This window comes from Bacillus rossius, chromosome 18 (genome assembly GCF_032445375.1).
Source record: "Bacillus rossius redtenbacheri isolate Brsri chromosome 18, Brsri_v3, whole genome shotgun sequence".
Lineage (NCBI taxonomy): Eukaryota > Metazoa > Arthropoda > Insecta > Phasmatodea > Bacillidae > Bacillus > Bacillus rossius.
The window spans coordinates 29,422,670-29,546,940 of NC_086345.1; the positions used below are offsets into that span (position 1 = coordinate 29,422,670).

The following is a 124,271-nucleotide window of genomic DNA, read 5'->3' on the forward strand; positions in this document are numbered from 1 at the left end:
GAAGTTTTCCCTCCATTTCACCATATTTAGGGCCACGAAGACTTTTTCTACCCCTTAGAGCAATCGCAGCATCACGAGCACCAACAATGTTGTTCCGATTTTTTAGTATTGTCGACAACGAAGAAAGAGGATTAAATTCTTTCGCGATTTCAGTTTTTGTTGTCTTGCCGCTTCATTTATGATTTTAAGCTTTTCATCTAACGTTAAATTGTTTCGTTTGCGTTTCGCGTATCTGCAAATCTGTCACGCACAAAAACAATAATTAGTTATTCGTGCACAGTTTCATATAAATCACTGTATGCAACGTAATATAAACACTGGCAGCGACAATGTCATAGACGTACGTATTTCGGTTATACCATAAAAAAAGAATATACGTAGAGGCAGATTGCATTCTGTAGTTCCACATTTTGCCACCAGAGGCATGAAAATTTTAAATATCTGAAGTGTGTAGACGCACAGAACCAAACATTATCCGTTGCATGTTTACACAAATCGATGCTAGAGGCGCGCCTGTGATGTAAATATTTATATACTTCAGCTCAAGCGCGATTATTGCTGCTGACACTGTGTTTTTTCGGTGTTTATTTTCATTTCTTACAATGGCAAAGGGCGATAAATTTGCTACGTTCCGCAAACATTCAGAGAGTAGTAATTAAAATTCGTATTAACCATTATAATTATATGTACAAATACTTCTGTATGGGACGAAAACCAACTCCGAATTACATATTAACCGTATTTCGTATAAAACGAAGTTTGTACCATTTAAAAGCCTATTCTGTTTGCTGGGACCAGAAATTTCTTCATAAAACGGGAACTTCATATTAAACGGGTTCATATTAATGAGACTTGACTGTAATAGAAACTATACTTTGCTTTTAACTATGCAACATGCTCCAAATAGTAACATCATGTAAGTGTAGTCAGACATGTTGCACATTTAACCAACATACTTGTATCATTTCACAGCATTAACAAAAAAATATATTTTTTCAATAAATAAACTTAGTCCGTACTATCTGGCATAAAAATAGAATTTACTTTATTGCAATAATTTGGCAAAGATACAAATTTTCACTTCTATCACAAATGCAAACAGGCACATCTTATTAAAGACAACATGAAATGATCTTGCTTGGACCAGTCTGGAGAGAGTGCGCAAAGTGATGAATGTTCAGAACAAAAATAAATTAAAAACAACTTAAAACTAAAATAAATAATTTTGCAAAAATATGAGATCTAAAAATAATAATAGTTACTGCATGTTCTTTGACATGTATATTGAATAGGAAATAATCTTAAAAGCAGTGCTATGCATACTATTTGTCTACTTTTATAAAATATTAACTTTCATAATCTAAATATAATTTTCTTTTTAAACTGGGAGAAGCATACTTAATGATCAAGATGAATTTAATGTGATGAAAACTAAAAATTTTAAAGAGTTAAAAGTTCCTGTAAATCTAAAATTTATAATCTAAAAAAAAAGTGGCTAGCAATTAGTAATGAAGTACACTTTACAAACAGTAACACTCACACAAACACTGTTTCTACAAACACACTGTGGTTCGTACTCTCAATTCCAATTAAATTTCGAAATATCACAGGCGCTCTTCACAATCAACAAAAACACCTATATAAAAAATAAAGACAAACACAAAAACAACTCATTTCAGATTTTCGATTAAATAAATTTTGAGATCTTTGACAACTAAACCCCCAACTTCTCATCGGAGACACACGCACCCTGCCTCGTCACGTCCGCGCCTCGTGGTCACGCTCGGAGGACACACGTCCAGTCACCGGGGCTTCGCTCGTCCTTGGCTTTCAACCCCGTTAGCACAATATAGTTGTATCACGATTATATTATCATAATCAGAATGTTCACAAATATCTAATGAAATATCCATGACATTTTAACACCTGTAATTTATTGGGCTAGTATTTTAATTTAATACTATTTTATTTGAAACTACGTACATAGAAAATTTTATTGTTAATCAGTTTGCAAGTTGGCGGGCGGGTGAACGCGAGCTCCGCGTGGTCGTCCTCATCGTCAAAAAAAAAACACACTGCAGTTTTTGCTGACAGTCACACAACTGGTGTGTCTGGGAATTGTAGAAAATCCCAATCTTGTAGGTACTTATTACTGGAAGTCTAATCCTCGATACAAAATTATTTTTTTTTGTTTAAAAATTATTATTTTTTTTTGTTTAAAAATTATTATTTTTTTTAGTGAAATAAGTCGGCGGTTCAGACAAATCCCGACGACAAATGGATTTTTCAACTTCACGGTACATGATCTTGTACGTGCGTGTGTGCGTGTGTGTGTGAGTGTGTGCGTGTCCGAGCGCGGCCAGAGGGGGGAAGGGAGCCCGGGCACCTACAGCAGCGTGGCGCGGCGCAGGTTGGCACGCACCACGGTGTCCATGACCGCCTGGAACACCACCTGCACGTTGGCCGTGTCGGTGGCGGTGGTGAAGTGTGTGCACACCGGCTTGTCGCCACGCGCGCGCTCGCGGAACTTGCGCTGCACGAAGAGCGCGCCGCCGTCCACGTCGTAGTCCGCGCCTGCCGTGCACACACCACACACCGCGCGCGCGTCATTCACGCAGCACGGCACTTCTCCACGCATCGGGGGAGTTTCCACAAAGTACTGTACCTAATTTCTTTACTCTTAAACGACCTTGCTCTTTAGACAATGCGATCCAACATCACACGTAAGTTTCTGCGAGAATTCGAAAATATCAATTGAATACTTAACAATTCAAAATGAATAACTTTTTTTTTAGTATTCATTAAGTTATCCACAAAATAATTAATTGAAAAAAAAAAAGATCACACATATAAAGCTCAGATGAACTTGTTTTTTTGAAACATTAAAAATAATTATTTTTTTATATGTAACAAATAATATATTGTGATTTTGATTAAAAATTATCGATAATACAATATAAAATATCTATGTGCATCAGATGAACGTAGAAATAAGTTTCACTGGTTGAAGATTTTTTTTTTTTGCAAACTGCATTTCTCTATTATGTTTTCATACATATATTTCTATCTTTTCATTTTACAGCTGTTGGATCAAATTTCTTGTACTCGTAGATGTGAAGAAGGAAAAAAAACTTCACTGTATGTTAAAAATCAATGGGAAAAATATTTGATATTCGTGAATAATTTGCCATTTGATCTGTATTACAAAAAGGGGGGGGGGGGGGGGGATTCACAGAAGCCTGACTGTATGCTAAGATAATGATTTGGAGACCTGAAAAATTTGTGGGTTCATTTCGTGTTATGCTAAAATTCAAATAATTATACCTTAGTGCTGCTTCTGTCAGTGGTCCGCTGTTAATCTGGAGGACTGAGGGGCAATTAGAGACCCTCACTCGTAGAAGTGTCGAATCACAGGCCACCCAGTCGAGACGACTCACAAGTCAGCAGCCAATGAACAGTTGGCATTTGCCCGAGTGTGTAGAGGATATTGGAGTCTATCCTGGAGGTCATTGAACCCGCGAATTTTTCCGGTCTCTAGTGATGTTTGTCCAGTCGGGTTGTCGGCCCTGCTCACCGCGGTAGTCGGGCAGGTACAGCCGCAGGTGGCGCCCCGAGTACAGCACCTTCTCCCGGAACAGGTCGAACTTGTTGAGGAACAGCACGAAGGCGGCGTCCCGGAAGAACCGGTTGTTGACGATCTGCGAGAACAGGCTGAGGCTCTCGTCCAGGCGGTTCACGGCCGGGTCCTCCTGCCAACACGACGGACACGCGCGCCGCTGCTCACCGCCGGGCGGACACGGTTGGTTCATAACTTTCATTAAATGATGTTATTCGTACGGCTCAACTGGTTAGTCAGAAGGGACCAGACCTCGCGGTCGTGTTTGTTTATGAACGTTTTTTTATCCATTAAGGGGGTGCCTCCCGTCTCAGCTCATGATTTTATATTTACAGTAATTACAGATAAACTTGTAGACTTTTTCATTGTTTAACTTTCACAAAATTAAAAATATAGTATATACAGCGCATACTTTTTGCATAATTAGCTGCCAAAGTTACATCATTAACGTTTTTAGGTTGTACAAATAAGGAGAACTTAATTTATTGCAGAACTGAAACTTTTTAGGTTTAACTACAATGCTCTTAACTTGTCCGAACATTACAAACACCAAATGATTATATATTTTTTTGAAATTCAATTCTATATTTTGTTACTTACATTGCAATACAGCCTTGCTGTGGGGAGATTAATCAGAATTTGATTAGACTGTGGGGAAAGTTTTGAACATTCAATTTGACATTCGCTCGGCATAAAGAAAACTAGTTGTTGCACCTAGGCCTATCGCTAGCTCAAGGTCTCGCGTGCAACAGGTTCGGTAACCTAACCAATTACACTTTTCATACGTCCTGACTTCTCGAGACACCCACTACTTCTCTTCGTTGCCAGCGTTCGTCAGCACGTAACGAGGTACGTGGTCAAGTTAATGCAAAGGAAGACTATAAATTCAGTTTTCAATATTGTGTGTCTTCAAACTTAACTTCTTTTTTTTTCGTTCTGTGTCATTTTTATGTAAATAATATGCACAACAGTACTATATCGTTTAGATTTTGTATAAGTATCTTAACGAAAAAAATTTCAGGTAAATAAAATACTGTTTCTAAATTCTTAATGCTTCATGACAAATATATATAGGTACATTTTTTTTTTTAGCTGAAAGTATTGAGTATCGAAAGTTGGTACCAAACTGAACACATAATGAAGTACTTAGTATTATGTTTCCAACTCCACAAACATGTTCTGTACTTGAGCACACTTGTAGACTCCACCCCTGGTGTCGCGGCGACTCACCAGCAGCGTCATGTCGTAGCCGCTCAGCGACACTACGAACATGACCGCGCGCACGTCGTCGAAGCAGTAGATCCACTTCCTGCGCTGCGACCGCTGCCCGCCCACGTCGAACATGCTGCAACACGGCACGCGCGGCTACAGCACTGCATCAAGTCGGTCGGTTTCTGGGAGGTAGCAACATCGAACCCTTTGCCAGGAGGAAGTTTACTTCACTTTAGTTGGCGCTCAGTCCAACAACAAATAACTAGAACCTGGCTTGAGTTTTCATTGGTCTGACAACACAAAATGACCTCGCCTCTTACGGGATATTAGTTTGTCGCCGTGTCAGGACTGCAGCGTTGTGGTCGCATCGGCACTGTTCAGGCCACCTCGCTGAACGACCCGAAGCACGAAGTCAGGAACACAACTTTTTTTTTTTTTGCATTCCACGCGGACAGGAAACGATCACGCTCCGTCCGGTCAAAGTCACGATGAGTGAGTCATATCAACTCTCGAGTTTTTTATATCAAGAACAAGATAATATGTATTAGCAAAAACACCAAAAATTTAGTTTTGAAGAAACATTCAACAAATATTTTTAAAACAAAACGTAGCACATTTACATGTTCGGGACGTAAATTCACAATTTTGCCAGTGTCAAAAATATTCCCTGCAGTCCTAAAAAAGATACAAGTTATGACTTGATAGCTTCTGTAGGGATAAATAATGCTGAATTCCCCTCCCTAAAATATTTTTTTTTTTCACATTTGTCTTTAAATATGAAATATTTTAAATACTAATAATTTGATGGCATTCAAGGACTTGGCTGGCCCGTTATAAAAACTTACGAAAACGACTTATTTATGGTTTGTTTGAATTTCGACTCCACAGAACTTGCAGTAGTAGCTGTACTGACCTGACGATGACGTCGTTGATCTTGAAGTGCGTCTCGATGATTCCGTTGGTGCGCACGCGCGCGCGGAGCACGTCCGTGGGTGAGGGCACGTACTTCTCGCTGAATATCCTCTCCATGTTCTCGAACAGGCTGCGGGCAGGACAGGCGCTGCTACGCTCGGTACGTTTCACGGGCCTCCGCGAAGCGAGCATCAACTCTAATGTTTATAATATCCGCAAAGTCGAGTCGAATTGCGAATAATGTCCTCGGCAAAGCTCCATTACACTTTTTTTTTTATAAAATACAGGACTTAAGTAAATATACATATATTGTTTAACCTTTACAATGTTTGAACTGATTAAGTTATTAATTAATTCAGCCCTATGTGTAAAATTAGTCAATAAAAATTGTTATAACATAACCATGCGTAAAATTATTGAAAATTTATAATTTTTTTTTTTTAAGTAACCAACTTCATTACACCAAAACATACAAACACAAAAAAAAAAAACCTAAATACTTTTGAGCGATTCCTGGGCTTGAGATATTTTAGAGCTTTTGGAGAAGAAAAAAAACCAAGCTTCAAATTAAATTAATAGCAAATTGGAGAACTTAGCAGAAATGTTTGGCACAGGCCTGATGTCTGAGTCTAGTTCCCACCTGTACAGCGGCCCGCGAGATCCCGCGAACACCAGGCTTCGCACGGCTGCGTGCAACACAACACACTCTCTCTTCAAATACTAGCATTTAATGCTTTAATACTGCGATACATGAATTCTACAAATACCTTCAAAATATTTTTCCTCTAAGTTATTTTCCATGAAACTATGAATTTAACACACATACACATACAGATATAACCAAGATTTAACCTTAGCAAACACAGTACAAATTTTCTATAATTCACAGAAAACACCAATTTTTAAGTTACAGAGCTGAAAAATTTTCAGAGATAATTCCCACACGATAAAAGTGATAGTTTTTGATTATTTACATTTAATAAGCGAGCATAAACTGTAGTGACGTGCCATGGCTGCCGCAGATGGAAGATTTGGGGCCTTGCTGTTTAGGGACTGTTTCATTCTTTTGAGACCAGTCCTTCAATTTCCTTACCTTTTTTTGTGAACTGTTCACAAATAATAAATAAAAAATAAATAAAAAATTGTTTTGTCTACATTAAAATTTTGTTCCAGTCGAAATAATCATACCAAGAAAGTAAAATTACAGTTTTTATTTTCGAAAGTCCCATCACTGACATGTATTTATCTTTGAGCTCCGAAGGTGAATGGTTGGAGCCGAAGGAACACTCGGCGTGCTGCGTACGAGCGCAGCTAGCGACACCGCGCCATGGAGGAGGAGGCAGGAGGAGGGAGGGGACTCACTAGATGGCGGAGTCGTTGAGCTGGTACTCGTAGCCGCGCGCCACGGCCAGCCGCACGCCGCGGTCCCACCACAGGGCCTGCAGGGCGTGTGCCACGCACGGCAGCACGGCGAAGCCCTTGTCGAAGCAGCTGGTGCTGCTCAGCACCGTGTGGGCATGCGCCTGCAACAACACGGCGCCCGCGCAAACTTCCTGCACTTCATCACTCTAACTGAATATCAATTATTCACAAAAATCTAATTCAAACATACATTGAAACTTTTTTCCTTGAAACATAAAATGCAAATATAACTGATGAAAAATACGCAACATCATAAAGAGAAACATATAGAGTTAAGTAAAATGGAAAAAAATAAAAACCTGGTAATTGTTTTGATATACAGACTGATAAGTAAAAAAAAAAAATTAGCAAGTGCTGGTGTTTTAGAAAAATATACCAGCCCTGTATTGTAAAAAAAATGAGTTACTATTAACAGTTGCAAGATCAAAAAAGTAAAAAAAAAAATTCCATCTTTTTAGTAACTACAATTTGGTACAGACTTCCTGCTAACTTAATTACATTCATTGAATTTGCTGTATTAAAATATTACGTTTCTGTGATTTGACAAGAATTTTTAATTAAATTGCTCATTAATTAAATGATTTTATTAACCTTTCGGTGCTATATGGTGTATTCACTTGCATTTTGGTGTTGCATAATGTCGCTTTTTGGTGTTGTTTCGGTTTTATCGCAACTCACCATATAATCTTATCCTTGCAGATTAAATTAAAGACCTTTTCCCATGAAAAAAAAAAAAAAATGAAAGGACTGAATTTTTGTGTGTTGTGTAGGAGATGATCAAAGCAAGGCCAGTAAAATAAAAAAAAAAGAGAGAGATTAACCGCTATTCCTGGTCAAGAGATTTGACCACAAAAACTGCAGTACATTTGATAAAGTAGTTTGTTACTGAAAAAAAAAAAAAATATATAGAAATTTCATTCCTATTCCACTCATAGGCGAAACGTAAAATCAATATGAGTAAAAAAATATTATTTTATAATTACCAACCCATGGGGGAAAGAAAGGCAATCATTACATCATTTCTTTGAATAACCCAAACCATTTGAAATTTTGTTTTAAATTTAAAAACCTAATGAGATATGTTATGAAAAGGTGCAAGTAAACACGTTGAGCCGATGTCGGCGCGACAGCAGCTGCTTCAACTGTGCGCTCACCTTGTGCCCGGCCGCGCGCTCACCTTGTACCCGGCCGCGCCCTCACCTTGTGCCCGGCCGCGCGCTCACCTTGTGCCCGGCCGCGCCCTCACCTTGTGCCCGGCCGCGCCCTCACCTTGTGCCCGGCCGCGCGCTCACCTTGTGCCCGGCCGCGCCCTCACCTTGTGCCCGGCCGCGCGCTCACCTTGTGCCCGGCCGCGCGCTCACCTTGTGCCCGGCCGCGCCCTCACCTTGTGCCCGGCCGCGCCCTCACCTTGTGCCCGGCCGCGCCCTCACCTTGTGCCCGGCCGCGCGCTCACCTTGTGCCCGGCCGCGCGCTCACCTTGTGCCCGGCCGCGCGCTCACCTTGTGCCCGGCCGCGCCCTCACCTTGTGCCCGGCCGCGCGCTCACCTTGTGCCCGGCCGCGCCCTCACCTTGTGCCCGGCCGCGCCCTCACCTTGTGCCCGGCCGCGCGCTCACCTTGTGCCCGGCCGCGCGCTCACCTTGTGCCCGGCCGCGCGCTCACCTTGTGCCCGGCCGCGCCCTCACCTTGTGCCCGTCGCGCCCTCACCTTGTGCCCGGCCGCGCCCTCACCTTGTGCTTGGCCGACTGCAGGTTGATGCGCAGCACGCCCATGCCCGTCAGCACGTACTTCATGGAGGACAGCAGGTTGTCCAGCACGGTGGGGCGGAAGCTACGCAGCTCGTCGCGCGTGAAGCCGTCGCTGTGGATGATCTTCATCTGCTTCACCAGCGTGCTCTTGCCGCTCTCCCCCGCCCCTGCGTCACGCTTTCTCTCTCTCTCTGGCCTTGTGCCAGCATCCAGCACTTCCGACATCAGAACCAATAGTTCTGTACACGTACACAATTCATTTCGCTCAGAAGTAAAGAATGTTCAATTATATTCAAAGAGCTGTAAAGCCGTTACAAGTCACGTCGTGTATCACAGATAAATGTATAAATGAGGCTGATGTAACATATTGCACAGTGTACAGCTGAATGGATCAAATTATGACTGCGGGGTAATCTTTTAAACTGGAAATCGTTTAAGTAGGACTAGGACATATGCGATAAGGTGAACAGTTTGCAACCAAAAATTTTAACAGAAATTCAAAACCAGACTGCGTTTATTATCTGTAACCATTAAAATTTAATTTTTATTGCTATTACACCACCCCATGTATGAATATTTTTTTTATGACTTTAAAACGGTCATAAATTTGTTGGAAGAAAAATACCCATTTCCCTAATCTTACTATTTGAATTCAATATTTATGTTTGATAATTTTCTTATGTTGATATTCAAAATTGACTTAAACTCTAGAACTGCTACTCACACACTTCTACTTAACACAAAAACAACGCATGGTAAATTATTTGATTTTGAGGTCAAGGGTTTTCTAGCCGGTGTCCAAAAAAATACGGCTTTGTAAATCAGAAGGCCAAAATTTCAAGTTAGTTTTGTGTTTCATGAAATCTAGACTTGTCACGAGTAAAACATTATTGAAAGGGTACTTTTTCTTATCATATCAAAAATATTGCAATATAAACAATGTTAGGAAGTAAAAAAAAATTCCTTTTCAGATCGGGATTTGATCTGATAATACAATCGTAATTCATTATTAAATCACAAATTTTGTTGTATCCAGGATCTTTTGGTGTACTAAATTGATAAAGCAAGCATCATGTACTACATGATCAATGTATTCAGGATCATGCCATTAGGATCAAGGGATAGACTTGGATATGTGATACAAAACTTTCACATTGGCATTTAATGCACAAAATCACCAATAACCGTTAAATTTCTCAGACTCGGCAAGAAATTTTTAAACAATGTTTTTTTTTTTTTTTTTTTTTTGGTGAGTGGAGGAAGGTCTGATGTTAAAAAAAAACGTGTCAGCCGCTAAACTAGAAATCTACCAACCAAGTAGCAGTATCTTTATGACATTGCGCTCCTGCTTGGCCAACTCGCCGAGCTGTTTGTCGATCTCCTCGCTCCTCCTCCTGGCCTTGGACTCTTCTCGATCTAATGTGAGACATCCACCCATACCATGTTGCATTCGAGGAGAACTCTGCAAACAAACGGAACAAGCGAGTGCAAGAAGCGGGCAGCTACGCATTCACGTCTCACTGACTTTCTGGGACGCCACATGCGGATTCGACGTCACTTTGTTCCACTTCACGACCATATTTTAAATACGGCGGTTGTACAAGCATTTTCCTTGTTTAGGTAATTTCATTTTAACCTACCTAAAAATCTTCACAATGTCCCACACGTTTGTTTAATACAAATGTAAACAATAACATCATAGGGAAATGACGAAAAAAAAAGAAAGTGAAAGGTAGATAGTTTAAACAAACATAGCGCTATAGTTCATTTGTCATGATGCTTGTGGTCATGTGACTTTAGGACATTTGGAGATTGAATATTTAAAAAATTTAGAATTGATTTCTTCTGTCATCAACAATTACTTTAGAAGATTTAAAAGTGCTTGTGATTTGTAATGCGACATTTATTAAAGAGCCTTATTGAAGAAATAAAAAAACACTTAAAGGGTTATTAATCGCTTAAATAATAAAATTATAACTATAGAAGTATTTTTGCTAAACCATGCAAATACTGCAGAATTGTGAGTAATTCGTATAATAGATGGAAAATGTATAGTAAAATAGTTCCAGTAACACGCTTACAAGAGCAGCTGTTTCGGAACGTACTGAGAAATGCGGTCGAATTTGAAGTTGAAAATAAACAAAAATGTTTTTTGGTAGGGTTAGGTTGTGTAAGAAATACTTTAGCGCTCGTAATATTTGCGTATTGTCGACGCGATGGAGTTCCAACAGAAACGTACTGAAGCTAAAAGATCGAGGGATGTATCAGGATGTGTTTCCTTTAAATTCCAAGTACGTTGGGGTTTGTTACATTCCGTCGGATGAGATTGCTCTACATTCATCTTCTAGAGTAGCTGCTGTTTTGGAAAAGTTAAAATGAAATTTGGGAGAAATGGTAATTTTGAGTTCCTATCAATCTCTTTAACGATTCTAATAAACGGTATTGCAATATTTGTATTAGTTCACTGTTATGACGGTGTGTAGAGGGAGGAGGGATCATAGGTGGAAGATTCAGAGAGAGTGGAGAAGAACGGAAAGAAGGTAAGTATTCCTGATGAGGTCAGGGCAGAGTGGAATAGGATTGAGGGATAGATACAGGATGTGAGAAGAGGAAAGGACTATAGGAAACGGCTTCAGAAAAGGTGTGTGTAAGGGGAGGGGACTCCTTATTTCCGGGCGGAAACCCAATCGCAAGTTAATCAATCAATCAGTCATGTTAACTACATTTAAATTGCTGTTTTTGTTAGGTTAGCTACATTAAAAATATTATAATCCCGTTTGAACGATTGGGAAGGTTAGGTTAGCCACGTCAAAAATACTGATAAGCATTTTTCGTTTTAAAAGCACTCAAAATTACCATTTTTAGAGTTTTAACTGTTTGAAATGAGCTCCTACTCAATTTAAATGATTGTTCTTGTAATGTATCACAAACTTCAGTCTTGTGAGATTGTATGAAGAAGGTGAAGAGTCAAAGGTAAAAGTCGTCAAGCTGCTAGTGATGTGTTGTTCTGCCTGCAGCCATGAGATTGTGGACCTGCTGAAGCGGGGGGACCAGTGCGTGTACGCGGGGTTCGACCCCACGGCGGACAGCCTGCACGTTGGCAACCTGCTCGTGTTGGTGAACCTGCTGCACTGGCAGCGCGCGGGCCACCGCGTCGTGGTGCTGGTGAGTGCCCCCGGCCGTGTGTCTCGGGCGCAGCGTTTATGTCTGTCCTTGAACGAGGGCGGCGGAGACAGTTCACCCTCCCTTTGAAGATATACTCTAATTGAAACAGTGCTCATCACATTTTTATCTTCAACCTTTAATAGCAGTAATTTGTTTCCTAACAAAAAAAAATGTGATCAAGTCTTGTAATACTCGCCAGGGACGTGTAGCAGCCAACCTCAGTAGCAAGCAAATTCATGTAGTCTCGTGTTGCAGATCACTTATAATAGTAAACTCTCTAATAAAATGTAACGTCGAATTCTTTAAAATAATGTAGAGCGTAATAAATATATGAACATTATACATTTCATGAGTGAATCAAACATAGTTTTCCCACCCGCTGCTAGAATTCACAGCCGTAGCAGCTACATTGACTATTGAATCATCTGATTTGCAGAGCAAAATTTTAAACTAGGTGTTTATTGGAACGGCTCCGATAAAAATGAAAAAAGACTTTTAAAAAATACTAAAACCTCGTTTTAAACCTGATGTTCAACAAGAAATTTTATTAAGATACTCCTCATATTGTTAAAATTCACTAAACAGTTAACACTAAAAAGTTTCCTTTTGGCTTTGTGAACTTTGGTTTGCGCCGTATATACCAAGAGGTAAGATGTTACATATCAAAACTATGTGTATGTGTTATTTCAAATTGAATTGTAGACGTAGATAAAATGAATATAAAACATACATTACCAATACTTTTGCTGGTGTCACACATACCTACATAATACATACACTACAGTAACGATTGCAGCAAAAATTTGTGGGACGGAGCCTGAGGAATGTAACCGAAGTGACTTGTAAGGCTAACATTTCTCACAAAGCAAAGTAAGTTATAGTAATGCATATTCAAGACCACTGTGAATGGTTCACTAGCTAGCCATAGCGGTAGGTACTATCTCCATGACCCTGAGTGTTGTAGTGTTCTACCATCTTGGATGAAGTTTCCCTTGACCAGACGTTTAAGCCTTACAAATAAAATTTATACATATTTTGGGGCTTTAAATATTGGGATAATATGCATATTATAATGATGTTTTATGTTCGTTGATTGAGAGTCCTTGCTATCATTTTGAATTCCAAGGAGAAGGACTTACAACTAATTTCCTGTAAGACATGCTGAGTCACATACCAGGATGTGTGCGCAATGCTCCGGCACAGGGGGACCATCAACTGTGTCACTCGCAGGGTTCCCAGGGAATCGAAGAGGTGTCTCAAAAACCTGGAAGTCACGGGGAATACGACAAAACCTTGGATTTGCAAAACAGTATCCGTAATTGTATAATATCTTAGATTTATTACGTATTTTAACGATAAATTCGTGAGCCGTTAATTCTGTATAAGCCTTGTTGATTAAACAACGGTGTATTAATTTGAGGCACTATCAAATTGGTTTAAAACATGTATTAGTTTTTTTTTATTCTGGCAGTATATTGGTTACGTATAAAATGATAATGGTGCAAACTGTGAGTTGTGATTAATCTTTATCTTGCCAGTTGTACCGATGCAGGGAGAAGCAACGGAAATGGCAGAACAGGGACGAGGAGGAACCAAGGCGCGTCTTGCTGGTGGCGTGGCTGTGTCGTGTTGGCAGTGCCGTGTCGTGTTGGCAGCTCGGCGGGGCGACGGGCCTGATCGGAGACCCCAGCGGCAGGTCCTCGGCCCGGCCGGCGCTCTCGGAGGAGGAAGTGGAGAGGAACACGCGCGCCATCAGGGACAACGTGGAGCGGATATTCAGCAACCACAGGAGGTTCCTGTGGACGCCGAACGTCGACCTCCCTGAAGTCAGGTGATTGCCATGCCTTCGACTGTAGTGATAGTTGCCTGTGGCAATAGGGAAGTGCGGTACGCCCACGAGTCGTAATTTTAAACTTTTATATTTGGTAGCTACTGGCGACTAACAAATATCGGTGCTCAGGGAAACAAATTTTTCCAATTCAGTTCGTGTGTGACATTTACAATACGTGGCGCTCGAGTCGTTTCAACAAATGTGTTCATTTCATTTAGAGTAGCGACGGTTTGTTTGTATTCGGTGTACGAGTGCACACGCATGACTTAATTCAATCGAATCAAATACAAACGGCTACATTTCGGGTTCGTGTGTTACATAAACAAAATGTGTAAGGTATTTCAAAACACAAACACTTTCTTTAAGTGGCATTGCAATGCATGCCGGGTACTCGCTAATATTATAAAAAATTACTGAAGAAAAAATTAATTTTTTATTTAACTGTTTCAAATATTAAATATATTTTGTTAAACCCTTATTTTGAATTAAAAATTTTTTTTACGTACTTTTCAATATTAATCTATAATGAAGAAAAAAAAGCTAGACATCATCACTACATAGTATAAAACAAAGTAGCTTCCCGCTGTCTGTCCCAATGTATGCTTAGATCTTTGAAACTACGCAACGGATTTTGATGCGGTTTTTTTTTTAATAGAGTGATTCAAGAGGAATGTTTATATGTTTAATACATGCATAATATAGTAGAGAAACACTGATAATTTTAGAGGTATCTAATGTGATGTAAATAAAAACTTTTTTTGTGCTCACATTTCAAACACTGGCTGAACCCTACGATATGGATCATGTTGTTGATAATTGTTGATTATCTTTAGTCTTTAGTCGAACGAATAGTAAGTAAAATATTTTTTTTTTATTTAATTTAATTATCTAAAATCGTTGTTTAAGGTGAGGTATTTAAGTTCAAAAAAAGAACCGAATAGAATAGGTATATTTTGTTGTTGATATTTGTTGGTTATCTTCTAGCATGAGCGTTGCACCCGTGCGTAGCCGGGGCGGGCGCCAGTGTGGTATATATTTTGTTAGATGTAGTCAAGCAAGTCTGTGATTGTGAATGCTGAGATGTTGCTAGAGGTTGCCTCTCCGGACCAGTCCGCGCTCGTGTGACGGGAGAGGGGGCTCTTGCGGGCGCAGGTTCGTGAACAACCTGGAGTGGTACGGCTCTCTGAGCGCCGTGCGGCTGGTGGCCACGGCCGGCCGGCACGCCCGCATGGCCGCCATGCTGTCGCGCCACAGCGTGCAGGCGCGCCTCTCCTCCGAGGCGGGCATGAGCTTCGCCGAGTTCTGCTACCAGCTGTTCCAGGCCTACGACTGGCTGGAGCTGGCGCGGCGCTGGGGGTGCCGCTTCCAGGTGGGGGGCAGCGACCAGATGGGCAACATGGTGTCGGGGCACGACCTGGTCTCCCGCGTCGCCGGCACGCCCGTGTACGGTGAGTGTGCTCGCACGCCCACGTCCGCTCCCCGGCACTCCCCGTGGTCACTCGCGGTACTTCATTTCTGATTCTTCTGCGGAGTGGGCCAGGAACAACTCCAAAATTTTCAATTTCCGAGTCAGTTTTGTAAGGTTGGGGACTGGAGCGTGTGTCAATGTTTTAGAGTCAGAATAAATCAAAGTTCGTATATCATATTCCTTCTCTTTAATTGCTTGCTTATTTCTTAAATCGCTTGTATATTTTTATAACGATTTTATTGCTGCCGTTTTGAGACTGTGGTTTTTATTTTATTTTTATTTTATCAAAAAATTCAAATTATTAAGTTTAATCATAAAATGATATAAACAGTAAGAATTAAATAGCAGTTATTAGTAATAACTACTGTATATTAAAAAGTTCAGTAAAAGTTTTGTATTGCCTATCTAAGTCTATCCCGTGATCGTAATGTCATGTGGTACATGAAGCTTGCTGTTTTAATTCAGTCCATCGGAAGATCCTGGATACAACAAAACTTGTGATGTAATATTGAATTATGTTCGTACTATCAAATCAAACAGAAATCAGAAAATGAATTATTTTTTTTTTACATCCTAACATTGTTTGTACTGCAATATATATGTAATGTCCAGAATATTTCAACATATTAAATTAAAACAGCAAGCATCATGTACCGCAGGATCAATCATAAAGGATCATGCCATCAGGATCAAGGGATGGACTTGGATATGTGATACGGAACATTTGCCAAAAGTTCCCATTTAGTTTTCCTATTTTTTGTTAGTAAATTTTACTAATTTTTCACTCGGCTGTGTGTGTGTGTGTGTGTGAGAAGTATTAAATATTGAGGCTAAATGCCACCATCTTGTACTGTTAATTTGTTGTCACAATAACATGGAAATATGCAAACCTAAGACTTGAACTTTCACAGTTGGCTTGAGTTGTTGTGGGGTGTGATAGCAATATTGCAGTCACTCAAGGTGAAAAACTCGTAGTAATAGCATAAAGGGTGGGTGGAACACATCACACTATGATAGCCTCTGTGAGTTGTATAGTACAATATTAGCTCTAATCTAAGACGCCACATATTCTAAGCAGTGGCGTAGCCAGGATTTGTGTATGGGGGGTGTTAAGAAGCATGCTCCTCCTCCTCCCCCCCCACACACACGTATTAAAGCGGGGGGCCCGGGGGTTCTCCTCCGGGAAAATTTGGATTTTAAGGTGTAAAATAGTGCTATTTTAGCAGTTTTTCGGTTCTTAAATTTAAATGTTGTAATGGTAAAAATTTTATTAATTTTAATATGAAATTTGCTTGAGTGATGAATAAGAAATTAATTAAAGATTTGGTGCTAGGGGGGGGGGGGGTTGAACCCCTAACCCCCCCCCCTCCCGGCTACGCCCCTGATTCTAAGTCTCACTTCTCGTCAAGCCTTTAATTTTAACGACGAATGTCAAGTTTGAGTTGTAGCTACACTTTCGTTTATGAGTCGTTAACGAAATTACATTTGGAACATGTGGAGGATAACATATCTTCTCTTCAGAGCGAGAGGAGTTTCACAGATAGTGTGTCTTGTAAGCGAGTGTATTCGGTGACGGTGACGGAGACGGGACTGTGTTCCGCAGCGCTGACGGTGCCGCTGGTCACCACCGAGGCGGGCGACAAGTTCGGCAAGTCGGCGGGCAACGCGGTGTGGCTGGACCCGGGCCGGACGTCGCCCTTCGAGCTGTACCAGTTCCTGGTGCGCGTCAGGGACTCGGACGTGGAGCGGATGCTGAAGCTCTTCACGTTCAAGCCGCTGGCCAGCGTCGCCGCGCTCATGGAGTTGCACCAGGTAGCGTCCCTCGGGATCTCATGGAGTTGCACCAGGTAGCGTCCCGGGGGAGGGTAGAGGTGTCATGCAAGTCCCGTAAGTGCTTACGAGAATCTGTACCGGTCGTTGTATATGCCAAAAAAAATAATTACTCTCAAAACATGCCTGTTAGCCATTTCACCCTTCTGAAATTAATCGGAAATCAAAAGTACTTTTTCAGCCCTTGGCGAACTCTCAAACGCTTATCGTAAGCAGACCCCCCCACTCGGATGTCGTGAGTGATTTTTGAAATCGCGTTGGTTTTTCCCTGAAGCTCTGCGCGCCGTGTGTGCCTTGACGTCGCGCCGCTGGGAACCAGAAGCTGTGACTCAGGGGTCTGGACGGGGGAGCCCCCCCGATAAGGAGGCAGTGCTGCGAGGTTGGTCGCCCTGGTTGTTGCAGGCCCAGCCGGAGCAGAGGACCGCCCAGAAGCGACTGGCGGAGCAGGTCACCTTGCTGGTCCACGGAGGTAACTACCCTCGCTGGTTCCCCCCGAACACATCTGCGCTCGGCACGCGTGATGCGCGTTCTCAAACAGCTTTCACTTTCTGGGAACTCAGGGAGGTGGGAATTAGCCCGGGAATCCACTTTAAAACTTTTCAAAGTTACGGCGATTCCTCGGTGATGGTTACGCTCCAGTATGCCAATACCATGATGGTGTTATAGTGCGCTGTCATACACACTGTAAATTGGCATAAGCATGGTTCTCTTTGAACTAGAACACTGTTGGGATGGTGGAGACAGGATGGTTTTTACTTCTTTCAGAAAATTGCAAAATAGGTATTTATTTTAAAAAAAATATTATTTGTAATTTGGTCATGGAAAAGTCGGGCAATTTTTTTTCTACACATTTGTAAGGACATCCTGTTAAAGCTGATCTTAATTTATTCCTTTTCTGTCAGTGTTTGGTTCAGTGGTTCAATTCACTTCCTTTTAGAGATTTGATGTTCCTACATCTTACGTTCTTATCAAATACTCAAGTCAGGTTGGGTTTAACAACTTGTGACTGTAAAGTTGCAACAGTGTGAGCGTGAGAGCAGTGCTAATTAAACTTCTGCCAATCACTTTTTTTTTTTCGATGCGGACCGGCATTAAAAATTTATTTGATTAATAAAAAATTACATAAGCAGATATATGTAGCTGAAATGTAAATATACATATATATATAATCACATTTAATCATATATAATTATAATAATCTATATAAATAAATATAAAAATATATATACGTAGGAATTATGCCCTTAATAAACCAAATGAAAATAAAATAATCAAGAGAATGTAGTGGCTTGAGACGTTAAATCAGAATTAAATTTGTAAAAGAAATTACTTCTTGCATACCCCTCGGTGGTTTATATCAAGAAGACGAAAGTTTAAATATGTATGCCTGTTGAATAGGATCAGTGTGTCGTCTCTGGCGCGGTTATGGCACGGCACGGCATGTGGTTGCCTGTCGAATAGGGTCAGAGTGTCGTCGTGTCTGGCACGGCGCGTGTGGTTGCAGAGGAGGGGCTGAGGAGCGCGCGGGAGGTGTCGGCCGCCCTGTACGAGGGCAGCCTGGAGGCGCTGGCGCGGCTCAGCACGGCCGCCATGGGCCAGGTGCTGCGCGGTGCGGAGCTGCGCGAGCTGCCCCTGCGTGCCGGCGCCACCGTGCTGGACGTCGCCATGCAGGCGCGCTGCTTCCCCTCCGAGGGTACGTGCCGCCGTACCGCTCCTTGTCCGTGCATTTGTGCTTTCATTTCCTGTTTCCTTCACACATTCACATCACATTTGCCCAAATATTCACTTTTTTTTTCTTTTTAAATTACCAATAAGAATCATTTAAGGGGCCCGCCTCGTCAGGGGTGTATGTGTGTTAGTGAGGCGGGATGATATGCGCGGCGCTCGATGGTATTTCCAGCGCGGTATCGCCTCTAAGCTCAAGGCTCTGAACTGGCGCGCAGTCTTCTCGTCGTCAATTGATAACTGTGAAAATTGTGCGGTGTCCGTATTTTTATATTACGGGGAAATGAAGATAAAGGTGTAATGCAAGTCCCTTAAGTGCTTTCAAGAATCTGTACCACTTGTTTTACACCTAAAAATTACTCTGAAAACTCTGTGTTTCAGCCATTTTAACTCTTCTGGAAATACGGTTTAAAAATATGATCCAAAATTAAAAGTACTTTTCGGGCCTCAGCGAACTCTTAAATGCTTTCCGTAAACAGGCCCCACTCGGATATCTTAAGTAGTTTTGAAATGGCGTTGTTTTTCCTGAAGCTCTGCACACCGTATGTGTGCCCAGGTAGGCGGGCCCCTTAATCTACACAGCTCTGCAGATCGCCACTAGTACCACGAGGGCAAAAATAATGCACCTTCCTGAGTGAAAAAGTACTTCACTGACAGTGAGGAAAATAATAAAATAGCTGCTAGAACATACAATAAATAAATTAATGTTAACTAACGGTAATTGGAACTTTTAATAAACATTTTTAGAATAAGTAAAGAACAGACAATTAGGCCTAAATTTAAATTTTAAAAAGTTTTAATAAGTAGACACACATGTATTTCGCGATTTCATTTCATGTCAAGGTATTTCACAAAACACTGTAGCTTTTTCTAAGAGTCGTGGCAAATTGTGAGGGTGCAGCAGTACGGTTGACCACATTCTCATCGGCCCCGTCAAGAGCGGGACGACACCTCTCACCGACCTCAGCCAATCAACCACAGGAGAAAAGCTACAGCATTTTGTGAAATACCTCGACACGAAATGTATCCGCGAAATACAGGTGCCCCTATTAGTAAGTAAACTTGTTTGAGCGTATTAATAATGTAATAACTGTTTAAGTTACGACGAGGGAAGCTTGGCCTTCAAGGGGTCGAGGTTTAGGACGGTGAAGTCGGTCGGAGGGAGTTTCGACACGCTGTAGTGATAAGTCTGTCGGATGTGCTGGCGACACGGCGACAGCGAATGCGACGGAGACACGCCGTGCTGTGTGGGCGCAGGCGATGCCAGGAGGATCATCGGCGCGGGGGGCTTCTACGTGAACCACCAGCGCGCGTGCAACACGGAGGAGGTGCTGAGCCGTGCTGCGCACGTCCTGCCCAACAACGTGACCCTCCTGCGCGTGGGTGAGTGTCCCCGTGCCGCGCGAACCTCTGTCTCCGGGCGCGGCTTTGTGTCCAGTCCGACATATCATCCACGCCTCACACGGTCAACACTGAAGTGTTGCCGTCTGTATGATTTGTTTGTTGGTTGGGTATGTTTAATATATGCCAATTGGGGAAAGAAAGACACATTAAAATGCATGAATCAAATCCTGATGAAAAAGCAGGGGTTTTAATTAACGATAAAAAAAACTCGCTGATTATTTTGAAGAAGCGCTTAAAATCTGCCCTAGCTTCACCAAGGAGATGTTTTAGCTAATATCAAAGGAAATAAGAAAGAAGAAACAGGAAGAAGCGAAAGCCATCTATATTCTTTAATGCGCTCTACCATGTGAGATATGTTTTAAAATACATCCAAGAGGATAAAAAAAAGTAAATTTTGGCGCTTTAAATGAAATTCGAAAAACTGGCGATATCTCGAGACAGAGGCTTCGAGGTGTTAGTTTGTAACACCAAGCCAACATGTGGAAACTCCACTGACATCGCGGGGTCAGAGCGTTGTTGCCCGGCCTAGAGTGGGGGAACCATTCCAACATCTGCCTGGCGTGAGAAAAAAGAAATGGGATTACCAAACAGGGACTTGAACCCGAGTCCCCCCCCCCCGGAATGCTAGACCAGCGTGCCGTGTCCACACATGCACCATGTCATTCTCTTTCTCTCTCTCTTTCTCTTTCTCTCTCTCTTTCTCTCTCTCTCTCACACACACACACACACAGAGTCTGTATTCCCTTGGTTACGTGTCTGAATTTAGAGAGCCAATTTTTTAAAAATAACTTTTTGTTCAATATCTGGGCAGACCGCGGAGTCTAGGCTGTTTCCGGGGCGAGATGTGGTGGATGTGAAGAATTTTCCACATTGTTTCAGTTTCATGCATTGGTGCTAAAAATTACTGATTGTCCATTAATGTGCACTTTTTTATGAGTACATATAACATTTTTTACCATAAATTCAGTTTAGATTTAGCGAAGCTGAAATTTTAAAAATAAATTTTTGCTTTTTTTTTTTTTTCTAAAATTACGTTCAAGTGTGAGAGACCGCGTGCGCAGAGATGGCAGAAACACCAGTTGCGTTCCGGATGTCCGAGGCCTGCCTGCCTACTTCTCGTCTTGATTTTCTGTTTGCAGGTAAGAAGAACTACTACATCGTGAAGTGGCTGACGTGACGACCTTACGTGCAGTCGTACCTAAATTGTCGGGTTGAAATTGTTGTAAATAAATAAATAAAAAAACATTTTTTAAAAATTGCATCCTTTTTTATTATTAACAGGTGAGGTTGTTGAGCGGTGTTTCGAGGGGGGGATAAATATTATTACAAGAATACCATCTTTAGGGACAGTCATGACGAAGTGTCTGAGGTAACTGGTCTCCAGGCATCGGTCAACAGGTGTGTAAAGGGAAGACAAAGCAAGTATAAAGATGTAGCAGCGGCCGGTAATTTTGCATGCACGGGGAGCGCGGAGCACGAAGCGCGGGAGTCGTCACGGGCGCAGGTAGTTGAGGATGCGCGAGAACTGCAGCGCGAGCGTGGGGAAGTCAGCCAGCAAGGACTCCAGCACGGCGGAGAGGCCGGCGCGCGTCGCGGCCTGCTTCTGCTGCTCCGCGCCCAGCGCGGCCTCGCTGCGGCACAGCAGCTTGTGCCGCCCGCGCCGCACGTCCTCCAGCATGCGCAGCCGGCGCTGTCTGCGCACCAGCAGCTCCAGGTTCTGCGCACACGTGGCACGGCACTTGCACGCAGCGCAACAATGGGCCGACAAGTCGCGTATCGGACAAACACTTGCGGGATTCACGGTAAGACAAGAGCGAAAGTATGTGGTAGCTTGGCTTCTGGGTTGTAGCCGTGTCCTTAGCGATAAGTTCACCGACGTTTCGTTAGACATTGCAGTCGCCGTCATCAGGGAGAAGTTTACCTACTGATGATGGCGACTGCAATGTCGACCGAAACGTCGGAGAAATTTTTATCGCCAAGGACTGCGGCTACAACCCAGAAGCCAGGCTACTAACAGACAATGGCCGTGAAAGAGCCTCTGCGAACATCATTAACAGTAAAAGTATGTTTAATGTCTGTACTTTATAAAATATTTTTTTTCAATTTTGTAGTTCAGTAATCATCACAATCAAAACTGTTTTTTTTTTGTGCTTACGTTGAGCTTTGAACACTATGTTATTGCTACAGTAAAACCCTGTTGTTACAACCCCTTTTGGTTCCCAGGAATATGGATGTAAAAGAGGGGGGTTCGTAATAAAACTAACCCCTCCAACTTACCCACCGCCCGGCGAGTGACGTGACTGTTTGGCACGGCTGGATGAAGAGACACCAATAATAAACTAGCCAGAAAATGTGTGCGAACGTTTTGCTAGTTCTGCTAGTTAAGCAGTGTTGAATTAACTATCCCTCTTCAGCCGTTGCAAATGCCCGTGAACCACCAGTGTACGCGAAGGCAATCTTCTTGTATCTTTCACGACAGGTTTTCATGACACATTTGCTCCCCAACAATATCGTTTTCCCGTGCTATTTAACTCCCACGCTTCTAACCGCCACATTTCACCGATTCGCAAGATGCGCACGTATTGCGGCATCCATATTTGCTTTATGGAAACGTTCTTGTGGTAGGTCTGTGAAGAGCACGCTTAGAAGAACTGGTGTGTTGAAGAGCGACATGTATTCCTCCTTCCTGCCACAATTCGCTGACCGTAATGTGCGCGCTGGCTTCAAGAAGGAATAACTGGGGGCCGAGGTGTAGAAGAACTAGATACGAAGGAGGGGGGAGACGAGTGGGCAACTGGAATCGGCATTGTCGATTCTCAAGCTGAAAGGAGAAATTGTACCGTATGAGGAAAAGTATCACATTTAGGATGGTAGATTTGTGAGAACGGTTGATAATTTGGATGTAAATTGGGTTCACATGAATTGATTCTTGCCGCAAATGCAAATTTTTTTTCAGCCAGTTACTTGTGGGTTAGGACTCTGAATAAATTTCCTGGTTGCTTGTGACGGCTGTGAAGTGTAGTGGGGAGGGCGGGGCGAGCGCCCGCACCTTCTGCTTGTGCAGCCAGCATGCCTGCAGCTGGCCCTCAAGCCGCGCTGCCTCGTCGCGCAGCTGGTCCAGCCGCTGCTGCTCCGCCGTCAGCTGCTGCAGCAGCTGCTGCTGGCGGCGCTCGGCCGCGCGCTTCTCCTCCTCCGCCGCGCTCGCATCCTGCCGCACACACGCGTGCCCGCACCTGCTTCTTCAGTTGCCTCGTTAGGCACGACCAGTCGGTAGGGGCGCAACATCAGGGGCGGGGGGTTGGGTGGGCAAGTGTATTTAGCCGCCGCCCCCCTCCCCCTGTCTGAAACTTTGAAGTGGGGGGCAAATGGGGGCAAAGAAAGTTCTGTGTAATAATCAATTTTTTAGATGATAAAACTGCTCTAAATAGCACCATTTTCCCACCTCGAAAAGGGGGGATCGATGATTTCTTTATAAAAAGGTTAAATCGCCCCCTCCCCCCCCCCCTCCCTTCGGAAATTTAGTTGTTGCACCCCTGCCAGTCGGAGATGATTGTCCCCTTTAAATCCGTTGGAAAAATCCTTTCTGAAAAAGAAAAAAAAAAATTTAATTTTTGCTAGCGTAGAAACGGACTTGTTCTTGTGAACTGAAGATTATTTTGTATCATGATAATTTACTGATATTAATTTGTTATAAAATGACAAGTGGGGCGGAGAAAACATCACAATGAAAATTTTATCGACTTGCCAAGCCTCTCGCTCACTCGCATTTACAATTTTGAATGTGTTTCTTCAGTTGCGGTTAAACATAAAACATTTCCCTTTAAATCATGGAAAAATCATTTCTGGAAAAAAAAAGGGAGGTGGGGGTTGGGGTGTCTGTAAAGTCGGTTTACGGAAGATAACTTCACGTGATAACGTCATAAGAAATCGTTGATGGAAAAATTGCATACTTTTTTTTAATTTTCAAAATATTATTTACAAATTTAATTTAAATAATTAAATCACTAACGATCAGTTGAAAAAGCCCCGCCTTAACCTGTTTGATATTATAGAAGATTTTCTCGCGCGGTGGTTGGCCGGTTCTTGCACGCTCGGCTCAGGCGGAACGTGACAATGAGTCATGCTTTTTTGTGTGTATAGCCAGCGTTCATCGATTTATAAGACATTATCATGTCAAAATTTAATCTTTTTTGCATAGAAATGGACTTGTTCCTGTGTATTTAAGATTATTTTGTATTATAATAATTTACTCTTATTACTCATAAATAACATTGAGGCGGAGAACCATCACAAGGAAAAATAACTAAACGGTCATGAATAAGTCCTGATTCACATGCTAGGTGTGTGTAAACGCCCTGCTTATCGTCACTTAGGAAACAACACTGCCTATATGGAAAAAAAAAAAAAAATTCAGGAAACTTTAGTAACTGAATGGTAGCCTGTGTTAGAAAAAAAAAAGGCAATAGAAGCGCATTCTGTTGGGTTTTCGGTGAATTTACTTTGTGTAAAGATGCTAAATGCTTACCCTTCCATAAAAAAAATAATAATTTTCTACAAAAGTAACTTAGGCGGTGTTGTTTTGTAAGCGACGTCATGGAACTATCCATCGAAAAGAAAAACATTTGGTGTATGAACACCATGCATATTCTAAGGTAAAAATCAAAGATAGAGGGATAGGAAATTTGTACGGTATGCAAATAATGTTAACACGTATATGAGCATACAGACGAGAGTACAGTTTAAGGTGTGTATAAGATGTGTGTACGTATCAAGAGTGTGGAAGTACGCTACTGAGCTACAGCGCAAACAAGCGTTCGAGTGCTGCTGCTATCTGTTTTTTCAACAAGTGATTCAATAGCTTAAATATTATACCTGCCTTCAATTAAATGAGCAAAGAGTATTAAAATTTTCTCTATGTTTTATTTTATTAGCCCCCCCCCCCCCCCCCTGATAGTACGCCCTATCGGCCATTGTAGCATGGAGATAGAATGACGCAAAACAAGATTTTATGGTTTCATTTTAAAAAACAAAACATTTCAATCCTGTTTTTACTACACCAAAACCCATTTCACAAAAATAATGTATAATTAAATTAATTTTTTACATGCGTTTAATTTTTTTTTATGAATTTCATGTTTAATAAAGGGCATTCACTGGAAAAAAATAATATTTCAAAATAATTAAAAAAAAAATTTTGTGATTTGAAAATTTCTTCTGATAAGTTTTAATTAAGTCATGATATTAGTTGCAATTTGATGCTGTATGGACGTATGGTGTATTAATATGCATTTTAGGGATGTGCGAGTACCCAATGTTTTCGGGTATGGTTCGAATCCACAATTACCCGAACCCGGAATCGTTGTACGTACATGGATTCGAACAGTATTACGAATATTCACAAAAGTTATAAATTAATTTAATACGGCTCAAAAATACTAGCAGTGAAAAATAAAATTCGGCTACTATTACGTAAGTATTTATAAGAGAAATATGTCTTGGCTATTTATTGGAGAAAAATGGTTTCGTTTGCTGAAACTTTTATAAAACTGAGATTTCCCCGTGGCGTGCAGTTTATTACGATTGAGTTGGAGAATCGAATATGTTTTGGTTTTCATATTTAAAAATGTTTATTATTAATTAAGTTTACATAATTATAAACATTTCAATCTCAGTGTAATAAATAATTGCCAGTAGTTACAGTTAGAAAAAAAACACACATTATTTTTTTAATTAATCATCTATTTGTAATTATTCTGTGCTTAGTATTCGGAATCGGATTCATATCTCAAATATTGCCAGGGATTCGAATCGGATTCAAACCGAACTGAAAATCAAGGATTCGCACATCCCTAGTGCATTTTGGTATTATTTGTGGTTTCATCGCCCTTCCCCGTGAACTGTTGTCCCTGAGGGCGTGCGGAGGAAGGCGCCGCGCACTCACGGCCAGGGTGCGCCTGATCCGCGCGGCCAGGTCGTCCAGCTTGCCGCAGAACGCGGCGCGCGCGACGGGCGCGGCCCTCTGCAGCCTCTTCTCGCGCGCCTGCGCGGCGCTCACGAAGATGGCGCGGCGCGACACGCAGTGCTCCAGGTCCTGCGCCAGCCGCTCCTGCACCTTCCTCAGCTGGGAGTAGCGCACCTGCGGCACGGCACGGCACGGCTCAGCGACCCTCCGCCCTCTAGTGACGTGCACCTGCTGTTGCCAGTACCTCGGGACTACAGCCGGGCTCGGGACTACAGCCAAGTACTCAAGTGGCTCTCCTACCGTGGGGGTAATCTACTTCAGTTGACCGAGATCCTGACCACGTCAAAGGTTAACAAAACTATGTATAACATTATAAGACCCGGACTCGGGAGAGACTATCGCCCCTACCGTCCTCACCTCCCTGCCCCCTTCCCTTGCACGGCACTAGCCCGGCGCTCGCAGTTCACCGTTTCACAACCAGCTGCTCAATGTGCTCCCAATCAAGTTTGCAGAGAAAAAAAAATAATAATTTCACTGCGTTGCATTCCTACTTTGCAGCTGTAATAGCATCTGGCAAACAATGGACATTAATTTGAAGTGCAGTCGGGCGGCGTGGCGGTAGGACCCTAGACCCTCAGTCCAGAGGATGCGGTTGGTCATCCTGATTACCATTATCCTCAACTTCCCCTTCCACCAATCAACAACAGACTGACTCCTCACTTCTCCGATATCTCTGGTCTGTCATCAGCTGATGCTGCATTGTGGATAGCAACAGCGAAAACAGAGGGGAAAAAAAGTGGTCAGAGAATCTTTTTAATTATGGGGATACTGAAAAATTAAAGTTATATCAGAGACTTATTTTGATTTGTACCGATTCAACCCACACAGACTTTCTTCCCGGGTTTCCAACCTGTATCTTTTTTTTTTTTTTTTTTTTTTGCTAGTAGTAGTTATTGGCTACTTACTAATATCAGTGTACAGGGAATTTTTTCCCCCTTTAAACCTGGAAAATTCAGAGAATTTTTTTTTATCACAGGTTTGCCAGCCACCTTATATTGGATTTTTGTCTGTCTTTTTTGGCCGTTCCTGAGGTTTTTTACCAGCAATGGCTCACGCCCGAGGTGTGTTCAATCAAACTGGGAGCACAGAACTTGACTGAGATCTTCGAAAAAGCAGGAATGAGATGGTGTGGTCACGTCCAGAGAATGGGAAAGTGTTGGAGTCGAAGTACACAGGAGGAAGATCCCAAGAGAGACCAAGGAGATGTGGGAAGAGCAGTCCGTCAGAGGAAGAGAGAGGAGATGAATGGTGGAGGGACAGAGAAAGATGGAAGTCACGACCGCAGGCTGGAAGCAGATATATATCATGTACTATTACTTTTATTTATTAAAAAATATAAAAAAAAAACCAGTCTGTTTAGCCAAAAGAAGAAGTACAAAACCTTGCGTACTGAAAGCAAGTTCTTAGTCGCTGCAGCAGCGAAGGGTTGATAGTTTGGCCTGACCCCTCTTCCAGACACGGATTTGAATTTTTTTTTTAACGGAACAAGCATCGAGTCAGCATCCAAGTTGTTTCGAGTCCACTACATATATAAATTTTTAAGACTCGTTGCTTCGTTCCTTCCTGCGTATTTGCTACCCAATGCACAACCTCACGTTTGCCTTAACGATCCTGGGGGATATATGACGACCTCGTATAACAAATAAATAACGTGACACGGTTTTCCTCGGTTATTCTACTGCTGCCCCCAGGCACTTTGCTCTGCTGGACTGACGACAGTGGGAGCAGTGACCAAGGAAGAAGGGAGCCGGCTGACCTCCATGCGGTGTATCTCGGCGCGCATGGCGCCCACGTCGCCGCGACTGCCGTGCTCGCGCGCGATGCTCTGCTTGGTGTCCGTGGCCAGGCGCAGCTTCTTCTCCCAGGCCAGGCAGTCGCGCTGCAGCCCCAGCAGCTCCGCGCGCAGCCGGTCCTGGTCGCCGTGCAGTTCGTCCAGCTCCGCGCGCAGTTCCGCGTGCGCGCCCTCGCACTCCTGCGGCAGTCCCGTGCCGTGCCGTGGGTCAACCTCCGCTGCCAGCCTGCACTGTGCGTCCGTCGCGTATTGTCCCGGTGAGCCTCCTGCGATTGTCCGTGCTGTGTCATCCGCGTCGCTATAGTGTAACTGGGTTCCTCTGTCTGTTGCCGTGCTGTCCCAAAGTAGCTGTTTGTCTGTGTTTTTGCTGTGTTTGTTGCAACTGTGTCATCGTTGCCAGTCCACTTGTGTTCGTCTGTGCTGTGATCATCTGCGTCGCTAGTGTCCAAGTGATCTTTCTAGTGCAACTGCTGGGTTCCTCTGTCGTTGTGTTTGTCTGTATTTACTGTTTTTGTTACAATTGTGTCATCGTCTGTGCTGCGATGTTTTTCTCACTTAATTCCTTTCCACAGAAATTTCTGTGCTGTGTTTTTAAATTTAACATTTGACATGAGCTGATTTTTTGCTTGTTTTCCTGTGTGTTTGTGTATTCATCTTTCTTTGTTCATTCTTGAAGTTTTGTGGTTTTAATTTTAGTCGAATTTCGTTTTTTAAATAGAGGTTTTTCGGTGTTATTGTTTGTTTTTTTTTCAATTTTTTTTTCATAGAAGCTGTTTTTTTATACTCCATCAAAATTATGGTAAAATTAATGTGCTGCATTTTTAAAATAAAATTATTTGAAATAATGTGGTCTAAAACAGATACATTCAGAATAAAAATAAATTCACAAGCAAATTTGGTTTAAAAGTGATCTTATAAGAGATGCACAATAAAACAAATTGATTAAATGTTTCTTATCCATGCATTTTGTTACAATGTTTTGTTTGGAAATAAAGACCTTCCTCAAATTTTAAACATTAAAGATTAAAAGATTACATCTTTTTATAATTCAAATTAAGTTTTGGTTAAATCATACTTAATTCCATGACGTAACTTGCTATGCAGTGTTTGACATGCTTTGCGGTGTTTTTTCATTTTTATCACAATTCACAGTATAATATTGTCCCTATCTATGCTATACGGTTCACACTAGAAATGGCGTACGTCCAAAATAATGTGTTGAATCAATATTACTCTTTGCAATAAACATTCTAGGAACATATCTTAATCAGACATGTTTCAATCCATGGCCTTGCCAGAGAGGAAGACTGTAAAACTTTCTAATTGTACTCATTTCAACTTAAAGGAAATATTAAGTTGTGTTTTATTGTATTTCATGTTGATTAAGGGTCTGCAGGTATTGGAAAAATATTCTACATTCGTGAATTATTTGGCACTTGATACAACTTTTAAAATTTAATTTATTTTTTTTTAACTATTTCAGCAAGTGGGACACATTCACAAAAAAAATTAATTAAAAAAAGTGTAACATGTATGAAGCCTTATTTTTATACATTTATTCAGTTTGATCAACCAAATTAATTTTTAACTTACAATTTTACTGGTTCAAGAAAATGCATTGCCGGGATTTATTTTCATTTTCTGGCAATTTTACATCTACTCTCATTTCACTATATTTTGGATCAAAGTTTCTAGGACTCCTGTAAGGTGTATAAAAAAATTTTTTTTCAACTAATTTTTTAATTTAATTAGGAGAATATACTACTATACACAACGGAGTCCCGCTGATCCGAAAACCCGAGCTAGTTCAAAAGAAAAAAATTAATATTCTTTTGGTTTTTTGAAAAGTTTTTTTTTTTTAGACCTGACCTAACCTAATCAACATGCTAAATTATTTTGTGCTCGTAAAAGTGTTATAGGCTGTATTACGTGACGGCTAAACGCTGCGTAATGTTGCAATGACGGCAATCGTTCGGCTGATCCAAAAATATGGTGATCCGGACAGGTCTCGGGCCCAATCAGTTTGGATCGGCGGGACGACACTGCACTTGCCAGTAGTCTGGTCTCTGATAGGAAACTGGATTCACGGAGAAGCCTAGAGCGATTGCCCGAGGTACCGTGCCGGTCTGCAACTGGGCACGGTCGCTGCCACGGACCTTGAGGTAGGCCAGGAACTCGCTGGTGGCTGAGACGTTGTCCCGGTCCAGCACGTCCTTGTGGCCGCGCCGCTGCCACAGCTGCTCGTCCAGCCCCGCCAGGGCGTGCTGCAGCGCGCGCACGGACCGCGCCAGCTGCCGCTCCTCGCGCTCCAGCGACGCCGCGTCGCGCTCGAGCCGGGCGCAGCTCTGCTCCTTCACCACCACCTCTGCGCAGACACCCCTGAGCCGTGCCACCGAGCCACGCCCACAAGCACGCGTTCTTTATTTATCGCTAGCGACCCGTCCCGGCTTCGCACGGGCGCAACGCCGATACTGAACATAACTAATTATAAGCATAAATATAGACTAAAAACAAAAGATAATCAACAAATATCAACAACAAAAGATACCTATTCTATTCGGTTCTATTTTTTTTTTGATCTTAAAATACCTTACCTTGAACTATGATTTTCGATAATTAAATAAAAAATATATATATATTTTACTTACTATTCATTCAACTTAAAACAAAAAGATAATCAACAATAATTATCGACAACATGATCCATCTCGTAGGGTTCAGCCAGCGTTTGCAATGTAAACGCAAAAAAAAAAAAATGTGTTCATTTACAACATCACATTAGTAACCTCTAAAATTATCGGTGTTTATCTACTATATTATGCATGTATTATACATATAAAACTTCCTTTTGAATCACTCTATCTATTAAAAAAAAAAAATCATCAAAATCCGTTGCGTAGTTTTAAAGATCTAAGCATACATAGGGACAGACAGACAGCGGGAAGCGACTTTTTTTATACTATTGTTACGAACGTGACACTGGCCGGGACACGTGCAGGTGCAGAGCTGGCTGGCGACTGCCGCAATATGATATGCGCCGCGCGCGCCTGTAAGATAACAAGGATTGTCGCTTTCCCCCCTCCTTCCCACCACTCCCCGCGCGGCGCCCTACCTTTGACACGTAACTGACACTGGACAGCTGGGAGTTGCGCGAGCCGCCGACACGTGTTTTCCAGAGATTTATGCCGTCGGGACGGCTCGCGATGACGCGACAGGCCCCGGCCGCTCTCGTGAGTTCTGGAATTGCTGGGGCCTATATATATGCCCGAGGACGCCAGTCGGGGAGTCAGTGGAGTTCAGAGTGAAGTTGGGAGTTCTCCCGCGGCGGAGTTTCCGGGCGATAGAGTGGCGAAGCCCCTGGACGAAGGTTCCAGGGCAGAGAGTGAGTGAGTTCAGTGGAGTCGGGAGATTTCCCGCGGCGGAGTTTCCGGGCGATAGAGTCGCGGGCGCGGCGGAGTCCCGAGCGAAGTTGCGAGCGAGGAGTCGAGTGGGATCTCGGCGAAGGGGAAGTGCGTCGGGCGGCGGCGGAGTGCGGCGACGGAGTCCCTCACGGAGACCCACGAGGGGTGCTGCGGCGAGAGTTGCGCCAGAGGTGCGGCCCAGCGAGGTGTTTGGAACGAATGACTGGAGAATAGACCTTTCTTTAAGTGTAATTAATTATTTGCCATTTTAGAAGATTTTTGTAAGTGACATAAGTAGTGGCAATAAATAAAACTGTGTAGTGTAATAAAATCTTTAATTGGGCTATCCTTTACGAACCCGCGGTAAATTGTAACACTATGTAGTGATTTATTAACATTTGTTACAGTTACATGCCTAAGAACGGTTGTGGGAAACTTGGTGATAGGCACAAACAAGGTACTTAAAAGACAACAACATTAAAAACAAACTGAACAACACAAAATGAACAAGTGCTAACAACACAACAACAAAAAACAAGAGTTCTACGATATTGAAACATGTGACTAGATTAAGCCACATATATTATTTTTTATTATGTTCGTACTATGGAGTAAGTATTTGTTTTTTGCCAGGCCTCTGTGCTACTTCTTTCATTATCCCTATAACTATCAAAATTGTTAATAATATATCGATAGTGACCGGGCCTTAACGGAAAAGCAAAGACAGTAAAGTACGCAGATAGGGTGTTCATGCAAATCTGGAATAAAATTTCCCTGACTTATCATGACAAATTTTTTTTTTTAAATTCCCCTGTTGTCTGTAGTTATTGGTGTTTATTGTAGTGTTGTATTTTTCGTGTCTGTTGTCGTGTTTTGTGTATTCGTTATCACCGCCAATACGTGGTACTCTTCCTTCGTGTGTTGGCCATGTGTTGTGCTATGGAACCGCCGGGGAGGGAGTCCATATGTTTGCGGTGATAACCTTATGTTTGTCCGCGTATAATTATCTATCGTGCCCACCACCCGAGTCTGACGATTGTCACAATTTTAAATAAATAAATAAAATATACCTATTTTGAAATTTCCTGAAAAAAAAAAATAAATAAATAAAATCCAGCCTCTACCATTCCCTAGCTGACTAAGTTCAAACAGCAGTGTGTACGATAACGCACCATGACATCTGGGTGATGACAGACCGGAGCATGACATTTCCCTCGCAAAATTACTCTCTGTCCCTCCGGGAGTCTTCCCAAGACTTCTATACATAGCCAGTGGCGTAGCCAGGATTTGTGTATGGGGGGTGTTAAGAAGCATGGCCCCCCTGCATTAAAGCGAGGGGTCCGGGGGTCCTCCCCCAAAAAAATATGGATTTTAAGGTGTAAAATAGTGCAATTTTTAGCAGTTTTCGTTTCTTAAATTTAAATATTGTAATAATAAATTTTTTTTATTAATTTTAATATGAAATTTGTTTGAGTGATGAATAAGAAATTAATTAAAGATTTGGTGCTGGCTACGCCCCTGTACATAGGCGTCCGAGCAACCTCCTCGACCCCCCCCCCCCCCCCCCGGACGGAGGGGGAGCGGGCGCACGCACGTTTGCGCAGCAGGTCCGTGCGCTCGAACTGCTCGCCGGCGCGCTGCGTCAGCTGCACGATGCGCGCCTGGCGACGCAGCCACGCGTGCTGCAGCTCGTCCGTGCTTCGTGCCGTCTCCGTGACCTCCTGGGCCAGCGCTGCGATCCTCAGCTCCGCGGGGGACTTCTCCGCCGTCTGCAACACGCCCCGGCCTCAGCTCCCCGGGAGAAACAAGGACACGCGGGTCACAGTTTGAGTAAAACTTAGTTAATTGGACGGTCTCCGGGTGAAAGGTAACAAGTCACATTTTGGTGATTTTTAGTCAACAAGTCACTTGAACTCTTTAAGTATACTTAGAATTTGTAATGCATTTTTTAATCATTGGCAACTATGTTGGTAAATATAAAAGAATAATGCAAGAAAAATTTTTAAGTACTTAAATTCAAATTTTATTATCTAAGAGTTTTTTTTGTTGTTTCTCCTGCGAAAAAATGAATTCTTGACTTGTCACCTTTTACCCGGAGACCGTCCAATTATTTATGTAATTATTATATTATTATACTTGTGTGATTACGATGGTTGCATGTTAGGTTGGAGCACGGGGACAGCGGTCTCACCCCGGTCCTGGCGACGACGGCCTCCAGCCGGTTGCCGAGGGCCACCACGGCGGCCTGGCGCTTGGCCACGCCCACCTGCGCGGCCGCCAGCTCCTTCTCCAGCCGCCTCATGCTCTCCTCCTGCGCGCCCACCTCGCGCCGCGCCTCTGCCAACGCCTGGCGCCGCGCCTCGTTGCCCGCCCGCTGCTGCTCCGCGCCCAGCGACAGCTTCGACAGCTCGTTCTCTGCCGCCACCATGTCGCGCTCCTGCCGTGAGAGCAAGAGATGATACGGGCGGTGTTCCCAGACATTCAGGTAGGGTAGCACATAAGCACTGCCTGGTTGGGACACAATCGTAACCTAACTCGCAGGACGTGTCCAAGCCGAATCCCAGTCGAGGAAACAAATCGGCAACCGTTTTTAATAAGAGGTGCCCTGCGCGAGGCTACAAACTGGTTTCAACACCTTCCAGCGGGCGTTTCGCGACCATCAGTACGATTGTTATGGCAAAAACCGATAGGGAGAACAGCATCATCGCACAAAAATAGTACCTTTCCAAGTTCCAAATATTTCTTGTTATGACCATTATGTATTCCAGGATAGTTTCGATTTCATAAAGTTTCACTTGCACACCAACACTCTGATGATCACAAAAATGACTACATACTCTTTAATGGCGCTCCGGAAGCGGGTCCGCCATCTGGACTATATCAATGGAAAAGCGAGAGCGGAATTTGGGCGACAGATCAGCGACGGATAGGACACCAAGATTCGTACCCTAAAAAAACAGGTACTGGTGCTCCTACCGTGCACTAGGTGTCTTGGAATACCTGCCCAAGAGAAAAAAATATGAGAAAAAGAGAGGAAGAAAGACAGAACAAGAGAAAAATGGAATATAAGTATGAGAGAAAGACAGACTACAAGAAAAATATGAGAGAAAGACAGACTACAAGAGTATTAGAGAAAGACAGACTATAAGAAAGTAAAAGGGGATAAGAGAGACTACAAGAGAGTGTAAGAGGGGATAAGAGAGACTACAAGAGAGTGCAAGAGGGGATAAGAGAGACTACAAGAGAGTGTAAGAGGGGATAAGAGAGACTACAAGAGAGTGCAAGAGGGGATAAGAGAGACTACAAGAGAGTGTAAGAGGGGATAAGAGAGACTACAAGAGAGTGCAAGAGGGGATAAGAGAGACTACAAGAGAGTGCAAGAGGGGATAAGAGAGACTACAAGAGAGTGCAAGAGGGGATAAGAGAGACTACAAGAGAGTGCAAGAGGGGATAAGAGAGTGCATGAGGGGATAAGACAGACTACAAGAGAGTACGAGGCAATAAGACAGACTACAAGAGAGTGTAAAAGGGAGATAAGACAGACTACAAGAGAGTGTATGAGGGGATAAGATAGACTACAAGAGAGTGTAAGAGGGAGATAAGACAGACTACAAGAGAGTGCAAGAGGGGATGAGAGAGAGACGGCGAGGGGACGGCTCACCTGGGCGCGGGTGCTCTCCCTCAGCCGCACCACCAGCTTGTTGACGTGCTGCGCGGTCTTGTCGTGCGCGCTCTGCTGCTGCAGCCGGTCCATCACCTCTGCCTGCAGGCGCAGCTTCTCAGAGGCCAGCTTCTCCGCTTCCTGCTGCGCGGCGCGCTCGTCCCGCGCCAGCTCGCGCTGCTCCTGCGCACGCACCGCGGCACGGCTTGGCAGGTACAGTCACTCCGACACATACCTCCCGTCCAAACCTTCAGTTTCATTTTCTTTTAATTTCGTCAGATGTTACGTATTTACAGGAGCAGTTTACCTAAATCCAAGATATTAAATCATCAGTTATTTTTTTCAGCATTTAGGAATAATAAACAAAATATTTCCTTGCAAGTAAATACATTTTTTAAATTGATTTCCCTCTTCATCTTCGAAATGCACACATTGTAACAACCGTCAGTTATTGTATGCCGCTGAAGAGAAGAGTGAGAAGTTGGACAACTGTGCGAGGCTGTGCCACTCACGAGTAGCGCCTCCTGCAGACCCTCCTCGGCGGCGGACAGCACGTCCGCGAGCGCGCAGAGCTGCGCCTCGTGGCTCCCCTGGCGGCCCGCCTCCGCGCCGAGCTGGCGCCGCAGCTCGCGGACCTCGGCGTCGCGCCGGTGCGCCAGGAGCGTCAGCCGCTCGCCGGTCGCCATCTCCGCGTCCGCCGACCGCTTGTAGCTCTCCACCTCGCTGCCCAGCGTCGCCAGGCGCTCCTGCAGCTTCCTGCACCGAACCCGGTTCCACGGGAGTTCAGCACGGGACCCGCTCAGGTCGACATGTGCATTTCCCAGACACTCGAAGGTAGACGACGTGTAAGAGTACAGTACGGAAACACAAACCACAGCAGCACGACTGAACATAATTAACATGAATAAATACCTCCAATGAACTTCCTAGACGCTCGAAGGTGGACGACGTGCGAGCAGTGGGGGAAACGCTGCAGCCAGACGCAGTGAACGCCCTGTTCGAGAGTTCAACACGGGACCCACACTCGGGGTGTATACCTCCAGTGCGCCTCCTAGACGCCCGAAGGCGGACGACGGACGCGGGGAACGCACCCGAGCTGTCCCTGGACGGCCATCAGCGCGCGGTCGCGGTGCTCCAGGCTGGCCACCACGCTGCCCCAGGCCTGCGCCAGCCGGCCCGCCTCCTCCCGCGCCGCGCTCAGGTCCGCGCCGCCGTCCGCCGCCAGCTGGCCCAGCTCGGCCGCCTCCCGCTCCTTGAGCGCCAGCTGCGCGTCCAGCCGCTCCGCGCCGGCCCTCAGGCGCAGCAGCTCGCGCGTCAGGCGCAGCATCAGCTCGTCCTGAGGCAGGGACACACACACACTCGCACACGCTTCGCACCCGGAGATCAGCTCAAAATTTAAAACCACTGAATCAACCAGCGAGCAACAGATCAAGAGTCCTGACCGCCCAGGGCTAATTATTAGGACGCGCCCCCTTGCCAGGTGTGTGTGTTACGATCGGCCTAAAAAGTAGCATATCAGTTTCGACTTTGTTTACTAGTGTGGAAAATTTTTAAAATGTTTCACACTACCTATTTAAAGTTTTCAGATCGATCCGCAAGCGAAACCGACGTCGTCCTTCAATCTGCACGACATTCAACCTTAGGGTGGCGAACTTTTTTTTTTTTTTAGCTGACCGTACATAAAGGCCGAGCACCTCACGCATTATACGACCAACATCACAACAAGAGACTGCAGGGTACCACGTTAGAAAACCAAAATTCATGTCGTTTTTGGCCGCATGACTTGTATTGGCTGCAATGATGCAATGATGCTAGATTAATAGTGCATGCGAAGACACTATTTCAGCGCACCCCCCCCCCCCTCCCCCCCTCGGATCCTCGTGCCCTAGGCTGCAGCCTAATTAGCCTAAGGGTTAATCAGGCCCTGGAATCAACAAACATAAAAGAAAGAAACATTAATGAAATTTAGACCTCTGCTCTTACAGTTTCAAAAAGGGCAAAAGTAAATGCCGGAATTGTAATTCGTAAACTTTACACATTTATTGATTTACTATGTCTTGCTTAGTATTCAAAACCATACTTTTAAAGGAATTTAAACTATCAATTATTTAAAAATTTAATTACTTTTCCATTATTTTCTAACTCACAGCTTCCCTAAATAATTTTTTTTTACTCCGAAATAGTGAAATTTTAAAGCTGGTGAAAATCTCAATTTTTATTTTTTTTTAACAAAGAAGTTTGTAAATTTGTTTTCTAATTTACTTTTTACTTAATTTCACTGTTGAATACATATTATGTTTTTGTAGCTACTGTTTAAAAAAGAAGAAAAAAATTCAGAACTTCAATTATTTTTTTCACGGGAGAAATTTTTTTTGTAGCAGCTGGTCACTGTTGTTAACAAGACATCCCGTTAAAATTGTTTACTACCAACCGACCAGAACCGAAGATATTTTTGATAGCGACACAAATCAAATTTCGCGGCGAAAGCAGTTGAAGCAGAGACTGCGTTTTTTTAGTTACATTTAACTTAAAAGCGAGAATTGAATATTATCAGATGATGCTCTGGATGAATAATAAACTACAAACACGTTAAAAAAAATTCTGATTCCAAATTTTCCTTTCAGAAATAAAATTGTTTGGGTGACTTGAAAAGTTGTTCACGACATTGTTGGTTGTAGCGCTGGGAAGAGCGTGAGACTCGCTGAAGTTGCCTACCTGCTTCCTCTTCTCAGCGGCCAGCAGTGCCTTGTCCTTGGCTGCCTTCTCCGTGACGCGCTGCGACACGCCCAGGTCGCTCTCCACCTGCTGCTCCCAGCGCGAGAACTGGTCCAGCAGGAGCGCCAACCCCTCCAGCTCCGAGCGCAGCTCCTCCTCTGCACGGTACGGCCACCCTCACAAGCCTCGGGCAGCCACGTCGCGCAGTGCCGCGCAAGGCAAGTGCTGCTCAACTGCCAGCTCTTTCGCACCTTGGCGGCCATTTATCAAGTCACGGGCCTCGAAGCCACACTTTCCAATCAAATTATTGACAATATTTTTTTTTATTCATGATAAATATGAATAATCAAAGATTCCCGAGTGGAAATTCGTTTTCTACCGTTTGAAAATTTTAATTTATAGGAGTTTTTCGAAGGGTTATGACTTCTGTGCTTTATAAAATGACTGCGATTTTCCTCGCATCTGTTGCATAGTTTATAAAGGCTTTGTCCCATTCGCCATGGAAGTACTTAACTAGTTCCATTTTCCTTGCCCTTATTTGTATTATTATTATTTGATGGGCTTTTCCTGTAAGTTTATCACGATAGATCGCTTGAATTTTAAGGTTTTCGTCTCAAATATTCTCGACAGATTTTTTTACTGAGTGCAATCTAATGGCGGTGAAAAGTCACGCAAGTGTTCACAAGTGTCACTTGTGTGACAGTTGGTAAACATGCAATGAGAAAAAGTCTTGCTCGACAAAAAAATGTAAGTGTGTTATCGGAATAAATCTACACAAAAACCCCCAATTAATATTAATGACAATGAAACGAGCCTTAAGGTGAAGAGGTACCATTCATCTTCTATTTTTTTTTTTTTCGTACTTTCGTGAATCACTCTCAGTTTGCAGTATAACATATCGAAGCTCATGACAGCACACACACAGTCTCCCCTAACAGATTCTGAGGTGCTGGTTAGAGACTGACAGCGGGATTTTCAAGCAGGGAAAACAATAAAAAAAAAAATACAATTTGATACAAGTAATTTAGAACAACAGTGTCAGATATTATAAATGTATTACGAATGGGGAAAGAGAGGCTGGCTAGGAAAGTGCCCAGGAGGAGGGCCCCAGGAGAGACCAAGGAGGCGGTGGGAAGAGCAGACAGTTAAAGGAGTGCAGGACAGAGAGAGGAGAACGGAACAGAGCGAAGGAGGAGGAATGATGGAGAGACAGAGGAAGATGAAGGCTGACCCGGCCGCAGGCCGGAAGCAGTTGATGATGAGGACAGGGGCGTAGCCGGAAGAGGGGGGGGGGGGGTGTTAGGGGTTCAAACCACCCCCCCCCCCCACCCCTTAGCACCAAATCTTTAATTAATTTCTTATTCATCACTCAAACAAATTTCATATTGAAATTAATAAAAATGTTTACCATTGCAAGATTTAAATTTCAGTACCAAAAACTGCTAAAATAGCACTATTTTACACCTTAAAATCCAAATTTTACGGGGGGCGGATCCCCCCGGACCCCCCGCTTTAATACGGGGGGGGGGGGGGGGCGCAAACTTCTTAACACCCCCCCATACACAAATCCTGGCTACGCCACTGGATGAGGATGATCACGTGCTCAAGCGCATGACGAACGAACGAACGAACGCGCTAAGTGAAGCGGTACCTTTTCCGTGCGCCTCGGCCAGCCTGCAGGCTCGCTCGCGCTGAGCGGCGCGCGACGCGGCCACCGACTCCTGGTGCCGCGCGCGGTCCTCAGCGGCCGCGGAGAGCGAGGCGTGGCACGCGTCGAGCGTCCTCAGCTGCCGCTGGCACTCCTGCTGGCTGTCGTAGAGCCGCTCGCCCAGCCGCTCGCGCGCCGCCGTCTGCTCCTTCACCTCCGCCTCCTGCGCACGGGGGGACGCGGCCGTCTCGAGGGGGGGCAACTCGTCGCCTGAGAATCGGAGTGTTCTATGTCCATTGAAGTCGGAACTTGAGATATAAGCATTTGAAAGTTCAAAACAACAATGAATATCATGACGTAGAACAAAATATTATCGGTCTTAAATTAAGAACAAACATTTTTATGTGCGTAGACGTGTGTGGATATAGTACAAATGAATACTAATATTAATTTCGTGTCGATAGCATAAAGAACCTAAAAAGTGGACATGGAACACTCCAATACTCAGGCGGCGAACTCCCGGCTGAGACCGTCCACCCTGGCCTCCGGTCCGGGGCCGGATTCAGGGGAGGGCAACCGGGGCAAAACCCCCTGGGGCCTCCACGAACGGAGGGGGCCCCCCTTAAATCCTTTGATATTCTTTTTTTCGCTGTTCTACCTTTACCTACAGTACTTTGTACATACCGTAAAACGGGGTGAATAGAAACAGCGGGGTGAATAGAAACTGTCCATTTAGAGATTTAGAAAAAAAACTAAATCTTCAATGAGAAATCATTCTTAACAATGTTGGCATGTTACTTAAAAAATATAAGGATTAAAAATTAATGGTTTTTATTCATAAATATATTCTTAGCAGACTTTCTATTCACCCCGTTTTACGGTACATGATTATATTATTGTTAAATATCAACAGAAAAAATTCACTAACACTAAAATTTAAATTTCATTATAATTCTTGTCTCCGATTATATTTAAGTATGTTTTTTTTTTTTAAATACTAAGAGAATCTACTTGATTTTAACAATAAATTATTTATTGGAAAACTCGACTGGAAAAAAAAAATTGTTCGTTTTATTTGGAAAATAATTCGGGGCCAGTGGGGCCTCCGCTCCTCTGTTGCCCCGAGGCCTCCGGACCTCTGAATCCGGGGCCCTGCTCTGGTTTTGTGAAGTTTGTGAGGTTAACACGAGTGAACCACGGCCAATCACGCTCTTTGTGGACATGCTTACTGCCCCTCGTGCACGCGCGTCTCCCTTCCCCCCCCCCCCCCCCCCAGGGGCACGGCCGACAACACGACCAGTCTCGAACCAAGGTCATGTCGGTCAGGTCGTTTAAAAAACACGCAAAACTTCTGACGGTGCCGTCGCTTACAAAAATATTTTTTTTACCCCTTCACACGGTGGTATCTCACAAAATGGTGGAACACTCTCTCCTACTGTGGGGACTGGGAGGATTATTCACAGAGCAGCCAACCTACAGGCGTACCCCCATCAGTAAAAAAACATTTGTGCTTACAATTCAACAAGGGGTCAACAAACTCAATGAAATTTACGCCAGATACTGGATACTACAAAATAATTAAACCACTTCTATACAGTATCGAGATAATCATGTTTTCGCAATAAACACATAACTCTCCATGGTTCCGTAACTGGACGTCTAAATCAGTAAAAAATTACTAAAAATGTGTAATACCTAATTGGATGCAAAAATAATTATCTGTGTAGAATTTGTTTGGGTTGCTTCGGCTTCGCTTCCGCTAACCCTCTTTCAGCACTTCTGCTTTACCAGTCTCGTCGTCGACGATACATAACCCCAGTTAGTTCACCCTTTCCTTCCCAGAGGGTCGACTCTCCGGTTTTCCCGGGGATGCGGCTCCTACGTGAGGCACATGTTCTCAGAGTCATCCCATCTCTTAAAAAAAAAATTTTAATTGTGACTTGATACATAATTTAAACTTACGTAGTTATGTTATTTACAACCTTTTTCTTAGTACATGTTCATTGTCAAATTTACAATTTACCAAATCAAAAACCCTGGTAATAATTCCAAAACAAACTTTAATTAAACAACTAAACAATATTCGCAGATGGTCCAACCAGGGGCGTAGCCAGGGGGGGGGGGGGGGATTTAGGGGATCAACCACCCCCCCCCCCCCACCTTAGCACCAAATCTTTAATTAATTTCTTATTCATCACTCAAACAAATTTCATATTAAAATTAATAAAAAAATTTTACCATTACAATATTTTAATTTAAGTACCGAAAACTGCTAAAAATAACACTATTTTACACCTTAAAATCCAATTTTTTCCCGGGGGAGGACCCCCCCTCCCCCCCCCCCCGCTTTAATACGTGGGGGGGGGGGCGGCATGCTTCTTAACACCCCCCCATACACAAATCCTGGCTATGCCACCGGGTCCAACAAAAAAAAAAAATCATCAGCTGGAGACATTTTTCAGCTGTGTCAGTGGGTCAAACTGTTTGCGTGACGTGCGTCCCGTCGCCGCTCCTCCAGGAGAGCCAGTGGCGGATCCAGGATTTTGGTTTGGGAGGGGCTTGACCCAGCTGAGGCTAGGCTTTATCAAGGCAAACACTAAAACAATAGTGGACCCTGATGCTTTTGGAGGGGGCTTGAGCCCCTTAGCCCCTCTGGATCCACTACTGAGGAGAGCCGTACCAGCGCTGACACCTCCTCGGAGAGCTGGGCCTTCTGCAGCTGCAGCTGGTCGCGGAGGGCCTGCTGGAAGCGCCTCATGAGCGGGTGGTCGGCGGGCAGGATCTCCCGGTCGCCCGCCCCGTCGCCGCGGTCCCCCATCCTGGAACACGCGCCCCGCTCCGTGGCTCCCGGGCCGTCGTAACTGTTCCGCGCGGCCCGCCCCGGACGTTCCGCTACACCTCGGTGGCATCACACACGACGTCACAAGAGACATATGTTTCATTACAGCTGTTTAAAGAATTTTAAATACTGCCTCACTTACTCACTCAACTATTTTCTACTGTTTGACAAATAGTAGATCTCAGTGTTGTATGCCACTAGAAAGAACGTCAAACAATGGTCAAATTTATGGTTAAAAGGGCAGTTTGCGCAGAAGGGGACATAGTGGCTAATGCCTCCGAGGTACAGACATGTAGAAAACATTTTTTCAGCTCTCAGTGGTTCAGACGGTCTCAAAAATATTGTTGTTATTTATGTAATCTATGTATTTTTCTAAAATTATTAATTTTTTTAAATAGTGTTTTTTTAATTAAAAGATTTTTTTTTTCTCATTACTTCATTACAAGCCACATTTTGATTTATTAGTCATTGTATGGAACATATAACACATAAATATGTTGTTAGCCCTTGGATTTGTTTCAAAAATGATATTTTGCCCTCCAAAAGAATGAATTTGGCCAAAACTGGTTTAGGCCACACATACTTAAAAACTTTTCATTAATTCTATGTTAACCTTTGGCTTGGAAAAAAACCGAAGTTAGTTTGCCTTATGGCAGCATGCTAGATGAAATATTTTTTTTTTCCTTCTAAAAATTAATAAAAATGTAAATTTATTTTCTATGGAATTAACATCTAATAAGTTTAAAGAGACGTATTGCCTGGGACGATTCTTTGTGACTATTTTTTTTTTTTTTTTTTAGCATGCAACCTCACGTATTCTGTACTGCCTAGTAAAAAAATGTGTGCGTGGAGTCTACGCATGACAGAAATGAAACTTCTCACTTGTTATTTTATTAGGTATAGCTAACATAATTGTCTTTGGCTTCACAGAATGCAAGCAAAACATGACGCAAAATGGCACAACCCGAGTACCTGCTTCATATTTTCGTTCTATAGTTTTATGAATTATGATTATTATCTTTTATTAGGTAAAGTTGCATTAGATGTGTTTCCCTCTCAATTCACACATCCCAGATACTTTTAAGTTGAAACAGGGTCAAACACGAAGAAGGTCTGCAGGTAAGCCCTCCGCATTCTCTCCACTCACGCTCAGGGAAGCAGACTGAAAACACAAAGACACACTTACATAATTTAAATTATGACTTGACACATAGTTTAAAGCTACGTAGTTAATATTATTTACAACCTTTTTTTTAGTACATTTAGTATTTACCATATTCATTGTCAAATTTACAATTTACCAAATCAAAACCTGGAAATAATTCCAAAACAAGCTTAGATGAAACAACTAAAAAATATTCGCAGATGGTCAAACAAAAAAAAAATCATCAGCTGGAGACATTTCAGATATATCAGTGGACAAAACTGTTTGCATAATACAATATGTATTCTGTCTGAAAATAAAATAATCTTTGTGTGCTGTAAGGTGATTTTGCAATATGTAATTTACTTTGTCTCATCGACTTTGCTTCATTCTTATCTACATCCTATTTGTGTATTATTATATACTTCCTAGTTTCAGAAGTGAACCATTGCTGAAAATACTTGATCCGGAAATAAACTGTTAGTCTCTCCAAGAATTGCATTGGATCCATTCCATTTGTTCTCGAAGCCCATTAAAAAACTAACAAAACTACTAAGCATTCCAATCATCTTTCTCGGTGACCCAAATATTTCCTGAACTTCTTGCTACGTTAGTAAAGAAGATATATAGGCCTACTGAAGCACTGTTTTAAATACATACCTTTGAGTTCTTCTTGGTGACGTTGGCTTATACAGAAAGCAAACACATGTAATGTGTTACTCAGCTCGTATGTATCATTGTCTCGGGATGCGTGGAGGAATGTTTGGGGATTCAACGACTCGTGCTTCAAATGATGCGCGCTGAGCCGAATACTACAGCCAATAGTTGTTTGATTCTGTTGCTACCAGTGTTGCCAATATGTTAATTTTCTTATTACCATGACCACACTAAATTTCCCATAAAGTTAAGATGTTTGATAATGTCAGATGATGGTTATTAAGTATGAATTAGAATCTCCGTCGTTAAAAAATAGTTATTTAAAACTGTTTACAGCATGCAAACACCACACTTAAGCCAATTTTTTGTTCGTCTAACTAATATGACGCAAAAGTTAGCTAAAGAAAAAAGGTGGCTCCACACACACATCATGAAATAATGCAGATTTGGTCACCCCCTGAAATTTTCCTAAGTTACTTAAAAAGAATTTTCTGTTTATATACCCGAGAATACTTTAATATAATAAAAGTTGTTATGAAATATTTTTTATTATTTTTTTTTTTTGCGTTTGGCGTCTGAGTTGCCTATAATATTTTTACGGTGCTCTTCTGAAACCTTTGAGTTAAGAATTATCAATAGTTGACTTTTTGTGACACGTTTAAAGTTATTTTTTACCTCAATGCCGCCATATTGGAACACTCAAAACATTGCAGAAAACGTGCTTGACAACACTTGATGACAGTTAATAAGTAAAATAATTTTACATCATCTAACTAAGTCACTTCCTAAAAAATTATTCCTTTAAAATTCTCTATAATGCAAACATTATAATTAACCCAATCAGAAACTTAAGAGCAAATACCACCATGAAAAATTATTATTTTAAGACGAGCATTAACACTTGAGTAAAATTAATAACTATTTGCTTTCAGCAACTAGTTAACCGAGTTTAAGATAGATACCCAAAACTTAACTTTAAACACACATTCGGCCCGTTTAAACTTCTTACACAAAGTTTAGCGGACAGCAAAATGACATCACTCCAATGCTGTGCCGCTCCACATCTCTGACAGGGCCTGATCCGAGCAATGTAGGCGGTTGGGGGAGGGTTTTTTTGACATCATAGTTTCTTGGCGCTGAGTTAAAGCCTAGTGCCCAGCTTTTTCCACAGCGCGCCACAGTTCCAGAGCTGTCCAAACAGCTGCAGTCAATGACGCTTTGTGTGTAGTGGTTCATGTTTTGTTTTAAGACTTTTCACATTAATAAAGAAAGACGATCATCGTAAAGTGTACATTATGTCCAGTATGTAACTAAAGAGATTGGCCACCAGAGTTTCTAAATTGAATTATGTCCATGCCGTCACTTCTCCAAGAGCATGTATGTGGGATCTCGGTGTCCTCGCATTCAGTTCAGTCTCAGTCACTGCCGAGTCCAGATGCGGTTGCGAGGCACTCTACCTTCTTTTGCTTATCACCATGCATTCGCTTCAAGAGTGCTTTTTTTTTTTTTTTTTTTGTTAATTCCTGGAACTGGAAGCGAGAACCTAGTGACAATGTTTGAGTGATTAGTCAGTCGTGTGTGTATTTGGCGTGTTATTCTGCAGTGCTCTCGTCTGCAACAAAAGGCCCACCAGTTATACACCAAACTGTGAGTAATATATTACAATCTAGTAGTTGTTCTATGCTAGTAATTGCCTGTGTACCAGAGTGGCAAAGCTGGTCGTTGTAGTGGCATGTCAACGGGCCCGCAACACGTGGACCAATTAGTAGTCTGGTTAAGTTTCCGCTGCAGAGTTCTCCGAAGCAGTTCACGTCCCTACATCCCTAAACAAATGCACCCACAGTTTAAAGGTTGCATTCTAAAGGATGTGCGATATCCGAATTGTTTTACAGCTAGCACTACCTGTTGGTTTATCATTGTACTAATGTTGATTGGCTTTTTATATTCATAGTATCTAAGGTGGGCCAGTAAAACGTACATAAATGAACATTCAAAATTGTAAACAATTTCGGACAGATTTCAATTATCGTTGGGAATTGAAATATGGAAGAACATTTGAATCGGGGACTTGTTGTTCCTACATATCAAATTAATCTACTGTTTATGTGAATTATGTAAACATATACTTATGATATAAGTATTTATAAATACCATAGTTACATTTCAAGTGTTTATCTTCTAGTTCAAAATCCATTTTGATTGACTATCTCATATCACACGTTCGCTCTTAAAGGGTTATGTTCACAATAACAAAGCTAAGGGATGTATGGACGTATCAGTGGATGCGAGAGTCGCATCCCCAAAAATCTCGAATTAGTGGACGCATGAAAGGATGCATCGACATCCCTTGTGAGATTTCGGATACTACTCAAAGATGGCCGCGTCCATTACAATGCACTATGTATGGATCCATTAGGCCACTATTCGGATACAGCTCGGTCAGCCACATCGGGCCAGACAGTCCACTCCCGCCTCATAATGTAAGACTGCTCTTCCACAGAGCTGGCGCCAGGCAAACAACAATCCCAGCCTCAGCAAAGCGACCAAGCGAAGTCCCCCTTGTCTCCACCGATCTGTCGGAGAGAGGTCTGCATCAGTATTAACATAATTTCAGTTTTCATCTAACCTCTTCAATCACCCATGTGTTCTTCACTATTTTAATGTTTCACTGTAATGGAAAGGAATCTTGTTCCGATATTTACTGGGAACTATTATGATTGGTTAAATCTGTATAACATTATTTAGAACCCAAACTATTTAGGAACATATTTAATCGAAACTTCATTCATGCGACATGTCAGACAGCATGGCTGCACTAGAGACATATTCGGTGATGACATAACCCTCAAATTTTATTTGTTTGATAGTGTGGCATTTATATCATAAACTATTTTTTCTAAATTTAATTTCTTACAACACTTATGTACCTACTGTATTTTTTTTTTTTAATGTTGCCACCGCCCAGCGGTTCCGCGGCTGAGAACTAAGTTGGACTTAGTGACGCGGAAGTAATTTACAATAATTTAAACATGAGATTGGTCCAGGTGGACGCAAGGTTAACCCGGATGTCTAACTCGGGGGTTGGTGTGGGTCGCCGGCCCCAGTATGGCTCACTAATCTCGGTGGCTGCACCTGTTGGTGATGGGCCTGCTAACTAGCGACATCCTTGAGCGCTCTCTTCTCTGCCATGGCCCCCACAAGGGTGGGGCTGGGTGGACCCCTGGGGCCCAGCCCCGTTTATTTTCATCTCAATGTGTGAAATAAACATACATACTCGCTGTGGTTATTTTAAAGTTGCCATCACCCGGGGCCTTGAACTCGATACCCGGGGTGAGCCTAGTAGTTGCTGGTGTCTCTGTTGAGGTGTTTGTTCTTCGGGAGGGAGCCAGGCTCGTCTGAAAGCGTCTTAGCCATTGGTGTTGTGGGTCGTCGGACCCAGCGTGCACTACTAAGCTCCTAGGCCATTGGTTGGGGTATGGTGGCTGAACACAAACACACGCACGTAATTACCTGACGGTTGTTACTTGAACGGATGGGAAACGCGGGGAACGGCACGTCCGTCCTAGTTGATGACCCGTTGTCGACTGCCGTTGACCGCGGTCGGCCTAGGAGGGGGGGGGGGGGCAGCGTCAGCCTGCATAGGCTAGGCTAGGGGTGCTGTCTCGCAGCGGGGCCCGGTACTGGCGGGGTGGAGACCGGGCTCACAGGCGGTACGACGTCAAAGTAAAACAATTTTATAAATAAAGCTCAGTTTGGAATTATAAAATAGTAACAATAATTAAACCCTGTATTTTCAGGTTAAATAACATTCTAAAAAGAGTGTAGGTAAGAAATAACCATGCAATTACTAAGTAGCACGTGGCTGTAAAATTGTGGGGGAGGGGGGGGGGGAGAAAGCAGTCTCCGATCCTGGGTCCTGGGTCCGTAATCGAACCGGGTGGTGGGGGGGGGGGGGGGGGGGGGGGCACGCCCTGCACCCAAAATGGTCTAGGTATTGGGGGATCGATGATTCTTTATAAAAAGGTATATTGCCCCCCCCCCCCCCCCCCCCCCCCCTCCTTTGGAAATTTAGTTGTTGCGCCCCTGGGGAGGACATAGTTGTATTTAAAATATCAAGTTACTGTTTCTTAATTTTATAATCTTGATATACAATTAAAACTACTTATAGCTGATCCTACATCATAAATGTTACATCAATAATTTTTTAACTTCAATAATCAATAATTTTTTGCCGTGATAACATCTTATAAACCGATGAACGCCGGCTGCACGCACGAAAAAGCATGACTCATATTCCGCCTGAGTCGAGCGTGCAACAACCGGCCAACCACTGTGCGAGAAATTCTTCTATACATCAAAAAGGTTAAGGCGGGCTTTTTAAAATCAGCAATTTAAAAAAATTTGATTATTTATCCAATTTCATCATTTCAAATTAACAATTTATTGACATTGATTTGATTTCAGTTTATTTCTATAACTAATTGTTGGTGATTATATTTAAACAAATTATTTAAATTAAATTTGAAAAAACTGTAAATAAAATTTGAAAATTAAAAAGTAGGCTATGCAATTTTTCATCAATATTTTCTTATGATGTTATCACGTAAAATTATCTTCCGTAACCGACTTTACAGACAACTCCCCTTTTTTTAATTTCAATATCTTGAGAATATTATAAATTTTTTGGGTTTTGTTTTCACTTTATTTCAAAAGAGTCAATAATCGCAAATAATTCACTTGTGCTTTTCGAGCCGACACAAACACCCACCACCAGAGTTGGGTTTTAAAGAAGAAATTCATACAACATTTAAAAATTTATTTACAATATTTGGTTAAATTATAAACATGTTTATTTGTTTATAAACCATATAATGGTTATTGATAGTCAGAATAAAGCTTTATAATTAATAAATTACAAAATACTAAAATATAACAAACATATGTAAAAATATGGCAATTCTCTTCAACAAAATAACATTCATGACTAAAAACAACATTAAGATATACCTACTATGCAAAAAATACTATACAAATACTGCTAGGTACATATAAACAACAACATAACTGAAGATACAATGATATGCAAAGTCTACTCAACTTGCATGAATTCCATAAATTAAATACATTAAACAATAACTTCATATTATAGGTAATTCATACAATGTGCAAGGCTATTTAGTCACAATACAAACTTGGATTGTTATTTGCATCAAATTGCATGATCAAAGTATAAGCGATACATTGAAAATACGGGCAGTTAAAATTAAAGAAGGAAGCTGCAGCAAACATAAATATTTAAACAGTTCTTAATCTCTTTCATCACATACAACCACTACATTCTAATGTCACTTTAAAAAGAATGCATCAAATTTTAGAAATGAGTAGATTCATTCATATTTCATTTTAAAACATTTTATTTTATGTTGTTAAATAATTTACAAACTAAATAGAATGCGTAAATCAAATTTTACTTGAATTACTGTGTAGATCATCAACATTATTTAATTAAACATTAAATAATCTTTGCAGATAAAAAAGGAACATTCATAATCATGATCAGAATTGAAAATTTATTGCTACAAATAATTTTAATTTATATTAAAAAATAAATAATACTAAATGTGATATAATGCTTAACTGGTTAAAGTTTTTGATGAAAGTTTTAAGTAAAATTAATCGGAACCAAAAAAACAATGTGGTCTATATTTTTGAACTTCATAATTCTTCACTTTTTTTTTTCACTTTGTACATTGTATTGCAATTAGTTTTGATGAAACAATGTTAAAATGCCTTTTAAAAAAAATGTGTTTTTTTTCCCTACCAGATTTGTATTTTTTTTACTTTTAAATTTGGCATGAAAAATTTGTTAGCATTCAGATGCCTCTCCAGTAAATTGTTTAGCTGCGTGTGTATAATGTAATCTTGTTCCTTGCACTTGCTCGGTATAGTTGAAGTATTCGGAGGCACCCAAACACAGTGTTGTAGACAGCACATTTACCTCTCTTGACCGCTCTCCGCTAAGCATGTGCAGAATGTCCTCATGTGCAAGCAGAAGCAGGTTAGTGTTTTTTTCCCCGCCGGTGTACGGAAGAAACTAGCGCTCCACGTTACGGCATAGCTCCCTGGTTTTCTAGAGGTGCTCTCGATCCATCCACTGTGCGGCTAACAACATCCTACCCAAACAGCGCACAATTTTTCCAGATACATTCAAGACATGTAACATTAACTTCATGGAACAATGATACATTTCTGCAATACCACATGAAAGTGTCTGAAACTTTTGTGTTTAGGGGTGGCGGGAGGTTTTTCGTCGTTGGAGATATAATTCCAAGGTTGAAAACAAATTTTCTTTCCATACAAGTGTTTTAAATTAAAATAAATACTAGCAATTTTCATATCACTGAAGGAAAATTTAGTTTTGCCTTAAAAAAAAATTAAGGCTTACTGAAAATTTTTGTAGTCTATACACTATATAAACATTTTTTTAAATTTAATTTTAATGTTATAAAATATATCTTTTGTGAGGAAATAATATGTTGTATGATACCTATGAACATTACTGCTTATCCCTTCTGATAATCTGACCCTTACGGCAGATTATAGGTAGAGACAGTAAAAATTCGCGGATTCATTTCACGATACGATAGAATCCAAACAACTGTACCTTTATATTGCTTCTCTGATTGGCTCAAAGTTTATCTGAAGGACTTTGAGCCAGTGAAAAAAACTTTAACCAAAAAAGTATCGAATCGCAAGCGTCCCAGTTGACACGTGTCACGAGTTGGTAACCAATGATCAGGTGGCATTTGCCTGAGTATGCAGGGGATTGTGGAGTCTATCCTAGAGGTCATCAAAAGCGCGAATTTTTTCCAGTCTCTAATCATGGGGGATCATGTGAACCCCCCTGCCACGCCTGTCTGTGCTGGATGGACCGCGTGTGGAGTCACTGGAGAGTTAGAGCTGGTCTTGCGATGCAGCAGGGCGCCCGTGGGGCGAGCAGCGAACGCCCTACCACCGCGCTCGCTCTACCTCCAGTAGGCGGGCTTGCCGTACGGGCCGCGGCCCCCCTCCTCCATGAGCAGCTGGAAGTAGCTGTACACCACCATCCACATGTACACGTACACACCTGCAACAGTGCGGGCACTGCCGTCAGCCCCCTGGGACTGCCGTGTCGAGGGAACGGTGCAGGCAGCCTGACATGCAGCCTCCTAGGTCCCCACTGCTCAACATTAGCATAGTCTTTGAAAGATTTGTGCAGTGGAAGTGCATGACTTGATGAAAGCTTTTGGACATACGCCATTGCTAAGCACATGTATGTCTGTAGAAGAAAACTACAAAAAACACAAAAGACAAAAAACACAAATTAATAAAAATATTGCTGTTGTCAACAGGATATAAACACAACATAATATTCCATAACAGGAATATGGTCAACAAACAAAGAAAAACATAGTTTTTTTTTTTTAGTTCTATTAGTCCATTTTTCTTTGTTTGTTGACCATATTCCTGTTATGGAATATTATGTTGTGTTTATATCCTATAGCAATTTTTTGCTTAATTTGTGTTTTTGTCTTTTGGGTATTTTTTAGTTTTCTTCTACAGAAAAAGTGCTTAGCAATGGCATATGTCCAAAAGCTAACATCAAGTCAACATTAGTATAGCTATTACGTGTGAATCTATAATTGTGGACCTTCAGTGGCAGATCATTAAATTGGAAAGAAAAAAATTGTTTGACCGCATAAAGAAGATAAAATAAGACCAGAAGAGTTCTTTGAGTTAACAGCCACGCACACGTCTGTCAGTATAAAAAAATCTTTAAGGTAAATTCACGGCTCGAACGGCCGTGCGTAGAGACTAGTTACATAAGAAACGTAAGGGATTGGCCACCTCAAATCAAAATCCTCACTCCCCTAGCGAGACTGTCATCAGGGTAACTAATGCTGAATGTAGATAAGTAACAAACTCGAGGGTTTCGTTACAAGTAACATGCTAGTCGTGAATGTCAGACTCAGGTGTTTATTGTTCTAAGCATCCATGCCAATTTTATGTAACTTTTTGCCAATGCCATGTACAGATTAAAGTTAACATTTATCCAACCAAGTATTTTTCATTCCATAGATTGCAGACCACCCTGTTAGGGATCAGTGTACTATACTGTGCAGGGACTGTTCAACCATCACTTAGCTACAATTCCCCCACCAGACACTAACCAGCAGCCTAGGGCCTAGTGGGACCATGCTGGGGCCTAGTGGGACCATGCTAGGGCCTAGTGGGACCACACTGGGGTACCTAGTGGGACCACACTGGGGCCTAGTGGGACCATGCTGGGGCCTAGTAGGACCACTCTGGGGCCTAGTGGGACCATGCTGGGGCCTAGTGGGACCACACTGGGGCCTAGTGGGACCACGCTGGGGCCTAGTGGGACCATGCTGGGGCCTAGTGGGACCATGCTAGGGCCTAGTGGGACCACTATGGGCCTTGTGGGACCATTCTGGGGTCTTGTGGGACCACTATGGGCCTAGTGGGACCACGCTGGGGCTTAGTGGGACCATGCTAGGGCCTAGTGGGACCACTCTTGGGCCTAGTGGGACCATGCTGAGGCTTAATGGGACCACACTGGGGCCTAGTGGGACCATACTGGGGCTTAGTGGGACCATGCTAGGGCCTAGTGGGACCATGCTAGGGCCTAGTGGGACCACTATGGGCCTTGTGGGACCATTCTGGGGTCTTGTGGGACCACTATGGGCCTAGTGGGACCACGCTGGGGCTTAGTGGGACCATGCTGGGGCCTAGTGGGACCATGCTAGGGCCTAGTGGGACCACACTGGGGTACCTAGTGGGACCACACTGGGGCCTAGTGGGACCACGCTGGGGCCTAGTGGGACCACGCTGAGGCTTAGTAGGACCACACTGGGACTTAGTGGGACCACACTGGGGCCTAGTGGGACCATGCTAAAGCTTAATGGGACCACACTGGGACTTAATGGGACCACGCTGGGGCCTAGTGGGACCACACTGGGGCCTAGTAGGACCACACTGGGGCCTAGTGGGACCATGCTGAAGCTTAATGGGACCACACTGGGACTTAATGGGACCACGCTGGGGCCTAGTAGGACCACACTGGGGTACCTAGTGGGACCACACTGGGGCCTAGTGGGACCATGCTGAAGCTTAATGGGACCACACTGGGACTTAATGGGACCATGCTGGGGCCTAGTGGGACCACACTGGGGCCTAGTGGGACCACACTGGGGCCTAGTAGGACCATGCTGAGGCTTAATGGGACCACACTGGGGCCTAGTGGGACCACACTGGGGCCTAGTGATATCATACTGGGGCTTAGTGGGACCATGCTAGGGCCTAGTGGGACCACACTGGGGTACCTAGTGGGACCACACTGGGGCCTAGTGGGACCACGCTGGGGCCTAGTGGGACCACGCTGAGGCTTAGTAGGACCACACTGGGACTTAGTGGGACCACACTAGGGCCTAGTGGGACCATGCTGAAGCTTAATGGGACCACACTGGGACTTAATGGGACCACGCTGGGGCCTAGTGGGACCACACTGGGGCCTAGTGGGACCACACTGGGGCCTAGTGGGACCACGCTGGGGCCTAGTGGGACCACGCTGAGGCTTAGTGGGACCACACTGGGACTTAGTGGGACCACACTAGGGCCTAGTGGGACCATGCTGAAGCTTAATGGGACCACACTGGGACTTAATGGGACCACGCTGGGGCCTAGTGGGACCACACTGGGGCCTAGTGGGACCACACTGGGGCCTAGTGGGACCACGCTGGGGCCTAGTGGGACCACGCTGAGGCTTAGTGGGACCACACTGGGACTTAGTGGGACCACACTAGGGCCTAGTGGGACCATGCTGAAGCTTAATGGGACCACACTGGGACTTAATGGGACCACGCTGGGGCCTAGTGGGACCACACGGGCCTAGTGGGACCACACTGGGGCCTAGTGGGACCATGCTGAAGCTTAATGGGACCACACTGGGACTTAATGGGACCACGCTGGGGCCTAGTAGGACCACTCTGGGGCCTAGTAGGACCACTCTGGTGCCTAGTGGGACCACGCTGGGGCCTAGTGGGATACACTGGGGCCTAGTGGGACTACACTGGGGTACCTAGTGGGACCACACTGGGGTACCTAGTGGGACCACGTTGGGGCCTAGTGGGACCATGCTGGGGCCTAGTAGGACCACTCTGGGGCCTAGTGGGACCACGCTGGGGCCTAGTGGGACCACACTGGGGCCTAGTGGGACCACGCTGGGGCCTAGTGGGACCATGCTGGGGCCTAGTGGGACCACGCAGTGGGACCATGCTAGGGCCTAGTGGACCACTATGGGCCTAGTGGGACCATGCTTTGGCCTAGTGGGACCACGCTGGGGCCTAGTGGGATACACTGGGGCCTAGTGGGACTACACTGGGGTACCTAGTGGGACCACACTGGGGTACCTAGTGGGACCACACTGGGGCCTAGTGGGACCATGCTGGGGCCTAGTAGGACCACTCTGGGGCCTAGTGGGACCATGCTGGGGCCTAGTGGGACCACACTGGGGCCTAGTGGGACCACGCTGGGGCCTAGTGGGACCATGCTGGGGCCTATTGGGACCACGCAGTGGGACCATGCTAGGGCCTAGTGGACCACTATGGGCCTAGTGGGACCATGCTTTGGCCTAGTGGGACTACTATGGGCCTAGTGGGACCATGCTGGGGCCTAGTGGGACCACACTGGGGCCTAGTGGGATACACTGGGGCCTAGTGGGACTACACTGGGGCCTAGTGGGACTACACTGGGACCTAGTGGGACCACACTTGGGCTTAGTGGGACAATGAAGTTTAAATACAGGGAGTTGGAGATATAATATAGCACAACTACTACACAAGCAATAACTATGTAGGAGTTATGTAACACAAGAAAGATGAGACTAGAAGAAGAATATGTGGTAGAAAAGAACACATATTATACCTTGAAATGGTGAGACCAAGAAGTGAAACAGAAGTTATTATATCAAAGAAAATAGGGTTGAATACGAAGCAGAAGGGGATGAACATGCAAACGGTTAAAGGAAGAAGTACGTACCGGACATTAACTACAGGACAATGGAGAAGAAAAGGAGAAGAAAATATGAAGTGTAAATTAGAAGATAAAAAGGAAGATTTTGGAATAATAAAGCACAAGTCCATTCTAGCGAGAACTATGTTGGAGTTAGGAAACACAAGAAATGTTATATCTTGAACTTGGTGAAGCGCTTCGAATAGATCAAGAAGAAAATGAGAAATTATTATATTGAATATGAAGAAAGGATTTTTGATCATTATGGGAGAATGCAAGAACAAAAAACAATATGAAGACGAAGATGAAAAGAAATAGAAAAGAAAATGAGGTGAAATAGCAGCTATACAAGCACCAAAGTTAATTACACTTATTTTCCAATATATACGGAAAAGTGTATGTATTCGAAGAATAAATGTTTATTTAATTATTATTAATAAATAAGAAGATCAAATTTATTTTTTTGAAGAAATAATTGCTTATGTGTCAAACAGAAATAAGCCCCAGAAAACTAGATTTTAATATAGAAAGCCCAAGAACATATTGCTTAAACAAGTTTGAACTGTAAGCTAATAGGTAACACCTAGTATGCCCTCCCTATATTTGGTTCAGATCTAGGTGGTTGGAATGGCATCCAGAATATATTTTATATATTCTTTAGAAACATCTGTCAATACCCCCCCCCCCCCCCCCTTTTCACCTCCCTCTAGGAGCCGTTGTCAGTAGTAATCACACTATACTTGAAAATAACAATGAAATTATCATTAATTCTATTATCATTTTACGTGTGTCATACTGAGAATAATGTATGTTAATCAACGTTAATAAAGTATGGGCCTAAACGTAAAAAAAAAACGTTCCAGATTTATTTTGCCCTTTAGTTTTTGTTTGACCATTTAATTTTTTAATTTCGGAAACAAAATTTTATAAATATCCCAGTTTATATGAAAACAAATATTAGCCTGACGGACATATCACTACTCCGTGTTGGTTGAGGCAGTCTGTTGGCCCTGGCAGGGAACAGAGGGGGGGTGGGGTGGTGGAGCAGGCGCGGCGCTGCAAATAGACGTCCTCTGAGTCACGTGGTGCTACGATTCCCCCCCCCCCCCCCTCTTCCACCAAGGCCAGAGCCACTCCCAAAGAAGCCCAGCAGCTATGCACCCCACGGCGCCCGACTTGCAAGCCCACAACACCACCCCACCAATTATTCTATTCACATTCATGCTATTAGTATTCATTAACATAAAAAAAAACTTTTAACGCTTGGACGCTCTCCGCGATTAAATTCACGAACAAAAATAGAAATTATTTTTTTTCCGGGGCTAACTTCACCTCTTTCATTACAACATTGAAATGACCTACATCATCCAGGGACCATCAGGGCAGGTGGGTGATCCTGCCCTCACACAGGCACAGGGAGGGGAGGGGGGGGCAAGTGTGGCGACACACATGCTCGCAATCAACGACTGCTGGGGATGTCTTGCGCATGCCATAAGACCAATGAAAGACAAGAGGGCCGGGTGGGAGGAACTTTCCCCCTCTCACCCTCAACATCTTTATGACTACAAAATGGGAGGACAAGAGCCCCTAAAAAGGCCTGTACCTCCCCCGCGCTGAGGGATTGCCCGATGATGAACAACTGGCGGCGGCTTGCAAGCCCACTCATGGTTGGCTTAGCTGTGCAACACGTCCATTCAGTAGATACCTCAAAAATTGTGCAAAAAAATTTCAAACACTCTGTATTTTTGTGATGCTTCTGCTGGAGTACTTTTGGAGCGATTGGAAACCCGCAATCGAAGAAGTGTGCCCAATCACAAAGGTCGCCCAGTCGAGACGCCCCACAAAGTCAGCGCCCAATGAGCAGGTGGCGTTTGCCCGAGTTTTTTGGGACTCTGGGAACAAAACACAGTCGCTGCAGTCTCGATCTTCTAGGAATTGTGGTGGAGCCGTTCGCCCTTCAAATGGAAATAAAAATAATCATGGAGGGATAACAAAATACAATCTGCTGGGGTCTGCCCCTGACCTTTGAAGTCGGTTCAAATTTGTTTTCCCTTTTTTATTGAATTAATTTTACCTGTTTAGTGCTACCGGTGCTGTATGTAATTTCTTAGATTTAAGTACTCTTAAAAAAAAACTACTTTTGAGAATTTTATTATTATTACTTTTAAATTTGCTTTTTTTTAAGGGCTATTATTTCTCGGAATTGTGGATGGCACCATCTAACTGGGAGTTATTCCGCGCCGCCGACACCCTCCCCAAGAGTAGTGCCTGCGTTCGCCACTGAGTCCTGAGTCGCTACACGTCTGTGCAGTGACGCACGACCACAGAGTGTTTTCTGCGATCTTCTCTTGCAAATGGAACACAGATATGTAACACGTAACATTACACGTGTTTGTGCATTTGTACCTTTGCGTGAAAACAACTCTTATCGCTACAAAACAGTGTCCGCGGTAATACTGGGTTCGGATTCTTAACCGGGCATACATATATGTTTGGTGTTCTCCCGGTACCTCCAACAGCTAGGTCAGTTGTAAACCGTTCCCTGAATAACTTTCCAGTATTTACTGCGCGCATTAATAAACAAAATGAATAAATTCCAATTGTTGAATATTTGATTATCTTTTCCGTGGGTTTAAAAAAATATATATATATATCCTTGAAAGAAAAATAAATAAAAATATTAAATTATGCGCAAATTTTTGTAAGAAATACTCGGTATTATCTCAAAAAAAAAAAGCCTTATTTTATGTATGCCAAAATAACCATAGCCATGTGGTGTGTACAAAAAAGTTACATATCTTTCTTGTGGTATTTTAAAGTGTTCCTTGGCAGCAGTTTTCCAAAGGGACCTTTTGTGAAAGTATAGGAAATGTTACCCGTGTAGTGGTATAGGCTTAGAGTTAGAGAGAGAGAGAGAAAAGAGGGAGACAAAGATTGAGAGAAAGACAAAAGAGAGAGAGAGAGAGAGAAGTAGTGAGAATAGTGAGTTGCCAGGGGAACACCCCCCTCCCCCGGGTATGTCAACACATCCCAGTGACGTCACACCAGCTGCTGCTTGCCAGCTCGGTCACGTGGCGACACCAAGGACGTTATAAAAAGAACCTCCCTGCCCCCCTCCCCTTCCCCTCCCCAACAAACAGGAGTGTTTACTCTCCTCTGGGAAATATTGGCCGATGCCATCATCAGTACGTCCCGACCTGGGCTCGTGCAACACCAGTCAGCACGGGGCAAACACAGTGTTGTGATGACTGGGCCATGTCCCTTCTGACTGCTGTTACTACAGACACGGCAAATTTTTTTCACATTTACTTCACTTTTTTTTTTTAATTTAACAATTGAACCAGCGAAGGGATTAATGGCCACAACAAGAACGAAATTACGGTCTAACGCCCTTCCTGATTCACATACAATCATAGTAATGAGCCTCAAGAGTCCTCAAGTCCTCAAGAGTCCATTTTCGGTGCGCCGTAGATGTATTCCCTTGGCGACCCCGGCGCCGGCTCACGATTTTGGCTCTGAAGTAGCTTGGCTTCTGGGCTGTAGCCGCAGTCCTTGGCGAATAATGCACCGAAATTTCGGTCGACATTGTTTCAGTCGCCGTCATCAGGGAGCAGTTATTAGGTAACTGCTCCCTGACGATGGCGATTGCAATGTCGACCGAAACGTCCAGTGAATTATTCGCCAAGGACGCGGCTACAACCTAGAAGCCAAGCTTCTTCAGACAATGGGCCGTGAAAGCCTGCGAACATGATTCATTTTGGCTCTGTTTGACCGTAGGGCATAATTAATGGAAATTGATAAATTTTTGACGTGACGTCTAATAAATCGATGAACGCCGGCTGCACGCACGAAAAAATGTCCCGTTATGCACATTGTCCCGTTACGCTGTGCCCCGTTACGCTCATTGTACGCTTGCGCTGCATCTATCTCCCACTCGATTGGAACAATCATCGATTTGACTTTTTCGAGGCACATTAAACTTGAAACACTCCCATTCGTTTCCTTCTTTTCCTATCATCGTCCTATCCTTAACAGAATAACACAGATTGGAAGAAGTTAAATAGCAAACATGTATAAAAGTTATAGTTAAAATAATGTGTTCGTTAAAGTAATAAACATATTTGAATTAATGAGTGCAAATAAAAGTAAATTTATCAATTAAATTGTAGATTTAATTTCACTTCTTCTTTGTATCCATACAAAATAGTGATAATTCAATAAAAATGATTCAATTTTACTAATAAAAGTATGAAATCATTTCATCAATGTTTTGTTATGACGTTTTCACGTTAAACTATCGTCCGTAAACCGACTTTACAGACAACCAATTTTTTTTCCTGAAACTTACAATCACCAGAAGCATGCATATTTCGCAGAAAATATTCCGGAAACCAGCTAAGAGTTATAACACTGTAGCATCGTCTTGTGTTTCGCGATTGCGTGGGGGTTTCTCTCGGGTTCATGTCGATTGTCGCAACACCGATCCCAGTGGTTCTGTGCTGAGGCGAACTTAGCCAAGAAGGGCGATGACTACCCTGGCAGACGGCCGCCAATCACAAGGGAGAAACCGCTCGCGCGGGCATACCTAGCGGCGGTCTAATAGGCGTTCAGATTTTTTTTGTAACTTGTACGCAATTTTTCTTTCAATTAACCTAAGTAAGTTTACATTACAATATTTAAATACCTATACAAACCTAATAAAAATAAAATAAAGGGGGTTGTCCGTAAAGTCGGTTTACGGACGATAATTTTACGTGATAACGTCATAAGAAAACACTGATGGAAAATTTGCATACTTTTTTAATTTTCAAATTATTATTTACAGTTTTTTTTGCAAATTCAATTTAAATAATTGGTTTTAAATATAATCACGAACAATTAGTTAAAAAAAAAAGGCCCGCCTTAACCTGTTTGATATCATAGAAGATTTTTTTTTCTCGCACGGGTGGTTGGCCGGTTCTTGCACGCTCGGCTCAGGCGGAACGTGACAACTTTTTCGTGCGTGCAGCCGGCGTTCATCGATTTATAAGACATTATCACGTCAAAAATGACATACAATAAGTAAATTACTATTACTACTGTTGCCAAATTAATTAATTAATTAACCTAATGGACCTAAGTAGGCACTTCACAAACTTATCCTTAGTAAGTTCACCACAGATAGTTAGAGACCGAAAAAATTCGCGGGTTCAATGACCTTTCTGATAGACTCCAATATCCTCTACACACTCGGGCAAATGCCAACTGTTCATTGGCTACTGACTTGTGAGTCGTCTCGACTGGGTGGCCTGTGATTCGACACTTCTACGAGTGAGGGTCTCTAATTGGCCCCTCAGTCCTCCAGATTAACAGTGGACCAATGGCAGAAGCAGCACTAAGGTATAATTATTTTAATTTTAGCATAGCACGTAATGAACCCGCGAGTGCACACAGGGCCGGAACTAGGGGGGTGGGGGGCAAGCGGGGCATACGCCCCGGGCGCAAAGCTGTGGGGGCGCCGAAATCGCTTGCATTGTAATTCCTACTACAACTGGTAACTGGTAAAAAGTTTTTGCATGGAAGTTACAGTAGCACAGAAACTGTTACATGCAGGTATGGAAAATGCTTAAATAGCACCATTTTTCCGTGGGAAAACCCCCGGACATCCGCTTTATTGGTGTGGTATGTGCAAAAAAAGAGGAGGGGGGGGGGCGCATGAATCCATTCATGCCCCGGGTGCCAGAGACTCTAGTTGCAGCCCTGGGTGTGCACAGTGTGGATGAGTGGCTGCAGCCAGAAACACGCCAGACCCGCTCACCCAGCCCCAGCAGGCCGAACAAGAGGATGAGGGCTCCTTGCAGGGCGAAGCCATCGATGAAGGACACCACCGCCGCCCAGATGATGGTCACCAGGATGCCGATGGACAGCATGAAGGCCAGCACCACCCACGGCAGCATCAGGAACTTGTTCCTCTGAGGGCACAACATCAGGGCTATACTCGTCATGGCGACCAGCAACTCTCGTCTCACGTTCTTTGGACGATTCTTGCAATGGTAAAGATTTGTTAAGAATGCAATGGTAAAGATTGGTTAATACTGACTGTAGTTGTAGTAGTATAAAAAGGAGCTCCTGGCAAGGATTCAACCTAAGTTACCAAGGTACCGGTCCGCCATCTTGGTTTGTGACGTCACAGCGGCCATCTTGGATGACATTGACCCTTGACCTTGGCGGCCATCTTGGATCCGTTATCTTGGTTGATGTTATCGCCACCATTTTGTTTTCTCGAACATTCCGCCATTTTGTTTTCCACCAGTTTGATTAATGACGTCACAGTTGCAATTTCCGTTACGGCCGCCATCTTGAAAATCTTTATTTATTATCCGATTTTAATGACAAAAATTTTTAAAAATTTATAAAAAAAATTAAGTAATAACATTTCAATGAAAAATATTTAAAACACAAATACTTACGATATGGAGCTCGGAGTCCTCGGTTCGAACCCGGTGAGGGAAAAGAATAAAAATGGCGGCCGATCCTTCCCTCATGGTGGCTGCAGGCAGTCCGGGTTCGAACCGAGGACTCCGAGCTCCATGTCGTAAGTATTTGTGTTTTAAATATTTTTTATTAAAATTTTATAATTGAATTTTTTTATAAATATTTAAAAAATTCCTTAAAATCGGATAATAAATAAAGATTTTCAAGATGGCGGCCGTAACGGAAATTGCAAACGGTGACGTCATTATTCAAAATGGTGGCATGTTCGAGAAAACTATGTAAATGGCGTTGATGATGTCATCCAAGTTGGCCGCCGAGGTCCAAGGTCATCCAAGATGGCCGCCCTGACGTCACAATCCAACATGGCGGACTGGCACCCCTGGCACCTCAGCCTGAAGCCTGTGCCAGGAACACCTCTTATACACTACTGACGGTGTAGCGGTCCAGTGCTAAGCCGGGGAGGGACGTACCTTGGCGGCTCCGAAGATCAGCAGGGCCGAGATGACCGCCGTCATGAACAGACTCACCGCCAGCATGATCTTCACTGCGGGACAGGAGACAAGCAGCATGTCACCTCACAGCTGACACCGTCACTGACTCCCTACATCATTACAAGCTTTCTTCCCTGCGAGTGACTAGACCGTCGGAAATTCGAAACCTTTTCAAGAACAGCTCGCGTCCAATGACGTGCCAAAGTTTCGGGAGGTCTCTGCGGCCAATGGACAGCTAACCATTCCTCAGGCATGAGCAGACTGTATATAGCCTGGTGCGAAATGATGGGTTTCTAACTATGACCGTTAACTGATAAAATCCAATCATCTCAGCCAAGCGTATATTACTCCTTGAAATTTATCCCTTCAAATATCGCGGATGAATTTAGATGTGTTTAAATTTAAAAATATATACATACACCTCACTAATGCTTCTGAAGAACTCCGGGCCAATGAGGGGAAAAAAACTCAGCCATAGCTGTAACGAATCACATGCTACTACGTTGGGACGTCCCATAAGAAAGCAACCAATGAGCGGGCCGAATGTACTTAGAACTGGAGGTCATTTAACCAGCGAAATTTTCCCGGTCCCTAGCGTTTAACACAAAACATGGCTACGAATCTTATTTTTGAAGCTTGAGTAAGGAAGTTGAACGTAGTTAGACATGTAGCGTGACGAGAAGGTACTAAAGTGGTACAGATATGAACACTGAGTGGAAGCCATCAGCCAAGGCCGGTACTAAAGTGGCACAGATATGAACACTGAGGGGAAGCCATCAGCCAAGGCCGGTACTAAAGTGGTACAGATATGAACACTGAGGGGAAGCCATCAGCCAAGGCAGGTAATAAAGTGGTACAGACATGAACACTGAGGGGAAGCCATCAGCCAAGGCAGGTAATAAAGTGGTACAGACATGAACACTGAGGGGAAGCCATCAGCCAAGGCAGGTAATAAAGTGGTACAGACATGAACACTGAGGGGAAGCCATCAGCCAAGGCAGGTAATAAAGTGGTACAGACATGAACACTGAGGGGAAGCCATCAGCCAAGGCAGGTAATAAAGTGGTACAGACATGAACACTGAGGGGAAGCCATCAGCCAAGGCAGGTAATAAAGTGGTACAGACATGAACACTGAGGGGAAGCCATCAGCCAAGGCAGGTAATAAAGTGGTACAGACATGAACACTGAGGGGAAGCCATCAGCCAAGGCAGGTAATAAAGTGGTACAGACATGAACACTGAGGGGAAGCCATCAGCCAAGGCAGGTAATAAAGTGGTACAGACATGAACACTGAGGGGAAGCCATCAGCCAAGGCAGGTAATAAAGTGGTACAGACATGAACACTGAGGGGAAGCCATCAGCCAAGGCAGGTAATAAAGTGGTACAGACATGAACACTGAGGGGAAGCCATCAGCCAAGGCAGGTAATAAAGTGGTACAGACATGAACACTGAGGGGAAGCCATCAGCCAAGGCAGGTAATAAAGTGGTACAGATATGAACACTGAGGGGGAGCTACTTACACACTTCCTTGGGCAGGAAGTCCAGGATGACCGTCTTGAACTTGACATTCGTCACGAGCACCAGGATCATCGTCACGATGCCGATCACCTGTTGGCACCAACAACACACTCTTCAACACGTTCAACCTCACACAACACCACACTCTTCAACTGTATAGCTCGTGGATTCTTCCCTGGATGATCAGAGGAATGTGCGAAAGGGGGGGGGGGGGGGGGGAGAACCAGGAAAGACCGCGATGTACTCACGATGCCCAGCGCGCCGCTGACGATGGTGCCCGTCCTCAGGGAGCCGCAACGGCAGCACGAGTCCAGCAGGGGCATCCTGGAGCCTGGAGCCTGGAGCCTGGAAGACACCAGGCACACGTCACAACTCCGCACTCGCCGGTGGGACAGGCCCGTAGAGAGTCGAGTTCCTCCCAAAACTACAAACTAACTGGGAACTGTGACGCCTTTCCAACTAAGGAGTCCGCAAATGTTCTACATGGATTATGCAAAGCTTTTTACTATTTATTCAGTTGAGGCTCGAGATTGTCTTTGAAAAAAAAAATCTTCTTGCGTCGGGAATATTGTTCACCCATCAGAACAATATTTTTTTTTACGAAAATTTTAAATTTTAGTTTATACCAATTATTAGAGAGTCGGGAGAGATTCCGTGATTCATTTCGCGATTAGTTAAAAATTCAAATACTTAAATATATCTCTTTGCTGATTCTACCATGATTCATAAAGTGCTTAACTTTCATGATTGTGATATGAAATGCATGTACAAGATACATTTCGCAGTCGCACCAGTATTTTCGTACCACGTGCGTCTCTGCCTGAGGACGGGAGCAAATAGCAGTTCCCGAAACGTCGCTTGTTTATGTTTTGGAAAACGATTGTGTTTGTTTTGTCTTTTCGTTTTGTCGTGTTTTTTGTTTCGTTTCAACTGTTGTAATGAATCTTTTGGGTTCAATATTTTTTGTCCTGTCGTCATTTGTGGGGGTGTTTTTCGTTCTCTTCTGGTTTGGAAAACTATTGTGTTTGTTTCGTCTTTTCGTTTTGTCGTGTTTTTTTTGTCTCGTTTCAACTGTTGTGCTGAATGTTTTTAGTTGGGATCAATATTTTTGTGCTGTCATCATTTGTCGGGTTTTTTTCGTTCTCTTAGTCCATTGTTCTTTGTTTTTCTTTGTTTGTTGACCATATTCCTTTATGTAATATTATGTGGTGTTTATATCCTGTTAACAACAGCAATTTTTTTTGCTTAATTTGTGTTTTTGTTTTTTTTGGGTGTTTTTTGAAGTTTTCTTCTGCAGACATACACGTGCTTAGCAATGGCGTATGTCCGAAAGCTTACATCAAGTCACGCACTCCCACTGCACAAATCCGCCAGTGTTTAAGGCTGTTCAGGCAGTCGGCAGCTTGACGCGCCAGAGTCTCCGCCTCACTGAGCCCGGGTCAGGTGCCCACGCACTGGCGGAGTGTCTCGCCTTCAACCCGAGGAGACTGGGGCCGTACAAGGACATACCGCGGCCCGACCTGACCGGCCGGCGTCCTTGTGACGTCACAGACCGCGAGGTCCACGTCTGGGTCCGAGTCGGTCAGAGAAACTTCATTCAGCGACACTATGTCGATTGGTAGAGACCGGAATAATTCGCGGATTCATCTTGTGATACGCTAAAATACAAATTATTATACCGTTGCGCTGCTTCTGCTATTGGTTCACTGTTACTAGGTAGGAATCTCGGCCAATTAGTGATCATCAATCAAAGAAGTATCCAACCACAAGTTACCCATTTGAGACGCCTCAAAATTCAGCACCCAGTGAACAGGCGCCGTTTGTCCTAAGTAGGCGGAGGATCGTGGAGTCTATCCTGTAGGTCATTGAACTCGCGAATTTTTCCAGTCCCTACTTATCGCGCAGTCGTCTGGCCGCAACTTGCCGCAGTTGTTTGGAGTTAGTGACGCCCCGGCCGGGAGACAAGCAAATTAAGGCCCCTCCCTGCCTTCCAGGGCACACACCCGGTGCGCAGAGCTCCAGGAAGAACAAACGCCATTTCAAAACTACTCGAGATATCCGAGTGTGGGGGTCTGCTTACGAAAAAGCATTCAAAGGTTCGCCGAGGGCCGAAAAGTACTTTTTGATTTCTGACAAAAGTTTTTTAAACTGTGGTTTTTTCAGAAGAGTTTAAAATGGCCAGAGTAATTTTTAGACGTGAAACAACCGGTAGAGATTCTTGAAAGCACTTGAGGGACTTGCATCACACTTCTCCGCCATGTAGTGTTACGGTCACCGCTCATGCGCACTGGGAGAAGACTGCGCGCCAGTCCAGAGGAGACACCGCGCTAGAAGCACCGACACACGGACTCGGGCAGCGAGGTGCGGCTCGCAGGAGCTGGCGGGCCAAACCTGGCGAGTGACGCGCCGCGCCGCAGCCCCTGGAGGGGGGCAGGGACCTTGGCCTCGGAGACCGCCGCGCCCACTAGCGCAGCCTCGCGCCAGCTCCACGACCCACTTGCCAGCACGCGACCCTCGCGCAACACCACGCTCTTCTGCACACTCAACACCACGCTCTTCGACACGCTCAACACCATGCACTTCGACACGCTCAACACCATGCACTTCGACACGCTCAACACCACACTCTTCGACACGCCCAACACCACGCACTTCAACACACTCTAACACCACTCGGAATATCTGGAGCAGTTTTCAAATGCTGTGGTTGCTTCTCAGCTCTGCGTACGGCGGGGCCTTAATCTAAAAACCCTGGAAATTTAGGTTTCTATGTTTTTGGAGGGGAAAAAATATTAATGAAATACTAGATAATGAAGAGTTTTAAAACGAAGGCTGCATTCGAAACTGTGTAGCCTACTTTATGATTACATTTTTCTATTTAATAATAGGAATGGAATGAAACATTTTCCATGAAGTTCATAAAAACCATGACGTGTTTAGCCGGAAAAAAAAATCCTAAAAAAAAATAAATAAATATAGTTATATTAAGAACTAACTTAAAAGAAATGTGCAGAAGCACGATCATCAGCGGGCAGCGTGTACCCTGTGCTGCTGGGTAGAGGTAGTTCGGGGAGCGGGGAGGAGACTGGTCGACCTTGAGGCCTTAGACCTGCACCAAGGCGGTCCTCCCAGGCTAGCGCTCTCCCGCATGACGTCACACTCGACCCCCACTCCCAGTCCGGCTGCTGACGTCACCGCGAGCAGCAAGCCACGCCCAGCCGCTGCCAGGCGATTTGCCTGAAGTCATTTCGCCTAAAGGCGTTTTGCCTGAAGTCATTTCGCCTAAAGGCGTTTTGCCTGAAGTCATTTCGCCTAAAGGCGTTTTGCCTGAAGTCATTTCGCCTAAAGGCGTTTTGCCTGAAGTCATTTCGCCTAAAGGCGTTTTGCCTGAAGTCATTTCGCCTAAAGGCGTTTTGCCTGAAGTCATTTCGCCTAAAGGCGTTTTGCCTGAAGTCATTTCGCCTAAAGGCGTTTTGCCTGAAGTCATTTCGCCTAAAGGCATTTTGCCTGAAGTCATTTCGCCTAAAGGCGTTTTGCCTGAAGTCATTTCGCCTAAAGGCGTTTTGCCTGAAGTCATTTCGCCTAAAGGCGTTTTGCCTGAAGTCATTTCGCCTAAAGGCGTTTTGCCTGAAGTCATTTCGCCTAAAGGCGTTTTGCCTAACGTCGAAATGCCTAATGGCGATTTGCCAAACGGTGATTTGCCAAGCGGTGATTTGCCAAACGGCATTTTCCCTAACGGAGTTCTGCCTAACGGCGTTTTGCCTAACGGTGATTTGCCTAAAGGCAATTTGCCTAAAGGCAATTTGCCTAAAGGCAATTTGCCAAACGGCGATTTGCCAAACGGCGTTTTCCCTAACGGAGTTCTGCCTAACGGCTTTTTGCCTTATGCCGAATTGCCTAGTGACGATTATCCTAACGGTGATTTGCCAAATGGCGTTTTCCCTAACGAAGTGATGCCTTACCGCGTATGCCTAACGGAGTTTTGCCTAACGCCGAATTTCCTAATGGCGTTTTGCCTAAAAGAGGAAAAAGCGTTTTGCCTAACGGCGAATTGCCTAATGGCGATTAGCCTAACGGAATTTTCCTAACGGCGTTTTGTCCAACGGCGTTTCGCTAAAAGGCGTTTTGCCTAAAATTAGGCGAAACGCCTTTAGGCAAAACGACACATGCCCGCGGGGCTCCATAGAGCACGGAGTGAGGTAGACGTGCCACTCCTACAATTCCAAGTTCCGCGCGACTTGTGGCGCTATCTGTTGGTTGAGCCCAAAACCACTAGCAAGAAAAATACGTCGGGTGGCTTTAGTATGACAATGTAACTGCATGACGACTAATTGCTTTTGTAGAAGAGATTTAAAATGTTTCAAAATAAAAACACTTAATAACATTGTGTAATATAAATTCGCGTTGTAAATAAGTGAGTAGGAGATGCAGTATTTCTGGTATGCTGCCAAAATAGAAGTGTATTAATTTCCACTTGGTTTGTTTGCCTGATAATAATAGCTGATGCATTTCTTCTCACAACCAATGTGGCTGTGGTACTATCTGGCGGGTAGACTCGCTACCGCCAAGTTTTCCAGATGAGGTTTGAGCCAAGTAGCAGGAGCAGCACTGAGGTATGAGTAGAGACCGGAAAAGTACGCAATTAATTTCGTGATGTACTAGAATCCAAACAACTATACCTTTAAATCGCTTCTGTGATTGGCTCACAGTTTATCTGAAGGACATTGAGCCAATGATAAAACCTTCAACCAAAAGTATCGAATCACAAGCATCTCAGTTGACATGTCTCACGAGTCAATAGCCAACCAGCAGGTGTAATTTGCCTGCTTATGTAGGGGATTGCGAAGTCTATCCTAGAGGTCACTGAAAGTGCGAATTTTTCCGGTCTCTATGTATGAGTACTGAAATGTTTCCCGCCGAAGCGCGCACTGCGATGCGAGGATGAGGCCAGCTACAGCGGAGGGCAGTGTGCCAAGCGGCGCGCCTCAACGCGCGGGCAGGAGGTCACGAGGCTGCCGCTTGGCACACCGCCGGCCAGCGAGTGCACGTTCTGCTCGCCTGTGAATGGGTCACTGTCTCGCCTCCACAAGGAAACCTGCAAGCCCTCGAGTAGAGACTGGCCATCAGGATAGACTCCACGATCCTCCGCCCTACTTGGTCAAACGGCGCCTGTTCACTGGACGCTGAATTCTGAGGCGTCTCAAGTGGTTGACTTGTGGTTGGATACTTCTTTGATTGATGGTCTCTAATTGGCCAAGAGTCCTACGTATTAACAGTGAACCAATAGCAGAAGCCGCGCAACGGTATAATTATTTGAATTTTTAGCGTATCACAAAATTAATCCGCGAATTTTTCCGGTCTCTAATAACCGTTACCGTTCAGCGACATGCTAGGCTGTACCACATTACACAGTCGGCTGATCTTTACTATTGGTTCGCGAATAATTTTACACGCCATGAAGGACTATACGCCAGTAACAAAGTTGCTAAACTCGCTAGCTAGAGGTTATTATCTCCCCCCTACCCTCCTGCAATGAGGTTGGTATGCCCGCGCTAGCTAGTGTTCCCTTGTGATAGGCGGCCGTCTGCAGGAGAAGCCATATTGGCCCTACTGGCCGGGACCATTCGGGACGTGTTCTGCTTGCGGACTGGATGGCTGTGATCGGTGTGCTCACAGTGGACATGCGCCTTAAATAGATCCAGCCGACCGCCAAACACAGACGACGCTAAAAATAATTTTAAAACACGGCGGGTGTTGCAATCTACCCTCCTTCCTCCTGGGGATTAGGGGGCCCGCCTCGTCAGGGGCGTATGTGTGTCGGTGAGGCGGGACTGGCTGGTGCTTCTAGCGCGGTGTCTCCTCTGGACTGGCGCGCAGTCTTCTCCCAGTGCGTATGAGCGGTGACCGTAACACTACATGGCGGAGAAGTGAAGATAAATGTGTAATGCAAGTCCTTTAGGTACTTTCAAGAATATGTACCGGTTGTTTTACGCCTAAAAATTAATCTGAAAACATGCGTTTTAGCCATTTTAACTCTCCAAAAAATACAGTTTAAAAACTTAATCCGAAATCAAAAGTACTTTTCGGCCCTCAGCGAACTCTTAAATGCTTCTCGTAAGCAGAGCCCGCTCGGATAACTTGAGTAGTTTTGAAATCGCGTTGTTTCTCCTGAAGCTCAGCGCACCGCGTGTGTGCCCGGGTAGGCGGGGGCCTTAAGAGGCCACTCCAGTGTTTCATGGGCACTACGCAACCCGCGTTAACCTCATAACATTCAATGTTATTTTCATTTTACTTATAACTTATTAACTAATATAGATTTCGAAATGATGCTTGCCTTTTTCTTCAAAAACGTGCATAAATTATGGTTTTATACTAATCTTTACTAATATGCATAATTGTATTGTCTAGGTTTGAACCATAATTTATGCAATTTTTGAAGAAAGGGGCTTTGATAAGAGCATCGTTGTCTTACATATCAAGCAAGCATTATTTCGAAATCTATATTAGTTAATTAGTTATAAGCAAAATGAAAATAGCATTGAATCTTATGCGGTTTACGCGGGTTGCGTAGTGCCCCTGAAACACTGGAGTGGCCTCTTAAGCAATCCTTCGCTGAGGGGACTGGCTTGCCCTTGTGACTGTGAAACAGGGGTTGCTCATTAAGGGTTAACATCGAACCTATGTTTTGTGGAAAACCTTCTGCATGTTTTCAAAGTGTCCCGCTGGTGGCGTGCATGTGGGCCAACATGTGGCCAGTGTCCAACATGCCGGCGACCTGTCCAGAGACGAGTGTGTCTGGTCTCCGCCGCCGGACCGGCCACGGCGGTAATTGGGGCAGCGCGCGGTGACGCTAGGGCCTAAATAAGAGCGGCCCGGATCAGCTGATGAGCGGCGGTGGGCGGGTTGAGAGGGGGGGCCGTGGGCGCTACAGATGCCCCGCTGCGCAGTCGGCCGAGGATGCCTCGTCAGTAGAGACCGGGAAAATTCGCGGATTCATTTCGTGATACGCTAAAATTCAAATAATTATACCGTTGTGCTGCTTCTGCTATTTGTCCCACTGTTAAGGGGGTGCCTCCCATTTCAGGTCATGATTTTATATTTATATTAATCACTGATCAACTTTTAGATTTTTTCAATTGTTTAACTTTCACGAAATGAAAAAATATATTCAGCGCATACTTTTTGCATAATTAGCTGCCAAAGTTACATTTTTAACGTTTTTGGGTTGTACAAATAAGGAGAATTTAATTTATTGTAGAACTGAAACTTTTTAGGTTTAACTTCAATGTCACTGGCTACTTCAAGAAATGGTTTTCATTTCTATCACAAAAACTCATTTCATGTTTCTTGGCAGTTAAACTCGTATCAAATTTGAGAATTTTGAAATGCCAGGTAAAATTAATTAATATATTCTGAAAGAAATTCAAACCTGTTCTTGAAGTAGCCATTGCCATTGCAGTTAAACCTAAATATTTTCAGTTCTGCAATAAATTAAATTATCGTTATTTGTAAAACCCAAAAACGTTAAAAATGTAACTTTGGCAGCTAATTATGCAAAAACTAGGCACGATATATATTTTTCATTTCGTGAAAGTTAAATAATTAAAAAATTCTATAAGTTTATCTGTAATTACTGTAAATATAAAATCTTGACCTGAAATGGGAGGCACCCCCTTAACATGTAGGCCTCTTGGCCAATCAGAGACCATCAATCAAAGAAGTATCCAACCACAAGTCACCCACTTGAGACGCCTCGAAATTCAACGTCCAGTGAACAGGCGCCGTTTGCCCAAGTAGGCGGAGGGTCGTGGAGTCTATCCTGGAGGTCATTGAACTTGTGAATTTTTCAGGTCCCTAGGGACCAGGAATATTCGCGGGTTCAATGACCTCCAGGATGGACTGCACAGCGCTACGTACACTCGGGCAGATGTCGCCCGCTCATTGGCTGCTGTCTTGTATGAGACGTCCCCACGTAGGGGCCGGTGATTGGATACAGACTTAGTCTAGCGTTTCTCATTGGCTCAATTGTGAGCCAATGGCAAGAGCCCTTTGAGGTAATTTCCAATTTTAGTAAATCGCAAAATGAAACCGCGAATTTTTCCTGTCCCTGTTATCTGTTAGTGAGGCGAGGCGACTTGCAGGTGTCTGTAAACACAGTATGTCTGCTAGCAATGTATACATACATAGTTATCGATAGAGACAGAAAAAAATTCGCAGATTCATTTCGCGACAGTCCTGAAATTCATACACATATACCTTTGAGCTGCTCTTACTATTGGCTCACTGTTCATCTGGACGACCCTGGGCCAATGAGAAACCCTCAACGAAAAAAGTAACGTATCACGGGCAAACCAGTTGAGACGACTCACAAGTCAGCAGCCAACGAACTGGCGTTATTTGCCCGAGTATACAGAAGACTGTGTAGACTAGCCTGAAGGTCATCGAAACCGCGAATTTTTCAGGTCCCTAGTTATCGTTAGAGACCGGAAAAATTCGCGGGTTCAATTACCTCCAGGATAGACTCCAATATCCTCTACACACTCGGGCAAATGCCAACTGTTCATTGGCTGCTGACTTGTGAGTCGTCTCGACTGGGTGGCCTGTGATTCGACACTTCTACGAGTGAGGGTCTCTAATTGGCCCTCAGTCCTCCAGATTAACAGTGGATCAATGACAGAAGCAGCACTAAGGTATAATTATTTGAATTTTAGCATAACACGAAATGAACCCGCGAATTTTTCCGGTCTCTACTTACCATGTTTTTACCAAACTTACTTAAGTATTGCTTTACCGTTGTGCCACAGACAAGGATGTTTTTGAATCACAAATAAATGGTTCTGGTACTGAAAACTGTCCTGTTAGACTTGACTTGGCCCTCCCTGTGTGAGCCAGCGCCAGGCAGAGCGGGCTTACCTTGAAGCAGCGAGAAGAGGTGCGACTGTGGACCACGAGAGATCTCCGCCAACTGCGCAGCTAGGCAGGCCCAGCCTCCTCCCCTCCCTCCCTCCTTCACACCCCCTCTTCCATCCCCACCGCTTGGTGGTCCGAGTCTCGCGAGAATCGGAACCGCCCGCCCACATCCGAGCGATCCGCTGCCGAATCGATTCTCGATCGATAGGTAGAGACCGGAAAAAAAAAATCGCGAATTCATTTTGCGATAGGCTAAAATACAAATAGTTATACCTCAGTGCTGCCTCTTCTATTGGCTTAGGCTGGGTTCACAATTGAAAAAATAACAGTAACAGTAACAGTAGGTCGTGTGCATAGGATATGAACGCCATGTTTCCTAACCTAACGATTGACAAAAGCAGAAAGTTGGTCGTGTGCATGGGAGAGAGGTCGTGCGCATAGGAGTGAAATGAATATATTTTATTTCGGTCGCGTACGCATGGCACAACAGCCAATGTGAGAAGAGCAGGGTGCTTTTTTGGCGGGACTAGAAATATGTTTATATTTATTAACCATATTGTGGTAAGAAAATGTCGAGATAATAATAGTTTTATCGTTATTTTGAAAGTTAATATGTTTATTTACTAACACTGCAAACAGATGTCGCATAATTCGCGAAATTTCATTGGCTGAAATTAACAGTAAGAATTCAATTGTGAACCGATTTCGCAGTTCGCACAGGTCGTGTGCACAGGTCGTGTGCATGGCTTGCTATGCACCCGCTTAATTTTTTTAATTGTGAACCCAGCCTTACAACTCACCTGGAGGACTCTGGGCCAATGAGAAACACTCACTCGACCAGAGCTGTATCGAATCACAGGCTGCTACGTTGGGACGTCTCAAGAGACAGCAGCCAATGAGCGGGTGGCATTTGTCCGAGTGTACGTAGAACTATGGAGTTCATCCTACAAGTCATTGAAACCGCGAAATTTTCCGGTCTCTACAAAAAAAAAATACTGTAGCATAGTCTGTGTTTAGTGATTGGTAAAGTATCTTCCAGGTAACTGTTATCTGTTGGTGCGCGGATCACAGCCGGCCAATCAGGGCAGTGACTTCTCTTGCAGGCGGCAGCCAATCACAAGGCAGGCGTGGGCATAACTTATTGCAGTCTGATAATTTTTTTTTTTTTTAGACAACAGTGTAAGATTTTTTATCTCGAAAAAAATATTTATTTATTATACATTAAAAACATGGGGAAACTATAACTAACATACTGGAAATTCTCTCCTTCATTTAGGTGGGGTGTCACACACCATCATGACATTTTACTTCTCATTTTCTCGTTTTTACAATTAGTTAAGTGTTTTTTTGTAAAATTCAACACTTAATCTCTTTTTGATTTTACGGTCTCCCACAAAAGTTTTCAACAGATTTTCACTAAGTGTGGCATAATTTCTGTAAAATGTTGTTAAACTGAAAATAATAACAAACATGTGCGTGACTTTTATATTTCTATATTACTTTATGTTTATACTTGCATATTACTTAACTAGCTGTTACCTGCCCTTACCTCTCGACCAGAGATTGGAATGAAATTGGCCAAAAGGTTTTTTTTTCTTTAAGCTCTTAAATTATATTAATTAAATTTAGTTTACAATCACTAAACATAAAACAATAATATACATTACTTTTTCCTTATACTTATTTTATGTTTTCGGTTTGTTAGATTCGCAGCTAGCTGTATACAAATGTTAATGTCTACGAATTTTTTAATCTCTTTACAACATCAATGTCCTCAGATCTATGAGAAAGTTAAATAAACAACAACAAAAATATTTTAAAAATATACAATTTATTTGTTAAAATACAATATTTGTTTACAAATAAAAAATAAAAATATATATTACATATTAAGTACCAGTGCCTTTTGTATTGTAAAAATAAGATACAGTGCATTAAGTACAGTTTATTTTAAAATTACAAATTTATTTATATTATTTTCACTTATTGTCAATGTAAATGAAAGTTCCGTAGATAAATAGCTCAACCTTACACACGGATACAAAAATTAGGTTCTATTTGCTCAGCATGGACAGTTCCTGTTGTTCCTGGCTGAAATGTTTGATTGAAAATAAGAATTAAGAAGTGTTCAAGAACATCTCTCAGGAAACACATCTCACGAGAAGTCTGATTATCATAAAATATTTTGAACTGTTTCACTCTCTATAGCTCCAGAAAAAAAAAAGCAAGTTAATGTGTTTTACGTGTGCGTTAAAGTCTATGAAATCGTTACATGAATGATTTGATGGGTCTTCGAGCGCGCTCCGCAGGCGAGCAAAACTAGAGTCGCGCTGACCCGAAGTCCGCAGAATACACAGAGAACACTTGTTCTGTACTTTCACAACAGATTCCTGCTGAAACCAGTGGCCAAGAAATATTGTCACTTTGTACAACACAAGGATGTGGTTATTTTTGCATGTATGAAGTACGTTCTTCGAGATAATACTGAAAATTGGCGTATCATTTTATATTTTAGTCGATGTTTTATTCAAGCAGAATTTTTTTTGAACCAAGGAAAAGATAATCAAATATTCAGTAATTGGACTTTCCAGTAAATACTGGAAAGCTATTCAAGGAAGGGTTTACATACATCTTTAATTACAGGAGGCACTGGGACAACACAAACATCTGTAATTTTACATGCATATTTATGTTCTTTTTAAAACAAGAAATTACAGTGTAGAGTCTTGGAAATATTTGCGAAATTGTCTGACGTCAGTAGAGATTACAAAGACATAGGTGCGCTTAACCCTTGTTTGTTTTCCCATTGGCCTATTTCTTAGCGAGAACATTTTTTTTTGTCCTTGTTGGTTGGCACTACCTGACTCGCTCACTTCTCTCCTGGCTGATCGTTATTGGCTCACGGTCGCAGAGGGGCGTGTCCAGACAACTGCGGTCCAATCAGGAACACGGTGCAAGTGTGTCGCATTCTCGCTTGAGACCAAATTAATGTGTAGGGACCTGAAAAATTCGCGAGTTCAATGACCTTCAGGATAGACTCCACGATCCTCTGCCTACTTGGGCAAACGCCGCCTGTTCATTGGGTGCTGAATTTTGAGGCGTCTCAAGTGGGTAACTTGTGATTGGATACTTTTTTTTATTGATTGTCTCTAATTGGCCAAGAGTCCTACATATTAACAGTGAACCAATATCAGAAGCAGCACAACGGTATAATTATTTGAATTTTAGCATAACACGAAATGAATCAGCGAATTATTCAGGTCTCTATTAATATGTGAAATTTACATAATTCTAGTCATAAAAAATCAGTACACATTGAGAGCATGTTTGTATTATTAGTGGCATGGGGAAACAATTCAACACTAAAAAATAACACAGAATCTCAGTTTAATGACTGCAAATGAACCGCCCAGATCTGACGGCTATTCTACTCATGTACATTGCAAAAAAAAAGGTTTTCCTTTTTTTAATATATCAAAGACCGTACAAGATATTCCTGCGGTATTAAAGACACCTGGAAATTTCGCGGAACCATTTTGGGATAGGTTAGACTCCGAACTCATCTAAAGTTTATCAGCGCCTTCATTCTGAAGCATTCTGAACTCACGAGATTATCAATAGTAACAATCTTATGATTAGAATAATTTTTTATAACGGGAAAAATTCAGGGGGGGGGGGGGGGATGTTTATATACAATCAGGGACACGGAAATTTCGTGGATTCATTTGTTGTCAGCCTAAAATTCACTGCACTATTTATACGTACTCCACCAACACATGTGTTCATATTGGTGGAGACCTGAACAATTCGTAGATTCGTTTTGGGATAGGTTAGAATACAAACTGCTATGACTGGGCCACAGTCAAGTTGAAGGACTCTGAGACGATGCATAACCTTCAACGAAAGAAGTAGCAAACAGCTAGCAGCCCAGTTAATTAATTGGTCTTGTGAATCAGTAGCCAATGAGCGTGAGTAATTTTCCCCGAGTGCACATGTTATTTTTGCAGTCCATTCTAAATGTCACTGAACGTGCTGTATTTGCCAGTTCCTACACATTCGCTGACTCCTTACTGTAGGGACCCTTCCCCCCTCCCCCTCCTTATTTGTAGTAGGTGGTTGTGATTGGGCCTCTCCACTGCTAGCTGGCATTTGACTGGCCCAAAGTCGTGTAGGGGAGTGTCCGAACAATTACGATTCAATCGTCAAAGCAATGGATATGTATACATTACAACATTATCTTTAGGGAATGGAATAATTCGCTGGTTCAATGGCCCCCGGGATGGACTCCACATTTCCACATTTCCCCTCTCATTGGCTTCTGTCTTGTGAGACGTCCCAACGTAGCAGCCTGCGATTCCATACAGCTTTGGTCGAGTGTTGCTCACTGTCCCATCTGTGAGGCAATAGCAGAGGCAGCACTAGGGTATAACTGTTTTAATTTTAGACTATCTTGAAACAAATCCGTGAATTTGTATAAGGTTTCTATTGATGCATAAAATTTAGGGCTGGAAAATCCTTGGTCAAGTCGGTTGACTGGCAAAATCTAACCGACGGGTGGTTTAAATCACTATGGCCACCTTATTTAAGGTGACGAATACTGCATTCGTTTGAAACTGTTACATCTCCTAAGAATAGCAACAATGAGTAGGACCTTGTAATTTTCGCGAAAAGATGTTCCCCACCAGCTGTGTCTTAAAACTCTGTAGCATTGTCTGTGTCTCGCGGTTGACTGGGTTTATTCAAGGTGCAGGTGTACTGTAGGCGCACCAATCACAGCCATCCAGTGCTGAATGGCCCGGCCAGACAGGGCGATGTCTTCCTCTCGCAGACGGCGGCCAATCACAAGGGAGCAGTCGCTAGAGAGGGTATACCTTGTTGCAGTCTAATGAGTGAGCATATTATTTCGCGAAAAATGCATGCCCCTAACAATGATTTAAGTTTAGAGATACGGAAATTCCTAGGAATCATTTAATCGCATGTTAGAATGCAAACCTCGCGCCGTGTTCCTGATTGGGCCTCTATGAGAGCGTGACCCTACGGTGCCCAGCTAGGATAATCAGGTTGTGCCGATGGACTAGGAGATCAGCACACCTGAGATAGGAGGTCTAGACGGGGCACACCAGCCGGGGGGCGAGGTCCTCCCGAGGGGGCACGTCCACGTAGTCCGGGTCGCACACGGTGTCCCGGGTCAGCTCGTCCGCCCAGCCAGTCAGCACCCTGAAGTTGTGCTCTGCGGGGTCGAGCTCCGCGTACAGGAACTGGTGCAGCCTGTTGCTGAGCACCCAGACGGCCTGGCGCTCTCCGTGGTCCACCTTGAGGTCGTTGGGGAAGCGCAGCGCCTCGCCGTCTGCGGCCACGACGCCCTGCAGGTCGGCCACGTGGCCGCGGGGCTGGCGGGTGTTCCAGCAGCCCACGGCATCCCGGCTCACCAGGTTGTAGAAGAGCACGCCGCGGCGGTCCACGCCCGAGGCGGAGGCCTGCGCCCTGTCCGGGTAGCGCGGCTCGCCCAGCTGCGCGAAGAGGTCCCCCATCTCGTCCACGGCGGACTGGTTCCTCAGCACCGAGGCGGGCACGGCGCACTCCCGCCCGCTCGACATGGCGTGGAAGAACAAGGTGCGGTCCCCGCGCTCCTCCGGCGACAGCCCCAGGCCGAACACGCCGTCCGTCCAGCGGAACACCAGGCCGTGCACGTCGTAGCGGCAGCTCGCCGGCTCGGGGAAGAAGAGCGGGTGGTCGACCCGCCACGAGGTGTCGTCCCGCAGGCGGTACACCACCAGCGCGAAGCGCCACACGTCGGCGAGGTAGGCGTGGGCGTCGTCGCAGCGGCCGGCTCGCACGTCGACGACCACGTTGCTGAACAGCGAGCCCTCCTTCACCTGCTCCCGGGGCAGGCGGTACCTGCGGGCAACAACCTGATCTGCCGGTCCGCGGATGCAGGGGATCTCTAGGAGAGTACCGATTTGGGAGAGGAGATCATCCTGACCAACAAGATTGCATTATCTTATTGGAAACGAAAATGTATAAGTAGACACACGGAATTGTTGCGGATTCGTTCAACGTTACAGTTTAATTTCCGAAATGTGCATTTGTTATTTGATTTTATGTTATCGACATCGTAAATTCGACCGCTTTTGTTTTTGAACACACCCTGAGACACGGGCAATAATATTTGGGTTTCACCAAAAGTTTATCATTTCAATTTCTATAACATTTTCTATAACATGAGTAGGAAGGATGGACAGGCATTCGGGCTGGGATGAACGAAGAGGAGTGTTCAGTAACGTGACAAAATTCTGACAAGCACATACCTACAGTGAAGGAAAAGGAAGCAAAATAAGAAAAGAAACAAAATATTTAAAAGGAGGGAAAAAGACTTAATGTAGCAGTTCACATAAACGCTAGTTAATTGAAGTTTATGGATATAGTAGATGAAAGAAGGATCTCTACAATAGTACTGATTGGGGAAAGGTGGTCATCCTGACTAATAATGGTAACAGCACAACAATAACAGGAAGGATAAATTGACGGTCGAACGGGGATGAACGAAGAACAATGTACCAATCTGAGAAGAAGATTATATCACTATTGTTACGAAACCTTAAAAAGAAGAAGAAAATATGGAAAAGAGAATACAACAATTGTTCATTTAAAAAAGGAGAAAGCTTGATGTATCAGCCTGCAGAAAAGCTGGATAATTGAAGGAGATGGATAACGAATACAAAGGAAGGATTTTCAGAAGAGAACTGAAATGTAGCCGAGAGAACACAATATTATAAAATGAAAATTGTAGTTTAATGAAGTATATGTAGAATTACCGGGAAATTAGGATATTATTGCATGGAGCCAAAGCTCCGAACGCCCTGATGGAAACCAGATAGGAAGTTGAAACTATGGACAATTTAAGAAATTTACAGCCACAACATCCAGCATCCCCAATAGGGTTCAGAGCTAGGAGGTAATACGAATTGGCATTCCAGTTTTGTAAATATCTGTCGACAGGCGAAACGACGCACGATGTCACGAACCCATGACGTCCGGATTCGAACCGGGGTCCGGAGAGCGAGTCCAGTGTCTTGGCAATGTGCCAGTTCGCTCCGTGACAGTGATGGATGGTGGTTGAGATGCACTAACTCACTGCCGGGCTAGTTCCCGGGCAGTGACGGACGGGAGGGCCGCAACTCCTCTGAGGAGTTCTGCGGAGACTCGCCACTGACTGTCGCGGTGTAAGGGTGAAGGGAAAAACTGCACAGGCCCTCAGAGTACACAGAAGGTGTGGATGTACAATCGCCCGATGGTATCACAGCCAGAGAAGGATAGTTTTCTCTAGAAGACTACAGAAGGTGTGAAGGTATAAACGCCCGAGAATGTTCGAGGCCAGACAAGAAGAGTGGTCTCTATTGGCCTGCAGGAGGTGAGAGGGTACCTGCGCACGAGGGTCTCGGGGCAACAGTAGGAGGGTGTTCTCTAGAGGACTGCAGGAGGTGTGGAGGTACAAGCGCCCGAGGGTGTTCAGGACCAGACAAGGAGAGTGCAGGAGGTGTGAGTGTACCTGTGCAAGAGGGTGTCGGTGGCCAGGTCGAAGACGAGCAGCTGCGGCGGGCAGCGCTGGCGCGGCGACCCGGAGGCCACGTCCTCCAGGCCAGAGTCCAGCACCCACAGCCGGCCGCACGGGTCCACGTTGACGCGGAAGACGGAGGTGAGGCGTTCGCAGCCGGGACCCCTGTGCCACGCCCAGCTGGGATAGGGGCGGAGCGGCGGGGACTCCCCGCCACCGGACCGGGGCACCGTGGCTAGGGTGACGGGCACCCCCGTGGGCTTCCAGCGAGGGAGCGTCAGGAACACGCGGTCCCCCCAGCAGTCCAGCCCCAGGGGCAGGTTGTTGGCGGGCACAAACTCCCCGGAGGACAGCGCCGCGGCGTGCTCCTGCGGGCTGGGGTACTGCAGGTCCACCTGCTTCCAGCGGTACAGCTCCGTGAGGCCCTGGCGCGGCGCCTGCTGGTAGTTGGTGGTGGCCAGTCCCGCCGCCAGCAGCCACGGCAGCCACAGCGCTCCTGCGCCAGCCACACCTCCGTCACCCTCTGATCTGCTTGTGGCTGTCCCACTGCCTGCACTAGCCACACCTCCGTCACCCTCTGCTCTGCTTGTGGCTGTCCCTCTGCCTGCACTAGCCACACCTTCCCTGAACTACGCACTTGCATAAGCATAATAACACAACATAAAGCATTATTATTCCGTAAAACGAATTCCATGTATGCAGAAATCACTATAGCCATGTGTTTCACACAGTTAAAATATATTTCTTGTAATACATAAACTACTCCTTGGAAAACTGGTTACAAAGGAGTCTATTGTAATAGTTTTTTTTTTCCCCTGTGTGCCCCTCTTCTTGTAGTTAATCTTGAACAAGTCCTATGCTTCGAAACACTGTCGCTCTCCTACACAGCTCCATGATCTGGCTTGTTGGTGGCAATTGTGGAAGCTATTGTGGGAGAGGAGGGTTGACAAAGTGGACCAGAGTGCGATGCCAAGACCTTTCATTTAACTGCTGTTCGCGGTAAGTGAAACCCAGGTTCAAATGTCCAGCCAGCAAGTATTCCGCGCGGCGACCGGCAAAAGCGAGACTGCTGTCGAAACCACCCAGCAAACGCCTCGCTCGCCTTGCAACCCAGGATAAGTCAGTTCCAACTTAGAGCGTGTACAAATATAACTTTTGAAACGAAAACATTTTTACAGCTGGTAGAGTAATATTAGTATCACAGGGTCACGGAAGTGAGTATGTAAAGGTGTTATCTTGTGTAACGTAAATATTTAACGTATTTAACAAATATTGATGGATGGTGCAGGGTTTAGATAAAATGTTTTGAAATGAAACATGTTTACAGCCGGTTACAAATGGCAGCAGAAGTGCATAATTTCGTATACTTTCCAATACTTCTGAACGTACGCATATTTTCTTATATCTTTGCACACTTTAGTAACTCTAAACTTTCAACTATGAGGTTGAAGAGTTTTTGCATTACATTTGTGACAATTTGTATAGATATTGATAAAATATCTATCTATATGTTAGCTATATCATAAACTCATTAATGCATTCTTAGTTTTCGTTGAAGAAATGAGTCTTCCTATGGCCATCTTGTATTGTGGCGTAACGGCGGACATCTAAGATGATTTTGACACTGGCTGCCATATTATATTTCCGCAATTTTATTTTCTAAAATTTCTGCCAAATTGTAATCGAGTGCACCACTCCCAAACGTTGCAATTTCTTGTTACTGAGGGCATTTCTCACATACCCTAGACAATAATAAAATAATTAAAGAATTAGTCACAAAGTAAGCTTAGTTTTTTGTAGGTTTAAAAAATGGTGCAATTCTGCCGTGAAATACAGACGCAGAAACTTCTGATTGGTAGTGTTACGTGCTTTAGTCGAAGGTTGAGAGGTTACAGTAGGAATGTAGCTGTCGTTCGAGTGTAACCTGCGTGATGTAATATGAATGGAAAAAAATGAACAGTTAACTCTCTTCTCTAGCACATGTAGTGACTTCGAGTGGGCAAAATATGTTTACACATGAAAGCAGAAAAAAAGAATCAACCCACGCATTTTTCTTACTTTCAAGACATTTTGCGTGTGGTGAACTTCGAATTCATTCAACATGGCAAACATAATCACATCGGCATAAACAGCCTGAATGAAAACAAACCATATATATAATTTTGTGATTGAAATTACAGATGTAACGGGTTAATTTAACACTGCATCAGTGTGAGAGCCTAGCTTACATGTGTAGATAAATTCCAGTTGACTTAAGCTGCCAATGTACGTTTCTTTTTGTGAACATAAGTATTGTTGCGAGGCTGCTACAGACGAGGCAAAGCCGGCCGGTAGATTCCTGGTGAAGGCCCCGCCTCCTTGTGGAGGCAGCCGTCCCTCCCCTTGCAACTACAAGAACCCTCCATTAGCAGGCCACTTTTTAGGAGCTACTCCCCCCCCCCTCACCCCGTAGACCGGTCTGGTGTAACCATGCCCATTGCTCTAGCAACGTCGATAATAAAGTCGGTGGAGTTGATCACGCGACATCTCTCAGTGCCGACCTGCGAGCTGAGTGAAGAGACGGTGTTGTGTGCGCGGCGGACGAGACAGTAGCTCAAGGCAGGGGCCGATGTGCGCGGTAAGGGTAGTAGAGACAGCCTCTGTCAAGCCGAGCTCCAGTGCGGGGGACAGAACTGTGGACTTAACTAAAATTTTCATTATGTAGTTTGTGTATAGTCATTCAGATAGTTACAATTTAAGGGGAAAAAAACCGTCAATTCTATTAGTTGAAAAATAAAGTGGAGATGATTAATTTGGCTATAATTTACCAACCTGTATTCCCACACGAAAGAGTATGTAGAGGGAAATTTTTTTAAACAAATAAATAATAACCTCCCCGGCGGGGAATCGAACCCCGGTCTCCCGCGTGACAGGCGGGGATACTGACCACTATACTACCGAGGACTGCGTATACTCTACTAATATTTCTAGGGCTGTGACAATGCGTTTTCTTGTACATCACTTTCCGAATGGTTGTTTCATATTGCTTGTAACTACATAATATTGCTTCAGAGTTTTTGCTTAGAATTCGTTGAAACCGTAAGTAAATTAAGTTATAACTCAAAAACCACTCTAAGAAAAAATGTAAATAAAATTAGGTATTACCGATAGGTAAACTTATAATGAGAATTTAATGCTCGTTATAAGTATTTTTAACATTCCGGATTTCCTAACCAAGGTTTTATTTTTAACGCCAAATATTTTATAATATCCATGCTATAATATTGTAGTTGTTTTTAACAATGGTTGCTGTTTGCGTCTCGCTGAATCTCCGTGGATATCGCGACTCATCAAAGCTGCGAACACAGTAGTACCGACAACACTGAATAGATGGTGCTAGCAATAAAAGTATTCTGATATGAACCATCCCTTAAAAAGTATGTGTCCTTTCCATTATGACTGCACTTGCTAAAGGATATAGGGGCGTTAGTGCTACGTGCGTACTTGTGTGTTCGGAAACACCATTTGTACAGGTATGTAGCAATTTTTATTTGCTGTCAATAATATTTTCTGTGTATTCTTATTGTAACAATTTATATTTATTCTTGCAACCTGGTCTGCAAGTTATAATAAGAATGAATATTACTAACCTTGAAATTTTGAGTGTATCCGAGGACACGCGATTAAAATGATAAAGATATTTAATTAAAATATTTAGGGCATTAAGTGTCCAGTGTAAGTATACAGTGTGGAATGAAATGGCAGCAATAATTAGGTTCGATTAATTTAAATAATTGATACACTTCTTCCCTGGTGGGAAACGATGGAAGTGTTTTCCATTTGTTATCCTTTCATGCGATCCTTTCATTACTGTCTCATAGGCGTCCAGGATGATTAGCGAGCTCTGTGCTCCAGCGCTAGCGTAAAGCAGTAGTGATGGGCAGAACGGTTCTTTTGACCGAACCGGTACTTTCGGATCAGTACCGTGAAAGATTCGTACAGAACGATTCGTTCATCTCGGTCATTTCGTTCTTTTCTGTGAATAGGATCTGGCTCTTTTATCAGGTGTCGTAACTCGTTCATCCTTTAGAGTATTGGCTACGTGTTTGCTTCCAGCCTCCCCTCGTTATCGCGTGACCCGATAACGAGAGGAGGCTGGATCGCGTGGGTGGTTATCTTTATCTACTCTGTATGGGTAAATGAAATTTCAAACGTCTAGTTGTATACTGACTGTTATAAAATTATTGACTGTTGATCGCTGCAAATGCTTCATGCAGTGATTCTATATAATACGGGAGCATTAAATCTAAGAATGTTAGGTACGAAAGTGATCTTTCTTAACTTTAATTTGTAATCGCACTATTATAGCTAGTACTTGAACATTGCTTTTCGTAGCCAGTGAATCACAGTTGCGTATATGAAACAAGATTATTTATATTGTATTACTTTTTAAGTTACAAATATTAATATACAGGCTATTTACACTCTAGAGAGAGTAAAGTGTTTACATGTAGACCAACACATTTAGAGAAAAAAAGACAAAAATTGAATACTACTACTGCGATTCAGTATGAAGAGAGAAAAATGAAGTAGGTACATTAATTAACACCTAAATGGTAAGTGTGAACATTTGTAGTTACTTTCCCTGTTATTTTTAATTCATGTTTTTTTTTTTCCCCAGATTTGTGTATGTGAATGTGAAAACGCAATTTTAAACCACTACTTAACAGTTGACATTTTCAGGTATAGATACTTTTCATGTTACCCTATTTTATTTGATCAGTTATCGTTTGCTCTTATGAACATGCTCACGCTGTGATTACTAATTCTTCAGACTCCTGACGTCATGAATCATTTCACGAACGAATCAGACCGGGCGCGTGGCCGGTTCTCTCATCTCGTTCTCTCGTTCTCTCCGCGTTTTCGTTCTTCCGAATCTTTCAAGGTACCGGCTCTCAAAGAGCCGGTTCTTTACATCGCGAAAGAATCGCAAGATTTCGTTCTCTCAAAGATTCGTTCTTTTTGAACGAATCGTTAACGAACGACCCATCACTATAAAGCAGCAGTAGTGTACATGCTTCAAGTCAGAGTCCACTTCCCTGCCGAATGGAAACCTGAAGTCCTCGCGCCTCTACAGTAGAGCAAGTCTACCTGTCTCGGTACTGCGCTGCAGCTTGTTTGAAGCTCGCTTTTGTTTTGTTTATTTTCTACAAGAAGTGACTTCGAGTGGGCAAAATCTGTTTACACATGAAAGCAGGGGGGGGGGGGGGGGAAAAACAATCAACCCACGCATTTTTGTTACTTTCAAGACATTTTGCGTGTGGTGAACTTCGAAGTCATTCAACATGGCAAATAAAATCACATCGACATAAATATCCTGAAAGAAAACAAACCATATATATAATTTTGTGATTGAAATTACAGATGTAACGTGGTTAATTTAACACTGCATCAGTGGAGAGCCTAGCTTACACGTGTAGATAAATTCCAGTTGACTTAAATTTCTAATGTATGTTTCATTTTGTGAACATAAGTATTGTTGACTTGATATAAGCTTTTGGACATAAGCCATTGCTATGCACATGTATGTCTGTAGAAGAAAACTACAAAAAACCAAAAGACAAAAAAACACAAATTAAGCAACAGCAATTTGTGCTTAATTTGTTTTTTGCTGTTGCTTGATTAGTGTTTTTTGTATTTTTCTTCTACAAACATACACGTGCTTAGCAATGGCGTATGTCCAAAAGCTTACATCCAGTCATGCACTCCCATTTCAAAAATCTTTCAAAGATAATATAAGTATTGTTGCGAGGCTGCTAGAGACGAGGCAAGGCTGCTAGAGACGAGGCAAGGCCGGCCGGTGGATTCCTGGTGAAGGCCTCGCCTCCTTTTGGAGGTAGCCGTCCCTCCCCTTGCAACTACAAGAACCCTCCATTAGCAGGCCACTTTCTGACAGCCACTCCCCCCTCTCCAGCCCCAGAGTCCGGTCTAGTGTGACCTCGGCCATTGCTCTGGCAACGTCGAGAATAAAGTCGGCGAAGTTGATCACGCGACATTTGGGAGTGCCAACCTGCGAGCTGAGAGAAGAGACGGGATTCGTATCACCGGGGCCGGTGTTGTGTGCGCGGCGGACGAGACAGTAGCTCAAGGCAGGGGCCGATGTGCGCGGTAAGGGTAGTAGAGACAGCCTCTGTCAAGCCGAGCTCCAGTGCGGGGGACAGAACTGTGGACTTACTCAAATTATCATTAGTTTGTGTATAGTCATTCAGATTGTTGCAATTTAAGTAAACAAATTGTCAATTATATTAGTTGATAAATAAATTGGAGTTGATTAATTTGGCTATAATTTACCGACCTGTATTCCCACACGAAACAGTATTTAGAGGGAAATTTGTTTTAAACAAATAAAAAAAACCTCCCCGGCGGGGAATCGAACCTCGGTCTTACGCGCGACATGCGGGGATACTGACCACTATACTACCGAAGACCTTATAAATGTATGGGAATTATAAATATTTTAATATATTTCTAGGGCTGTGACATCAATGCGTTTTCTTATACATCAACTTCCGAATGGTTGTTTCATATTGCTTGTAACTACATAATATTGCTTCAGAGTTTTTGCTTAGAATTCGTTGAAACCGTAAGTAAATTAAGTTATAACTCAAAAACCACTCTAAGAAAAAATGTAAATAAAATTAGGTATTACCGATAGGTAAACTTATAATGAGAATTTAATGCTCGTTATAAGTATTTTTAACATTCCGGATTTCATAACCAAGGTTTTATTTTTAACGCCAAATATTTTATAATATCCATGCTATAATATTGTAGTTGTTTTTAACAATGGTTGCTGTTTGCGTCTCGCTGAATCTCCGTGGATATCGCGACTCATCAAAGCTGCGAACACAGTAGTACCGACAACACTGAATAGATGGTGCTAGCAATAAAAGTATTCTGATATGAACCATCCCTTAAAAAGTATGCGTCCTTTCCATTATGACTGCACTTGCTAAAGGATATAGGGGCGTTAGTGCTACGTGCGTACTTGTGTGTTCGGAAACACCATTTGTGCAGGTATGTAGCAATTTTTATTTGCTGTCAATAATATTTTCTGTGTATGTTTATTGTAACAATTTATATTTATTCCTGCAACCTAGTCTCAATTTTTCAAATTGTATTTAAGAATGGTTATCACACTATACTTGCCATTTTGAAAGTGTCTAAAGACATGCAAATTAAATTAAATTAAAATTGTTTAAATTTCGTAAGACATTCTAAATATTATATGATAGCTCATTATATATATATAATTATATATATATATATTTTTTTTTCATTATTTGTAATAAAGGAATCACGTGTTCGGTGAAGTTAGAGGTGGGTTGGGACAGCAATTTTCGGTATCAGTCCCAACCTGATACTGATACAGTAATGTACCTAGGTACAAGTCTCTGATACTTCTGTATCAGACGGTCCCAGGAGGCAACAAAGCTCCGCGTACGCAGACCGTGCGACCGGAAGGAGAATCTGATACATTATTTATCACGCCCGGTAATTCTCTACCTCTGTTACTCTCATGCCCGCCTGATACAGCCAGTATCAATCAGTTCAACATTCACTGCAGTTCGTCCTGGCCGTGTATCACCATGTACATTGTTGCGGGCTGTCATGCTTTGTAGTTAGTATCTTTATAGTGAAATAAGGAATGGATAAGTGCACGAAAAAGACTTCATTTGTGTGGAATTTTTTTACGGAAAATAATGAGTTTGCTAATTGTAATTTGTGTAAACAAAAACTGAGTTATAAATCATCATCGACTAATCTGAAGAAACATTTGAAACGTAAACATTGATATAGTATGCTCACTAATCGTAATCTTTTAATGTATGAAAACACTAGTTACTAATTGTTTTCGAAAAAAGAAAGTTCATATGTTGATTACATCTGTTATTAGTGTCAACTGAGAATTTATTTGCATTTTCATAGCTGTTAGGTGCACAAATATAAATATTATATCTTGTATTAATGTACTTTTTAATATTAAAATTTCATTAGTTTTATTATTGAACGAGACGGTGCACGCACTGCGCACTGAGCGTACTTTGAAGTAGGACAATAAACAAAACGACTTGTAACCAGGGCTGCCACTCTGATATTCATGAAAAACCTAGACAACCTACAAAAAAACCCAGACACATGGGTAAAAAACCCAGATGCGTCTAAAATGCTATCGTTGAAAATGTTTGCGTACTAATTCAAAAATATAAACATAACTGGTTTTAATATAAAACAATTAATTACCTTACAAGACTGAAAACGGTTAAATACAACCAATACAAGAAAATTACACTGCAGCAAAATGGCTGTATAAGTAATTCTTGGACCAGTACATATCATAAAAAAACCTACAAATATATACATGACAAAACAAACACCATCACTGCATCCTTTGAACCGGTAATTGTTTTTATAAAACTGCATCATGTACGTTAGTCTTTATTCAGAGTCTGATTCTACAAGATTGGTTTGAAGGTTAATTGTTGCATTGGTTTTGTGTTCTGCAAGCCTCTTTGAAGAATGTGTCTAATTTAATATTCGACTTAGCTTCTTGAAAACTAGTTTTGTTTTTATATGTATTTTTGTGTGTGAAACACATAGACTTGTTTGCATTTATCAAACAGATATTGCAACAGATACAGTAGCTACTACCTTTATTATTGTTTTAGGTATAAAAATAATTAAAATTATAAAAAACCTAGAATTGTTGGAATTCATTATTTAAAAACCCAGAAACCCAAACACCATTGGAAAAACCCAGATCTGGGTGGAAAAACCCATGAGTGGCAGCCCTGCTTGTAACAATATCGCTTTGCGCCTCTCCTTCAAGGCTTCAACGCCTTCCCCTGCGCTTCCTCCCCTACATTCTTTCCCTTCTTTATCCCTTATTCGTCGTTCCTGCTCCCTCCCCTTTCACAAGCTCCGCCCAAGTGACCGTCATCTGCGATCGGGTACTGTATTCATTGGCCGTGGTGTTGTTCCAGCTGAATTCTGAACTGATACTAAAGTCTCTGATACTTTTCAAGTGTACTCGTTTTCCGTTACTGATACAGGCGCGTATCAGTGCCAAAGTATCAGGTTGATACTTTTCGACCCACCTCTAGGTGAAGTATAAAGCTTAGAAACTGTCTTTGTTAACAAGTGTTGAATTAAACGGCACCAATAATTAGGTCCGATTAATTTAAATAATTAGTGTTACACTTCTTCCCCTTCTTAATACAATGTTAGGCTGACCGGCAGCCAGGTGGGAAACGATTGAAGTCTTCACCGAAGAAACAATTGTGGGCAGCCGTGTCCCTGCTTAGTAGTCACTCTTCCTTCTGTTTCCTGTAACCAACCTGCTTGCTCAGGCATGACTTCGCCCAAGATTCTCCCTTTTACCTGCGCCAAACGTAACTAGTTGTATTCCAGATCTAAGATGGTGGCTGCCATGGCTGACAATCTCCGAACAAGGCACACGACGTATGCTGCATGACTGAAACCCTGCATAGTTAGGTATATAGGCTTAGACCTTAAGTCTTCCCTGCCTAGATTAAATTTAGGTTTGGAAAAACATCAACTACACACTCGCTTATACTCTGTGGGCCAGCAAGCCTTCTTCGAGAACAGTCTACACGGCGCTGCATCTCAGCGCTGGGAAAATGTAAATTACGCCAGCTTCACGCTACTATTTATCATCAGGGCTAGTTTGGGGGGGGGGGGGGAACCCCAAGATTTTTTTTAAAGCAAGAGTATACCCTGAGAAGAAAACGAAATTATGTAAATTGCTAATAGAGTTTTCGTTCGAAAGATTACAAGTTATGCTAGGCTCATGTTTACAGCTATCGCTAAAGTAACGATTACACCGTATGTATGTATGTGTATGTGTGTATACCTTGGAGACATGAGATACCACGTCCACTTTTGGGGAAATTGCACTTTCAGCCATAAACTTGACCACCGTTTGACGTTCTTTCTAGTGGCTTACAACACTAAAAGATCTACAAAATGTTGAAAAATTCGCATGTGCTACAGCCAGTCCCACCTCGTCAGGGGCGTATGTGTGTCGGCGAGGCGGGATGATAAGCGCGACGCTCGCTGTTGCTTCTAGCGCGGTGTCTCCTCTGGACTGGCGCGCAGTCTTCTCGTCGTGCGTATGAGCGGTGACCGTGACATTATATATGGCAGAGAGTTGAAGATAAAGGTGTAATGCAAGTCCCTTAAGTGCTTTCAAGAATCTGTACCGGTTGTTTAACGTCTAAAAATTACTCTGAAAACACGCGTTTTAACTATTTTCACTCTTCTAATAAATACAGTTTAAAAATTCAATCCGAAATCAAAAGTACTTTTTCGGCCCTCAGTGAACTCTGAAATGCTCTGCGTTGTTTTTCCCTGAAGCTCTGCGCACCGCGTGTGTGCCCGGGTGTGCGGGTACTCACCTGAGCTGGGAGCTGCCATTGCACTGCTCCGAGTGGGGCCCCGGCCCGCGCTTATGTGGGCGGCGCGGCCCCGCAGCGAGCATACAGGCCTGCCGCCAGGGAGCGCAGTCGCAACAATGCAGCCTCGCGGGAAGCATGTCAAGGCACGCTCCTCATGTCACACGACGCCACTGTTAGCGCGGGAGCCATGGAGTTGAGAATTGTCAGGATACGTCATGCTGTTACGTAATCACTTTTTTTTAATTTGCTATCTTTTTTAGGTTAGATTGGTCATCTGCGACATACTACCCATACTGGGCCTCCAGGTCTAAGTTATTTTTGGTGCCGGTGAAGGGGGGGGGGGGCGACGGTTTCACGTTACTTTCAATCCTAAAGGGGACGCCAGTCACCTTAGCTACGCCACTGGGGTGGACTCAGTTTTATATTAGAAAACCATAGGAGGTAGCTCACAGACACACGAGCAGCTAGTTTCTTTCATTTCTCTATGTCCGCCACACGGTCATATAGTAAGGGCTGTCGGCCGCGCGTGACGTCACCGGCAGTGCGCCACGTGGCCAGGCAAGCCCGCGAGCCATGTGAGCTGTGCGGGTTGCAGCTCAGCAGGCGCTACAGCACCAGTGTTACGTCAGCACCGGGTCCACGGCTTTTGGAAAGGGAAGGTGGAAGCGGTCCGGTTCTCGCCGAAAACCCGTCCTTTGCTGCGCATGACGTCACCAGCAGCGCGCTCTCGGATATGCCGCGCGGGTCCAACTGGTTCACGGTTCGTTAAAAACACAAGCAAGCAAAAATTAAATATATATATATATATATATATATATATATATATATATTCGAACGTGTATTCTACGAGAATCGTTTCATAACATAATTATATAAACACGAACCGACTGGGCCATTAGTCCATGAAGTGTGTGTCCAAAACCATAGTTTTTTGAGAAAATCGGCGATTGAAAATTATCAGGTTTCTTGAAGTCAATTTTTTTTTAGCCTTATTAACTGCTTTAGGACTTTGGAAACTCGTTGATTGTTTTAAAATAATGTCTCTAATCTCCCTTATCAATTTTTAAAAGTAAATAATCCAATATCACTATGTATTAACCATTTTGTGACTTAACCCCCCTTTTACGCAAGAAGCGCAGATATTTCAACTGGGGTCGAAGGCCCGGTCCAGTGGCTTGATTGTCGATGTTTGAATGGACGCTGAGCGGTGTGATAACTCGGGAATGAGCTCGAGACGGGAGTACTGCGGTGAGAGGCCGGCTGTCCAGGGGCCGGTCGCGTGACGCAACACGTCTGGGGGCGGGCACAGCTGGAGCGTGTTGCGACACCAGCGCCTCGCAGCGGCCGGTCTGTGCAGCGGGCAACCCGCTCGCCTGCCTCGGCTGGGTCCCGGGCCCATGCTCAGCTGTTACAATTAGCAGAGCCACGGAAATTTCGCGGATTCCTTTAGTCGTGAGCTAGAATGCAAACCTCCACGCTGTCGCACTGTGTTCATGATTGGACCGCAGTTATCTGGACACGCCCCCTCTACGACCGTGAGCCAACGATGTCCAGCTAGGAGAGAAGTAAGCGAATCAGGTAGCGCCAAATAACAAGGATAACAATGTTCTCGTTAAGAAAATCAACCAATGGGAAAGTAAACATGGGTCGAGCACACCTATAACTTTGAATTCTATCCTGAGGCCAGAGGAATCCGCGAAATTTCCGGGACTCTAATAATTAGAGACATGCTAACTGTTCATTGGCTGCTGACTTGTGAGTCGTCTCGACTGGGTGGCCTGTGATTCGACACTTCTACGAGTGAGGGTCTCTAATTGGCCCTCAGTCCTCCAGATTAACAGTGAACCAATGGCAGAAGCAGCACTAAGGTATAACTATTTGAATTTTAGCATAACACGAAATGAACCCGCGAATTTTCCGGGCCTCTAATTATAATGGTTTACAAACTAGAAAAACACATTGAATATTTTATACATAAAGCTTGGTTTGGACTTATAAAAAAGGTAACCATAATTACACCCTGTATTTTCAGGTTAAATAACATTCTAAAAAAGAGTGTAGGTAAGAAATTAACTATGCAATTATAATTATTAGAGTCCGGAAAAATTCGCGAATTCATTTCGTGATAAGTATACTAGAAACCAAACAAATATACCTTTAAATTTCTTCTGCGATTGGCTCACAGTTTATCTGGAGGACATTGAGCCAATGATAAAACCTTCAACCAAAAAGTATCGAATCACAAGCATCATCAGTTGACACGTCTCACGGAGTCAATAGCCAACCAGCAGGTGTAATTTGCCTGCTTGTGTAGGGGATTGCGAAGTCTATCCTAAAGGTCACTGAAAGTGCGAATTCTTCCAGTCTCTAATTATAATGTAGCATAAAAGGGAGGGGGGGGTGACGTCTCCGATCATGGGTCCCCAGAGCCCGTAAACGAATGTGGGGGTCATGCTTGCCCCCTCCCCTCTGCTATCAATGTCACCCTCACCCCTCCCCTCCTCACCGCTCGCAGACTGGGGAGCCGGCACACGTGGATCTAGGGACTGGAAAAATTCGCGGTTTCAATGACCACTAGGATAGACTCCACGATTCTCTATGTACTCGGGCAACTATCACCTGGTCATTGGCTACCGACTCGGGACACCTGTTTACTGCGATTCTTATGATTCGATACTTCTTTTGTTGAAGTGTTTGCCATCGGCTCAGAGTCCTCCGGGTAAATTGCGGTCCAATCACTCACGCAGCATTAAGCTAAACGAGTTTGGATTCCAGCCTGTCTTGAAAGGAATCCGCGAATTTTTCCGGTCCCTACGTGGAGCCCTTCTTCCCGCCGCCATCTTCACTTGACATCTTCATGTGCCATCACGACGCACGTGTTTGTTTCACATTTGCATCTGCTCTTCTGACGTCTGTAGTCGGGCTGTCCGGAAGAAAAATTGTTATCAAAAATATTACTGGTTAATACGTTTACATTTATACTAAAAGTCAAAAAAAACGAATCTTCATAACTTCAAATGTCTCATCAAGGTGTTCTGCATGTCAAGTGTTAATATATATTAGAAGTTATTGGAAGCTTGTTTGATTTTTTTGCTGCTTCCAAAATTATTTCTTAACTTGCTTTTGAACGCATTTTCAAACGCTGTTTTTTTTTATTATACATAAACGGTCCGGGTCATAATACACGGGAGTGTATTATTTACGCATGGTAACTCTGGATATGTGAAGAAAAAACATACCATGGTGAAGAAAAAATATTATTTTAATGAGATGTAAGTAATTGTTTAACTAATATCGATACAAAAGATTTTTTTTTCAAAAATGGTTGTTTTCTCAACAGTTGTCGGCTCTGAAATGACGGACGAGCTAAGCGGGCTGACGGGGCTAGTGTAGCTCAGGCGTCACGCTCGTTGCAGGGCCGGCCTGCACAGACGCGGCTCGCAGATAACTTTCTTCGCGCTGGAACGCAGCATCGGCAGCTTTCACACTCGCGGGAGACGCAGGTCGCTGCTTCACTTGCCACGCAGCCGCTTGCACGGACCACTCTGTCGCCCTCCGCGCAGACACCGCTGCTAGACGTGTGGATGTAATCATGGCCCCCGCATTCGAATAATAGAGACTGGAAAAATTCGCACTTTCAGCTTTGAATATATATACTGTATAGAAGTCGCGAGTGGATAGGATTTACTCTACGTTTTTCAGAAGCGTATGATGAGCAGCTTGGGAACTTCACCGCTGCAGTGCGCTGCCGTAACGCCCTGTATCGTCTTAGTTGTTATTTAAACGTTAGAGTGCAGCACTGTCGCCCGCTGTCATTCCCCGCACCCCCCAGCTATCATTCACTGCAGCTCAAGGTCTGGGGAAGGGGTGTTTGAAGAGTTCGACACTTGTCCGCTAGGGACCACCACAAGTCGATGCCCTAGAGATAGTGGCGATTGCGGCGGTGAATTAACCAACTACCTCAAACCGTATTAGAAATTTTAACCTGGGCTGGCGACTTCTATACAGTATATATATTCAAAGCTTTCAGTGACCTCTAGGATGGACTTCGCAATCCCCTACACAAGCAGGCAAATTACACCTGCTGGTTGGCTATTGACTCGTGAGACATGTCAACTGAGATGCTTGTGATTCGATACTTTTGGTTGAAGGTTTTATCATTGGCTCAATGTCCTTCTGATAAACTGTGAGCCAATCACAGAAGCAATTTAAAGGTATACCTAGTTGTTTGGATTCTAATATATCACAAAATGAATTCGCGAATTTTTCCGGTCTCTATCGACTACGGGCCTTGGACCCAGGATCGGAGACGATTTCCCCCCCCCCCCCCCCCCCCCCAACCGTGCTACATTATAATTGCATTGTTATTTCTTACCTACACTCTTGTTAGAATGTTATATAACCTGAAAATACAGGGTATAATTATGGTTACTATTTTTTTTAAGTCCAGACTAAGCTTTTTTTATAAAATGATTTTACTTTAAAATAATCACAAGGAGAATTTATATTCGTTTCACACACTAAGATAAAAATTAAAATAGTTACAGAAAAATAAAATTAGCTGTAGGTGGGTAAAATCTTCTAAAATTTCATTGGATAAAAAAATATTTAATTTTTTTATAGTTTGTTAAAAATTATAATAATTAAACATTTAATAATAAACAGGCCTGGACCCTGGACCTAGGGGTCCACCCAGCCCCACCCTTGTGGTGGCCATGAGATGTATATACATATTGCTATTTAATTATGATACTTTTTGATATTTTTAATTTTGCTCACTACAGCTGTGGTCAATCTGGGCCGGGGGGGGGGGGGTTAACCGCGCGTTAGAAGTTATACTTGATTGGCGTCAAAAAAATCAATAGATTTTGCATGCAATTATTAATAGAAATAAAACTGTAAAAGGACTGGAGTGACATTATAAATACGGCCGGTAAAGTAAAAATTTGATCAAATTGAAATAAATTAATACAAAACGTGTTAAAAAAAATTAATTATTTTGGTAATATAACCGAGATATATTTAATTTATAATTTATATCAATACATATGCCAAATATTTATTCTAATGTATTAATTTTAATTATTTCTTATATAATTAAATGATCTTTTATAATGTAAATAAATTATACATACGGGAACATAACCTAATATTCAAAAATTTTATAAAAACATTTTCTTTCACTAATATTCGCAAAAAATATAACTTTTTAATTATATGAATCAGTATTCAATATCCACGAAAGTACATGATCTAAATGCAAATGTGTAATTTTTATTTGTATTTAGCATTTTTTCAGCCCGTGAAAATTTCATGGCATGGTGCGTGCGCATCATAAAAATGCACGCCTTCAATTTTTTATAACACGCCTAAAGACGTGTCACTTAAAAAATAATTCAATGGTAAACACCAATTATTATTTCTCAGGAGAAACTATTTGTAGCTGCCGGTCACTATCAATAACAAGACAGTTCATTACATTTTTGGTTTTGCTCAAACAGAGCCAAAAAATTTTAATATTATGAATATATAAATAAATTGCTGCCCAAATAAGTTGAAACAAAGATGGCTTCTTTCTGCTACGGTTCCTTAGAAGTGAAAATTGAATAATCACAAATGACGCACTTGATGAAATGCAACAGGAAACTGTATTTCTAAAATTTTCATTCAATCTTTTTTTTTTTTTTTGCTTTTAAAAAAATGCAATTTTTCAGATACAATTTTAAAAAAGCTTCTTTGTATTATAAAGTTCTGTCTAAGAATAATGTGCTCTATGGACGATGAGAGGCGAGTTTCTCGCGGTCTACAACACCGTGTTATCCGCTCCCCTGGTAACTACTCCCAGAGGGGCAAACCCGAGGAGTGAAAGATGGTTCTTTTACATGTCCGAAATTGGAATGAATTCCAACAACAGCATGGGGCTCCGGGAACCGAGAAAGGGATACGCCGTTTCCGAACGCGGTGTTGTTGTCGACAGCCGAGCAGCCACACGCGTCGATAGGTTGAGGAGACCCACGCCAACATGGGCGCCGCCGAACCAGCCGTATGACCCCAGGTTACCCCCGGGGCGAGGCCCGGGGAGTACCGACACGTCCCTGGGACCCCTCGGTCACCCAGTAACTCGTGATCCAGCCGAGGTTACCCGCCTCCACCGGCTGTGCAGGCCAGCAGCACACCACGTCCACTCCTCTTGAGTGCGCTCCGAGCATGGCAAGCCTTCTTTTCTCAGACGAGAGAGACAAACGCCCGATCGTGCATCTTCGGGTTTTTATTTTGTAGGTTAGGTTAGCTACATTATAAATACTTTAAAACATCGTGGACGGTTGATTTGGTTAGGATAGCCACATTTAAGATACTGTGAAATCATGTAAACGGTTTCCTAGCCCTGGATAGCTACATATTAAAAAAGTTATTTGCTAAGCAACCATAAAATGATTTTACAGTTATTTTTTAATGTAGCTATACCTACCTCTCATAACCAACCATCCGCGATGTTTTAAAGTATTTATAATGTAGCTAACCTATCCTAATCGACCGCAAAATTGAATGCCACACCGGTTTATACAATGAGATGGAACGGGGGAAAAAAAAGCGAGCATGAACTTCGGGGAACTTCGGGTGTGGCTCTCTCGTCTGTGAAATGAAGGCTTCCCTCCGAGCATAGCAGCCACCACTGCCACCACTGGTCCGGATCCGACACCGATCCAACCCCGTCTGAGGAAACCTCAGCCTCATCTAAAATTAAGTTTTTCGTCCGACAGCCAAATAAATGCACCACAGCTCTGTACAACTGAAAGCGTGGGGCGCGCTCTTCTTTCATTTTCGAAATGGCTACTACCTAAATTTTGTAAAATTAGTAATAGAAAATTTATGACAAATGATATCCAGCACCCCATTGCTAATTTTAAGTTCATTTTTGTTACTAAATTCATATAATTTTTTTTCGTAATTACTATAGGTATGTTAATATTTTCGAAATATTTATATGCTAAAATTTTCGTATTGACTATACCCTAAAATTAGTGGATAAAAAAAATTACAAATAATATTATTTTTTTCTGATTGAAAATTTTTTAGTTCATATTTTTTATTAATTTCGTACATTTATTTTCGTGATGACTACATCTTTAAAAAAAATGTTATAGAACATTTAAGTTAAATGGTATCAAAGTTTTCGAAATTTAGGGTCATTAACCCCCCCCCCCCCCCCCCCTCTCCTCCTCCTCTTAAAGGCGGAGAAAGTCGAACCTCGGGCACATTTTCCACCATAACCCGACCTCAGAAACACAATAAATCAAAAAGATTATATTTTTGAGATTTTGGTGGCCACATTCCACCTGTAGAGTCGCGCCTCCCTGGGCAGTGGTTCCTGGTGTCCGGGCTCGGGCCCTCCCCTCCACGGTAAAAATAAAAAAAACAAGAGTGAGAAAATTCTAGCAACCTAGCTGCATAGGTTACAGAGATATTAACCTGGAAGGATTAATTATTGTGTAATATTTAGAGAGTTACAATAATGTATTTACACCCCGCTGAGGCCAGATTTATCTCATGCACAAAAGTACTACATGTTGTAAGAGTGTTTTTGCAAACATGTCTTACATACCAATTCGATATTTATTTATACACATTTAATAACATTATGAAGTGTTATAACGAAATTTTCGTATTAAAAACAACTATGAAAAAATTAAATTTAAAAAAATAGTTTTCTTTTCACACGACAAATCATGTGTTATACGTGGAAAACGGTGGCGTTCTAATGAGATTTTAATGTTCCCATTGATTTTCTTTTAAAAAACAAATTATAAAGATAACAGTCACAATATAACGGCTATACTAGGCCAGTGGCGTAGCCAGGATTTGTGTATAGGGGGTGTTAAGAAGCATGCCCCCCCCCCCCCCCTATTAAAGCGCGGGTCCAGGGGTCCTCCCCCGGAAAAATTTGGATTTTAAGGTGTAAAATAGTGTTATTTTAGCAGTTTTCGGTACTTAAATTTAAATATTGTAATGGTAAGAATTTTATTAATTTTTAATATGAAATTTGTTTGAGTGATGAATAAGAAATTTAATTAAAAATTTGGTGCTAGGGTGGGGGGGGGTGTTTGAACCCCTAACCCCCCCCCCCCTCCCCCCTGGCTTCGCCCCTGTACTAGGCACGCTCCTTCACTACAGTTTTTCCCTGGTGCAGTCCAGGCTAGCTCACCGAGCTGGTTGTAGGCTGGCGTCTGCAGCGCTGGGGTGAACTGGTAGCGCTCCTGGTGGTAGAGGGGCGCAACAGCCGGCCACAGCTGCCTCCTGCCTCGCGCCTTGGCCATCGCTGCCGGAGTGCGAGCTGCGAGTTGCTCCGTCCAGCTGCTTTCTCCTAGCCCGCTACCCCCTCCACGGCGCTATCAACACGGCGTGCAATCTCTCACATTTGAGGTTATGACGGTAACCCGGTTTGTGAACTACGCAATACACGTACTCTCCAACTTAACTTTCCGAGGACCACATTTGAAGATAAGTGATACGAAAACTGTTAAAGACACAAAGAAGCCTACTTTTTTTTTATTTTTTTAATAATGCAGTAGTTTGTGATAGAACGTCCCAGTTATAAAATATTAATAGTATCAACTGAAATCGTTGTAGAGTATTATTGCTTCAGTCACAATTCATGAGTATCTCAGAAGATAAGCGCATTACTCGAATACTGATTTGTTCTTTTCTCGCTTGCAGCGCGAAAGAATGGCTCTTTCTGCAATTAGTATAGGGTGAACATGTAAACCAAATTTGGCAACAGGATGAAGCCTCTCCCCAAAGGAATCTCTTTGTACGAGAGTGGTTGAACGTCCAAGTCCCTAACAGTTTGATTGGTCGTAATGGTCGAGACGACAGAGCTATTTTTCGCTGACCTGCTTCTGCTTCTGACATAACATCATGGGATTTTCTCCTTTGGGGCTTTACACAGCATCGTGTCTACGTTCCTTCGCTACCTAATGATATGCCAGAGTTGAGAGACAGAATTGAAGAGGCTATTGTTTCCATTACTCCGGACGTGTTAACCAAAGTGTGGGAAGAATTGGACTTTAGATTGGATGTGTGCCGTATAACTAAAGGTGCACATATTGAACATTTGTTTGGAAAACTAGGTTAGTTTACCTTCAATTTGATGTGCGGTTTGTTGTAAATGGTCCAAATTAAACGGTTATAATATACCATTGAATCTGAGACATTCTTTTTAAGGATATACTGTATATTTTTTAAACGTTCATACAGTTACACAAATTGACAATATATTTTGTTTTCATGATAAATATGAATTATCAAAAGAAGCCCGGGGTAAACATTTTTAAGTTATTGGTTTGGTGACCTTTTGAGACTTGTGTGCTTCAAAGCCTGACTACAATTGCATTGTCCCAAATTGTGTCGACGGAGACAGGTCACTGATTGGCTCTCGTGGTCCTCTGACGTCATGGGAAGCGTGGGCGATGGTCCGAAACAAAAAAAAATCGAAAACATTTACTTTGGCGAACTATATTCACTGCGCTTTGCTGACTACTTCAGAAATCAGTGGATTCTGACATAGTACGTTGCAATAATAGACACGGATACTTTCGGTGCATCAATGTGTAGGGACACCTGTATTTCGCGATTTCATTTCATGTCAAGGTATTTCACAAAACACTGTAGCTTTTTCTAAGAGTTATAGCAAATTGTGAGGGTGCAGCAGTACGGTGACCACATTCTCATTGGCCCCGTCAAGAGCGGGACGACACCTCTCACCGACCTCAGCCAATAACCACAGGAGAAAAGCTACAGTATTTTGTGAATTACCTTGACACGAAATGTATTCGCGAAATACAGGTGTCCCTATCAATGTGACGTCATTCACATTAGGATTAGGACACGGAACGCTCTCAGGTTCTGAGTGTTGTAGTCGAGCCTTTGTAAACTACTTTGATTGTCTTACGTTGGTTGTGTGTTTCATAAACCCGGCCTTAAATCCGCTCTTGTTTAACGAGACTCGCCACGTGATGGCGTTTTTACGATCCTTGAGCGCGAGTTCAAACTTATAGCACCGGCCGTTGTGCATACCGAATGCTAACCACAAGACACTGTTTCTTTGTTTTGTAAATGGAGCAGAAATTTTCATTTCACGTGAAATTAAAGATATTTGTACACTTACATGAAGACCACTGTATCTCTACAAAATAGTGTTCGCAGTAACACTGGGTTTGGATTTTTAACCGGGAATTTACGCCTTGTATTGTCGCAGTGGCTACAATAGTTAAAGTTATTTGTTAACCGTTCCTTGAATAGCTTTTTAGTATGAACTGTGCACGTTAATATGAATAATTAAATAAAACAATGTCCAGTTATTGAAAATTCGATTATCTTTTCCATAGTTTAAAAAAAATATTTGTGCCAATTTTCGTGCGAAATACTCAGTATTATCTCAAAACGTATTCCATGTACCTATGTGTTTTACAGTTACAGTATATTTATTGTAGTATTGCAAACTATTTCTTGGCACTTAGTTTCCAAAAAAAATATTTTGTAAGAGTTCAGAAAAAAAATTTCTGTGTGACTTTACAGCCATTCCGTATGAAAGAGGAAAACATGTAAAAAAGTATATATGTGTGTGTGTTTCTTAAAAGATATGGGAAAACTGGAACAATGTTTGTAACAGATGAAAATGATCAAACAGACATCAATTTGGTTCAAATAAGTTCAGTGCTGCCTACGCCAAATGTTAAATCAATTGGAACCAGACTGATCTATGAGTTCCAAAATCAGATTAAATTGTGATTTTTTTTTTCATTTTAATTACTTAATGTCACCTTATAGTAAAAAAGAATAAATCACATGTGCATAAAATCCAAAAATATATTGATGTAGGGTCACTTGTAACATCCGTCACACCAGTGTGTGTAACATCCGCAACAGAAGAAAAACTGTATAAAACCAGTGTTCTTATTAATTTTTTTGTACATTTTCAGAAGCTGTTTAAAACCTCAATAAATCATTACAAACAATTTGAATTCATTTTATTGATCGGGTCACCTGATTTTTTTCTGCTGAACTCAACCATCTCATCTGATTGTTCCCAAGTTTTGTAACATCCGTAACAGCACTCTTTCTTAAATAATCCTCACACCACTTACAATACAAAGTTAGAAACCTCAACCATAACCAGGGGCGTAGCCAAAGGGAGGGGGGGTTAGGGGTTCAACCCCCCCCCCCCCTTAGCCCCAAATATTTAATTAAATTTCTTATTCATCACTCAAACAAATTTCATATTAAAAATTAATAAAAATTTACCATTACAGTATTTAAATTTAAGTACCGAAAACAGCTAAAATACCACTATTTTATACCTTAAAATCCAAATTTTCCCGGGGGAGCCCCGGACCACCCACTTTAATAACGGGGGGGGCAGGCTTCTTAACACCCCCCATACACAAATCCTGGCTACGCCACTGACCATAACTGGTTTCTCATAGTTATTTAAGTATTTCATAATAGAATTAATATGTCATTTAAGACTTTTAAAAATTAAACCAAAATGTAACATCCGTAACATACGGAATGGCTGTTCAGCATCTTTATCAGACAGACTCTGCGCGCCAAAGGATAATACCTCCGCGGCTGCTATCAAGCATCTGACTGTCACAGCAGCCGGCACACGCCACGATACGCCGCGACTATCGCGCAGGCTCGTGACCAATCACGTGCGAGCAGCGTCAGCCGAGTCACATTGGCATCACGTCACCGCGTCGGAATTCATCAGCCACCGGCGACTGGAGATCGCAACGACCTATATCGATATACCGGAAATATCGACATTTCACGTTCAAAATATACATATTTTGTTATGATTATATCAACACTATAGTGTTTTTCAAATAAAAAATATTAAAATTATTTTTAAATAAAAAAATGGCGGACCGAGGCTTCGGAAAGAACAAATTATTATAATTTTATATTGTTATTATTCATTATTCCCTCTTCTAGATGTTTATTGGCTTCCGTTTTCGCTTAATATATTCATAAGTCTATAACAATAACATTTCATAAAAATTACTTAAATATTAGAAAAGTGGGAGAGAAAACTATCGGCACATACAGAGAAGGTATTATTGAATAATAAAAAAATTAATAGAAAAATTAAAATTAATTATATTCATTTTTGCTAGAAAGAGCTCAACTTTATACTAGCGTAGATACGTATATCAAGAACTCAATACAACATATACTTAAATGATATATTTTTTAATAAGCAAAGCATGGGTAAAAGTTTGTATATTACAATAGATCGATATTTTCAGGCCGACTTTTCATTGTTATCGATATAGTTCAAGAGACATATCGATGTGCAGAGAAATTTGGCATCCCCGCCGGCGCGGCAACACTGCACGACTGTGACGTCACGGCGCGACTCGTGGAGTCCTGGCTTCGAGGACTCGTTGCTCGTGAGAAGTGGGGGGATGACGTGTGACATCCAAGATTGGGGACAGCGATCCCATCTAGCACTGGCCCTTAAATAATTCTAGCCAATAATTACGTTTACAATTAATTTAATTCATTAAGTTTTGATATAAGCAAAAAAAAAATTGGTTGTCTGTAAAGTCGGTTTACGGGCGATAGTTTAACGTGACAACGTCATAACAAAACATTGATGAAATGATTGCATACTTTTATGAATAAAATTGAATCATTTTTATTGGTTTAATCACTATTTTGTATGGATACAAAGAAGGAGTGAAATGAAATCTACAATTTAATTTATAAATATACTTTTATTTGCACTCATTAATTCAAATATGTTTATTACTTTAATGAAGAGATTTTTTTTAAGTATAACTTTTATACATGTTTGCTATTTAACTTCTTCCAATCTGTGTTATTCTGTTAAGGATAGGACGATGATAGGAAAAGTAGGAAACGAATGGGAGTGTTTCAAGTTTAATGTCCCTCGAAAAAGTCAAATCGATGGTTGTTCCAATCGAGTGGAAGAGAGATAGATGCGGCGCAAGCGTACAATGAGCGTAACGGGACACAGCGTAACGGGACAATGAGTTATCTTTTTTCGTGCCTGCAGCCGGCGTTCATCGATTTATTAGACGTTGTCACGTCAAAAAAAAAAAAAAAAGAACATCAGAGCGTATACGATGATGCAGTGGGCTGAGTTGTGTTACAGCTCGCGAGGTCTATGCAAATCAGAGCTCCATAGGGAAGTATACAGCCTACAAAATATACATCGTGGATACCAAAGGCAACACAAAGCAAAACTAACCGTTTACACAATTTAAGAGAAACGTAATTTTGACAGAGGCGGCCACGAGGGAAAGTAAAGGATTTGCTAATTTGTGTTTACCGGAACTAAGGGCTCACGGATTTTAGCTTTCTCGCCACCGCGCAAGGCATCCACGCTACAAATACAGGCGTTCCCCAATCCTAAATGACAATTTTATTTAAAAAGTGAAATAGCACTCCCTTATAACGAAAAGGATCGTGGTCACAATAAAGAAAGATTCAGCAAAAATTAGAAGTACTCTGAGGTCGTCAGAACTCACTCACGAACTGGCAGGGCAACTCTATCATGTTCCTGAAGGAGAAAAAAAATACAGAATAAAATTATGACACCCTGGACAAATATAAAAATTATTATTTTTAAAAAATACTAAAGTTACAAAATATAACGTTAGTGAGCAATATAAACTGTCTTAGATGTGATACTTTTGAGACAAACACTTCGTAATAAAAGATTGACCACAAGAAAGAGAGATGCAGAAGAAAGATAACTTAAGAAGTATAACATATCGCATATTTAGTGCTGGTCCACAAAACTGATTAACTGATAGCGGTGATTTCGACAAAAGCATAATAGAGAAACATAAGCTTGATTGTAACAGTGTATATTGACGCATTGCAGTCAATAAAATAATCATATAGATAAAAATCATGTTTCCTCCAATTTTTTAAAATAGTATAATGTATGTTTGTAACAACAACCCCAAAAAATATACATATAAATATATTGTTTAATTGTTTCCATACCATATTTTTTGTAAACAAACCTCAAATGAATGTATAAACTATATATATAAATATTATGTATAGAGAAATAGAGTAACTAGAAGCCATAAATATTTTTTTTTGTAATATACAAGAATAATTTTGTTCGTTTTAAACTTAGGTACGTATGTAATTTCCATTTTCAGAATACGCAAAACTCTAGTATCCTATATATTTTGTTGAATTGTATATTCTACAGAAGTGTGTTCTGAATTTAAAAGGTTTAACTATATTACAACTAGGATGCAAACACGTTACTGTAAAAGTTTTTTTTACAGTGTACGTGCATGCAAAATATAAACTATTTGGAATACTTTCCAGCTTATTTTGTATATACTCTCAAGCAAACAGTAACTTTTCCTTACAACTTTCGTATATATTTGTAAGAAATTTAAATGATAAGAGCCTGAAAAAGGGGTGTTTTAGTTTTCTGAGAACTGAGCACAATTTTTAAAATAGTTTAAATGTTTACTGCACAGCCAAGCCCAAAACAAGGCTAGTATCGTCATGGTCATACCGAGAGACACACTTTGTAAAATCTTTCCTGTAATAATCATCTGGAACATATCGTAACAGGAAGCAAATGTACAAGATAAATTAAAGAGATAGTTCGTGAGTACGTGCATTTTCGCTAATGAAAACAATTTCTGTACATAACGCAATTAAACTAAAATACTATTAATTAAAATTAACTACCTTTTTGTCTAAAGATATGATTGGAATGTTCATGGCAGCGGATGAAAAAGGAAACAGAATTCTTGCAATAGTTTGCAGTACTTGTAACAAACCTTTGCTCTAATTATTTATATACAGGTATATAAAAAAAATCTTCTCTATATGATAAAGCAGTACTAGGCTTAATATAGTACATAGACCTAAGTATGGTATTAGGGTTTAATGCTCACCTAATTATTTTTTAATAATGTCTAGTTGGGTCTCACCATTTCACTTTATTATGCATTCTAAATAGAATGACGCCACTTTTGGTAGCATCTTGTTCTGCCAGAATTGTTCATCTTTAAAAATTGCTGCTGTATGCCACGAAATCGCAATCGTGCTTGTTTTAAATGTTAAGTTGTCCCTGACTTTGGTAATAGAAGCTGTGAGTTGGTTTGAAACGAATTCCGTCTTATGTACAACATCTCAGCTATCAGTTTATGGCATTTGGTAGGAGTGATTTCGTGAAAGGAACGGAAATGAGTAACCACGGTGCTTTCATCATGGCGGTTGGCAAGGGAAACATTGTTGAACTGATTTTTTAACGAATTTTATCAGTATATTTTCGCTTTTATCGGGGTGATTTCATTATGTAGTTTGAAATTTAGTTTAACAAAAGGAATGTTGCGGGAACTACGTGTTATTCGCGTCCATAAATGAAGTTGAAAAAGTTAAATTTCGTATTATCAGTGTATTTGCACCATGAGAACACACGTTACCGAGGCTAGATGTCACACATCTATGGCGAGAACTAAAAGACTAGCTCACGTGTTCGCTTCCCAAATAAACTGCCAGAAGTAAGCGAGTGTGAATGTCACCGTGTCAGTGTTAAAGAAGACTGCAGGTCGCCGCTCTAACCTCTGGTTCTGGGGTGGAGCGCCTGCCTTGTGACTTGTAGGACCCGGGTTCGCGCCCCGGCTCCTCCAAGGCGGATTGCCCAGACAGATGGTGGCATTTGTCTGATAGGAACGCAATCCCTTGCAACAAGTCAGGCTACCAAAGAGACGGAGGGTGGAAACAAAAAACCTTGCAGGGTGGCTTCCAAATGTGGAGCCCGTTTCTTTCCTAGGGCTCCCCATGCGGAGGCCATCCGGGGGTCTCCGGGGTCGTGGAGTTTTGCAAAAATATTTATTTCCATCCCACAATGTTATAAATTAAGATAGAACGAAAAAAAATACGTAAAAACGTTTTGATATTTAGGGTGAAATTTTAGTATGCGGCGGAATTTTAAAATGTTGTGTCACTTTTATGAACAAAACTATCCTGAATATTTATAGTCACAAAAAAGAAATAACAACAACTTTAAACTTTGCGTTGTAATCCCGGTATTACATAATTGATAACATAAATTTCTCAATTATTATTATTATTAGTCCACTACACAACCAGAACTTTTTAACACTTTATTTTATTCAGCGGCAAAGTTTTCAACTTATAAAAAAAATATGTCATGATTACAATCATATTAAGTACCTAGTGTTTGCCCTTTTTATATAGATCAATATATTTATTCCGAGCTTGATGAAATTTTGCACACTTTCTTTTTTAATTTTTATTTCTTTCAAAATAAGAAGAATATTACCGTCTACAGCTGATTACTGTTCTTGAAAGCACCCATATAGCTGAATTTCGGTACTTCTTAATTTTATGTAGCCTACTTGTTATTTGAAATCATACGATAATTTCGTCGAATCGCGTGAAGAAATGTACTTAGTTGAAAGTACAATATTTATCTCGCTCGGCATTCTTTTAAAGAAATCGACATTAAGTGTATTTGCAACATGAAAACACATGAATTTGCACATTACCAAAGTTAGATGTTACACGTCTCTGACAGGTACTGGAAGATTCGCTCATCGCCCCCCCCCCCCCCCCCCCCCCCCCCCACCCTTAAAAATACCAGGACCTTAGAAACAAATATTCCACATTTTTCTGTTGTCACACAACTGATATCTTCATATTCGTGCTTTAAAAAAATGTATAATTATAGCTTAATATACACTTTATGACTCAGATTAAATGGTTGCAGTCTCATCTAAACCACCCACTGTAAGCATTGGTGTAGCTAAGATTGAGTTAGAAAAGCGGGCATGATAGCAATAGTTTGCTATTAGTTAAACTACTTAAGACCTATCCCCTTGTTAAATTTAAAAAAAATTGGAAATTTTTTTTAACTTATGTTCTAATCAAAGTAACAGCAAAGAAAATTTCCCGCATTTCTACCATTTATAGCTACGTTGCTTGAGCAGAAATTAAATCACTGGGTGTATAAGCTGCATTGCTTATGAAAACGGCTTACGTAACAACTTAAAAGGGTTTGGAGAATGACAGAGAGGGGTGCTCTCTTTCTTGGCGAAGTAAATAGGGTTTGAGCTTAACAGGCGAAAAGAGTGTGGAAGTATAGAAGGAGATTGGATGAGTTGAGACCTCCTTTCTACTGAGATGGCACCCCATTGTAAGAGCAACTTCAAAGGGGCACGGTGGTTTAGTGGCCAGGTTACTCGCCTCCCAGCACAAGTGGGAGACGTGGTGGACGGTGCCATGGTCTATGGGTTTTCTCGGGGTACTCCCGTTTCCGTCTCACCTCATGCTGGCCAGCTCCTGTGCGTGTCAGCCCCATTACATCTATGTAGACCCTGCCTCAGGCGCGAAACAACATGTCGATTATCATTTTCTTGATCGAGTCCTTCTATAATTTTCTACCATATATTTAAATCGTTACAAATTAAATTTACTTTTATTTTTATTAGTTGGTGAATGTAGAGCTATTTCTATTGCAGAGGATAATTGTGATCCCGGGAATATTTTTACTTCAGTAAGAAAATTTTGTCTTTTCTGGTTTGTCGTGTGGCTACCCTGATCTAATAATCTGTTTGTCAAGTTGTCATTCAAAAATTGTTTCGAATGTTTCTTTTGTAATTTAGAACAAATAATTTAAACGGAGGGGCGGTATTTTAGGCGTACGTTGTTAAGTTTCATTGACAATGTTTGACCCAAGTGAGCGGAAATATGAGATAGAAAGCAAATTAGAAAAGGCAAGATATTTTGTAATTATTAATACCTGTTCAATACGTTGAAGCATTGTAACAAAATTATAGTTAAATTTATTATTGTTAATGCTGAGTGTTGTCAATTATTAAAAATAGCAGTGTGTGTTGTGTCAAGGTAGTCAGATTACAGGTTTTATTACTATTTTAGTAGTGTCTGGAGTAATTAGAAGAAAAAAAATTAAAGGATGGTTAGGCTTTCATTAATTGAAACGTGTACATAAAAGAGCGAGTAGCTGTGAAGTGATTTTATGAGAAACTAAAAATAATATTCCAAAAAATTGCGCATATTTTAGATGATACGTAAAGTGATTAAATTTTTTCTTTCTAATATTAAGATTATGAATGCTACATATTAATTTTGGTTAATCATCCTATAACATCTCGTTCGTTTATGTCAACTATTACTTTGTTCCTGTTTTCAATTGATGATTCTCAGATTCTCAGAGCGTACGTGTGTAAAGGGCACACCCGGCTACCTGCAGTCTTGTATCCCTTATTTTAAATGTTTTAGCCGAACTCCGTGGCGTAGTCGTTTGCACACCGGCTTACGGTGCGAGGGGTTCTGGGTTCGAATCCCGTATAAGGCATGGGTGTTAATCTACGTACGGATATTTGGTTGATGATTATGATAATAAAAAGCTTCGACTAAAGAAAGGCATCTAGTGCTGGTTGTGGGCGGAAGCCGATAACCTAACTGTTCAACAAATTAGGGGGGGGGGAAAAAATTAAATATCATACAAATAGAAAATAATAAGCACGTAGACGGGCGTAAACTTCGCGTTTTAGAAGCAAAAAGAAAATAATTAACACTTGCATAACAAAAAAAAAAAAATCAGTGCCTGAAATTACAATTTTATTTTTTTTCCAGAGAAGTCTAAGAACTCCAGAGTTATCTGTCAGTTTTGTTTTTGGTTGCTTAAGAATTATGCTTTGCTAATGAGGAGGTAATCTGTTGAAATTTTGACATGGTTAGCGGAATAATAGGGGCTTTTTGCATCAGTTTTTTAAGTCGTTGAGTGGCATGTGCAAAAGTTGTATCTATATTTACTGGTGGGAAAATATCAGCTTGCCCTGTACACATAGGGCTGCTTGGTGGGACCCTGCAGGGGGCAGGGTGGAGGTTGAGGTAGAAGGCACACTCCATGTTGGTCAGGCCTGTGTTGGAGTGTGCGGCTGTGATCTGGGACCCCTCACTAGTGCACCTTTCCCCCTTCTCCTTCAGACATTTGGGAAAGTCAGGGAAGTTTAAATTGGTCACGGAAAGTGAAGGAGTTTAATTGGGAATCCTGAGAAAGGCAAAATAATTCCCCAGCGGTACCTAGTAATTTGAGGGGAAAAATTTCATGCTGCTGTATACCATCACCCGGACTGATTATTTTTTTTCCCCCCCCCAAATGTACTTGTGCATAGTCAGTGCTCAGTATAAATGGAGCAGTGGTGGAAGTCTGTGAGCCCGGGAGTTTTGCGCCTGGGTTCTAACCGACTAATCATCTCTGGGTGGGGGCTTGAATGTTGCATACTGCCCATATGTTGGCCTACACGCATGCAATAAGCAGGACACATTTAAAACATACAGAAAGATTCCATAAAGCATAGTTTTGAAGTTTCACAGTTAGGTACTATTTTGTAAGCGTAAGCGATACCCCTTCAGTGAGGGACTTCTTAATATTTTTGTTATGTACTTAAATTAAGGACCAGCTGTGGGGGGTGGTAAAGGCTGTATTTTAATTTCTTTCTTTCAGAAAATTGCAAACTGTATCAATTATTGTCAAGGAAACGAGAAATTTTTGGTCAAGGAAAGTCGGGGAAATTTTATTGCATGTTTGAGTGGATTCTCTGATACAGCCTTTCCAGCCTCTTGAGCCAAAATGGGCCCCGTTGCAGGCTCGGATGGCATGAGAGTCACTCTCTTACATCCGCCCCCTTCCCACCCCCTCTGCACGCCTGCGCAGCGACTGACATGTGGTCCGTGTTTGCTAATGCTTGTTGAGTGTGCACACATAACCTCTCAGTAAACATGTCCATTGTTACAATACTAGGACCGCAGACTTACCAAATAGTGACTGAATGCACTGGACTTGGTAAAACACAGTGCAGTTGGAATTAATATTTTTAAATTATCTGTCGCATAGCTGCTCACTCTTTACTAGACCATGTTTCATCACGTGGATGAATTCCTTGACATTGATAATGCATCAATGTATTTTATGACTGGTTTCAAATTTTGCTGATGTATGTGTAATCTATTGTAAGTACATCATTGTTTGGTTTTTTTATTTATTGAGGAATTTAGATTGTCTTTAATTTTTTTTTTTTTTTTTTTTTTGGACGAGATCTAATGCTTGGCATGCATGTCGAATGGGCAGATAAAAACATTAATCTGTAAACGTTATATCCACGTTCCCAAGTCCTGCCCAGCATTCTAATGGCATGATGCTGTACACAATTATCCTGTTACATGATGTTGGCTTATTAATTTAGTAACCTTCTTTGAAAAATCCCAAACATACCACAAGCTTGTGATATAACGATTAATTATGATCGTAAGTTGAGTACGAACGAAAAAATTTCTTCAAGACATGGCAAAATTAGTTTGTATGGTGACATTCGAGCTTTTTTGTTTGGCCAGGATCATGTACCAAAGGATATATACATATATATATACTTACATTCACACAATCATGTGGTAATTGTTCCTTATCGTGTATCCAGTTGTAGTTTTAACATAAAAATAAAGAAAGTAATTGGATTTTTTTGTGATGCAAAGTTGTTTGATTACCAAAATATTTGGAGCAATTGTTTCATGTAACGTAACTAATTGTGTTTTAATATAAAAATGTTTTCATTTTTATTTTTATTTTTTGAAAATGAATCATGAAGCATTGCTACAAACCGGACATGCAGCGAGGAACAAGGGATGAACTCGTGTGGACCGCTGTGGGAGGGTCGGGGGTGTCAGCCTGTCGTGTTGGCGGTCCCAGGAGCTGGACAACCTGAACCTGCTGCGGGAGCGCACGGACCGGAGCAGCCGCCTCACCAGGGGCATGGTGGGGATCCTGTCGTCCTTCGAGCTCCGCCTGGCGCGGCTGGAGGAGACCATCCTGCCCGTGTACAACGAGACCGAGAACCTGCAGCGGCGCCAGGAGAGTATCCTTGTCCCGTCCGTCGACAACCAACGTCCAATAGTAAACGCAATAATACTGTTTGGTTACAAAAGAAGGTCCCAGGTTCAAAGGTATACTATAGCAGTTTAATTTTTAGACTGTTTACAAATGTTCAACATGTGCACCTTTGGTTACACGACACACATCCAACCTAAAGTCTAATTCTCCCCACCCTTTGGTTAGCACGTCCGGGGTCTTCAGTTCCGTGTCTCATTAGTAGAGACCTGCAAAATTCGCGGTTTCGATGGCCTTCAGGATGGACTGCACATACCCCTGTACACTCGGGCAAATAACGCAAGTTCATTGGCTGCCGACTTGTAAATCGTCTCAGCTGGTTTGTCTGTGATTCGATCCTTCTTTGTTTGAGGGTTTGTAACTGGTTGAGATTCGTCCAGATGAACAGCAAGCCAATATCAAGATTATCTAAGAGGTATATGTGTTTAAATTCTAGCCTATCACCGAATGAATCCGCGAATTTTGCAGGTCTCTACTCATTAGGTAGCGGCGGAACGTAGACACGGTCTTTTATTGATCCCCGAAGGAATAAAATCGCACGGCATTATGTTATATAGAGGCCAACGAAGAAGAGCTCGGTCGTTTGGACTAGAGCTGTACCGATTCACAAAATTTTGCAGATATGCCGATACAACTGTTGCTAATTCACCGATTCCGAACCGATTCCGGAAGAAAAAAGCATTTTGGTCAAAGGAAATTTTTTTTATAATTTATTCCTATGTGCAATGCAAACAATGCTCATGTATTTTAGTTTACAAACATAACATAACCTCTCTTCTTTTTAACTCGTATTTTTAGCTTGTTTTCATTTGTTTGTTGACGACCCATTAGTTGCTTATTGAAACATGAATTTACTAATGGAGGCTGGAAAATTTAATTATTTAATATGTAATCATATAAAAAAAAAATTTATTTAATGATAGGTAACTATGAAATATTCTGATTCACAAAACACAAAAGTTAAAAAAAAAAAAAAAAAAAAAAATGTATTTTAAAATGTGCAAAATTGCGAGACTTTGTACACGTTTACAATTTAAGAAGGGCAATGCAGTACCATCCTAATGTTTACGGCGGCGAAAATTTACGGTACCAATTATTTACCCTGAAATGTGGTCGCTTTGCACGGGAAACAGTAAAAGCAATGTATTTACATTATGTGAAGCCCTATATTATTTGGTTATTATTATTTTTTTTTTCATAAATTTTAAAACTTTCACTTAATTAAAACAAACATAACAAAATAATACTTACATTTGGTTAACACTTGAGAGTTAACGTGGACCCTCTTAACAGCTGTAAGGAATTTAAAAAAATAAAAAATAAAAAAAATTGTCGATTAAAAAGTACCTCTCTTTCTGCAGAAAATTAATTATTGTGTAACATACATTGAACTTAAATTATGTGTATCTACGTTGGTGTGTAATGGAGAAAAGGAATATTTTGGCCAGTTAAGTTTCCCGAACCGAAAACTTTCCTGCTCGCGTCTCCGGGCAGCGGAGTGTTGCTAGCGGAGTTGAGGCCGCGGTGACCAGTCGGCCTGGGTTTGGGGACGTTTTCTTGAGCGTCAGATCGGTGGAGGCCTTGACGTGCGCGCAGACATCGAGAACGCGCTGGCGGCGCTGGACCACGTGATCGGCTTCTACGGCGTGAGCCAGGAGGTGGAGCCGGTGATCCACGCGGGGCCGGGCGGGGCCGGCCTGGACGTCTTCCTGGCGGCCATGGGGCGCCTGCAGGCTGCCCAGGAGTACTTCCTCAGGAACATCCCGCAGAGCGTGGAGCTAGAGAACGTGGTGATTATTTTTTTTTTTTTTCGTGGCTAAATTCCTTCCAATCTCCCAACCCCTTGCATCAGGGACGTCGGAACAGGGGGGGCAGCAGGGGCGAGTCGCCCCCGTGCTGTTATCCATGGGGGGGGCGAGAGTAGCATTTCACCCCCCTCCTTTTCCAAGAATAAATGTTTGGTCCTAGTAGTATTTTTCTCAACCAGTAGTTACAAACGTTGCGTTGGTGATCACATTGATTAGAAAATCAAATTTATGATTGTCAATATACTGTAAAATGATTGCAAATTCCTAGATGGTATTTTATTTAAATTGTACTACATCTACTGTCAGGGTAGTATTTAATACACAATACGTCATCAAATTCTTGGAATGGTGTATTTAATATTTTGGTTCGGAAACTCATTAAATAGCACAATTTTGCATCTGAAATTCCAAATTTTTCCGAGAACTGAGGTAAGTATGATACATCTTTTCGCCCCCCCATTGATGAAAATGTTCCGACGTCCCTGCCTTGCATGGTGGAATCTCTTCTACTCTGTCCAACTCTTCATCCACACCATCCTCCATATCTGTAGTACACCTACGCTACGAATGCACGCCCTTGCATCCCGCATGTCTGTGCCCAGGGTCTTCCCCTGTAACCATGCGGGTTTGACCTGGGCCCAGCTTAGCATAGTTTTAAAGCTAGTTTTAAGAAATGGCGCCAATCGCTGCAGTGGCTGGCCAAACCCTACACAGATCACACGATACATGGGACCTCTCTTCTAGCATGGCTAATCCCAGTATTATTAGGTTATTTCCCGCATACTCTCGTTTGGCGGTGGTTATTCCAGGCGTGGGTTCGTTATTCCGATTACGTGCAATCGGTGGCTTGTTGGACAAAAAAAAAATCAGCCTCTGGTAAATTGCAGTACAGTGCTTGTGATGTAACTACAGTTGAGATGCCCCACCAACCCTCTCCTGGACTGTCGCGGCATTTACTTTAAAACCCGGAAGTTCCTCTGTGGTGGTACTGTGAGGGAGAAGTGTCATGATGCAGTGTGCCATCACCCAGACTTGGAACACGTTTTTAGGTAGCTTTAGAAGAAATATTACTTATTGTAGCCGTTTAACCGTGGCGCGACTTCTTGAAAAATTTTTATGTAGTCTTTCGTTTCATGGTCCATAGACCTCTAAACCTAATACATAAAATCTAATTGTGGAAAATTTCAGTCGAGTTGGTTAATGGGTAATTTCTGACCAAAGGGGTAGAAGTGGGGAAGGTTTTTTTGAAAAAAACAGAAACTCCTCTAGTGATAGTACTGTGAGGGAGAAATGTCATGATCCGGTGTGCCATCGCGCAAACTTGGAACACGTTTTTTAGGTAGATTTAGAAGAAATATTACCTATCGTAGCCGTTAGCCATGGTGCGACTTGTGGAAAATTTTTATCTAGTTTTTGGTTTCATGGTCTGTAGACCTTAAAATCATGGTCAACTCAAACGTTTATACGCACACACGGAAATTAAATATCGATACCAAACTGTCAATATTTTTAACCTGAAATATCTATATTTCCGAATATTTCAGATATATTGATATATTGTTGCCATCCCTAACGGTGACGAAATCAAAGTATCTAGGAAGTGTTATTGGAGGGAGGGGCAGAAACAAGGAGGAAATAGTAAGGAGAGGACAACTCTCTACATGAGTGTGAGAGATTTGTAATGGAAGAGGGGGCTGCCATTGGAGTGCTAACACCTACAGTCACTCAAGGACCGGAGACTGGGACTGATGCTGGGGAGATCAGAGCAATAGGAATGAAGTGTATGAGGAGTGCGAGACAGGATCAAGTGTGAGTGGTATGGCCACGTACAGAGAATGGGAGAACAGAGGCTGGCTAAGAAAGTGTTGGAGTTAATTTTATGAAGTCGCTAAATGTGTTCCAGACAATTGAAATTTTGCAACCACCTCAACATATGGCATTGGTTTTTTTTTATTGGATATTAATTTTAATAAATTGATTTTTTCTATCTTTTCTCATCTCCTTGGCTGTTATCGTCTCAACATCACAAACAGTTTGTCCGATATTCACAGACTGGACCAAGAGACTTTTTTTTTTTTTTTGTAAATTATGTACCTTCCACCAATTATACATGACCACCTTGTCAAAGTGTGACTTTTTATTTATTTCTGTGATTCATTAGACATCATTTTTGCATGACCTTAGCATAAAATAAAATATGGTCATGTTAATAAGGTGAAAAAAAAAATTATAATTTTCTATCTGTACTTTTAAATTTTCATGTTTATCCATTTCTTGAATTACATCAGTGAACACAGAAATTGCTGGCTAGAAATACACTCGTAGACTCTGCAGCGGTTTCAGAAAAGATTGGAAGATGTGTGTTTGTTTAAGGTGTTTTCATTGTATGATCGTAATTTTTTTTTTGTGAAACAGACATGTCCAACTTGTGCACCGAAAACCATCTGATGGTGGCAATAAACTAAACTAAAATATTAAATAATTAAATAAAAATATTTTTAAAAAAATATCTACTTGTGGTCAACGAACAAAGTGTCAAGTTTCAAATTCTCAGTATGTGCCACCCCAAATTCATCACTTCACCCATGTTCACACATGTTTAGGAGAACCTGTCTGATAAAATATTATGAATAAATCATAAATTGTGTTAAATAATTAAATAGTTATATAAAGACATTTTAATTACTTTCCTTAAATTTCATGTATGTCTGTGGACAGAGCTATATAGTTATTTATATTTGTAACATGCCACACCAACAGCACAAGGCTCCAGCGGTGGGCACAACATGTAGGACAAGCACAAAACAAATACAGTAACATTATTAATACTAGAACAAAACAATTACAAGAACAAAACAAATAGTAAGACAAAAATACAAGACAACATACAAATAGCCATATGAATACTTAAATTCAAATAATTATTTAAACTTACAAAAAGTTTCATGAGAGTAACATGGTTTTATATATGTGTGTGTGTGTGTGTGTGTGTGTGTGTGTATATATATATTGTTAGATTAATTTAAAGTATAATTATATAATATATATAAAATATTAGTAATAACGAGAATTTTACTTGGTGTTGTGTCTATTATAGTTTGTAATGAGGCTATAAATAAGATCATTCTTGTTATAAATAGTACATAAACTAGAAAAGAGGCGAGAATTGAATTGAGGGATTCTCAATCCGGTGTTATCAAGAATATAGCTACATCTAATTTTATAGTATAAATATTATACATAGGGACAAGTTTATATGGTGAAATACTAACACAGCAAAGCACGTCAATGCAACATATAAGACTGAAATGCAAGTTAATACACTGTAAAACAGCAATGTGTAACTAAAAAAACATTAAATCAGTCAGCAATTTAACCAAACTTAACACAAATTACAAAAAAATTTGATTATTTATCACGTGGTAAATTCATTGGCTAATTTATTTAGCATGAATTATGTACCGAAACCTAAGACAAGTGGGGGGGGGGGGGGGGGGAAATATATATATTATATTGTTAAATCTTGCATCCCTTACATTAGTAACATTGTTTTTACATTAATGACGGTGCGTGTTTCAAACACACAAAACTTGGCAGATTTATTTTTTTATTTTTCTGAAAAGTTCTGTACAAGACATGCTTTTTACTGTATTATTTAATCAGGTTTCAAAAAAATCAGAGCATATTGGCGAAATCAGTACCCATTAAAAATATTTTAGTTAGATATTTATTGAGTAACTAAACTTTTTTTTTTAACGAATAAAGACAATGTATATAAATTAAAAAAGCTACCACCAAAATCTCCTGTTTTGAAAACGAAATTGTCCCAAAAATAAAACCATGAACTCGTACAAGACATGCTTTTTACCAATTCTTTTACTGTATTATTTAATCAGGTTTCAAAAAAAAATCGGAGCATATTAGCGAAATCTGTATGTATTAAAAAATATTTTAGTTTCATATTTATTGAGTAATTAAAATTCTTTTTTGTTAACGAATAAAGACAATGTATGTAAATAAAAATTCTAACACCAAAATCTCCTGTTTCGAAAACGGAATTGCCCTAAAAATAAAACCATGAAATCTTGTCCCTAGTTAGGGGTGTTTGTTGGTGTCTGTGTGCCGACTGATCGCGACGTGACTGGTGACTCGTGTGTTCCAGACGACGCTGTTCAACTCCGGGGGCGACGCCCTGAACCGAGAGTTCAAGGAGCTGCTGTCGCGCCACAGCAAGCCGGTCCCGCCCATCACGCTCCTCGACCTGGTCAGCGCGGACGACGGTGAGCGAGCACGGCCGGCAGGGGCGCCGTGCCGGTAGTTCGGTCCCGCGCGCGCCGCTCCGAGAAGGCCGGACGCACGCCATTGCAGTCTTGCGCTGTTCGTCACACGGGAAAAAGTTCAGGAATGCAAATTGAGCTGCTGTCGAACAGATACGTGTGGATGTATTTCATTTCCATTTGTATTGTTTCAGATTATGTTGGTTATTCCACATTAACGTGTACGAGTAGGTAGCATTTCCACACATTCCAGTTCATTACCTTCGATTTATTTCGTTACAATTCAGGCATATAATCATTGAATTTCGAATGTATTAAAGTACACTTATTTCGTTATAAAATGGGTTCCTTTGATGCTTTTCTATGTAATTATACTTCATTTTATTTATTTAAGACTGGACCATACGCCATTGCAGTCTTGCGCTGTTTGTCACACGGGAAAAGTTTAGGGATGATTAAAATTAAGATGCTGTCAAACAGACATACCCAACGATGGACCTGAACAGATATTCTGGACAACGCAATGTAGACTGTTTGTCCCTGATGACGGGAACGGATGCCAGTTCCCAACCTGTCGCAACTGTTTTGTCACAGGAAACCTACAGTGTTTGTCAGTGTTGTCGTCAATTATATTGTCCATAATATCGGTTTATCTTCATTGTCTTGTTTGTATATTTACTTTGTTGTTTGCGTGCATTTACTGTTATTGTGGAAAACTGTCTCGTTCGTTGTTAGCCAACTGAGTTCGTCTGTGCTGTTATTATTTTTTTCATGGCTAAATTCCTTCCACCGAATTCTTGTGCTGGCGAATATTTAAGTTTGAATTTGTTTGTCTGTGCTGTCGTCGTGTTGGCCACAATACCTGTTCAGGTTCTTCATTGTGTTTATCTGCTGATTTAGGCTTGTTCTCTACGGGTTTATGTTTTCATTTTTATTTCTTAATTTTGCACTCTTGAATTTTTTTTCCCCATGACAAACAGTGCAAAACTGCAATGGTGTATGCCCAAGAAATTTTATTAAATCAAAATTCCCCCGTTACACGAATCATTATTAAAGACTGCATCGAAAATACAACGGGAGTTTCATTTACGGTCAGTGTCTTGTTTTGTATTGAAAGTTTTTAAAACACAGTCAATGTCTCGTCCTCAATTTCAATCCATTACACTAAGAGCAACTCGCTGGCGTAGACGTTCCACGTTGTACCGACGGCCGTGTGTCCCGACACGACGGAGCCCCACCCGTCAGTTTCTCTGCGACTTGATGGACGTCCGTTTCTCCCATGCATAGCGGGTTTACCACGTTACCCTAGCGCTAGTCGGGACGTGTGACGCCGGAGCGTGGAAGAGGGCTGCTAGCGTCAGTGGGGACACATCACGACCTCTCGCACGGCCACGCCGGAGCGTCGAAGGGGGCGGCTGACCCCGTGGTGTTGCAGACACGCCCGGGGAGGAGGGCCCCCGCCCCGCTGCAGCACTTCCCCGACTCGGTGTCGGACCAGCTGGTGCGGCTGGCCGAGTGGCTGATGGCGCACGGACGCGACGAGTACATGAACGTGTACGCGCGGGTGCGCGCCACCGTGCTGCTGCGCTCGCTGCAGCACCTGCGCGAGCACCAGAAGACGGCCAGCGGGGGGGCAGCGCCCAGGGCGTGCCGGCCGCCAGCTCCCCCATGGTGGTGAGCGCGAGGGCTCCTCGGGAGATGCCCGTCCGAGTGGTGTCTGTGCGCTGTGGGGGGATGTAGGGACGTGCGAGTACGGTTCGAATCCACAATCACCCGAACCCGGAATCGTCGCACGTAAATGGATGCGAACAGTATTACGAATACTCACAAAAGCTATAAATTAATTTAATACGGCTCAAAAATACTGGCAGTGAAAAATGAAATTAGGCTACTATTACCTAAGTATTTTAGACATGATGTATCAAAGAAATATACGTAAATTAAATAATCAACACAGTGACATTAAAAGAATTTAGAGATTTCGAAAGCTTAAAATATAATTACGAATTTAGTAACTGCCCGGTGCAGAGCTCCAGCACATCCGAGTGGTGTCTGTAGACTGTGAGCGGATTCAGTGCCCCCCACATCATTCTGTGGGGCCCCGTTTCTAGAGATCATGATGACACCCCCCCCCCCCCCCCCGACCTTTTTTTTTTATACTAAAAAGATTTTAAAATTTTTTTCGGCTTCTATGTATATTGGTTTTAGTTAAATTAATTCTTAACCTTAATCACACAATTATTTGTCCGAACACCCATTGAAAAATAGTTTTTAAGTCAGTGTTTCGGGATCGTCAACGTAAATTCATGTCGGATAATGGCAAATGAACGAGTGTAACATGGGTGTCACGTCGGGATGTTGGTGGGTTTTGTTACTCGCAGTTGCAGATTCAAGACACGTTCTGTACGCACAGCATATTCGAATCATATTACTCTCGTGTGAGATTTCGTTAGTAACTAAAATTAGGCCTGGTTGTTTAATTGTTTTCTATGATTTATTTTTAAAATTATCTACCTTTTTTTTTTTTTTTGTTTTATTTTGTTTATTCTTTCCTTCGCGGGGGCCCCTCGACTCATCCCTCCTCCCCCCCCGACTCGCGGGCCCCGTTGCCGTAGCAACGGTACCACCAGCCATGTGGATGAGTATATGTTCGTCTGGATTTGTTTTAGAATAGGTGTAAATGTGTGTCTCCAGAGTATTCTTTAGGCATGAAACTCCCACTAGAAATTCTAAAGTGCTAAAGAAACTTGCACTACACAACATTTATCTTAATTCTCCGCCGTGTAGTGTCACGGTCGCCGCTCACACGCACTGGGAGAAGAGCTGCGCGCCAGTCCAGAGGAGACACCGCGCTAGAAGCACCAGCGAGCGTCGCGCTTATCGTCCCGTCTCACACCGACACTGACACAGATACACCCAGACTAGACTGGGGGGGTCTTAACTCTCTCTGCTCTACGCGTCGTGTTAGAAAATTATGTTTTATATTCCTAGTCTTTGGACTCTCTATGTCAGGCAGGTTAGGTAAAAAAAATCATAGTGAATATTTATTAGAAAAAAATGTATTGAAACTATACATTTCATGTGTCAATTTAGCTCTTGTTTTTAGCTTTTTGCCAACTTTTTTTTGAGTTATTGAAATAAAATTTGTGTTAAGAATAATGGCTTTTTCTAATATATATAATAAATAAGACATAAAATCGAATACTAAACGGTGCCATGTTGGTGTCAATGCAAAAATTTCCAATGGCACCATTTTGACCGGCTGATAGGGAAATTGATTGATATAATTGTAAACATCTATATTTATGGTAAAAAGATACAATTAATATTTGATTTTGCCCATGCCTGCATGTTCTTTCTTATATGTATACATACATATATAGTATACGACTTTGTTTGATTATTTATATGTTGCGTCCACCTTAAAAGTTCTTGAACTGTTAGTGGGCATTGTACAAATTATAAATAAATAATTTTTTTTTGTGTGTGTGTTTTAAAGACAAAATATCATACTGTGAAATGAACTAGTGTTTAAGATAATTTTATCCAATGTTATATATGTAGTTGGTAAATGTAAGAGAGAAGTTACAATAAGTGATAAATAACTACTATTATAAACCTTTCTTAAATTTCTTCAAGAACATCGTGTGTTCATTGCCCTGTGCACAGTTTGAAGTGCAGTCTGTGTTCCGCAGAGGCAGAAGTTCCAGTCCCGCCACGAGACGCCGAGTCGAAGAGCTTCCAAGAGGCCTGCAACACGTGTGAGTATCGGGTACTCCTCACTGCTTCGCGCCAAGGTCACGTCTTGTTATTCTCTGAATGTTGAATCAGTGTAGGTGCATCGTGATCAAACCGACAGAAGGTTACGTATGTCGTGTTTTTTTCCACATCGGCTGCTACTGCCCGATCATTCCATATGGTCATTTATAATATCATGTGTAAAAAATATTGTATGGATATTTGTATGTTGTGTTGTGTTGTCTTGTATTTTTGTCCTACTATTTGTTTGTTCTTGTAATTGTTTTTTTTCTAGTATTTGTTTTGTTCTAGTATTAATAATGTTACTGTATTTGTGTTTGTGCTTGTCCTACATGTTGTGCCCACCGCTGGAGCCTTGTGCTGTTGGTGTGGCATGTTACCAAATCACAATAAATAATAAATAATAATAATTTACGCCAAAATTAAGTATTTGAATATTTTGTTTACTGTATACTAGGGATGTGCGAGTACCGCGTATTTTCAGGTACAGTTCGAATCCACAATTACCCGAACCCGGAATCGTTTTAACGTGCGTGGATTTGAACAGTATTACGAATATACACAAAAGTTATAAATTAATTTAATACGGCTCAAAAATACTAGCAGTGAATAATAAAATTAGGCTACTATTACATCATGTATCAAAGAAAGATATGTAAATTAAATAATTAACACAGTGACATTAACAAAAATTTCGAGATTTCGAGAGAGCTTAAACTATAATTACGAATTTCGTCGTATAGCAAACTAATACTAAAACAATTACATACCTACAAGAAAAAAACGTCTTGGCTATTTAATTGGAGAAAAAATGTTTTCGTTTGCTGAAACGTTTATAAAACTGAGATTTCCCTGTGGCGTGCTTTTTTTTACGATTGAGTTGGAGAATCGAATATGTTTTGGTTTTCATATTTTAAAGTGTTTATTATTAATTAAGTTTACATAATTATAAACATTTCAATCTCTGTGTAATAACTAATTGCCAGTAGTTACAGTTAGAAAAAAGAGAACACACATTAATTTTTAAATTAATCAGTTATTTTTAATTATTCTGTGCTAATATTCGGAATCGGATTCACATCTTAAATATTGCCAGGGATTCGAATCGGATTCGAACCGAACTGAAAATCAAGGATTCGCACATCCCTACTGGGATACGTACCTAGTTTGATGAGTTGGGGGACCGTGCGTGCTGCAGGCTGGAGAAGCGCGCCAACAGGATGCTGCTGAAGGCGACGCAGACCTTGGAGCAGTCGACGGGGCTGACGCTGGGGCCGCGCCGCTCCGCGCTGCACCTGGGTGAGACCCGCGCCCCCTCCTCCGGCCGGGCGCCGACGTGGGTGGTCGTTTTGGTGCCCGTATCGGTCGATACTCCCCAATTTCCTGGATCTATGTGTGATTTCAATTTAAAAAAAATTTTTAAAATGATGTATGTTTATGCATTTATAATCAGTTGGATCAGCCAAAAGATTCTCAAAACTTCATGTTAACAAAATATGTGTTGCCAGTTTTTTGTTTCTTCCTTGCATTTTAAAAGAACACTAGTATTATGGTTTCATATACGTATATATGTATATTTCTCTCTTTTTATTTTTACTGTATTCTTCATTCATTCATCTTGGACTTGACCATGGGCGTCTCTGGCGGGCGGGGGGGGGGGGGGGTGGGGAGGGGGGGGGGGGAGGGGGTGGGGGGGGGGGGCGTGGGACTAAGGGGGAACAACGTAGTCACTCCCCATCCCCCATTACTTTTCAAGTTCATAAAGTGGTTTTATTTATACTTTTTTTTCATGTTCAAGTACATGTATTTACAGTGATGACATACAGTAGTAGATCAGGTGTTCAGATAAAAATTTACATACATGTACTTAACACGACGAAGGTATATACTAGTGTTTAAATAAAATAAATAAATTTATTTTATGTCCCCACCTTCCTCCTAAACTTTTAAGTGCCAGAGACGCCCAGGACTTGAAAGATTTCAAAAAAGAAAGAAAAACGTTTCTCTCTTATGTTTAGATTTTATTCGAAAAAACATTCAACATTCTTGAATGATTAGACATCTCAACTGAAATTGGAAAGAAGTACTTGCAAGTAATGAGAGAGAGAGGGAACTAGAGAGCTAGAGAGAGAGAGAGAGAACTAAAAAGAGAGAGTGTGCGAACTAAAAAGAGAGAGAGAAAACTAGAAATAGCTAGAGAGAGAGAGAACTAGAAGCGAGAGAGAGAGTGAACTAAAAAAAGAAAGAACTAGAGAGAGAGAGAGAACTAGAGATAGCTAGAGAGAGAGAGAGAGAAACTAAAAAAGAGAAAGAACTAGAGAGAGAGAGAGAGAGAGCTAAAGAGAGAGAGCTAGGGATAGAGCCGGAGAGAGAAACTAGATATAGCTAGAGAGAGAGAGCTATAGAGAGAGGTAGAGAGTGAAGGTGTGCATGTGTGTGCAGAGGGGCGGGAGGACGGGGTGGACGAGCAGGAGACGGACAACTACCTGGAGAGCGTGGCGCTGCAGCGCCTCATGCAGGCGGAGCGGCTGCTCATGGTGGGCATCGTGCCGCTGCAGCACCAGCACCAGGTGTTCCAGATCGTGGGTGCGCGACGCCGTGGACTCCGTCGTGCAGGACGGCGAGGTACACCCCGACCTCTCTCGTCTTCTCCGACACACGTCTGCGACTGCAATCTGTGAAGTCAGTTCACCGGACGATAATATTACGTGATAACGTCATGACAAAACATTGAT

At 42.3% G+C, this 124,271-nt stretch overlaps 7 protein-coding genes and 1 non-coding gene across 11 annotated transcripts in view; 2 read left to right on the plus strand and 6 right to left on the minus strand.

Annotated features, from left to right (window-relative positions):
- Positions 1 to 1,019: 1,019 nt before the first annotated feature.
- Positions 1,020 to 10,698, minus strand: LOC134541330 (guanine nucleotide-binding protein G(o) subunit alpha-like). The gene is made up of 8 exons (XM_063384740.1): positions 10,549 to 10,698; positions 10,223 to 10,370; positions 8,891 to 9,075; positions 7,103 to 7,263; positions 5,742 to 5,870; positions 4,847 to 4,961; positions 3,575 to 3,749; positions 1,020 to 2,574 (listed from the first exon to the last, which is right to left on the minus strand). Exons 2-8 carry the CDS (start codon positions 10,356 to 10,358, stop codon positions 2,387 to 2,389), a joined length of 1,089 nt encoding a protein of 362 aa, XP_063240810.1. The 5' UTR covers positions 10,359 to 10,370; positions 10,549 to 10,698; the 3' UTR covers positions 1,020 to 2,386.
- A 297-nt stretch (positions 10,699 to 10,995) lies between these two features.
- On the plus strand, positions 10,996 to 21,587 carry LOC134541329 (tyrosine--tRNA ligase, mitochondrial). 2 transcript variants are annotated; one of them, XM_063384739.1, is made up of 9 exons: positions 10,996 to 11,199; positions 11,926 to 12,073; positions 13,729 to 13,904; positions 15,057 to 15,352; positions 16,976 to 17,184; positions 17,605 to 17,671; positions 18,707 to 18,895; positions 20,185 to 20,310; positions 21,471 to 21,587. In XM_063384739.1, the coding sequence occupies exons 1-9, from the start codon at positions 11,054 to 11,056 to the stop codon at positions 21,506 to 21,508; spliced, it is 1,395 nt and encodes a 464-aa protein (XP_063240809.1). In that variant the 5' UTR covers positions 10,996 to 11,053; the 3' UTR covers positions 21,509 to 21,587. The 2 variants fall into 2 exon arrangements, with proteins under 2 accessions (XP_063240809.1, XP_063240808.1); XM_063384738.1 differs by lacking the exon at positions 10,996 to 11,199 and adding an exon at positions 11,309 to 11,448.
- A 13-nt stretch (positions 21,588 to 21,600) lies between these two features.
- LOC134541399 (coiled-coil domain-containing protein 40-like) lies at positions 21,601 to 38,761 on the minus strand. Its single transcript, XM_063384821.1, has 12 exons — positions 38,755 to 38,761; positions 37,923 to 38,080; positions 36,299 to 36,543; positions 35,720 to 35,963; positions 35,208 to 35,390; positions 33,738 to 33,983; positions 33,141 to 33,315; positions 30,302 to 30,510; positions 28,110 to 28,325; positions 26,273 to 26,467; positions 23,381 to 23,539; positions 21,601 to 22,048 (listed from the first exon to the last, which is right to left on the minus strand). The coding sequence occupies exons 1-12, from the start codon at positions 38,759 to 38,761 to the stop codon at positions 21,824 to 21,826; spliced, it is 2,262 nt and encodes a 753-aa protein (XP_063240891.1). The 3' UTR covers positions 21,601 to 21,823.
- A 708-nt stretch (positions 38,762 to 39,469) lies between these two features.
- Positions 39,470 to 44,651, minus strand: LOC134541282 (coiled-coil domain-containing protein 40-like). Of its 2 annotated transcripts, XM_063384587.1 has the most exons (3): positions 44,214 to 44,651; positions 42,251 to 42,389; positions 39,470 to 39,793 (listed from the first exon to the last, which is right to left on the minus strand). In XM_063384587.1, the coding sequence occupies exons 2-3, from the start codon at positions 42,386 to 42,388 to the stop codon at positions 39,518 to 39,520; spliced, it is 414 nt and encodes a 137-aa protein (XP_063240657.1). In that variant the 5' UTR covers position 42,389; positions 44,214 to 44,651; the 3' UTR covers positions 39,470 to 39,517. The 2 variants fall into 2 exon arrangements, with proteins under 2 accessions (XP_063240657.1, XP_063240658.1); XM_063384588.1 differs by lacking the exon at positions 44,214 to 44,651 and having other exon boundaries at positions 42,251 to 42,795.
- A 4,189-nt stretch (positions 44,652 to 48,840) lies between these two features.
- Positions 48,841 to 72,729, minus strand: LOC134541127 (uncharacterized). Of its 2 annotated transcripts, none has more exons than XM_063384307.1 (6): positions 72,680 to 72,729; positions 64,015 to 64,111; positions 63,769 to 63,856; positions 62,225 to 62,298; positions 61,078 to 61,231; positions 48,841 to 51,336 (listed from the first exon to the last, which is right to left on the minus strand). In XM_063384307.1, exons 2-6 carry the CDS (start codon positions 64,087 to 64,089, stop codon positions 51,236 to 51,238), a joined length of 492 nt encoding a protein of 163 aa, XP_063240377.1. In that variant the 5' UTR covers positions 64,090 to 64,111; positions 72,680 to 72,729; the 3' UTR covers positions 48,841 to 51,235. The 2 variants fall into 2 exon arrangements, with proteins under 2 accessions (XP_063240377.1, XP_063240378.1); XM_063384308.1 differs by having other exon boundaries at positions 72,542 to 72,712.
- A 3,614-nt stretch (positions 72,730 to 76,343) lies between these two features.
- Positions 76,344 to 99,151, minus strand: LOC134541132 (protein yellow-like). The gene is made up of 3 exons (XM_063384320.1): positions 98,892 to 99,151; positions 80,226 to 80,727; positions 76,344 to 78,574 (listed from the first exon to the last, which is right to left on the minus strand). Exons 1-3 carry the CDS (start codon positions 99,001 to 99,003, stop codon positions 77,782 to 77,784), a joined length of 1,407 nt encoding a protein of 468 aa, XP_063240390.1. The 5' UTR covers positions 99,004 to 99,151; the 3' UTR covers positions 76,344 to 77,781.
- Trnad-guc (transfer RNA aspartic acid (anticodon GUC)) lies at positions 83,103 to 83,174 on the minus strand. The gene has a single exon. It is a non-coding gene; the product is annotated as a tRNA-Asp (tRNA).
- A 9,198-nt stretch (positions 99,152 to 108,349) lies between the features above and the next one.
- LOC134541400 (uncharacterized) overlaps positions 108,350 to 124,271 on the plus strand; it is a 43,589-nt gene continuing 27,667 nt past the window's right edge. Inside the window, 11 exon segments of the mRNA XM_063384822.1 lie at positions 108,350 to 108,498; positions 111,495 to 111,660; positions 113,289 to 113,482; positions 117,663 to 117,814; positions 118,372 to 118,387; positions 119,114 to 119,404; positions 119,407 to 119,451; positions 121,473 to 121,609; positions 122,735 to 122,835; positions 123,979 to 124,121; positions 124,123 to 124,161. Of these exon segments, the coding sequence (XP_063240892.1) occupies positions 108,448 to 108,498; positions 111,495 to 111,660; positions 113,289 to 113,482; positions 117,663 to 117,814; positions 118,372 to 118,387; positions 119,114 to 119,404; positions 119,407 to 119,451; positions 121,473 to 121,609; positions 122,735 to 122,835; positions 123,979 to 124,121; positions 124,123 to 124,161 (1,335 nt within the window). The 5' untranslated portion in view covers positions 108,350 to 108,447.

Bases quoted from the DNA above. Each gene is read 5' to 3' on its own strand.
- LOC134541330 (XM_063384740.1), bottom strand. From the start codon at position 10,358: ATGCAACATGGTATGGGTGGATGTCTCACATTAGATCGAGAAGAGTCC. The intron at 7,264-8,890 runs GTGAGGGCGCGG...GTGTTGTTGCAG, and splicing joins TGCAGTCGGCCAAGCACAAG to GCGCATGCCCACACGGTGCT. The intron at 2,575-3,574 runs GTGAGCAGGGCC...TGTGCACGGCAG, and splicing joins GTACCTGCCCGACTACCGCG to GCGCGGACTACGACGTGGAC.
- LOC134541329 (XM_063384739.1), top strand. From the start codon at position 11,054: ATGTTTTTTGGTAGGGTTAGGTTGTGTAAGAAATACTTTAGCGCTCGT. The intron at 12,074-13,728 runs GTGAGTGCCCCC...TCGTGTTGGCAG, and splicing joins GCCACCGCGTCGTGGTGCTG to CTCGGCGGGGCGACGGGCCT. The intron at 17,185-17,604 runs GTAGCGTCCCTC...TGGTTGTTGCAG, and splicing joins CGCTCATGGAGTTGCACCAG to GCCCAGCCGGAGCAGAGGAC.
- LOC134541399 (XM_063384821.1), bottom strand. The intron at 33,316-33,737 runs GTGAGACCGCTG...GGCGTGTTGCAG, and splicing joins CCGTCGTCGCCAGGACCGGG to ACGGCGGAGAAGTCCCCCGC. The intron at 23,540-26,272 runs GTGAGTGCGCGG...TGTGTGCGGCAG, and splicing joins GGATCAGGCGCACCCTGGCC to GATGCGAGCGCGGCGGAGGA.
- LOC134541282 (XM_063384587.1), bottom strand. From the start codon at position 42,388: ATGGGGGACCGCGGCGACGGGGCGGGCGACCGGGAGATCCTGCCCGCC. The intron at 39,794-42,250 runs GTACGGCTCTCC...CCCCGTGCGCAG, and splicing joins CCGAGGAGGTGTCAGCGCTG to GAGGCGGAGGTGAAGGAGCA.
- LOC134541127 (XM_063384307.1), bottom strand. From the start codon at position 64,089: ATGCCCCTGCTGGACTCGTGCTGCCGTTGCGGCTCCCTGAGGACGGGC. The intron at 63,857-64,014 runs GTGAGTACATCG...TGGTGCCAACAG, and splicing joins TCAGCGGCGCGCTGGGCATC to GTGATCGGCATCGTGACGAT. The intron at 61,232-62,224 runs GTACGTCCCTCC...TTGTGCCCTCAG, and splicing joins TGATCTTCGGAGCCGCCAAG to AGGAACAAGTTCCTGATGCT.
- LOC134541132 (XM_063384320.1), bottom strand. From the start codon at position 99,003: ATGGCCAAGGCGCGAGGCAGGAGGCAGCTGTGGCCGGCTGTTGCGCCC. The intron at 80,728-98,891 runs GTGAGCTAGCCT...TGGCTGGCGCAG, and splicing joins GCCAGCCTACAACCAGCTCG to GAGCGCTGTGGCTGCCGTGG. The intron at 78,575-80,225 runs GTACACTCACAC...TGTTGCCCGCAG, and splicing joins ACCGACACCCTCTTGCACAG to GTACCGCCTGCCCCGGGAGC.